The 144,179-nt window shown below is 37.3% G+C and overlaps 6 protein-coding genes and 2 long non-coding RNA genes across 16 annotated transcripts; 6 read left to right on the top strand and 2 right to left on the bottom strand.

Annotated features, from left to right (window-relative positions):
- The first annotated feature begins 13,195 nt into the window (after positions 1-13,195).
- LOC125473337 (glucan endo-1,3-beta-glucosidase-like) lies at positions 13,196-15,266 on the top strand. The gene is made up of 2 exons (XM_048576012.1): positions 13,196-13,384; positions 14,200-15,266. The coding sequence occupies exons 1-2, from the start codon at positions 13,255-13,257 to the stop codon at positions 15,144-15,146; spliced, it is 1,077 nt and encodes a 358-aa protein (XP_048431969.1). The 5' UTR covers positions 13,196-13,254; the 3' UTR covers positions 15,147-15,266.
- Positions 15,267-58,993: 43,727 nt separating this feature from the next.
- On the top strand, positions 58,994-64,018 carry LOC103938221 (GTP-binding protein BRASSINAZOLE INSENSITIVE PALE GREEN 2, chloroplastic). Of its 2 annotated transcripts, XR_007255252.1 has the most exons (5): positions 58,994-59,218; positions 59,324-60,666; positions 61,342-61,509; positions 62,924-63,122; positions 63,425-63,567. XR_007255252.1 is itself a non-coding variant. In XM_009348216.3 (4 exons), the coding sequence occupies exons 1-4, from the start codon at positions 59,104-59,106 to the stop codon at positions 63,773-63,775; spliced, it is 1,977 nt and encodes a 658-aa protein (XP_009346491.2). In that variant the 5' UTR covers positions 59,000-59,103; the 3' UTR covers positions 63,776-64,018. The 2 variants fall into 2 exon arrangements, 1 of the variants encoding a protein (XP_009346491.2); XM_009348216.3 differs by lacking the exon at positions 62,924-63,122 and having other exon boundaries at positions 59,000-59,218; positions 63,425-64,018.
- A 12,456-nt stretch (positions 64,019-76,474) lies between these two features.
- On the bottom strand, positions 76,475-78,222 carry LOC103938220 (protein EARLY RESPONSIVE TO DEHYDRATION 15). 7 transcript variants are annotated; one of them, XM_048575993.1, is made up of 3 exons: positions 78,072-78,222; positions 77,086-77,416; positions 76,475-76,876 (listed from the first exon to the last, which is right to left on the bottom strand). In XM_048575993.1, exons 2-3 carry the CDS (start codon positions 77,393-77,395, stop codon positions 76,794-76,796), a joined length of 393 nt encoding a protein of 130 aa, XP_048431950.1. In that variant the 5' UTR covers positions 77,396-77,416; positions 78,072-78,222; the 3' UTR covers positions 76,475-76,793. The 7 variants fall into 7 exon arrangements, with proteins under 7 accessions (XP_048431950.1, XP_048431945.1, XP_048431946.1 ...); XM_048575988.1 differs by having other exon boundaries at positions 76,475-76,866; XM_048575989.1 differs by having other exon boundaries at positions 76,475-76,860.
- A 4,916-nt stretch (positions 78,223-83,138) lies between these two features.
- On the top strand, positions 83,139-88,049 carry LOC103941101 (N-acetylglucosaminyl-phosphatidylinositol biosynthetic protein gpi1-like). 2 transcript variants are annotated; one of them, XM_009351282.3, is made up of 9 exons: positions 83,139-83,417; positions 83,602-83,901; positions 84,024-84,164; positions 84,249-84,352; positions 84,445-84,666; positions 85,160-85,654; positions 86,755-87,164; positions 87,581-87,674; positions 87,751-88,049. In XM_009351282.3, the coding sequence occupies exons 1-9, from the start codon at positions 83,244-83,246 to the stop codon at positions 87,860-87,862; spliced, it is 2,052 nt and encodes a 683-aa protein (XP_009349557.3). In that variant the 5' UTR covers positions 83,139-83,243; the 3' UTR covers positions 87,863-88,049. The 2 variants fall into 2 exon arrangements, with proteins under 2 accessions (XP_009349557.3, XP_048431951.1); XM_048575994.1 differs by lacking the exon at positions 83,139-83,417 and having other exon boundaries at positions 83,731-83,905.
- Positions 88,050-90,342: 2,293 nt separating this feature from the next.
- Positions 90,343-94,788, top strand: LOC108866751. The gene is made up of 4 exons (XR_007255276.1): positions 90,343-90,639; positions 91,987-92,034; positions 93,454-93,533; positions 93,900-94,788. It is a non-coding gene; the product is annotated as an uncharacterized LOC108866751 (long non-coding RNA).
- Positions 94,789-108,178: 13,390 nt separating this feature from the next.
- Positions 108,179-112,051, bottom strand: LOC103941103. Its single transcript, XM_048576029.1, has 5 exons — positions 111,027-112,051; positions 110,812-110,948; positions 110,664-110,722; positions 109,057-109,789; positions 108,179-108,883 (listed from the first exon to the last, which is right to left on the bottom strand). The coding sequence occupies exons 1-4, from the start codon at positions 111,267-111,269 to the stop codon at positions 109,686-109,688; spliced, it is 543 nt and encodes a 180-aa protein (XP_048431986.1). The 5' UTR covers positions 111,270-112,051; the 3' UTR covers positions 108,179-108,883; positions 109,057-109,685.
- A 9,002-nt stretch (positions 112,052-121,053) lies between these two features.
- Positions 121,054-121,993, top strand: LOC103941100. Its single transcript, XR_007255248.1, has 3 exons — positions 121,054-121,161; positions 121,292-121,425; positions 121,916-121,993. It is a non-coding gene; the product is annotated as an uncharacterized LOC103941100 (long non-coding RNA).
- Positions 121,988-124,820, top strand: LOC103938218 (bifunctional purine biosynthesis protein PurH-like). Its single transcript, XM_048575996.1, has 6 exons — positions 121,988-122,073; positions 122,585-122,742; positions 123,283-123,493; positions 123,739-124,086; positions 124,196-124,322; positions 124,475-124,820. Exons 4-6 carry the CDS (start codon positions 123,793-123,795, stop codon positions 124,624-124,626), a joined length of 573 nt encoding a protein of 190 aa, XP_048431953.1. The 5' UTR covers positions 121,988-122,073; positions 122,585-122,742; positions 123,283-123,493; positions 123,739-123,792; the 3' UTR covers positions 124,627-124,820.
- Positions 124,821-144,179: the final 19,359 nt, after the last annotated feature.

Below are 144,179 nucleotides of genomic sequence, written 5' to 3'. Positions count from 1 at the left end.
GATTTTAGGTTGAGGTGCGTCAGTTTATTATCAGAGCATAGGTTTGGCAGTCCTGCATCGTTCTAATTGTTTTGGTGTCTTCTGTCAGAACTATGCCACCTCGTAAGGAACCATGTCGCTCTGCTGAGACTAGTTTCCTCGATGTAGCTCAATTGGGGGAAGCTATCGCTACCGCTATTCAGTCAGCGCTCCGCCCTCCCCAGAGGACTCCTCTGGAAACCATGTACAATTTGAAGCTGGATAAGTTTGAGGGCCACGAGGGTTTTGAGGGAGCTGAGCAGTGGTTATACCATATTGAAAAGACTTTTCGAGTGTTGCATCATCAGGGGAATCGTCATGTTGAAAAGTGGGTTGAGACGACATCATGGTTCTTGGGTAAGGAATCATCATCTTGGTGGGAACAGGAGGTCCGTCGTTTAACTCCAGAAGAAAGGGCTGACTGGGAAGTGTTTAAGCATTTGTTTCAGAAAATGTTTGTGCCTTCTGAGTACATTGATCGTAAAAAGCAAGAATTCATCGAGTTGAGGCAAGGGAAGTTAACGGCGAACGAGTATTGTCGGAGGTTCACTGATTTATCTCGTTATTATCCGGAGGTTGCTACCAATCCAGGTGAGATGCTTCGCCGTTTCGATTGGGTACCAAGAAAAAGTGGCGTTCTATGACAACCATTACCCCTTGCGAATCTTATCAGGAGTTCTATGAGATTCTATTGAGGATTCAGGATTCCGAGAACATTCTCAGCGAGAGTGAGGAAGAAGAAAAAGATGGCAATCAGAGGAAATACGACGAAGGCAAGGGTCAGGCATTTCTAGGACCTCGCAAGACCTAGAGTTTTAAGCGAGGTAGGACTAGTTCCAGTTATTCTAGCGGTGGTTTGAGTGCTACTGGTCAAGGAAGAGGTGGTAGATTTGCTGAGGGTCCTAGAGGCCAGAGACAGGGTGATACTGGTAGAGGAAGGGCTCTAGTTTGCTGCAGGTGTAATAATCGACATTTTGAAGAGTGCAGAAGAGGCAACAGTGGTTCTTTCACTTGTGGGCAGATGGGACATCGAGCTACAAATTGTCCCTAGAGTCAGCAGAGGCCCCAGTAGTCTTTCTACCACTTGCGCCGATCCAGTAGGTCCCTGGCCTGGTAGTTATGGTCAGACGGGTCGTGGTGATGCCTACTATTATTAGGGTGATGTCGTTCCTTATGCTCCAGGACAATATCCGTATTCCCAAGATCCTTATTCTTAGAGTGGTTATCCTCAATTTTCATGTGGTTATATGTCGTATCTTCCTATTCCTGCAGGTAGATCTCAGTGGTACCAGGGAGGACAACCTCAGTAGGAAGAGATTATTGTAGTAGTGCGAGATCTTCATGGCAGTCTGGTCAAGCTAGTCAAGGGCGTAATGTGCAGAGTCATGGTGGTTAGACTAGTAGAGGTCGTGGTGGACGACAGCAGACCCAGGGGCGTATCCATAATATTTCTCTGCAGGATGCTCAGAAGAATCCAGACTTAATCATGGGTACGTTAAATATCCTTGGTTATTTTGCCAGAGTATTGATTGACTGTGGTGCTACACATTCTGTTATTTCTCATACATTTGCTCTAGTAACGCAACCTCACCCTACACATCTAGGGTATGATTTAGAGTTTGCTATGCCTAGAGTAGAGAGATGTATTGTTGATTGTGAGTATCCAGGATGTCCAGTGATGGTGGAGGATGCTGTTATGCTAGCTGACCTTTTCCCGTAAGATATTGTTGATTTTGATGTGATTTTGGGCACGGATTGGTTGCACCATAATCGTGCTAATATTGATTGTTACGGGAAAATAATTACCTTCCACCGTCCTAGATTACTTGTGGTTACTTTTGTGGGTGAGCAGAGTGGGGTGAAACATGGTGTTATTTCTGCTGTGTGAGCAAAAAGGTTGTTATCAAAAGGTTGCCAGGGATACTTAGCTCATGTGGTGTTGAATGATGTTGCTCCTAGTAGCGTGGAGGATGTAAGGGTATTCAGGCATTTTCTTGATGTTTTCCCTGATGATTTACCTGGATTGCCGCCAGACCGAGATGTAGAGTTCACCATTGATTTGCTTCCGGGTACTAATCCTATATCCTTGACTCCTTATCGAATGGCTCCTACTGAGTTGAGGGAATTGAAAGTCCAGTTGTAGGAATTAGTGGATAAAGGTTTTATTCGGCCTAGTACTTCACCATGGGGAGCTCCAGTGTTGTTTGTGAGTAAAAAAGACGGGACTTTGAGGCTATGCATTGATTACCGGCAATTAAATCGAGTAACAATTAAAAACCGTTATCCATTGCCGCATATAGATGATTTGTTTAATCAGCTTCGAGGTGCTTATGTATTTTCCAAGATTGATTTGAGGTCTAGTTATTAGCAGTTGAAGATCAGTAGTGAGGATATCCCTAAGACAGCTTTCAGGACTCATTATGGTCATTACGAGTTTCTGGTAATGCCATTTGGATTAACAAATACACCAGTAGCTTTTATGGATTTGATGAACCAAGTATTCCAGTCGTATTTGGATAGGTTTGTCATCGTCTTCATTGACGATATCCTGGTATACTCTAAGTCTAAATCTGAGCATGTTCGACATCTTACTTTGGTGTTGAAAAGGTTGAGGGAACACCAACTGTATGCTAAGTTTAGCAAGTATCAATTTTGGCTAGATCAAGTGGCATTTTTGGGTCACGTCATTTCTGCTCAAGGTATTTTGGTGGATCCTCAAAAGGTGGCAGTAGTGGAGAAGTGGGAGCAACGACGAACCGTCACTAAGGTGAGGAGTTTTCTTGGCTTAACAGGTTATTACTGACGGTTTGTAAAGGATTTTTCCGTGATTGCTTTACCACTGACGAGGTTAATGAGGAATGATGTTAAATTTGAGTAGGATGATAATTGTGAGTGGAGTTTTCAGCAATTGAAGTATTGTCCCATTCATGCACCTGTTTTAGCACTCCCAGATGATAGTGGTAATTTTGAAGTCTACAGTGATGCTTCCTTAATTGGTCTGGGATGTGTGCTGATGCACTTAGCAGGAAATGTCAGGGCCGTATTAATGCGTTGTACGCTAGTCGTGTTCCTCTTCTGGTAGACTTGAGATCAACTGGAGTGAGGTTAGAGGTAGAAGATCAGGAGGTAGCTTTTCTTGCTAATTTTCAAGTTAGGCCGATTTTAATTGATCGTGTACTTGAAGCCCAAATGGTTGATGAAGAGACCCAAGAAATAATTCAAGCAAGGAATCAAGGGAAAAGGAAAGACCTCAGAGTTTGTGAATCGGATGGCATGCTTATGCAGGAGAGTAGAATGTTTGTGCCGAATAATTTGGAATTAAAGAAAGCGATTCTTGATGAAACGCGTATATCAGCTTATGCGATGCATCCAGGAGCTACTAAAATGTATTATACCATTCGGCCATTTTATTATTAACCGGGTATGAAAAGAGAGATAGCTGAGTATGTGAGTAGGTGTGCCATTTGACAACAAGTTAAAGCTGAAAATAAGAAGCCGTTTGGGTTGTTGCAGCCGCTTCCTGTTCCAGAGTGGAAATGGGAAAATATTACAATGGATTTTGTGTACAAACATCCTCGTACACATAATGGTTTTGACAGCATTTGGGTGATAGTTGATCGGCTTACTAAGTCAGCGCATTTTATTCCAGTGAGGGAAAAGTATTCTTTGGGCTGATTAGCTGAATTATTCATATCAAAGATCGTGAAGTACCATAGTGTTCCAGTGAGTATTGTTTCAGATCGTGACCCAAGATTTACTTCTAAATTTTGGGTGGCTTTTCAAGAAGCTTTAGGTACGAGATTACTCTACAGTACGACATATCATCCTCAGACAGATGGACAGTCAGAGAGGACCATTCAGACGTTGGAGGATATGTTGAGATCTTCAGTGTTGCAGTTTGGCGATGCTTGGCACAAGTAGTTGGATTTAATGGAATTTGCCTACAATAACAACTTTCATTCGAGTATCGGCCTGTCACCATTTGAGGCACTGTATGGTAAATCTTGTCGAACACTCTTGTGTTGGTCAAAGGTCGGAGAAAGATTTTTGGTGGGCCCCGAGATTGTTAAGGAGACTACTCAAAATATTTAGGTAATTAAGTCTAACCTAAAGATGGCCCAGGATCAACAAAAGAGCTTAGTGGACCGGCATGCCACTGACAGAGTGTATGAAGTCGGCAATTGGGTGTTTTTGAAGCTTTCACCGTGGAGAGTTGTAGTACGGTTTGGAAAAAAAGGTAAGCCAAGTCCCAGGTATATCAGACTGTATATGATCACCGAACGAGTTGGTGAAGTGGCTTACAGGCTTGAGTTGCCTTCTGAGCTGGCTAAAATGCATAATGTTTTTCATGTGTCTATGTTTTGTCATTACGTTGCGGATCTGTCGCATGTGATACCTCCCCAACCATTGGAAATTAATCCAGATTTGACTTATGATGAGGAACCAGTAACGATTCCGGATTGGAAGGAAAAGGTTCTGAGGAACAAGATTTTGAGTTTAGTGAAAGTTTTGTGGAGGAATCACTCAGCGGATGAGGCTAATTGGGAGACAGAAGAGCGGATGAGAGATTTGTATCCTCGATTGTTCTTTGATCACTAGTGGTTGTTATGAATTTCGGGACGAAATTTTATTAAGGTGGGTAGGTTGTGACAACCCGTTCCGAATTATTTGTACCGTAGGTGTGAAATGATGATTTTGCCCCTAGTGGCTATGTTTCATTTTGTGGTGATTGTTTTGTGGATTTGTTGGCTGCATCTGGACCACACACACACTCTCATCCTCATCTTCTTCCCGTATCCCTCTCTGTTACGAACTCTCTTTCTCTTCTTTTTCTTTGTACGGACGAGACCCAAATCCCGTGAAAACATTGCAGATCGAGGTGGAAAACTATACCTTTGTGTTTGTGAGGACATACGAGTTCAAGCATACCAATTTCAGGTAGGAAATCCTTTGATTTCACGTCAAACCAAGAATCTCCGTTTTGGTCATTGTTCATGCACACGTGAAATGTTGTGTTTCAGGGAATTTGAAGCTTGTAGGAAGCTTAGTGAGGTCCTTAGGAAGCTTGGGGTAGTTTGTTGGAAGGATTTGGACGTTGGGATTGTGAGTTGCAGGTTTAGCCGGATTTTGCGAAGTTTCTACAGCGAGATTCCGTGAATTTCTGGGCTCGAAAGTGGTAAGGTTTTGTTCTACTTGTTGTAAGCTTAATTTTGGTGCAAATTTCATGAAATTTGGTTGAAAAACGAGCGAGAAACGAAGGTTTGAAAATTTTCCAGTTTTCCGGTGACGGAGACGGCACCGAAGGTGTGCCGGAGAAGAGGATGGAATATTCCATAGTTTGGACAAAATATTCTTAACGGCATCAGGTTAACTTTAACGGAATCTGCTAGCTTTAACAGAATATTCCCTAACGCTGTTAGGGTTATCACACGTGTGCCAGGCATGTGCTCGCGCGTGGCCCGCGTGTCTGGCTGTGCCTTGGCCGGCGCGTGGGAGGTTGAAAAATTATTTTAAAAATATGGGGATGTTTGTGAGGTTGAGTAGATCATGTTGGTGTATACACACACCCATTTGAGCATTGTATGAGAAGTTATTACCTAGTTTTAGTTATGTGCTTTAAATTGACGTTTTTATAGTTCCTTCACATATAGGTGAGACTTATCCCAAGGACGAGCGCAGTCACTCGAGGCAAGGGATTACGACCCTTCCACATAACAGTGAGTGGGCTTTTGGTTTTCCATATATACCTATATATTGCAGTTTTTCCCAGAAAATGATATGGAATGTTGATATGTTTTAAATACCATGCATAATGTTTGCCTATTTATTTATGCATTAGTGGTTGCATACATGTATGTTTGGTGCTACGAACGCACAGGTAAGTGCCAGGTAAGTTATAGTTTATAGTTATGACGTAGTGGTTATATGAGATACATAGAAGGGTCATAACCTGCACCCCCAGTGTTAATGCTCCCACCCAGAGTAGAGCATAGTCCTTCACGTGATGTTCACTTCCTGCACCACACGCTCATCTTGGATCCAAGTTAGATGCACAGTCATGTCGTACAGACCAATATAGGTGGTTCTGACTCGTAGGTGACCCACGATTATTCACCCAGTCTTCACGTGATCGTAGCACTTGAGCGTATTTATTTACACCCAGTCCTGTCGTACAGACAACTTTAGGTGGTTCTGACTCATGTGCAGGTATAGTTAGTGAGTGAGAGATTTGAGCTCTAGATTCAGCCGTACATTTCATGTTAGGTGACTCCGGCTGACATGTTACTTGCATTGATTAACATTACCTGGGTTACTTACAGTTTATGTAGAGGCATTCAACATGACATATTTCTGAGCATGTTTTCGATATATGTGTATATTCTATTTTCTAGGAAACTATACAGGTTTTATGGCTAGGGGTTAGAACTTTTGTTAATGAAATGATTTTGAAAAGCTTTGTTTTTGCCCACTCACACTTTCTGTTTTGCACTCGTCCAGGTTCTAGTTTGGGTTGCTCTTTTGGTGGCTTACGAGGAATCCATGGCATATATGATAGATTTTATCCAGTGTAAGACCACCTCTGGGTGTGTTTAGCGAGTGTTTGTTCCTCTGGACTGCATTAGGCTTTCTATGCTCTGAATTTTGTTGTCACACTTACACTTGCACTTGTAAGTTAACTACATTGTTTAGTAGTTTGGTTTTTATTTATTCGTACTTGTACTATTATTTTTTTACTTCCGCACTGTGCATATGGTTACGTCACCCTCACGTGACGGCCAGCACGCCTTGATATTAGGTTGGGATGTGTCAGATAGCCTACATATCTTCTCTCATATCAAGCATTAAACCACATGCGTTGGAAGTTTTTTAGCAATGTCGCGGGACTTGGGGATATTTCGCTTCCAATTTATTAAAGTTCCATCCCTACGTGCAAAGTTGGAGGTTCTTCTACCTCCTAATACTTTGGTGATGCCTTGATGCTTTGGCTCTCCATAGATGTAAGTGATGGTAAGGGTTGGCTTCTTCACCTGCCGCCAGCCTTTCTCTTTGTCAGTAAATTCATACCTTTTGGACTTACCTTGATCCATCTTTTCAACATGTTCTTCCATTATGGCTTTGTCTCTTACAAACTCCTAGCAGTGTCCCTGATCCAGTAGTTCTTCGATCTCGAAGTGTGCATCTTCCAATCTAAATTAAATCCTAGACATCCAATAGGGCCTAAATTATGTTATGTGAGGTAGCCTTGTATACATGTAAGCCTAAATTATGTCACTTCAACAAGTTGGAGTTCCATATGGTTTCACTGAGTACCAAAGGACTGACTTAGTGATATTGTCTCCAACAATGAGAAGAGGTTAAAAATATGGATTTTTGGTCACTCTATTTTGCCTCAATTTTAATAATTTAGGTCAAAACGATTTTGTTTTTGTCAATTTTGTCATTGTCTTTAATTTCGTTATCAATTTAAAGACAATTTTGAACTTGTGGTGATTAAATTATATTAAATGGAGATTTTCAATTTGGAAAACATAATAATTTTGTTTAACAAAAGTGGTTAATATCCTATTAACATACTAACTGGTTAGTACTCGAAAACTACTGATTATATGACACACCCCGACCCGGGATGTCCACTAGGACTCCGAATCGAGCTGTGCTGGTTGACACCTGGAAGGTGACGAAGTCATAAAGTGTGGTGATGTGAAAAGTGTGAATAAATTTAAACCTAAGAGTGTCTAAATACTAGAGTGCACTAGTGAGCGGGAATGAACCCATTCACACATGACGTTAGAGCATAAGTAAAGTACAGTAGAGTAGGTAAGGATTATACCCTCAGAGGTAGCCACCTATACTGAGACTTGCCAAGAATCCTCGTCGATACGAACTTTCAGGAGGGGCGCAAAACAGAAAATGTGATTGGGCAAAAACAAACTTTTTGCAAACACATTTCTCTTTTTAAACATAATAACCCCTCACCGTAAAACCCGTATAGTTTCCCAGAAAATAATACTACAATATGATGCTAAATATATAAGCACACAAATTAAAACCCTCTTTTGACAATTGTAGTATATGTATAAGTAGGGATCATTCTAAACCGGGGATTAGGAGGGATTGCAAAATCACTTGGAAACTGACTCAAAAACGTAAAATAAAGTTTAAAACACTAAACTAGACTCAAAGAATGCAAAACTAAACACTTAAAACACTAAAACAAACCAAAAGACTCAAACAGCACCCAAAACACTCAAAACTGCCTTAAAAACACAATCTGGACAGTTTTGAGCACTTACACTAATTTGGACGAATTTGGGGGGATTGAGTTTTTTTGACGAAATTAAACAAAATGCACAGATTGTAATAAAACAGAATGTAAATACGAATTTGATGAAAATATGGATGGAATGCTAGCTAGATGGTTCTTCTCCACACATGTCACACTTGCATATAAGATGATTTTCAGTTGGTCTTTCGATGAATCATGAAACTCAACACCCCAGGTTAATTAGGTTCGCTTAAATTAACCTTTAAGTTCTCCTTAAGTTAATGAATCGGATGGGACAGCGCATACACAATTCAAAACATTATCCAAAAGTCCTTTACGTGAAAAGCACAATAAAAATACAATCAAAGATCATTAAGCAACATGAAAACTATAAGTGTTGACGAAGCATTCGTTACTATGATGAGCATGAAACTAGTGCCAAGAATTCATTTAACGCGATTGTTTATAAGCAACCTCCACTACTTGTGAATATAAGTTTGTAACTATTAGGTGAAACTCACTTATATTCTAGCATCATATTCATGCATGAAAACTAAGTGTGCACTCTCAATAAACATACACAAATAAGTTATCAATCAAGCAGTTAAACGAATTGAATCCATAACTCATGAAATTCCAACCAAAGGTAATCAATTTATATTGCAAGCATAAACATGGTTTCGAATCACCCCCTAGCTAACTAGGGATTTAGCCTCTCATGTTCACAGAAAGAGAAACAAAATTGAAATTAAACATAAAGAACAAAAGATTGATTACACCTAAAACGCCCAAGGAATCCACTTGAATTTCTGCACGTTTAAGCTCCTCTTTCTTCTTCTCCTTGTTGTGGCAGAGAAGGTTTTATGGATTTTTGGATGTTTTTCTGGTTTAGGGATGGGTTTATGGGGATATGGTGGTGCGGCAAGGGGTGTGAGTGGTGGAGGAAGGTTTGAATGGTGGCTGGAAGGGTGGGGATGGTTGCGGTAGAGATGGGAAGTGGCTGGAATTGATGAAGAAGGCTGCGAATTAAAGGGGAAAGAGGATGGTGGCTGCGGCAAGAGAATGGAATGTGGCTGAAAATTGAATAGAATGAATCATAATCAACCCTAGGGTGCGGCTGGGCTTAGTTTATATAGGGTTTTAGAAATTAAAACCCTAGCTTATTTTTATTAACTAAAATTAAGTCAAAGGCTGCTAGAATTAGGAAATAAAATCAGAAATTAAAAGGGAAGTGGCTGCAAGGTGAGGCTAGGGTTTAGTTTAGGAAGGGAAATAAGGTTTAAGTGCATAACTTTGGACAAAAATGCCCCCCTTGCACGGCAAGGGAAGGAAAGAAAGGGAGAGGCCACGGCAAAGGGGTTTAAGGGGCCTAGGGCCTTCGTTTTGTGTCTTAAAGTGCCTACAAGGCCTTCAAAGTGGCTAGAAAATACGGACGTTTAAGATTAGGAAAGGTTACCAAAACGGGAAACCTAGGGTTAACTTTCCTACTTCAAGTAGGAATCCTTGTTGGAGTAGGAATTCATCGTTTCTTCAAGTCTTCAACTCATTCATTCCTCATTTGCTCCAAAAGACTCCAATTTGCATCTTCTTGCACACTTTGGCCTTGTAATCTGAAAATACACAAAAGTGACTTTAAACCCTAAAATAACTAAGGAAACACAACATAAATGCACGAGAACAAGCTAATTAAGTCGCATGAATATGCTCCTATCACAATACTACATATGTAATTAGAAACCATTTTCGAAAACAATGGAAATTGAGTATATGCTATGTCAAGTACCTCAGCTGTAATCATGTATGTCAGGTGATATAATTTAATGCAAAAAGATATGTCAGCCAGAGTTACCTAACGTGACCTGTACGGCTGAACCTATAACCCATCAATCAACTCTTGCACACGAGTCGGAACCACCTAATGTGGTCTGTACAATAGGACTGTGCACCAAACTTGGATCCAAGGTGAACGTGTGGTGCGAGAGGTGAACATCACGTGAAGGACTGTGCCCTTGCCACAGGCAGGAGCACTAACACCGAGGTGTAGAGTAATGAGCACTAAATACAACTAATCATAACCATACTCACTATCATCATGATATACTCACCTGAAACTTACCTGGCCTCCATAGCAGCAACAAATGTTATGCATATGCATACTAATGTGTATACTAACATGTAATATAATTGACATAGCATTTAAAAATGTAAATCCATTTAACATAGTTTTGGGAACATGTAAAGCATATATACGTGTATATATATATAGAAAACCAAAAATCCCACTCACCTAAGGTCCACGCTCCACTCCCTAGCACGAATATCGAAATGTCTCGAACGATCGTCGCCTAGAACAAATATTAAACCACATCTCATAATCCTTACTGATAGAACACGTAATTTATATAAAACACATCCCCAAGGACGTTCTAGAATAATTTGAGACCCAATGACCACAAGTCAACCGTCGGTCAAAGATTGTTGGTAGGGTTCACAACCCTACATAACTGGATCCGGAAGATCCGCATCTCAAATTTCCAATCTGTAACTTCCAAAGATCCATATTATGCTTCTAGAACAACATACTAAAGTTTCATTACGATCCAACGGTTGGATTTGCCAATTGCAAATTCAAGTGGCGGTTACCATTTTATTTTATGAACATACAAATCCAATTTGTGAAGATCCATACGTCAGATTCCCGATCCATAAGTTCCTACAGTCCTCAAATATTACGAATAATAACCTATTACAGTTTGATGGCGATCCAACGGTTGGATCGTCGATTTATATAATGACCTATTAACGTATCGTAGAGAATTTACGTTCCAACAATCAACCTACGTCATACGATTATCAGAACTGAACTCAAAGCATCTAATTTAGCCTAAAAATAGCGTTGACGGCCCTCTGGCCATGTGCCGTCGTGGTGACGGTCGGCCGCTCCAACTCGCTGGAAAAATTCAACTATTTCCAAAAATTCTCAAATTTTAGTAGAATGAAGATCTCAATGAGTAAAGTAAGTTTCATACCTGTGGCCAAGGCTAATTTGGCCGGGAAAAGCTCCAATTTTCCACAAATCCACCGGAAATCCCGAAAGTGGGTGAACCTCGATTCGTCAAATTCAAAGCTCCGCCGCCCCCAAACCTTTTTGGAGTTTGTTCCTGGGGTTGAGGGGAGTCGACCCATAGTGGTAGCTTCAGAAACGACGAAATTCCGTTGTGGGTGCTCTCGGACTCACCGGAGAAGACGACTTTTGTCGTCATGAAATAGCCACCCATAGCCGTCAAGCTGGGTTGGAAATGGAAGTTGGGTCCATGCTGGTTCGTTTGGTGGCGGTGACAATGCCCAGATCGCCGGGAAAACGTCGGAATCGGCGCCAGATAACTCGAACTCGGGTCGAGCCGACAAAAAGGAAAACGGGTTGGGGATAATCCCCTTCTTCTCTCTTCTCTCATTTTCCCTCCTTTCTTCTGTTTCTGATTGGGTAGTTTCCTTCTTGCCCCGCCCTCCACATGGTTTAAAATGTGATGGGAAGGCTCCCAAATTTCTGGAGCCTTCCGCCAAATAAAACAAAATTACCATTTTAACCCTAACTTCGATCATTAATACTGCCTTGGTTATAACTCCGTTTCACGAACGGTTTGCGCCTACGCATTCGTAGCGACAAATACTACGATGATACGCCAAGAAAATAGATCTTACGTGACACGAAGGCTCAAACAAGGTCAATGCATTTACCTTGAAGGCATTTTCATAAATTCATTTTTTAATTTATAAAAACTATAATTTTTAGGAACAGGTCGTTACATTATATATACACGCTATGGTCATATCCACGTATGAAACAAGTATAAATGAAAATGTTTCAGCCCAAGACGTGTGAAAAGTTGCATATACTAGTCTAGTCTTGAAATTAAGCCACCTTGAATTTGAATTTTCCAACACTTGTCGTTGTTCAAATCACTGTCTAGTTGAACTGTCATTTTGTAAGCGGATTCTAGACTTTGAAATATGGAACCCCAGCTGTTTTGGAGTATAATTGATCTCAATGACTTTTCAAGGAAATTGGAAATGCCGACGATGACTACAAGAGGGGTGCTGACTTGGTGCATCTTTCTACAGTGATCAAATCTTTAATACGCACAACAAAACACAATAATAAATTCCTACATAACCACCACTACAAAACACAATAATACTTAACACAAGAACCATGGGTGCGTAGCTGCCACAATGAAAACCACTCTTGAGAAATTAAGGGCTCGTTTTAAAGTGTTTTTAAATCAATTGAAAGCGTTTTTGGTGAAAATATTTTTAAAACCAATCCCTAGTAAAAATTCAAGTAGATTATGAAAAAGTACTTTAAGTGCTTCCTGCAAAAAGCACATAATTGTTGTTTTTGCCAAAAAGCACTTAAAATGCTTTTGGACCTCAAAATCAATTTCACCAAAAACACTTTCAATCATTTTACAAATACTTCCAAATGAGCCCTAACTTATTTCTCATGAGGAAAAAATTATTTGACCATATATATGTGATTTTAATCGGTTCAACAATTAAAATTTGTAAAATGACTAATTTCAATAAATTTTCTAAAACATCAATGATTCACGCAACGTGACAAGAATTATCCTAGGCCGCGAATGTTAGTGTAACATTGATAAATTTATGGTTTTTGTTTCAAAGACATGGACCAAACTGTGATGGACGTCAAACCACATAGATAGATGAATTGTGAAAATTGACCACAATTTTGTTTATTTATTTAGGTTAATCAATTTCACTTGAAAACTCCTCTTCCTAACTACGGATCTGGCAGGTTTTCATGATGTTATCATATTTTCGATGAACTGCATGTAGTCGTTGTCATCCTTAGTCCACGCAGTGAATTAGTCGTTGCCTAATTCTTAATGGTTTGGGGAAAAAAACTCCACATTACCAAGGCAGCCGCCTATATATATAATCAAAATATGTTAGTTAAGTTATATATTTCTCCAATAGCTTCATGCATTTTTCCCAACATGTATAAAACTGGAAGAGCTCTCATGGCTTCCATATTGCTACTACTTGTAGTCTTGATGCCAGCCCTGCAAATAACAGGTCTGTCTTACTTTCATGCCTCTGTCTGTAGTTTGCATTTTCATGACATAAACAGCACATACATATATATTCGTTTTTAAGTTTTTTTAATTATGGCCTTTAGAATATAATTAATTAAAACTGTTTTCTAGCTTAATTGGTTAGACGGACGTGAGGATTTTTCTTCAACCGTTGTTTCTGTATATTTACATGTTTTAGTTAAAAGTCCGTTTGATAATTATATGGTTATTGATATTTAATTATTATTTTTTGTGCATAGATATGAATGAAAGTATAAAATAGAGGAGGGACGAATATTATTCTTGTTTTCTTTTTGTGTGCCCTTATAATTATCAAAACTGTTTTCTAAGCTTGGTTAGAAATAAAATTTTAAATTTTTATATCTATGAATTCCTACAAGGAAATTGATACATGTCAATTTATAAATTTTGATTTTGTCCAAATTTTAAGTTTATTTTTCTTATTGGAGAATTATTTTACATCTCTCTCTTATACCAGCCTTCACCCACTCTTCTTCATTCATCATTTTCACTATATACGTTCCTCATAATTCAAGCATGAAAAATAAAAACTAGGTAATTTAATTTCTACAAATAACTGAAAATTCGCGCAGCGAAAGAAAAGAGTCTCGTTTGGTTGCTCTTTCTATAGTGTTGCTCCAACTGTCAAATATCTTAATTAGATGAAATTGTAGCTATGGAGTATTTAACTAGAAGTTTGATCCTTTCAAACATTTCTTACGGGAAATTCTACTTTTTTCTCTCCCGCAACCCAAAACTCACCACATTTTGGATCAAATCATCTACTTATTTCAGGTGCACAATCTGTTGGTGTTTGTTATGGACGAAACGGCAACAATTTACCAGCTGAAGGAGAAGTGGTCGACTTGTACAAAAGCAATGGCATTGGACGGATGAGGATCTATGAACCAAATGAAGCAACCTTGCAAGCCCTTAGGGGTTCCAACATAGAACTCACAGTCACCATCCTCAACAGCGAGCTTCCAGCCCTCAATGATGCAGCTGCTGCAACTGCCTGGGTCCAGAAGAACGTACAACCCTATTCAGCTGATGTTCGATTCAAATACATCGCTGTTGGAAACGAAATACACCGCGATTCTGCAGAGGTTCGGTCTCTCCTGCCTGCCATCCAAAACATCCACAGTGCAATTGTAGCAGCCAATCTGCAAGGCCAAATCAAAGTCTCTACAGCAATTGACACAACTCTTGTGGTCAATCCCTTCCCTCCCTCCGATGGAGTATATGACGCTGCAAATCAATTCATACAACCAGTCATCGACTTCCTCGTCAGCAGTGGGGCCCCACTCCTTGTGAATGTGTACCCTTACATCAGCTACACTGAAAACCCTAGCATAGACCTTGCCTATGCCTTATTCACTTCGCAAGGGGTTGTAGTGCCGGATGGGACTCGATACCCTAGCCTCTTTGACGCTCTTCTGGACGCTCAGTACGCAGCTCTTGAAAAAGCTGGTGCACCAAGTATGGAGATAGTCGTATCGGAGAGCGGTTGGCCTTCTGAAGGTGGTGATCAAGCAACCCCTCAGAACGCAGCCACATTCTACCAGAATTTGATCAACCATGTGACGAGTACTACTGGGACTCCAAAGAGGCCTGGTAAAGCTATAGAGACTTATCTTTTTGCAATGTTTGATGAAAATCTCAAGGACGGTAAACCAGTTGAGAAACACTTTGGAGTTTTCTCCCCTAACAAACAACCCAAGTACCAACTCACATTTGGATAGGAGTCACAGAATCATGTCTCTGAGTATGTAAGTTTGAGTTGAATAAGGGTGCCTTGTGCCCAGTTATCTCACCCCATATATATGCGATACAATAAAAAGAATACACATGGTTATCATGAATTCGAATGTTGATGAAGTTGTTTTTGATGATATTATTGTTGGGATTTGATTGCCATTTTGCTAATTTCTGGAATTTCTCAATTTGGTTAAGAGTTTGAAGGAGGAAGAAGATAAGATCAGAGAGAGAAGAATGTATTCTATATTTGTGAACTAAAACCAAATTGAAAAAGATAGAAAATTTTAACTGTTAGAGAAAAAACAGAGATCTAACAAGAAAAACAAAATGTACTTGTTTAATTTCGGCTTAAACACAATAAAACAACACCACCCAATATGTGCTTGCAAAAATAACCCAATTAAATGAAAAAAAAAATAAAAGAAGGTACTTTCAATAGAATTTTACGGCTTAATTTTGATGCATTGCATAATTTGATATATAGTACATACAGTCCTTGTTCTCCAAGGAAACAAAAAAGGACACAAAGAAATATTGGTGTGATATAAAATAGCACACAAATTAAACCATTTTTATGTTGTTGTAGTATGAATAAGTAGGGATCGTTCGAGACCGGGGATTAGGAGGGATGCTAATCTACACAATTTTAAACTCTAAAACACTAAACTAGACTCTAATGACTCAAAACAAACTAGAATGACTCAAAACAGCACAAAACAAGCAAATTGACTCAAAACATGAACTAGAGACAAGTTTGGACGAAAATTAAACCAAAAAGAATCAATATACTAAATGGGGGTTTGTTTTGACGAATTTAAAACTTAAACAAATAAGTTACAGAAACAAAGTAAATTGATACGAATTTGGGTGAATTGATGGGTGATAGGCTAGCTAGAGGGTCGTTCTCCACACATGACACATATGCATAAGAATCGATTTCCAATTATTATTCCAATAAATCATGAATGACAATGCCCCTAGTTAACCAAGAACTGCACAAATTAACCATCAAATTTTCCTTAATTCATTGAATTGGACTCAGTGACGCAATCAAACTATTCTTATCAAGTTCCCTATATGAACAACATGATAGAGATACATATCAAAGATTATTAAGTTTTATGAAAATCATAAGCATTAACAAGGTATTCGTAACTATGAACTGCATGATACTCCTGCCATGGATTTACCTAACACAATCATGACTAGTGACTTCCACTACTTATAAATATAAGTTCATAACAATTAGGTGAAATTCCCTTATATTTTAGCATCAAATCCATGCATGCAAACTAAGTATGCATCCTTAATCAACATACAAGAATAAGTTATCAATCAAATAGATAAGTAAATCGCATTCATGTTTTACGAAACAATAATTGGAGGAAATCAATTCATATAAAACATATGTTCATGGCTTTGAATTCTCCTCTAGCTAAAACGAGTTTAGCTCATCATGTTCGCAATTAAACAAGTATAATTAAATTTAAACATTGAAAACAGAAGATTGAATACACCTAGAAACGCTCCAACAATCCAAAAGTCTTGAATGGCAAGTACGACTCTATGATCTCATGAATGGAATGATACTACTTAGACGCGAGAACCAGGGATTCCATATGCTCATACCAATTTCAAACTCCACATATTGAATCACATAACAATCAAGATAGAAGTCAAAGGGTTGTAACGGAGCTAAGGTATTGGCTAACAAAGAAAGGTTAAGGATAAACAAAGGTTCTTAAAGCAATAATAAGCAACGTAATGAAATAAACACTTAGAATTCACTTTTAAATGCAGAAATTAACTTTAAACACCGATGGGAGATTCACATAACACTTAGGGCCAGATTCAAACTTTTGGACCCTTTCTTCAACAGCCAATACTTGTGAGTTCATTCTCACTTAGTTCTCAACTCTTTTCCTTTCTTTTTCTTTCTTTTTCACGTTTTTTTTCTTTTTTTCTTTTTTCGTGCCCTTTTCTTTCTTTGGCACACAAAACGTACAACCTCATAAATTTCCAACAAGAAACCTTCCCCCACACTTGTTTTTTCTGCATAATGTAGATCAAAAGGAATTCCCTCTAAGTCATGCTCCACTATTCTTTAAGACAAGGGTATGGATAGTCCTATTCTAGGCTAGGTAAGGATAATGCGGCTAGCAAAGAAAATAGGCTAAGTAAGGCTCAAAAGGGTTAAACCTACAACACAAATGCAAAGGGTAAGGCTTTTTTGCTCTGGTTTAACTAAACAACTTCATGTTGTTATATGTTATGCACTCAATATTATGCTTTGAATGAAATGGGCATGAGTTCTAGTATTTGGAACTATAATGATGAAAACGCATTCTAAGTAGCAACTAAGCAAAGAAATAATGAGATCATGCAACGACTTTAGAAAACAAAAACATCACAGATTAATAACTCTCCAAATAAAGTTTAGGCTCAAGTCTCTCAGGGTTGTAACATTAGTTTGAGTTCCTTCCTTCAAGCATGTTACAAAAAATGATTTTTTTTTCTTTTTGTGATTACATGTGAATTCGTAAATGACAACTACAACTAAGCATTCACCAAAGAGTATATCAAACTTCCATCCAGGCTTGTAACTTTCTTTAACAATCATGCAATTAAAAACCAAATCCTCATCATTGTGTTGGAAGGTACCCTAAGACACAAACACACAAAAACGACTCTTTTTGGGTTTTTCAAAACTTTTTTTCAAATTTTCGTATTTCCCTTTCAAAACACATTAAAACACTTCAAAACACAATAAAAACACTTCAAAACAGTGAGTAACAACTTTAGAAGTGATAGGTGATAAAATCTGACGAAATTCAAGAAAAACACTTTGTTTACCCCCCTCCCCCTGCCCACACTTAAACCAAACATTGTCCTTAATGTTTCAAACATAGACTCACACGCAAACAATTAAACAACACAACTAACAAACATGACAATTATGGCAAAGTAAAAGCAATAAAGAGTAGGGTTAAGGAACGCAAATCTGATTTTGGAGTCGGAGATTCCTAGGTCTTCTTTATTTGAACACATGGGTTGCCTCCCAAGAAGCGCTTGCTTTAACATCTTCCAGCCGGACGATACCTCCATTCAAGCTTCACTAGGGCTAACGGCATGGAGGGGTACATCCTCCACCACATGCTCCTCCAAATACTCATAGTAAGGCTTCAAACGGTGTTCGTTCACTTTGAATTCTTGTCCGGTCTTTAAACTTTGAATTTGGATTGCACCATAAGGAAAAAGAACATTAGTAACAACAAAATGACCAATCCATTTAGAACGTAACTTACCTGGAAACAATCGAAGGCAGGAGTTGAAAAGTAACACTTTTTGCCCTTTTGAGAATGTCTTACTACGAATCATCTTGTCATGGAATCGAAGGCGGGAGTTGTAAATACTAGCGTTCTATAAGCCTCATTCCTAATCTCCTCAAGCCCATTCAATTGAAGCTTCCTATGAAGTCCAGCCGCATCCATGTCCATATTGAACGTTTTGATTGCCTAATGTGCTTTGTGCTCCAATTCTACGGGGAGATGGCATGGTTTCCCATAGATGAGCCGAAATGGAGACATCCTAATTGGTGTTTTGTAGGCTATATGATACACCCACAATGCATCATTCAAACGTAAGCTCCAATCTTTTCGAGTTGGCCCAATTATCTTCTCCAAAATCTACTTGATTTCTCGATTAGAAACCTCGACTTGCCTACTTGTTTAAGGATGATAAGATGTTGAAATCTTCTGCATGACATTATACTTCTTGAGCAGCGCCTCGATGGTACAATTGCAAAAATAGGAACCCCCCATCACTTATAAGCACTCTCGGCATCCCAAATATGGAAAAAATGTTAGTATTGATAAAATCTACAACCACTTTGGAATCATTAGTACGAGTGGCTTTTGCTTCCACCCATTTTGATACATAATCAACCACAAGTAAAATATAATTAAAACCATGATATGAAGGAAAAGGACCCATGAAATCAATACCCCAAACATCAAAAATCTCAACAGAAAAGATAGGGGTTTGCGGCATTTGATCTTTTGCACTTATATTGCCCGTTCTTTGACAATGATCACAAGTTATACAAAAAGTTCTAGCATCCTTAAAGATAGTAGGCCAATAAAATCCACATTCTAAAACTTTAAGGGATGTGCGTTATGTGCCAAAATGACCCCTACACGCATAAGTGTGACAGAAAGTTAAAATTGAATTAAACTTAAAATCATGCACACACCTACGAAGAATCTGATCAGGGCAATATTTCCACAAGTATGGGTTATCCCACATAAAAAACTGTGCATCCTTCTTGAGTTTATCACATTGGTGCTTATTTAGGGTGCTTGGTACTTGTTTTGTCACTAAATAATTCACCAAATCAGCATACCATGGTTCACTTACCTCAATGGAGAATAATTGCTCATCTGGGAATGTTTTTGGGATAGGTAGTGACTCCTCATCGTGCACCAAACGGCTCAAGTGGTCAGCCACCACGTTTTCACTTCTTTTCTTGTCCTGAATTTCGATATCAAACTCTTAGAAAAGAAGCATCCAGTGAATTAGCCTTGGCTTGGCCTCTTTATTGTGAGTAAGTATTTCAACACTGCATGGTCAAAATAAACAATAACTTTAGTGCCAAGTAAATAAGAACGAAACTTATCTAAAGCAAACACAACACCAAGGAGTTCTTTTTCAGTGGTGGAGTAGTTCAATTGAGGTCATTCAAGGTTTAGGATGCATAATAGATGACATGTGGCTGCTTGTTCTTCCTTTGGCCTAAAACAGCTCCTATTGCATAATCAGAGGCATTGCACATGAGCTCAAAAGGAAGACTCCAATCTGGTGGAACTATGATGGGGGCCGAAGTTAGCATCTCCTTGAGGTGATTGAAGGCATTCTCACATTCCTCATTGAACTTGAATGGCGCATCCTTTTGGAGGAGTCGGCATAGGGCTATGGAGATCTTTGAAAAATCTTTGATGAATCGTCTGTAGAATCCTGCATGTCTAAGAAAAGAACGAACCTCTTTCACCAAAGTGGGAGAGGGTAAGTGGCGTACAAGATATATTTTTGATTTATCAACTTCAATTCCCATTTCTGAAACTATATGACCTAAAATTATGCCTTGTTTTACCATGAAATGACTCTTTTCCCAATTTAAAACAAGGTTAGTTTCAATGCATCGTTTCAAGATCAATGTGAGATTATTTAAACAACCATCAAATGGATCACAAAAACACTAAAATCATCCATGAAAACTTCAATAATCTTCTCAACAAAATCTGAAAAGATACTTATCATGCATCTTTGAAAGGTGGCTGGTGCATTACATAAACCAAATGGCATTTGATGATAAGCAAAAGTACAAAATGGACAAGTAAAAGTGGTATTTTCTTGATCATCTGGAGCTATAACAATCTGATTATATCCCGAATAACCATCAAGAAAGCAATAAAAAGAATGACCGGCTAACCTTTCAAGCATTTGATCAATGAACGACAAAGGGAAGTGATCTTTCCTTGTAGTGGCGTTGAGCTTCCTATAGTCCAATGCAAACTCTCCAACCTGTTTGGATACGGTTGGGCACAAGCTTGTTCTCTTCATTCTTCACCACAGTGACTCCATATTTCTTTGGAATAACTTGAACCGATGAAACCCAACGACTATCCGAAATTGGATAAATCACTCCATAATCAAGAAGCTTAATAATTTCTTTCTTCACAACTTCCATCATTGGAGGGTTGAGTCGACGTTGAGCCTCTCGAGTTGGTTTAGCTCCTTCCTCTAGAAGTATACGATGCATGCAAGTTGTAGAACTTATCCCCTTAATATCGGCCAAGGTCCATCCAATGGTTATTTTGTACTTCTTCAACACCCAAACTAGTTTTTCCTCCTCCAATGCCTTGAGTGATGAAGAGATTATGACCGGCAAAGTCTCTTGGTCTCCCAAGAAAACGTACTTCAAATGATTTGGTAATGGTTTAAGCTCGAGGGAGGGTGCTTGAATCACTGAAGGTAACAACTTATTAGTAGAAACGGGAATTGGAATTGGGATTAGAGGCTTACCAATATGTTGTGGCAAAGACTCAAGGGCAGCCATCATCTCCACTTCTTCACAATTAGGCACGGCAAGGAAATCTTCATTCTTGCCGTGAATGTGCATAGGTTCTGTCCCTTGGTCTTTGAGTCTCATTCCTCTTGTAATGGTAGTTTCAAGGGCATCCCCATTTAGGCCGTCAAGGTATTCCTGCGCCAATGAATGAAATACATCAATAGAAAAACAAGAATGATCATCTTTAGGATACCTTATAGCTTCAGAAATGTTAAATTCAATAATCTCGCCATCAAATTTCATCGTTAATGTCCCCTTGAACACATCTATCTTGGTGCAGGCTGTTTTCATGAAAGGTCTCCCAAGTAGGATCGGCAATGGTGTGGAATGGGCCAAATCTTCCATATCAAGCACATAAAAATCTGTTGGAAATATCAATGGTTACCTGCACCAAAACATCTTCCAAAACTCTTTTCGGATATGCATTAGAACGATCAGCTAATTGAATGATAACACCATCATTTTTACGCTCTCCTAGGTTCATAGATGCATAAATAGAGTATGGCATGACATTAATGGAAGCACCTAAATCAAGCATAGCATGTTCAAACTTAGTATTGCCAATAACACAAGGGATTGTGAAACTACCTAGATCTTTGCATTTAGAAGGCAATCTTCTTTGTAAAACCGCTGAAACATTCTTACTTACCCTTACCACTTCCTTGTTTGAAATCCTCTTACTTGTTGTGCAAAGTTCTTTTAAGAATTTGGCATACTTTGGAACTTGCTTAATTGCTTCAAGGAGTGGGATATTGACTTGCACCTTTCTAAACATCTCAAGAATGTCCTTGTCACTCTCTTCTTTCTTTGATTGCATAAATCTGCAAAGGAAAGGCATATTTGGTGGAATAGAGTTAGAATTAACTAAAATTGGACCTAACTTACCTGTGTTGGACGATTTAGGATCCCTAAATGGCTGTGGCAAGGGTTGTTCTACCCTTGCCCTGGCTTTGTCTTGTTCCTCTTCCTCGAGCTGAAGCTTTTCGTCCTCCTTTTGGCTTGATTTGGATGGTTGTGGGTCGGTTCCAACTTCCTTGCCACTTCTTAATGTGATGGCCTTAGCGGTTTCAAATGAAGGAAAATTTGTGAAAAACATGTTCATTTAAGCAACATCAATAGCATGCAATTAACAATTAAAGGCGGAATCATGCTTGTATGCACTTAAAAACAAAACATTTACCCATGAAATTCAAAGCCTAGTAGATAGGTGAACCAAGACTCAACTCAAAACAAAGTGAGTTGAGAAATCAATACCTTTGTAGATTCCTCTTTGCATAAGCAAAGGCTAATCACCCAAAGAGAGGGCCTTCATTCCTTGCATCTTAGATCCATGGATTTGGATGGATGAAAAAGTTTCTCCAAGTTCCCAAAATTGAGAACCTCTAATGATTCATCACCAAGGCATAATGAAGAAGAAATGAGTGACCTTGGAGGAGTTTGATTGCTAGATGATCCCTCCAAGGTGGCCTAAATTTTAGAGAGAAATGAGAGCTTGTGTTCTCATCCTTTCCCCAAAAATTACCATATGTAAATTTTAGGCTATAAAGTCCTTTATATAGTCCCTTCAAATAAGTGACCTAATGGACCAAAAGCCCTATTCTTCTAACATGGCAAGCCTATAGGGTTTATTGGGCTTTCAAGCCCTTTGTTTATTCAAGTTGTCATACAACTTGAGTTAATGGGCTTGACATTCAAATCCCATTGGGCCTTGCGGCCCAAAACTAACCCGAGGTCTTTAACGAACTTATTCGTTTGATTAATTAACATATTAATTAATCCTAGCCTTAGATAAATAATTAAACCATTTAATTATTCTTACTCATCTCCGTTGTTTCTTCAAACTCTACCTTACTCAGTGAACGATCCATTAGGTTCCTTTTAGCGAGGCAGTGGGCGATTAAAACTCTTTCTAATCGATTGTGAATTGAAACTTACTTTCAATTCTCCCGTTAGTGATAATACACTTTTAGGGCTTCCACAAACCATGGTTGACGCCTAGCAGCATGTCATGGTTACCCAAGCTAATCAGAAGAGGTGGAGAACCTATTCAGTTTTAGGATTACAAATGCAATACGGTCTTTCTCTAATACAATACTCTTGACCACATTGTTTGGTTTGATAGTTTATTCATGTCTACTATCCAATGTGAGTCTTGTGCTTATATGATTACCTTGAATGTGATTTGGAACACATTCCTAAATCTCATTCATACTTTGGCCAAAGATTCTTAATCATATCATAGAGTATTCTCCCTCAAACAGTTTGAAGGTTAAAGATCCCTTGTTGCGTATTCACTTGCCTCCATGGCTAAGTGGCTTAACCCCAACGATGTCATGGACACCCTCCTGATGGAGTGACTTTGACATAATCAAAGATTAAGGACCTAACCACAAGACAACTGTGATGCCTCAGGTCAAAAGACTAATTTGCATTATCCCAACCATGAGTTCTCATGTGACATGAATATGAGAACTCTTCGTTGATCGTGTTCAGTGAACTCATTCTCTATTGAGCACCTACGTACTTGTCTTGATGTCACACACACCAATGACTCGAGACTAGTCACTCTCCCTGAGAGAAGACATAGCACGTACTGATCTTAACGGACTGTCAATGCCCAATTGACAATCCTATGATCAGGAACGTTTAGGATGTGTCAACGAAAGAATGGTCTCATGAATCTAACTTCTTTAGATCGCATTCTTCCAATCACATATTCCTTGGACTTATCGTTTAAGCATATAACATTTATATGAGACGGCTCAAACAATAATCTTTGCCCTTTACATTTAAACTACATTAGTTTGAAATGTCCGTAAAGTATCATCATATGATTGGTTTTAGGGCACATTTCCAACAATCTCCCACTTGCACTAGAGCCAATCAGCTTAGTCATCATTGATGATACCTCTTCTGTAATTCATTTCATAAATGGCTGAGTAGTAGGCCTAAACAATGGATATCTATATGTTATCCATAGAAGCAACCTTGAGAATAACGACGTCACCATTATACATGATTCTCAATCATGTGGTTCAGTCTCTCATTTGAGTTCGGACCTTGATGAGACCTTGATTCCCTGGCTTGAGCTATCGCCCCATTAGTGTCATACACTTTCTGGTTGGAATCGAATGGAGAGTTCATGAATGAACTTTCCCATCCAAACAACAATGTTGTAAGCTTCTATATGGCAATATATTTTGCATACATGATGGAATACATTAAAGTCATTTACTTTTAACGTTTCCACCCAAATATCTCTTTAGTCATATTAAAGAGATATCTCATTATCACTTCATTCATAATGAAGAGATATTCTATGATGGATTAGATTCATAATCTAATACATTTACGCTTCCATTACGTTACTCTAATTCTTCCTCATTCTTGAGGAATCCATCCTTAGTATTTCTTAAATACCTAAGGATTCACTTGACAGTTGCCATGGTTCTGATCCTGGGCTTGCACTGATATCATCTTGTACCGTTCTAGGTACAACTTATATCAATGTTTTCATACAATATGAAATACATAAATCACCTTTCTGCGTATGCATAAAGGATTCTATTTACGCATTATTTCTTTGGGAGTCAAAGGGTACATTCCCTTTGAGAAGAACAACTTCCTAGTCTTACTAGAATTGTCATTCTAATTGAAGTTTATCATCATATGAGAAACTTCCTAGCATCTCTTGTCTATTTTAGGGATTGATATAATCCAATTATATCTTGAAATCTATCATTACAGATTTCCATCCCATGTATATAGACTATGTCTCCCATATACATTCTATCATTATAGAATGTTTAAAGTCATAACTTTAACGATGAAGAATTCCTTTCATTTTCAAAATTAATATATATCATGTATATATATTCAAATTTAGGAATATGATCAACTCCCACTAATCTTTTGTAAACCTAGTAAACAAAAGATTCATTTACATCTTTATGAGAAATCAAACAATTGATCTTTTCTCATAAGACGCTTATAGCTCCCACTAGTTTGCTAAGATCCATGATGGATGGATCTCTACACTAACATGTCTTAGAAGTATATATCATATATATATGGGTAATTGATAATGTCCAACGAACTAAATCTTATTTATGTTCATTCTTCTCCTAATGGAGAAATTCATTATCTTACGATGCTACTTTCCTTGATATTTTTCAAGGAAATTAATCTAAAGTGTTACTTTTTCCTTGGATCAAATCTAAGGAGGTAAATACTTTAGACGTCTTACTCATCTACTTACATTTCTTGAATTCTTTGAAACCTTTTGCAAAGTATTCGGACTTGTGTTTATTCAAAATAAACTATAGTCCAACCGAGAGTGATCTTCGGTGAATGTCATACTACATGAGTAGTATTATGTTGTGGACAAGTGCCACTAACATCTAAGTGAATTAACCTCAACAACTTTGTGATTCTTTCTTCTTTCCAAAAGAATAAAGATTCGAACATTTCGCCTCTATACAATTTTAACAAGAAGGTATTGGATCCGGATCTAACGATCCAAAGCATCCATCTATGACCAACTCGTAACTTATGTTTTAGAGGTATCACAACTCAGTTGGGATTAGTCACTACCTTGCAACCTTTTGGGTTTTAAGCATCATCGTATTCTAAACAGTTAAACTACCACATCATCTCTACTATAGAGACAATTAATTAGATTACCATAATCTAATCATTCATTAATAAAGAACAATGTTTTGTCAAACAAAACATTCATCCATCTCTACAACTGTGACGGAATTATGTTCCTTTAAAATTGGGACGTAAAGACAATCTTTGGTTTTTCCAATTTCTTTGGTAGTTCATATGAGGAAGTAAGTACAATCCGCTTTCGCAGAGATCTATATTCGATTCACGTTTCCGAATGTGAAGTACTTTCTCTTCTCTCATTAATCTTCTACTTCTTATTAGCACACTTTTACAACAATTGTAAAACATAGTTACTAATACGGAATCATACATTCAAGTAGAAGAACCAACTGTTTTGAATTATTCAAGAACATTTTACAACACCTTCAAAAGGTGTGTTCTTGACACTTGCAAGACATTTCTTGCAAATACCCCTTCCAATGTCCATCCTTTCATAAAGAAAGTTTGTTCCCTTGGAGTTATTTTGCCTTCTTCATTTGACTTCTCCTTTGACTACAATAGTCATGGTCCCTAAACTCCCACTATCTCTCTTGAAACTTATTTCAATTGTGTTATACACATCAAACAATTTGGAGAGTGTGCGGTTATTGTTCACTATATAGTTTACAATAAACTTAGTGAACCATTAGGATAGGGACACAAAGGTGAAGTCCTTGCCTAGTTTCCGTCTCGTTAAGTGGTTTAACACTTCAACACTCAATGATTCAAAATCATCATAAGTCCATATAAATGGACTATTTTTGTCAACCAACCATTATGTTCTAAACATAACAACAAACTCTCAAGAGTTGTTCAAGGCAACTCTCATTTCTTCATACAACAATTTGTAAGTGAAGAATCATGGCACATAAAGTTTCCATGCCCTTGTGCTTACTTCAAAAGTTCCTTGTTTATGTAACAAAGAAACAAGCACTAAAGTTTGTGTTGATTAAGGGTTGTTCAAAGCAACTCTTATTTCTTCATACAACAATTTGTATTTGAAGAATTATGACATTAAAAGTGTTGTCCTTCTCATGTTTAGACTTATCTAACATATTCTTCCAATGATACATTATCAATAGGAAGATTGTGAGGATGAGACTACTTAGTTACATCTACAAGCCATTAAAGACAATCTATGGGATTGCAGAACTAAGTCCGGAAATTAAAGCATTCGGCTTTTCTTTGTCAAGTTTTGGATAGCGTTTGCAAATATATTGGTAAACAAATACATAACGAATATAAATTGATTGATTTTAAGCCATTTGATTCGGGTCTTTAAATCAAATAGCACCACCCACTATTTTTGGCAAATTCCATATCCCTCATCGGAATTCGAGAGTTTTGTTGAACTCTTAGCAGGGTATGGGAGACTCACCATTACCAAGCCCACCTCAGAATTATATCATTTTGGTTAGCAAAAATAATGATGAGAGAATAACACTTTAGTCATTTACAACTCTTGTAATTACCCATCTAGTTTGGCCTCTAGAGAATGAATGCCTCAGAATTATATCATGTTGGCACCATTGCACTTAGTTAAGTTATTCCCACCATGCTTAGTTTATGTAGAGGTTCAAGCACAACCTCAGAATTATATCATGTTGGTCATACTCGTTGTCTACACTCACCTCATCATATGCGTATAGACTCCTCCTGAATGTAAGCATGCACTTTGTACTCCCCCATTATAGGGTGAAGCCGGTGTACAAGTCACAAACGATTGGAGCCTACCACGGTGGAAGGCCACGAAGAGATATTCAAAGCATCTCTCGCTTATCAACTAAATATTGATTTGGTTGAGGGTTTTTAGGTCTCATCACATATAAACATACATTTTAATCCAATTAAAACATTTTGGTCCTATTACAACTATTGGTCCATATGATTGATTTAGTAGTATATAATACTCCCACTATGCTTTTAAAACGGTTTTTAAAGCAAGACTATATGGTACTACTAACATAAGATTTGCATTCATTGATGGACTATATAGTTGCCTTAGGGCCTTAGGATGACTATGAACCTTTGATTCGATTCAACACGAGCCTAGTGTTGAATCTCGGTCTAGGGATGGTGATTGATTTTAGTTACGCGTTTAATCACATTAAGGCGTGTTGTCTTATTGGGCGTTGGACCCAACTACTCCAATTTCATGCATATCGAATAAAACAAGAAAGGAGTACTTCAAAGTAAATAAGAGCTTATGCTCTTTAACAACAATTGATCAAATCAAATTACTTTAAAGTAAAGAAGAGCTTATGCTCTTTTACAACAATTGATCATATCAAATTACAACCAAAATTTAATCTACACATTCCCATGGTTCAAACAAATTTGAAACGGCCTTTCACATAGCTCAATTATAGTAGGCTTAGGTTCATAATCACCCTTTCTTTAATTAATTAACGCTTTAACTAATTAAACTTGAATGCAACATTTTCATTTGGTTTTTGTATCCATAGAATTGATTTAAATGGAGCTAAATGAAATGAAAATCCAATTCTCATTTAAAGAGACAAAACAATTTTTGTTCTCTACCTAATTTGGGCCAAAATGCTATGACCTCAACTTGTTTGGGCCATAGTGCAATTAACCTCAACTTTTGGGCTATTTTGCAAAAACTTAAACTTTTGGGGTCACTTTGTAAAAACACAAAAGTCCACTACTTCATGTAATTACAACTAGAACCCAAAAATTTCCACAAAAATTAAAACTTCATTAAAGGAGCAAAATAATTTGTCCTTTTAGTGATTTTGGACCTTTACGTAAAAACGTAAACTTTTGGGTCAAAATGCAAATACACAAAAGTATCAAAATTTTATATAATTGCACAAAAGCCCCACAAGGACCGTAATTGAGTAGGGTGGCTGGTTTTGAAGCAAAGTAATAAAAAAAAATTTCAAAGTTTTTGTAAGTGGGGTGTGTGTAATGGAATAAATCATTACATACCTACCCACTAAAATTTCTTTAATTTTTCAAAACAAATATCTAATATATTTAAACATAAGAAATATTTCAAAACAAAAACTTTATGAAATAAATCAAAACTTTGAATCAAAACACCAAACCTTTTGTTCTTGGCAAGAACATATCAAGAACAATGAAGAACATCCATGAAAACCCATAAGAGCTCCATGAACATTCTTCACCCAAAAACATACCAAAACCACTCAAACTTAAGGGAAATAACATACAACCATACTAGGGTACATAGGGGTTCCAAAAATCACTTTAAAACACTTTTAACAAGTCAAACAAGAACCCAAAAATCCACCCTTTGGATTTGGCCGAATTTCCCCAAAAACATGGCACCAAATTTTAGCTCCAAAATTCATGCTCATATGAACTACATCTACAACATTTGAGATGGAAAATTTTCTAACAAAATTTACATTCAAAGAAGCAAGAATAAAGCTTGTAACAATTACAACATTCAAATCACAAACTATGAACTACAAAACCCAAAAGGATTCACCAACTACTAGACTTAGGCTCTGATACCACTTGAAGGAAATTTGTGAAAAACATGTTCATTTAAGCAACATCAATAGCATGCAATTAACAATTAAAGGCGGAATCATGCTTGTATGCACTTAAAAACAAAACATTTACCCATGAAATTCAAAGCCTAGTAGATAGGTGAACCAAGACTCAACTCAAAACAAAGTGAGTTGAGAAATCAATACCTTTGTAGATTCCTCTTTGCATAAGCAAAGGCTAATCACCCAAAGAGAGGGCCTTCATTCCTTGCATCTTAGATCCATGGATTTGGATGGATGAAAAAGTTTCTCCAAGTTCCCAAAATTGAGAACCTCTAATGATTCATCACCAAGGCATAATGAAGAAGAAATGAGTGACCTTGGAGGAGTTTGATTGCTAGATGATCCCTCCAAGGTGGCCTAAATTTTAGAGAGAAAGGAGAGCTTGTGTTCTCATTCTTTCCCCAAAAATTACCATATGTAAATTTTAGGCTATAAAGTCCTTTATATAGTCCCTTCAAATAAGTGACCTAATGGACCAAAAGCCCTATTCTTCTAACATGGCAAGCCTATAGGGTTTATTGGGCTTTCAAGCCCTTTGTTTATTCAAGTTGTCATACAACTTGAGTTAATGGGCTTGACATTCAAATCCCATTGGGCCTTGCGGCCCAAAACTAACCCGAGGTCTTTAACGAACTTATTCGTTTGATTAATTAACATATTAATTAATCCTAGCCTTAGATAAATAATTAAACCATTTAATTATTCTTACTCATCTCCGTTGTTTCTTCAAACTCTACCTTACTCAGTGAACGATCCATTAGGTTCCTTTTAGCGAGGCAGTGGGCGATTAAAACTCTTTCTAATCGATTGTGAATTGAAACTTACTTTCAATTCTCCCGTTAGTGATAATACACTTTTAGGGCTTCCACAAACCATGGTTGACGCCTAGCAGCATGTCATGGTTACCCAAGCTAATCAGAAGAGGTGGAGAACCTATTCAGTTTTAGGATTACAAATGCAATACGGTCTTTCTCTAATACAATACTCTTGACCACATTGTTTGGTTTGATAGTTTATTCATGTCTATTATCCAATGTGAGTCTTGTGCTTATATGATTACCTTAAATGTGATTTGGAACACATTCCTAAATCTCATTCATACTTTGGCCAAAGATTCTTAATCATATCATAGAGTATTCTCCCTCAAACAGTTTGAAGGTTAGAGATCCCTTGTTGCGTATTCACTTGCCTCCATGGCTAAGTGGCTTAACCCCAACGATGTCATGGACACCCTCCTGATGGAGTGACTTTGACATAATCAAAGATTAAGGACCTAACCACAAGACAACTGTGATGCCTCAGGTCAAAAGACTAATTTGCATTATCCCAACCATGAGTTCTCATGTGACATGAATATGAGAACTCTTCGTTGATTGTGTTCAGTGAACTCATTCTCTATTGAGCACCTACGTACTTGTCTTGATGTCACACACACCAATGACTCGAGACTAGTCACTCTCCCTGAGAGAAGACATAGCACGTACTGATCTTAACGGACTGTCAATGCCCAATTGACAATCCTATGATCAGGAACGTTTAGGATGTGTCAACGAAAGAATGGTCTCATGAATCTAACTTCTTTAGATCGCATTCTTCCAATCACATATTCCTTGGACTTATCGTTTAAGTATATAACATTTATATGAGACGGCTCAAACAATAATCTTTGCCCTTTACATTTAAACTACATTAGTTTGAAATGTTCGTAAAGTATCATCATATGATTGGTTTTAGGGCACATTTCCAACATCAAATCCTCCCCTTGGATTCACAATGGTTGAACTAGGCAATTTGCCTTGTTCTCTAAACTGTCGTATAAACTCCGCTACTTGCCCTATTTGCTTCTTCGATTTGTCCACCTCTTTAGCTTAATTTTGCATCTCTTTGGTTTGATTTTGTACTCTCTACGTCAAAGAGGTGAGTAATTGAATAACTTTATCATTATCCAAAGACGTACCTGAATTTGGTTGGGCTGAGTGAGGTTGAGGTTACATTGGTGCAAATGGCCTTTGAAATATCCCAAGGGGTGGTTGTCGAAATCCTCTTTATTGTTAAGTTTCTTGAGGCTCATTCCACTTCATGTTTGGGTGATCTTTCCATCCCGGATTGTAAGTGTTGGCGTATAGATCATGCCATGGTTGATTTTGGCCTTGATAGCCCACAACATTGGCACTTTCCCATCCTCCATTCTCTATCAATTAAGGGCATTGCTCATTGGAATATCCTTGCATAGTGCACATGCCACAAACGCTTGCTCTTTGCACTTTGGATCCATCAACAACCTGTGACACAAGAACAGTGAGATTAGCCAATTGAGATTGAATTTCATAAATTGCACTTACCTCATTTACTTGTTGTTACCGTGGGGTTCTCTTTGTCCAACTCCCTCAAATTGTTGTGCATTCAAGGCTTGATTTGCAATTAAGGTATTGGCATCAACTGGTGTTTTGTCAACCAAAACACCTCCTGCCGAGGCATCTAACATTTGTCTCTCAATTAGAAGAAGTCCTTCATAGAAGTATTGAATTAAAAGCTCTTCTTTCATTTGATGTTGAGGGCATGATGCAACTAGAGTCTTGAAACGCTCATAATATGCTGGAAAGTATTCTCCTTGGTTTTGTTGAATTCCACTAATCTTCTTCCTCAAAAGAATGACTTTCGAAGTTGGCAAAATTTTCTCTAAGAATGCTCTCTTCATGCTTTCCCAAGAGGTGACAGTTCCATGTGCCAATTCATATATCCAATCCTTAGCCTTTTCCAAAAGAGAGAATGGAAAAGCTCTCATGTTCAAAATATTGCCATCCACATTGATTGGGATCATGCTTGAACATACCACTTCTAATTCCTTCAAGTGCCTGTTTGGATCTTCCATGGACAGCCCATGGTATTTGGGAATATGATGCAGCAAACTAGACTTCAATTCGAACTCCTCGATCTTGCCTTAAGCTACCTTAGGATATTGAATGCATAGGGGTACGACATTGTGCAATCCTGAGGCTGAAAGTTCCTTGATTGTTTGATTATCCATCCATGAATTTCTCTTCCTCTTCCTCTTCTTCTTCGTCAAACTCAGATTCAGAGCTAGAACTAGGTGGATTAGGTTCTGGCTGCTTCCTTTTCCTTCTCAAAGTTCGTTCAAAATCATTGTTAAACTCTAAGATATGTGAACGAACAGATTGAGAACTTCGAGTCATAAACTAGTACCTAAACAAAACAAAACAAAACAAAATCAGAAACCAAAATTAAAAGACACGAACAGAAACAAAGAGGGATTAGCAAAACGGTGCCAAAAATATTGGTGTGATATAAAATAGCACACAAATTAAACCCCTTTTATGTTGTTATAGTATGAATAGATTATTCTAGGCCGGGGATTATGAAGGATGCTAATCTACACAATTTTAAACTCTAAAACACTAAACTAGACTCTAATGACTCAAAACAAACTAAAATGACTCAAAACAACACAAAACAAGCAAATTGACTCAAAACATGAACTAGAGACAAGTTTAGACGAAAATTAAACCAAAAAGACTCAATATACTAAATGGGGGGCTTGTTTTGACGAATTTAAGACTTAAACAAACAAGTTACAGAAACAAAGTAAATTGATACGAATTTGGGTGAATTGATGGGTGATAGGCTAGCTAAAGGGTTGTTCTCCACACATGACACATATGCATATGAATCGATTTCCAATTATTATTCTAATAAATCATGAATGACAATGCCCCAAGTTAACCATGAACTGCACAAATTAACCATCAGATTTTCCTTAATTCATTGAATTGGACTTAAGGACGCAATCAAATTATTCTTATCAAGTTCCCTATATGAACATCATGATAGAGATACATATCAAAGATCATTAAGTTCTATGAAAATCATAAGCATTGACAAGGCATTTGTAACTATGAACTGCATGATACTCCTGCCATGGATTTACCTAACATAATCATGACTAGTGACTTCCACTACTTATAAATATAAGTTCATAACAATTAGGTGAAATTCCCTTATATTTCAGCATCAAATTCATGCATGCAAACTAAGTATGCATCCTTAATCAACATACAAGAATAAGTTATCAATCAAACAGATAAGTAAATCGCATTCATGTTTTACGAAACAATAATTGGAGGAAATCAATTCATATAAAACATATGCTCATGGCTTTGAATTCTTCTCTAGCTAAAATGAGTTTAGCTCCTTATGTTCGCAATTAAACAAGTAGAATTAAATTTAAACATTGAAAACGGAAGATTAAATACACCTAGAAACGCTCAAACAATCCAAAAGTCTTGAATGGCAGGTACGACTCCAAGCTATCCTCTCCTTCCTTGCAAAGTTGTGGCACAAAGGTGTTTGGCTGTAAAATTAGGTTAAAGTGTGTGGGTGAATGGTTTGTGCGAATTGTATTGAGAGATGGATGATTGGTCTCTTTTTTGTGCAGCAGAAAACATAAAAATAAAGGAAGAAAGGCACGACATTAATTAATTTTTTTTTGGGAAAGATTTTCACTTCAAATCCTCAAGGAAAAAGGCTAATTAAAATCAGAATCCAAGAGGGAAAAGGGAAAGAAGATGCAGCAAGATCTTGGAGAGAAAGGGAAAGGGAGTGCATGGCAAGGCATGGGTGTTCTAGAAGGAAATGTGCAACACCCTTGTAGGAGTAGGATTAAGCCTTCTAGAGTCATATATTTAGGTGTCCTAATATAATTAAGGATCCCCTTGGCAGCTGGAACATAGGTAGTGTAGGATTAGGATTGGGCTAAGACAAAATAAGGAAGTTTGGCTCATATTCCTTCTTTCTTGCTGAGCTCCTTAATTTCCTTGTCTTGAATTAATTCCTCCATCTCTTTAGCATATTCTTAGCCTTTCTTGAACTTCAAATTCGTCCATCCACCTTGCTCCATGCATGTGCTATCCATTCCAAGCCTAAAACTGCTCTAAAATGCTCCAAAATGCCTTTTCTTGCCACATTAGCCAATTGAACCTACAAAGACACGAAAATAGCTTAAATCAATATAATAAATAGAAACCAACTCACTAAATACAAGGAAATAGGCTAACAAAGTCGCATAAATATGCTCCTATCAAATATCCTTCCTAATAAAGGACTCTAATAATTACACAATATTTACATTCCTATTTCCTTAAAGATTACTCACGCCAATACTCCCCCTTAAGTTGGAGCATAGATATCACACATGCCTAACTTGATAAGTGAGTTACCAAAAACCTTACTACACAAGGCATAAGTGAGAATATTTGCAAGTTGTTCTTCTGAGTTCACAAACGTTATTGACACAATTATCTTCTCTAGCTTTTCCTTAATGAAGTGTCGATCAACCTCAACATGCTTTGTTCTGTCATACTGTACCGCATTCTTTGCGATCTCTCTTGCCTACTTATTGTCACAGTACAAATTTGTTGCCTCTTTTTGTTTGAAACCAAGACCCTAAAACAACTTACACAACCAAAGGACTTTACACACTCTATGCACCATGCCTCTAAACTCGGCCTCCGCAGAAGACCTAGACACCACCTTTTGTTTCTTACTCCTCCAAGTAACTAAATTTCCTCCAACGAACGTAAAGTATCCAGATGTAGAATGCCTATCAGTCACATCACCTGCCCAATCAGCATCAGTAAACCCCTCAATTCTTAGATGACCATGATACTTATACGAGAATTCCCTTCCTTGGAGCAGACTTTAAATATGCTAAAACCCTTCCTTGGATAAATTCCCAAGTGATGTTTCTCCACAATAGGAGTATCCACAGGCTTACACCATACTTGTTTCCTTTAACAAATCTAGAACATATTTTTGTTAAGATAAGAAAATACCTTTGGACGAACGAGCAACCTCGACTCCAAGAAAATATTTTAAATCACCTAAATTCTTAATCTCAAACTTGCAGCAAGGTTTTTTTCTTCCAGTTTGACAATCTCATCTGAATCATCACCTGTTATTATCATATCATCCACATAAATAATTAAGGCTATTACTTTACTGTTTCTCCATTTCACAAATAACGTATGATCAGAATGACTTTGATAATACCCATTCTTTCTCATGGCCTGAGTGAATCTTCTAAACCATGCACGAAGTGACTGCTTAAGTCCATAAAGCGACTTTCACAATCAGCACACTCCAGTTTTCCCCCCAACATTATTCCCCAGAGGAAAATCCATATACACTTCTTCCTCCAAATGTCCATGAAGAAAATCATTCTTTACATAAAACTATTTTAACGACCAATCCAGATTTGCAGCTAATGAGATAAGAGCTCGTATCGTATTCATTTTAGCCACCAGAGAAAAAGTTTCTTGATAATACGTTTGAGTATATCCTTTTGCTACCAACCTTACTTTGTACCTGTTCAGTGATCTATCAACCTTGTATTTAACAGTATAAAGCCATTGGCACCCAATTGGTTTTTTTCCATTCGGCAGTTCCACTACTTCCCATGTATTATTTTTCTGTAGTGTCATCACCTCTTCATCCCTTACTTCAGCCTATTTTTTATTCTTTAAAGCATCATCCACTTGAGTTGGTATTTGAATTGCCTCCACATTGTTCATCCAAGCTTGACGTTCAGGTAAAAAATTTTTACATGACACATAATTGGCTATTGGATACTTTACTTTTCCTTCTGGAGAAAACCTGTCAGGAGGTACACCACGATTTTGCCTTGGTGGCAACTTATATGTACTTATAGCATCATTAGTTACATAAGCATCAATAGTACTTATGATGCGATATTTATACGCACACAAATTAAACCCTCTTTTTGACAATTGTAGTATAAGTATAAGTAGGGATCGTTCTGGACCGGGGATTAGGAGGGATTGCTAAAACCTTGGAAACTGACTCAAAAACGTAAAAACAAGATAAAACACTAAACTAGACTCAAAATTCTTTAAAAACACAAACTAAATTGATTTCTAACTAATTTGACAATAAAGTAAAGGGGGGATTGTGTTTGGACGAAAATAAATTAAATGCACAAATTGTAACTTAAAAGCAGAATTTAAATATGAATGTGATGAAATATGGAATGAATGCTAGCTAGAAGGTTCTTCTCCACACATGTCACACTTGCATACAAAATTGATTCTCAGTTGGTCTTTCGATAAATCATGAATTCTCAACGCCCCAGGTTAACCGTGATTGCACTAATTAACCCTCAGATTTTCCTAACGTTATTGAATTGGATGATTGCATACGACAACCCAAAACATTTCCCATTGCATAATAGAGATACAAGTAAGAATCATTACGTTCTTTGAAAACCATAAGCATTGACAAGGCATTCGTTACTATGATTGCATGAAACTCGTGCCAAGAATTTATTTAACGCGATTGTTTATAAGCAACCTCCACTACTTGTGAATATAAGTTCATAACTATTAGGTGAAATTCACTTATATTCTAGCATCATATTCATGCATGAAAATTAAGCGTGCACTCTCAATCAACATACATAAATAAGTTATCTATCAAGCAGTTAAACAAATTGAATCCACAACTTATGAAATTCCAACCAAATATAATCAATTCATATTGCAAGTATAACCATGGTTTCGAATCACCCCCTAGCTAACTAGGGGGATTTAGCCTCTCATATTCGCAAAAAGAGAAATATAATTGAATTTAAACATAAAGCACAAAGGATTGATTACACCTAGAACGCCCAACGAATCCACGTGAATTGGTGCGCGTCGAAGCTCCTCTTTCCTCTTCTCCTCGCTGCGGCAATGATGGGAAGTGTGTGGAAATTCCTGGACTGGATGGTGAAAAACTCGGCAATAGAAGGGAATTGGCTAGTAAGGCTACGGACTATGGAAGGAAAATGGAAGAAAAAAATGTAGAAGGTGATAAGGTGGTGCGGCAGTTTGTGAATTTAAATTAGGGTGTGAATGGGAGCTACGGGTTTGAAGAATGAAAATGGGGAATAAAATATGGTATGGTGGGATTAATGAGCCAAAATGGCTGAATAATGTATTCGGCTTAATGGAAAATGCACGACCTAAAGTATATGGTTTATTAGGGTTTTAATAATGGGAAAGAATGGATTAAAAGGAAAGTGGGATTTGGGGCTGAATAATTTATGAATGGGAGATGGTAATGGAGGCTACATATGGATGGATGAATGGGAAAAAGGGTAATGCACGGCTTATTAGAATTATGGAGGAATTAGGAGATGGTGCGGACGGATTAATGGGAATGAATTATGGGATATGGTGGATGCGTGGCTGATTATTGTATTAAGGTTAATGGAATGCTGAAATTGATAATGGAAAGTGGTGGGATTAATGAGATAGTGCGGATGGTGGATTAGGTTAGAAAAATGGCATGGTGGCCGAATAAAGAAAATTGCATGAATGAATTGGTTAATTAGGTAATGGAATGGAATTATGGTGCGGATATATTAATGGGAAGTGAAGAGGAATGGATGCCACGGTTTTGGTTAGAATATGGAGGAATATGGTGGAATAAAATGGGATGAAAGTGTAATGGAATTAATGGGATTTTTGGGTGCATAATCAAATGGTTTATTAGGGTCCAATCTTAATGGGAGGCCACGGCTAGAAAATACGGACGTTTAAGTTTAGGAAAGGTTACCAAAACGGGAAACTTAGGGTTAACTTTCCTAAAATAGGAAACCTTGTTTGAGTAGGATTCCTCATTTTGGTAAGAATTCATCGTTGGAGTAGGATTTCGTCGTTTCTTCAAGTCTTCAACTCATTCGTTCCTCTTTCGCTCCAAAAGGCTCCAATTTGCATCTTCTTGCATACTTTGGCCTTATAATCTGAAAATACATAAAAGTGGCCTTAAACACTAAAACAACTAAGTAAACACAACATAAATGCACGAGAACAAGCTAATTAAGTCGCATGAATATGCTCATATCAACTTACCTCAGGGATATTCAGAGAAGACGTATTGGACGATGGCACTATTGAGGGGGAAAACAAGCTCGACAAGAGTCTCGGTAGTACTAGTACTAGGCTTGGCAGCAACCTGATGTGAAGCTGTTTCCTTTTCAGCACAAGCTGGTTGAATGCGAACACATTCTTCATTGGCAGACAGCTATTAGACACTTGTAGTAGTCTCGGAAGGAATGAATTGAGGCTCTGCTGCACCAGTTTGCGTGAGTTTGTCACGGTTTACTCCCCCTAAAGTGATTATCACGTCATCTTAGACATCTAACCACCCAAAATCACCATTAAGATCACAAATACTAGCATTCTACCCCTTGTGATATAAAGGTGATGATACCAGAGTATAAAAATATTCCGATTCAAAAAAGGTAACATCCATTGTCACATACATATGTCAGGTTTCAGGGTGGTAGCATTTATAACCTTTTTGTTGAGATGCAAATCCAATAAAGACACACCGAAGAGCACATGGATCCAATTTACTATGATGAATCTTGTGAATATGAACATATGCTACACATCTAAACACACGAGGAGTTACGGTATTGGTGGATATTACGGGAACATGTTCTATCACTACTTGAAGAAGTGTACGGAAGTCCCCAACCCGAGACGGCATACGGTTAATCACATACACAACATGGGTAACAGCTTCAGTCCAAAAACATTTAGGCACGAATGCACCAATAAGCAAGACACAAGCAATTTCCAAGATATGATGATTTTTTCTCTCAACAACCCCATTTTGTTGCTGAGCATGTGGACAAATGGTTTGATGAATAATTTCACAATCTTGTAGAAACCAAGATAACTCATAATTTATGTACTCTCCACCATTGTCAAAACACAAAACTTTAAGATCATAGGAATACTAAGTTTTAATCATCTGTTGAAACAGACGAAACACATCACAAACCTCACCTTTACTTTTCAACACATACAACCACGTCATACGAGTGCAATCATCCATGAATGTAACAAACCACCTAATTCCTGAAGTAGTACTAACAGGGGAAGGCCCCTACATATTAGAGTGTACTAGTGCAAATGGAGAAGATCTTCTATTCATACTTGGAGGGAATGAAGCATGATGACTTTTGGCTAAAATACATACTTCACATTTCAATTTTGAGTCTTCAATACTACTGAACAAATCAGGTAATATATGTTTCAAATAACCAAACGATGCATGCCCCAAATGACGATGCAATAACAATACCTTTTGTAGATTACTATTACGTGACACATAAAACAAATTAGCACTTCCGGAACCACGTCATCCACATAATATAGCCTCTCTCTCTTAGTGCCATACCCAATGATCTCATTTGTCTAATTATCCTGAAGCAAGCAAAATGAAGGATACATTGGTACAACACAATCCAATTGTTCAGTGACTTGAGGTACAAACAAAAAGGCCTCAAAGACTTTAAAGAAAAAACCAATCTTTTCTCCTTGCCCGGGCCTCAAAACCTAACCAATTTTTCCTTTTCTAACTTTTCCTTTTTTTATTTTTTTTATTCTTTTTTGGTTTTCTTTTTCCTTTTGTCCTCCTAGCAACCAAGTCGCTCAAAAAGGAAAAGGTATTGCAGCAAACAACTACACGCTGCAATCCTTTACAATAGTTATCTACAACACAAGAAAAAATAGGCTGCAATTATGCAGCAATTACCCGTGGAAGAACTGCAGCAGCCACTCACGGCAAGGCTGTAGATGGGCACACGAACAGCAAATGGACACCTACCAGACAACAAGCAGATTGCAGAAGTAGCATAATAATATTCCCACGAGGCACAATACAATACATAATACACGGCACACTTGCTGCAATGAATACAGCAGCAAAGACACAATACGTGTATAGAATTTGGATCGAAACCAAGCTCTTGATGCCAAATAAAATTTTATGGCTTAATTTTCATATATTGCATAATTTAATATATAGTACATACAATCCTTGTTCTCCAAGGAAACAAAAAAGAACACAAAGAAATATCCTTCCTAATAAAGGACTCTAATAATTACACAATATTTACATTCCTATTTCCCTAAAGATTAATGACACCAATACTTTCTTCATCATATAATCCAAACTACATATTAATAAAATCTTAGTTGTCAACCAAAAGAGGAAAAAAACAATTTAGTCTTCTACCACAAAATCCAAACTACTTATTAATAAAACTTTCTTTGTTAACCAAAAAAGGAAAAAAGACAATTTAGTCTTCTACCACATAATAAAATCATGAGCAATAAAGTAAATAAGCACAAACTAAATTTTACAGTTCTTTTTCAAAGCCTTACCCAAAGATAATCCTAACATCCTCGAATTTAAAAAATAAAAAATAAAAATGAAAGCCTCTCTCTCCAATTCCACTTTCCTCTTTTTCTGCCTCTCTCATTCCCATTTTAAAAACAAACAAAAAAAAAATAGTTTCACACACAAAGGGTGGGGCATATGCTAGTAATAATAGGAAAAAAAATGTAAGGGGATGGTGGGTGTCGACGATTTTGGAGAAGGGTTGCGTCAGGGATAGGTTCACCGGATTATAAAAAATGGGTGTAGAGAGAGAAATTTTTGCAATTTGTGTTTGGGTTTATAAAATAATTTTTTTTTAAAAAAAATTATTTAAGGGTGAATTTGGAAGTTTGGTTACCATCCCGCAATTGCACCTAACTACGTATCTAAAAGGAACTTGTTTCCCTTCAGGATGGATACTTATCCAAAGACCATGTCCTTTGAGCCTGAATGTGATGGTGGTTGTATGGGAAACTGGTTGGCCGTCTGATGGAAGGGATTCTGCAGTGATTGAAAATGCAAGAACTGTGACGTGAGGGACACCGAAAAAGTCTAGACAACCTGTGGAAACTTATTTGTTTGCCATGTTTAACGAAACCCGAAAGGGTTCTGCAGAAACTCAAAGGCATTTTGGTTTATTCTCTCCTAATAAGCAACCCAAGTACGAAATTAGCTTCGATGATCAGAAGAGAAAAGATGTAACTAGGGGGTTAACTGTTTTCAAGTGTAGTATAATGTATATGTCAATGTTCTTTTATTTCTTTCTACATATTTAAATTACATTTGCTAATTTTACATGATCCAACATTTCTAAGTCTTGTGCTTCTAACATGCACAATTTGATATGGAATTATAAGTTGTTTTCTTCTATTCTGAATCAAAGATTTTCTTGCATTCTTCAGCTCTAAAATTCGGCATAGGGCTTATCTTACAGTAGAACCATTAGTCTAAGTAGGCAATTATTATGTTGATTATCATCGAGAAAATTTCCTATACAACAACAACAATTAGCCTGCACGCCCTTTTTAATTTTTCAAACACTGCTTTTAATTGAAAAAAAATTATTTAATTGAACATAAGTAAAAATTAGAGAGCTACAGAAAAGAAGGTACCATAGGTACTAAACAAAGATATTGGGGTGGTTGTTTGAGCTGCTGCTACTTCCCTCCATTGCTTTACAACATTCTCACAACATCAGAAGAAATAAAACATTAATATTAGTTTCCTCCCTTATCATCAGAACTTAATTACTATTTCGAGTGGTGTGGCTAGTGCACTAGTGGAAAGAGCAATATTCATTGGGCTTCTTCTTTGCCAGATGACCAGGAAGAAGTCTAAGGACTCGTTTACTAATCCATAATCAGAACGAGAGGGAGGAAACTGAGGAAGAATTGGAATGAGAAGAAGTCAGAATCGAATTCCTGTCAAAGTTGTTTACTATAATGTTTTAGAATTAGAGTTGGAATGATATAAGTTGTTTACTCATTCACCTAAATCGGAATGAAAATTTGTATGATTACTAAAATACCCTTAATTTAAATAATAGACAAATTTTAAACTTTTAAAACAACACTAGTATATATGTTTTAATTTACTTAAAGTTTTAACTCCATATGTTTATTTTTAATAGAACTTGAATCCTTTTTATTTTTTAAAGAGTAAAAACTCAACATAAAAATAAAAATAAGAAAAAAACCAAGATAAGTTGCTGGAACCTCCACAGTTCCACCAGAACCTTCTATACTCTCCCTCTGCATCCTCCTCAATTTGTTTCTCCAATCATCCCCATACGCCAAGTCTTGCCACTCCTGAAGCGTCAACCTCCCTCTGCATATATATATATATATATATATATTGTTGTAAACATTGGTGGCTAACCATTAAATGATGTAATGGATGACTATATCAATCACTTGGATGTGTTGCAACTTGGCTGGCAACAAAGTAGCAAGCACTATCATTTTCTTAAATATGTGCCTATAAAAAGGAATGTTGAGGATGAGAGCAAAAAGCCACAAGGCTCACGACAGAGAGAGGAAAAATAAAGGAGAGAATAGAGATAGTTATCTTTGTACTCTTATTATTCCAAATTATAATGAAAGCTCCACTGCTGCTCCAATGACGTATTCCAGTCACACTGACTGTAAAGGAACCTCGTAATTTTGTGTAATGTTTTATTTATACGACTGCACACACCGTCGATTTTATAACACGTTATCAGCACAAGAAGTTCTCGCCTAAGTGGAAAACGCTACACAGAATCCAGACCCGAAACAATGGTTCAAGATGACATCGTTATTAGGTATGTCTATTTCTTCATCTATTTTTCGTCTCTCCCGTAGCACCAGAAGTGCCCCACCGAATTCCAATGAGAATTGAAATTTACAACGACCTGTGGTCGTCACGAGATGAGAAAACTCATACATGACAACTAGTTTCCAGAGATCCAGAAGAATCTCATCAAACTTAGAAACCCAGGTCGCATCGTTTTCAACGGATCTCGAGGACTCCCATAAATCCTTAGTTGTTTGAGATGGTGATGGTAGGACTGACTTCACACAGGCCTCCTTCTCTTATGCCTCCGTCAACCCCACTGTCATCTATGTTCCTGTAGGGAGGTTCTTGCTTCGCAATGCCATGTTCTCTAGGCCATGCAAGAACAATGCCAGTATCTGGTAGCCCTTTGGATTGAATTGGATTTGTGCGACCTCCACAAAAACCTAGCTGGTTTTGGGTTCGAGACTGACAGAGACAGACACAAAAAAAAAAAAAAAAAAAAAAAAAGGGATTATGGAATGGTGTTTTAGGCATCGTGTGAAAAAGGATTGGAAATGAGGAATTTTGGTGCCTAATGCTAACACGAATGGAGAAAATGACAAAGGTTTCTGATGATGCATCTGCACCATACTGAGGAATTTTGGTGCCTAATGCTACCACCTATTGCTTTAATTTACTTATTGTACTTCTTTTTTGTTATGATGAGTATATACAGGACTTGAAGTTCCTTGATCAGATCAAAATCTGCAGTTTCTTGATCCTCATCATATAAAATGATCAGACCCGAAATTCCATCATGCAAATAGATCAGGCATGAAGTCCCTTGATTCTCAAGATTGTACATGAAGTTCCTTGATTCATGTACATGATGATATAAGCCATACATATTTGCTGGAGAGTTTACATCTCAAAGTTTTGATGACTATTGCATGTCACTGGGCATTGATGTTGAACACCATGTTCCTCATGTCCATACCCAAAATGGTTTAGAAGAAGAATTTATTAAGTGGATAAAATGGATTACTCGCGCTTTGCTCATAAAACGAAATTTCCATTTTCCATTTTCTACATAGGGACATGCCATTTTACATGATGCATTATTAGTACGGTTGAGACATGTTGCCAACTAGCAATTGTTCTTAGTACAATTCGTGTTTGGGCACCAGCTAAACATTACTCATTTACGAGTTTTTGGTTCTGTTATCTATGTGCCTATCGCACTGCCACAATATACTAACATGGGGCATCAACGCAAACTAGGAATTTATGTTGGATTTGATTCACTATTTATCATTCAATATTTAGAACCCTTGACTGGGGATATGTTTACCACATGGTTTGCGAACTGCCATTTTGATAAGACAATTTTCCCGTTGTTAGAGCGAGAAAAGACCATTCCAGAAGTACAAAGAGAATTTGTCTTATTTTGATTCATGAAGCAATCAATGTGAAAATGAAGTGAGAATAATTTAATGATGCAATGAAAGTGATGAAATCACATATACTTGCTACAAATGTGCCTACAAGAATTGACGTCCCTGTTGGACAAAATAATGAGGCAGTAAATGATTTATCTGTTACACGCCTGAAGCATGGCAGATTCTCAAACTCAAAAAATTTAGTCATTCAAAAGAAGAAAAATATGGCACTATTGAACTATTGCATTCCCGAAGCATAATTGTTGCATGCCTGAAGCATGACAGTCACCATATGGATACACGTCCCAGAAAGGACAATCCGCGACCATAGGAATGTTGATGTCTTATGCATGAAGCATGATAGATGTATAGGTTCCAATGACTCAACTCCCAGAACCGGAGATTAAAATCCAAGCTCTATAACGCTCAAGATAAGGTTATGATCCACATTCTCTAAATTATGACTATCTTGAAAGAAGATAGTGTAATGTCCTTGAAGAGGCGATGGATATCCAAAGAAATGAAAAGTTTTTTATGCATGCGCATGCACATGAGAATATGGGATCATGGATTAATGATAACCAATGGTAATTTTAGTTTTTACCAATAACTACTAAATTCATCAATAAGCTGTGTTGATATTGAGTCTTGTTCTTTTTCCATCAACGAAAGGAAAAATTATTGGCCAAAAATGGAGAAAGGCAATTCCATTACAAGAACGTGGAAAAATGGACCTATATACTTGAATACAATACAAATAGCCAAAGGATATTGAACCAATGAGGTTACATATGGGCATTTGTAATACAATAAAATACACTCACATGATATGACACAAGGTTACTAATTGACATCTGAAATTATACTCCTGTAAATAAGTTCATATGAATGGCGAATATGTCAAATCCCTCAAGTATACATGAGAGCAAATTGCTCTATATAAGTTCTAAAAGGGTAATTTGTCATGAAGTGTAGAAAATCTCTGAAGGATTCAAACTGCTTGAAGTAAACCTCGGAAGGGTAAAACATAAATTATGTACTCAATACCAATGAATGGTATAAATTGTTGTAGTGAGTAGTATCATTATGGTATTGTTGCAACATACTAAAATATCTTGCAAGAGTTGATATTATTGGGACTCCTGAAGAGTCTAGAAAAATTATAAAGTGTTGAGAGAAATATTGTCTCAAGCTACAGATCGAACAACATGCCAAAACGAATCTTCTCTATGATGTTGATGATATTAAAAAACCATATGGATTGAAGATTTTGAGTTGAATACTCAAATGATTAACCAATATTTAGACACTAAGAAAGATCATTTATCTTCATGAGGGTAAAGATGAATTAATATTTGGTACACAAGTACCACATCTTAGTGAAATATATGTTTTATTGTATTTAACACAATACACTGAATAAAATGAAGCTTATCTATTGACATCTCAAAGAAATTACAGACATGTGCATACACATGAGTTAAAACAAACAAACAAGAGGAAGCCTTCACAAAGGTTGCTCATGTGAAGCTTCAGTACCTGGCGGAACTCTAGAAAGAAGAGGCACTAGAGGTTAATTATTTGGAGCCTCAATACTTGGTCAAACTCCAGATGACGAAGGCAATAGGTGCCTTTGGAATAAAGCCACAAACCTCTGATGGTCACTTTGAATCCGATTTTCAGATTCTTGCAGCTGGTCAAGCTTTCTTTTTATGATCGTTAAGTAATTATTTGCAAGCATGTGCAACTCTCTATTATCATGCTTGAGCCCTCTGATCTCTTGTCTAAGACTTGCCACCTCAGCCATCAATGATTCAACTTGGCGAGTTCGAGCAAGTAGGTGTTGGCCCATATTGGAAACAGAGCCTACACACTGAACACTGAAAGCAGAGAGTCTTGAACAGCCAATTCATCAAACCGTTTTGAAAGTATTATGTTATGGAGTGAGAAGATTCCTAGCAATCACTATAGCAGTTATGTCATTCTTCATCACAGAGCCCCCAACCGTAAGAAGAACATTAGCGAATAAGAAGGATGGGTGTCATATGTTGTCTTAAGAAGACATGTCTGCATCTTCCACAACATTCAAATCAAAATGACGATCAGGTGGGCAAGCCATTTTCAGAAATGATGAAGGAAAAAGAAGGTCAGATAAAATCTTAGAAGTGCAAGAAGGGGAAAATTATACAGGCAGTAGCAACAAGGCCACTTGTTCAAAAATCGAAGAGACACCGCTCCACTAATTTCAAAAGCCGAATTTTCCTGAATAAACATTTCTCAGATGCAATCTCAACTTTCCGAATATCAAGGACAACCCTCTCAAAATATCTCTAGCAAAGTTAAAACGCGTAAAGTTCACTATTCCAACTACACCACTATTGCTGATAAGCGTGGGTAACAAGGCCACTTCTGCACCACTACCTGCTATTAGGAAACCCCTATATATGTCAACCTTCATCCTCCATGGCAAAGCACACCTCTAAAAACGCCTAGCTCATCTTCCTTGCCGAGAATGCATATGCAACAAAACTTCTCAACATATTCAGTCTTCATTCTCTTTGAGAATACCTCTTCAACCAAGTCCTTCAAAAATGCCAAACTCATTTCCTCAGCAAGAAACCTTTTTCGATTGAAAAGGTTTACACCAACATCAAAATCTTATACTTTTTCCTTCAAGAGCAAAAATATCCCATATCATCAGGGTCGAGAGCAAGAGTATTTCATATCATGCTTTTTCCCTGTCTTTTCCTTTGCCCTTGCTCTTACCTATAAGACAAAGAGAAAGAGAGCAATTAGTCAAAACCTGAAATCAAACTTCCGACATGGAAGTAATTACCTGGAACCTTCACCTGATTGCCTACCTAGCATTACTCTCAAGTACTCATCTTCAACTGTTGTTAGGTCACGAATTTCCTCAACAAATACCTCAAAATAATTGACATGATGTTGGCTCTTTACACTGAAGCTGCCAAGCATGTTTGAGTCGCGGAGAAGTGATGTTTTGGAAGATCATCCACCACGTGAAACCGTTTATGGTCCATTTCATTCAAGACCAAGCCTAGCCGGCCCTTCAAGAAACCCTCCAGCCCAGTTCAAGACCAAGCATGTGGAAAGCCAACAACAAGTAAAGCACCTCTTTAGGCAACTCTCCTCGCTCAGAGACTTGGAGGGACTCCCATTATATGGTTTGTACCATATTTTACCAATCCCAAAACTATAGATAAGGCAAGTGAAAAGGTACATCATCTTGGGAGGGGGGGAACATCAGCCTAAAGGATTTGAAATTAGGGGGAGCATCCAAAACAAATCAAGATTTTAACAAGTCAATCGAAGACTTGTAGTCATCCAAGGGGGAATGTTGTAAACATTGGTGGCTGACCACTAAATTATATAATGGATGACTAAATCAACCACTTAGATGAGCTGTAGCTTGGCTAGCAGCAAAGCAGCAAGCACTATAAAAAGGAATGTTGAGGATGAGAGCAAATATATATAAGCCACAAGGATCACGACAAAGAGAGGGAAAATAGAGGAAAGAATAGAGAGAGTTATCTTTGTACTCTTATTATTCCAAATTATAATGAAAGCTCCACTGCTGCTCCGAGGACGTACTCCAATCACACTGACTGTAGAGGAAGGAACCTCGTAATTTGTGTCTTATTTTATTTATTCCACTGCACACACAGTTGATTTTACAACATATATATATATATATAAAGATGACAACACAATAATTATGAATTGAAATAAACAAAGATGAAGTAAATGATAAGTATAGACGGAAATTAAAAAAAGGGTAAAATAGGCATAATGTGAAAAGCAAACTTACATTAATTTATTAATTTTTGAGATTTATAAGGAAGCACCAAAGTCGAAAAAAGAGACAGCACTCAAACACTCAGATACTCAATAATATAGTTTACAAAGCGAAAGTTTTCTCATCCTCTTACAACTGAGCTCGAAGGCTCTACAAATAGAAAACTAAAAGCAAACTCAAAAGCTAGGTGTCACACAAGCAGCGGAGCATCAAAAAGCCGCCTACAATAATGAGCGGCATATTCACTTTTTGCAATGACACTAACTTGGCTTCACGTGGAGCATCAGAAAGACTCTTGAAAAAAACACATACCAACAAGCAACTATAGGAACCATAAGGCAATTATTCAAAAAGGAATAAAAGCTAACATTTAGATTTCAGACAGCATCTTATCTTCTTTTTATTCAGAGAAAAGCATTTCATGCTTTATTTCTTTGGACGGATAAGAGGACATATTTCATAGCAATCGTCCTCATTATCATCTCTATAGTCTTCATCCATGTTATGCTAAGATGACACAACTTCAGATCTCATCTTTACGTCATCTAAACTGTCCAGCTTAAGGATTTTGAGAACATTATCTTTTAGATCTTTCTTTGAACAGTTTAGGCTGGACTCGATTAAAGACTTAAGTTTTTCAGTCTTTGATGATAATGATTCAGGGGTTGATCGGGAAGGTTTAATAGCACAATGCCTATCAGGCAAGATTCTTCTGGCCTTGAAAACATCTAGCTTAAGATGGTCCAAATGAAACTTATCCCATCCACGGATAAATAGCTTTCTTTCAAGCTGGGGAGTGAAATCCCAAGCACCATCATCGTCATCAACAAAACCATAGTCCTATTTCAGGATCCAAGGGAGTTCAATATCATGAGCCAGAGAAACAACTTCCTTTTTCAGGATAATCATCATTTTCTTTACTAAAATTGTCTAGAAAAGGATCAACAATTACTTGGGACAAGCAATCCAAATTTGATCCCCAAATAATAAACCATGTTCTAAACTAGTTAGGAATCTCTTTTAGAGTTCTAAGACGAAACTGGATGAACCAAGTGTGGGAATAACAGATGTTTTGGAAACATAAAACTACATCCCAAGCTTTCTGGTAATCCCAAAAATTATACACTTTTGGATTCATATCAGGGCTAGAGTGTAAACGCATATAATAAAGGTTATTTCCTTGTTCTTCTAAAAAGATAACTTTCAGTATCGTGATTTTTTAAAGCGCAATCATGTTGTTCATTTCACTCCTGTATCTGTGAACAATATCGGCTGATTTGGTCTCTATCAGAAGTCATTTGTACCAATATCTTGTCTTGAGAAATGGACAAATATGATCTCGGTGCTATTTTTTACCAACCTGTCTTGGAATAACAATAGATCGGAATCCTCTATGTTCATCAGAGGAATCGCCATGGTCCATCTAATAAGATTGTCAGCTAAAGCCTTCTTCCTGCCTTTGTTATAAGAGAGACCATATGAGATTGGGTTTGGATTTTGGGAGGACGAATGAGAACCTCTCTAGATCGAGGTAGAGCCTATTCTAACGAGAGCTAGATTCTGCTCCTTCTTTCTTTGATGTGCCCTGGAAAAATTCACGAGTTAAGAAATCTGGCAAAGAGTTACATTCACCCTTAACATGTTTAATATCAAAAAATCAAATGCGGACAATATCCCTTACCATCTGGCAAAAATTTATTTTGATGCTAAATTTTTAACATCTTTTAACAATATATCTTTAGTAGCCTTACAATCTACCCTTATCAAGAACCGCTTATTAAGAAAATCACTTTGAAATTTAGTAACTGCATGGACTATGGATAAAAGTTCCTTCTTAACAGTTGAATAGTTTTTCTGGGCTAGTTTCCAGACACCAGAAGTGAAGCGAACTAAAGGCTCCTTGCCATCTTCAGTTTTTTGTTTCAAAACTCATCCGTAACCTTCATCAAAAGTGTCGGTTTCCACTATTTTGAATGCTTCCAGATTTGCCAAAGCTAAGCATGGGAGTTCTTTGACCTTTTTCTTCAAAAGTCATACTGCTCGAGTTTGTTCCTCAGTCTAAGGAACAAGATTCTTCTTTAGCCTTTGATAAAGCAGCTTGCTATCTTTAGTTAGTACTTGTAAAAGTCACGTACATAATTCAGACCACCCAAAAAACGTTGCAATTGTTTTTTATCTAGAATTTCATCCGAAAATTTATCAGCAAAATTGATAGCCCTAACAATAGGCAAAATTATTCCTTTATGAATATTATGCCCTAAAAATCCAACCTTAGTTTGAAAGAGTTTCATCTTTTGAGCTGAGACTACTAGACCTGCATTCTTCACCACTTTCAAAAAGATATATAGATGTTTAAAGTGTTGTTCTAATGAATTAGAATAAACCAAAACATCATCAACATAAACAATAGTAAAAGTGGAGTAAGGATTAAAGATGTCATTCATTATGTTTTGAAATTCTGAAGGAGCATTCTTTAATCCAAATGGCATTACGTTCCATTCGTAGCGTCCGAATGGGACATTGAATGTGGTTTTATACCTATCTTTTTCAGCAATTTGAACCTGCCAATCTCCAGATTTCATATTGAATTTTGAAAATATTACCGCTTGATTTAGCTTATCTAACAAATTCTTCTTATTTGGAACAAGGTACCTAATCCATCTAAGAGCTTTATTCAAAGGTTTGTAATTGATAACTAACCTGGGTGCTCCTCGCTCTAATTCAGCAGCATTTTTAAAATAGAATGCCGAACAACTCCAAAAAGAGTAGCTGTTTTGAATTAACCTTTTTTCAAGAAGTTCGTTGATCTCTTTCTTACAAATCTCCATCAGTTTGTTATTCATCTGAATGGGTCGAGCCTTGATAGAAATTTCTTTTCATCAAAATCAAGCTCATACTATAATTCGACAATATGCCTCTTGCGATCCCAAAAAGCACTTGGAATTTCAGCATAGACCTGTTTTTCAAAATCCTTTTGTATGGACTTAATCTTTTCTTTCACCATCTTTGTAGTGACTTGTTCTTCAGTCATCTTAAAATGCATTTCTTCTTTCAGTGAACAAAGAAATTTTTCTTTGTTTTGAATATTCTTTTGTATGACATTTACATACTACATTTGATGTTCCCTAGAAAATGTGAATTTTACCTCTGTTCCTTCTACTTCAGTTTCAATTCCTTCTTCTGAAACTTTGATCGGGTAAAGCATGTTGATAAAAGGAGTCCCTAAAATCACAGCATGGCTTAGTCCTTTAACCATAACAAAATGGGTTTCGAAACAAACCTCATCTTGAATGACTGCGGCATCTGACACCTATACTGAATTTTCATAAGTTGATCAGTTGCACTTCGCATACCTTGAGAAGTTTTTGAGAAGTACTATATGGGTACAACTCCTTCATTTATACAATTTAGATCTACTCCTGAATCAATGAGTGTTTCAATCAAAAACCTGAAAGTTTTATTAATAACAAAGGTAATTATAGAATACCACTTTTAAAAAACTACATTGTCTATGCTACTAACATACTTCAGGGTTGAGACACTATTGTTCGGATTGGTAAACAACAACTCTGGTTCATACTCTGGTGGCTTATCTTTCTTCTTTTTTGTGAAGTCATCCATCAGATGTTGAAACTCTTTTTCAGTTTCAATCACATTGCCTTTACTCTGAATCTCTTCTTCAGGCGAGAAATGATAGAGTTCGAGGATTTGAATTATATGCTTTAATCCCTTAGTTTCTTCTTTTGTAGTATTAATTTCATGTTGCATTTAGGCTAATATGGGTTCTTTCTTGGCTGTTTTTTTTTTCAACTATTCTATTAACAATTGTTTTGAAGCTATAGGCTTTAATTGGTTGTCTCTCACTTGGCTCAGGCATTTTCTTTTCTTTTGCCAGGTCTAAATACTTTTCCAAAACTTCTATTTTTTGTAAAAGATCTTCTAGCCTATCTATTAAGTCCAAAATCAGACTTTCTTCTTTGGTGTTAACATATAGATTTAGTTTGCAGGCACATTCATCTTCTGACTTCGTGCTTTTTTCATTCGTTGATGATGTAAACAGCTATTCGTCCTCAAGAACTATGACTTCATTCTCGCTTTCTTCAGAATTAGTCGTATTTATCATTAATTGGCATAATTGCTTCTTTCAAACCTCATCTAGATTGAGATTATTAAGTTTTTCTTTCATTTGGCATTAAAGTCTCATATGTCCAACTTTTCCACAGTTGTAGCAAACACGAGGTTTTTTTATCTAATCCTTCTCTCCCCCGTTTTTGTTTACAAAATTGGAATTTTTGCTTACAAAATGACCTATAAGATTTGATGATTTATGGGTACTGGGAAATTTTTTGGTTTTCCTAAAGGGTTTCTTTGAAGAAGATTGACTTTTAGGTTCAAAGCTAAATTGTTCACGGAAATCTCCCATTTCTTTTGATCCTAAGGTTCTTTGCTTATCAAGTTGCCTTTTCAACTTTATATCATTATAAAGTGCTAATACTTCAACACATATTTCAGAGGTAAGTTCTCCATAGGTATACCTATCATAAGGTATAACTCCTTCGAATTTTTCTTTTATCTGACTTCACACATTTTCAGCGAATAGAGGAGGTAATCCAAAAAGAAACTTTTCTTTTCATAATTAGCATTACAATTGGATCTAAGAAAGACCCTGACATAGAAAACATCTTTATACCACCTAAAATAAGATAAAGTCAGGCATTTTAAGTTCATTAGGAGTTCTCTAGACCTATCTTGTTGTATCTCAGCAGAGCCAACAAAATGTAGCGTAATGGTGTAGATTAAAGTATTCACCGCATCTTCTTGAGCTATTATCTGCCCATTGATTTCTCCTACCTTTGTGGCAGCAAGGATTTGTCTCTTTGCTTCTTCGCTTAGGTGAAAACCCCACCATCCACGCAATTGACCTATAAATCCTGTTATTATTGCATGTGCAATGATACTATCAGAATTTCCTTGTAATTTACTAGCAGATGAGAACATCATGTGTCATATAGTATTATTTACTTGGTAATCTGTTTGTCCATCAATGTTCCATTCAACAATTGATCTTCCATCATACTAAACATTTTCACTCATATCATTATCTTCAAATTGGAGATCTATAGGGGTTGGCCTAAGATAATAATTATTCAGGATGGGTGTTCTCATAAACTTGTGTCCTTGTCTTATCCTATTCACTTGTGGGTCTAGGGTTGACTCGTCAAATTGCTCTTACAAATTAGCAATTTGGGTTTCAGTAATAACTAAGGCGTTTGGCTTTGATAATTTTATTGAACTTAACCTCTTTACCAGAGCATCAATAAAATTATCATTGTTTCCAAACTTGTAGTCTTTAAGTTCGAGAGTTGGTTTAAACATTGGTTGGTCAACCTTCTTCTTTCCTTCAAAAGAATTGGAAGATGTTCATGGTTCTCTAGGGTTCCAAATTCTAGATTCGAGAGAATCATTTGTCTTTAGTGAATTCTCTATTCTAGATGCTTGTTATCCTAAAGATTGAAGGAACGAGTTAGTATAATTGTTTTGTTGTATCACAGCAGCAACTCCATTTTTTAAAGAGGCTTCCTGACCTCCATCAAGAACCTTTCTATAAGGAGAGGCAATTGTTCCTTTAGAATTGATCTGGATGGACTTTTCTAGTGGATGTATCGCTCTTTCTTCTTTTCCTTCTCTTGTTGTATAAGTCTTAAATGGATTTTCTAAAGTGCTTATACATTGAGTGTATTTAGGAAAGTTGTATTTCTTAGCACACCATTCATACCAAGGAAAAAATCTTGTATTAATCCCTTTTTCTATCATGAAAGTATAATAAGGTTTCTTCAGGAAAGTTCTTCTTTCTGGGCTATAGGCTTTTTCTAGCCATTCTCTTTTTAGAATACTCTTTATTGAGATAATATTTCTCAATGAAGTCTCTATCTGGTTCAAATTTTGTTATTACACAAATGTTTGATTCAACATTGTCCCATGTAAATTTTGGTTGTAAGTGTGGATTTCTAGAGTTCATAGAAGGAGTTGTGGCTCTAATATTTTCTACCTTATAGAAAAAGTAATGCACTTGTTCTTGGGTTTTTCTAAGGCCTTCTAGGAAAGTCTTTTCATGGCCTTGCTCATATAGCTTGTTTCGGGTGTTGTCTTCCTAAAAGAATTTATTTTTAAAATGTTTTTCCTAAGGGAATCAACACTTCTTCAAGGACCTAAACATAGCCTGGTTAACCTGTCATTGTTAAAATGTATTTCTACATCTCCATCATCATATTGGTTAATATGGCTAGGTTCTCGATTTTGGATGAGCTAAGGAGGAATTACATCCTGCAATCTCCCTCTTTCAAATAGAGTAATTTCGTTCCATCTAATCATTTTGGGTACCACAGTATGTGCCTTTTTCTAAATTAGCTTGGAATAAAACGGTTTGTCCTTTACTATCCATGACTTTGGCTCATTGTACAATGGTATTCATAACCTTATATGAAATTTGGTAAATCACAGCGAGATTCTGTGATCAGGGTCCATATCATATCCTTGGGTATCCACACTTAAGGTAAAGGTCTTTAAGACTCCGGGATTGGATAACGACAATGAGAAGTTCGGGTAACAATTAAAGTAAAGTGGCCCCTCACTTAAAGAAGACTCTATTAATCCCAACATGGAATTAACAAAACTTTTGTGATGTTTATCCCTTAAACAAAGTAGAATTGAGGTATCTAACCCTGTTCTAGTTAACGTTTCACCGCAACCTGTATTAGACCTATATGCAAATAATTGTGACCCTTTTGTATATGTTGATCTATTTGGTGTTGAAAGAGTAGTTGGAAGTCTGCACTAGCATCAGTGAAGGGAATGGTTTTTTCAACTGTTTTAAGTAGTCTGATTTAAATTCAAATGTTACCTTCTAATAAATATCAAAAGTTGGGACTCTGGGAATATTCCAATTTTCTAAATCCTTTTCTATATTCAAGATGGTTACTTCTTCAACATTTTTAACCCCCCCCCCTCATTAGTCTCGAACTATTACTACGATTAGAACCACTACTGCTACCTACAGTTCTCTTACTCAAGGATCTAAGTAAACCAATCATTAGAAGAAAGTTTCTCTACTTCTTTGTTCCCTAGGTGATGTGTCGACAGACTTATTACCTAAACCAAAAATGGCCCAGAGACGTCAGAATAGTTGAAAATGTTTAATCTTGTTTAAATTTATTATTAAGTCTATAAACAAGCAGAGAATATATATATATATATATGAAGATAACAACACAATAATTATGAATTGAAATAAACAAAGATAAAATAAAGGATAAGTACAGACTGAAATAAAAAACGATAAAATAAGCATAAGGTGAAAAGCAAACTTACATTAATTTATTAATTTTTGAGATTTACGAGGAAGAACCAAAGTCGAAAAGAAAGACAACAGTTAAACACTCAAACACCCAATAATATAGTTAACAAAGTGAAAGTTTTCTCGTCCTCTTACAATTGGGCTCGGAGGCTCAATAAACAAAAAACTAAAAGCAAACTCAAAAGCCAAGTGTCGCACAGGCAATGAAGCATAAAAAAAGAAGCCTACACTAATAAGCGACATCTTCACTTTTTGCAATGACACTGACTTGGCTTCACGTGGAGCATTAGAAAGATTCTTGAAAAAAAAAAAACACATACCAACAAGCAGCTACATAAACCATAGCACAACTATTCAAAAAGGAATAAAAGCTGACATCTAGATTTCAGACAGCATCTTGTCTTATCTTTATTCAGAGAAAAGCACTTCATGCTTTATTTCTTTGGATGGATAGGAATACATATTCCATAGCAGACATCCTCATTATCATCTATGTAGTCTTCATCCATGTTATACTGAGACGACCCAGCTTCAGATCTCATCTCTTCGTCATCTAGACTGTCCAGCTCAAGGATTTTAAGAACTTTATCTTTTAGATCTTTCTTTGAACAAGATAGGCTGGACTCGATTAAAGACTTAAGTTTTTCAATCTTTGATGATGATGATTCAGGGGTTGATCGGGAATGTTCAATAGCACACTGCCTATCAGGCAAGATTTTTATGGCCTTAAAAATGTTTGGCTTAAGATGGTCCAAGTGAAACTTATCCCACCAACAGATAAAGAGCTTTCTTTTAAGCTGGGGAACGAAATTCCAAGCACCATCATCGTCGTCAACAAAACCATAGTCCCATTTCAAGATCCAAGGGAGTTCATAAAATATTATGAACCAAAGAAACAACTTCCTCTTTTTAGGATAGTCTGCATTTTCTTTACTAAAATTGTCTGGAAAAGAATCAACAATTACTTGGGGCAAATAATCCAAATTTGGTCCCCAAATAATAAACCATGTTCTAAACCACTCTTTCAAAGTTCTGAGACGAAACTAAATGAACCAAGTGTGAGAATAACGGATATTTTGAAAACATAAAAATACATCCTAAGCTTTTTGGTAATCCCATAAATTATACCCCGTTGGACTCATATCAGAACTAGAGTGTACACACACACACGCACACACACACACACACACACACACACACACACACACACACATATATATAAATATATATATCAGTTGTCGTGGGTCTGTTGGGTAAAATTTTTGGGTGGGTTGGTGATGGGTATTGGCAGTTTGGGAGGTGTTGCGATGGTATGCGTTGGTTCAAGAGTGGGGATGGGTGTGCTTTGGGTGGTTGAATTGCAAGAGGCAAATGAAAAGGGTTCAATCTAAAAGAGTAGTTTCGGTCGAAATTATGATTACGGATGTTGGCTTTCTTCCAAAATTTAAATACCTCATCAAAGTCAGTAGTTCGATTCCAAGAATATCAGGAGTTTGATTCCTAATTTTGGATGCAGCCACTAATAGTTTGCATTCCAAAAATTTGGTAAACACCATAATCACCTACGGAAGAATTCAATTCCCTTTCTTCTACTTCCATTTCGAATACGTAAACATGCCATAAGTCTATTAAAAGAAGAGACACTAATTACAACAATAGTATGCTTTTAAATATATAGCACATATATACATGAGACAAGACACAAAATAATATAATATGTATGTCGATAAAATGCACTTATAGTACTTTTAGTATGTAAGTGTATGATTATATAAAAATTATGAATAATACAATCCGAAACTAAAAAACTGATTGAAAGATGCATAAATTAGTAAATAATTATAAAATTTTAAAGTGAGTGGCAAGTTAGTTTGGTAGACAGGCTTTTCTTCAACCCACAACGCTTCTGTTATATTCCTTATGACATGCATACCTTAAAATAGTAATATCGTTTTTAAGAAGAAAAATTATAAAAGTTAAGATTTCTTCGACTGTAATATATTTGTACTAACTTTAAAGACTATTTAGCCTACATGGTGCACATGCCGAATAGCTAATGAGCTAGCTACGTCATTCAGTTGAATGGTGGACGTGCCAGCTTGTCGACCAAGCTCAGTTGGTGAGTAAATGAATGTGGCGGTGGTACCAAATGCAATGCTAACTTCTATATCTAAGTGAACATAGGCAAGGAAGGAACTCCTATCGGCCTCTAGGTACTAGGGTACGAAGATAAAGATGTTAGCCACTGCAAAGTTCAGGAATCGTCTATACCGTGCTCGGCTATTTCAATTATATTTGTGAAAATATAAGTTCACCGAATCAGTATCGAATTGTATGAACACAAATACTCAAAGGAGATGAGTGTCTTGCTTGTAAATGTGGTTCCACGTTAGAATACCGAACTCTAAAATGCACTTGAGTATATCCAATCATAAAATGGGTTGGTTTTCAATTGTGTCGAACAACGTAACCCAGTAACACATCAACTCGCCGAGAGGCTAATGAGTTGACCTCTTCCAATAAGGACTCAAAGACTCCTTGTTGATAGAGAATTGGATAAATAGTCTACCAAACTTGAAGTAATGCTGCTAATCCAAACTGAAGGTGGTCCTCAATCAACTCTAGTGCTCTAGTGATGTTAATCCAAACTGAAAATGTCGTCGGTTGTTAACCACAATATTGTTGATCTAAACTAAAGATGCGTTTGATGAAGTTGGGAAGGTTAGTATTTTCTCAAAGATGAGAGAGTTTCGCGTAAAGTGAGAAATTGCACAGGGCAAATTTGTTTGTCATGTTGAAAGCCCTCTGAATCTAAACCGGCTTCCAAAGAGTCCTTCACTTACTAGGACTTGGCCATTCCCTGGGTTGGACTTCTTAAAAAACATGAACTGGGCCGAGATCTTTGCGCTGGGTTGAACCCACAATTATGTTCAGCCCAAGCCTGATAGTTTGGGTCCAAACAATTTGAATAGAGAATTGCTAAGGAGTCTCTCAAAGAAATCTCCATGGACTCGCTACCACCTCACAGTTTAACGTTAATTCCATTGCCACCATTACAATATATTGTGCTAAAAACATGTAGTTGTAGAGAGCCCATTGAAAGTCAAAGTCTCCTTTTAGCATTTCTCATTCGAAAACATGGGTGTCCTTAAAGGAAAGGGATCCTCTTAGGATCCCTTCCATCAAATCCACCCAGTCTTAAAATCCGGGTCATTGAAATTTGATCCAATGGTTACAATTATTATAACTTTTAAAGGGACTAAAGGATCTCCTGCTTGTAGCTGTTGGATCAAATTTCAACAGCCTGAATTCCCAAAATTAAGGATTTGGTGGAAGAAATCTGGGGAGGATCACTAAGGACAATCTAACAGAACATGAGTAACCCAACTTGAAAATGGCCGACCCGGCCCGGTAGGAGCGTTTGGCAAACTGAAGCCGGCGTTGTCCTTCCTTGCAGATAATTTTGAGCAAATTCCCCTCCTCCCTCCTTCCTCTTCAACAAAATGACGACTCTGTTATCTACAGCAGCTCTTCCTTCAATAACAAAGCTCAGCCTGAAGCTTCTCAATCTCAACAATGGCGGCAACCTCCATCCAAAACCTTCTCACCTTTCAGCAGGTAAACCCTAACAAAACCCTTCCTCTCCATTTCCCTTCCGATTTCTCCATTTCCAGCTACAATTTGAATAACACAATCTTTTCATCTTGTTTTCGGGTTTGGTAGGATTCAGTTTAGATAAAAGCAACAAATTTTCATTGATTAGTTGTGCTGTAAAGAAGCAAGAGAGCACTGAAACGACCCAGAAAGTAAATGGGAAGATTACACGAAGGATAGGTGGTGGAATTGGGAACCCATTTTTGAGTGAGGGAAGGGATGAGGATGAGAGGAATGGACCGTTTTGCCCTGGGTGTGGGGTGTTTATGCAAGATAAGGACCCAAATGTTCCTGGGTTTTATCAGAAAAGAAAGATTAATGTGTCAGAATTGTCAGATGGTGAGGAGGGTGTTGAGGGTGAATTTGAAGACTTCGATGTTGAAGAGGAGAAGGTGGAGGAGGAGTTTGTGGATGAAATTGAGGGAAAGTTTGTAGAAAGTGGTGAAGAAGATAGTGAATTGGAAATGGGGGATGAGTTTGAGTGGGATTCCGATGAATTCGAAGCCAAGTTGTTGGGGGAGGAAGAAAATGATTTGGATTTGGATGGTTTTACTCCAGCGGGGGTTGGGTACGGTAACATCAAAGCGGAAACTATAGAGAAGATGAAGAAGAAGGTGCCAAAATCGGAAAAGAAGAGAATGGCTAGAGAGGCTCAGAAAGAGAAAGAAGAGGTTACGGTGTGTGCCCGATGTCATTCATTAAGAAATTATGGGCAGGTGAAGAACCAAGCAGCTGAAAACTTAATGCCTGATTTTGATTTTGATAGGTTGATCGCAACCCGGCTGATTAAACCTGCTGCGAGTGCCAATCCTGTTGTGGTTATGGTTGTTGATTGTGTTGATTTTGATGGATCATTCCCTAAACGGGCAGCAAAGTCATTGTTTGCAGCATTAAAAGGAACTGAAAATGATCCTAAACTTAGGAAAAGACTGCCAAAGCTTGTTCTTGTGGCCACAAAGGTTGATCTCCTCCCATCACAAGTTTCGCCTGCTAGATTGGATAGATGGGTCCGCCATCGTGCTAAGGCTGGAGGAGGACCTAAACTAAGTGGGGTGTATATGGTTAGTTCTCATAAGGATTTGAATGTCAGGAATCTGTTATCCTTCCTCAAAGAATTGGCTGGCCCTCGAGGGAATGTATGGGTTATTGGGGCTCAAAATGCTGGCAAGTCCACTCTCATAAATGCACTAGCAAGGAAAGAAGGGGCAAAAGTCACAAAGCTCACGGAAGCTCCAGTTCCTGGGACAACATTAGGGATCCTGAGAGTTGGAGGGATCTTGTCAGCTATGGCAAAGTTGTTTGACACTCCAGGACTTCTGCATCCATATTTGGTGTCCATGAGATTGAATAGAGATGAACAGAAAATGGTTGAAATACGGAAGGAGCTTCGTCCTCGGACTTATAGGATAAAGGCAAGTTCATTCTTTCCATTTTGTTGTATTCTGGACCTTTTTTTTTTTTTTTTAAATACGCATGTATTTGTTATGTGCATTTGTTTGTTTATACATATTTGACTACAGCTACTATAGGATAAATGTTGAGACCTCGTGCAAGTGTTATGAATTGATTTTGAGGCAAATCTTGTTGAAAGTCTAATAATTGGTTATACTTAATACCAAATGAACATATTCAATAACCTATTGGGTACAGGTCACCAATTTTCTGCAATAATCGAAGGACATGTAAACTTGACCTTATTCGTAAGCACTTACTTTTTCAGGTTTCTTGTTATAGTTGCAGATTATGAATGGTTTGCGGAGCCTCATTTGATTTTTTTTGCTCAAATTATCTTAAAATGCAAGTTTGAAGAACATGCTTATTTCTTGGCTCAAATTCCACAAAAAGGATTTTTAACAATTCAGTCGATGTCAGGATCTTTTGTTTACTTCTACAACAGATACTAGCTTATAATCTCAGTTGGAGGTTATCAGTTCAATAATCTATTTAGATTGTACTTTAAAGTTTTTTTTTTTTTTAATGAAAAGAAAGCCCTTATAATCTATGCATACATATGTAGTTTTTCGATTCATGAGAATGGACTAATGATCAAATCTAAGTGCTACTAATCATAAGTTTGATATCTGCAGGCAGGACAAACCATACATGTTGGTGGTTTACTGAGACTAGATCTTGTTCAAGCTTCTGTTGAAACAATTTATTTGACAGTTTGGGCTTCACCAAATGTTTCTTTACATATGGGGAAGACAGAAAATGCTGATGAGACATGGAGGAAACATGTTGGTATTAGGTTGCAGGTAATTCTTTATCCCAGTTGGATACATCTTTGTCATGATTTTGCATTTTATCGCATAGTTCAATTCGATTTGATTCTGGATCCAAATTTTTAATGATATCATCTTGATATCTGCCAGTAATATAAAATGATCCTTACTGAAATTTTATTTTATGTATGCATTTTGTGTATGAACACATTTGAGTGTGATTCATCCTTTAAAATTTGGTCAGCAGTTATAGGAACTAGTCTTTACTCTAGAAGATGTTTGACAGGATTTTTTGGATGTGAGGAGTTGTAGTATTAATCATATTTCCGCAGAATAGACTGGCGCTCTGAATCCTTTGAAGATTCTAGATTACCCTGTAGTCATCAATGGTTCCTCATCTTGGATATGTAACATTGACCATGAATCTGATTGAACATATATTAATATTATTGTTTGGAAACTAAGCCTTCCTGTATGTTCTTAGGAAGTTTGTACTTCAATTCCTGTTCTGGCATAAGAGCCAATTTTTTCCCAAATTAGGTTGGTTTGGTTGTTGAGTTGTGCTGAACCAAGCATGCAAAAAATGTTTGCAATTTTGTCAACTCCAAGGGTCTCCCACAGTTGTAGAGGAGTGTCCTCTATTAGCTGTCCAAACCAATTAGGCCGCGAAACAGCCCTCCTGAAGTGGTAATCACACTGACATTCGAAGATTTTTTTTTCCCCACATTTTGTAATTGCAGTCCATATGTTCCTGTGATATTGATATTCACGAAAGTTTGAACATTGTAAAGTCATAATTTACTTCGGTTGATAAATGACTGGATTGTTAGGTTTTAATCTTTGTCAATTCAATTGATTTGCCTAAAACTGTCAGCTTTGCAGGTTGCGTTCATTTTAGTTTCTGAGGATTTTAAATATTCCTCTTAATTCACTTAGGTTGATAAATGAACATGTCTCTTTTGGCTTTCATTGTTGTCATTTCATATACAATGAATCAATGTTTGCCTAGAAAGTTTCAGTTTCCACTTGGTAATTACGTTTTGGTGAACTTCAACTACATTACGGGATTAACAGTATGATCGAGTTTATTTCACAACACAACCGTTCTTTGTGTATAGGACTATAAAGAACAAATGATTGTTTAAGTTTTGGGATAACTAAAAAAAGGTCCCTCACAGAACCTTTTTTCATCGAAAAACACTTTAGACAACTTTTCTTATTATTAAGGACACTTTTTATATTATAAGGACAAAAAACAAAAAGGGAGTCGCACTTCATGAGGTTTTAAAATTAAAAAAATGTCCTTAATAATAATAAAAGATGCCCTTAATGATAAAGAAAGTCGTCTAAGAGTTTTTGAATAAAAAAAAGTTTTGTGAGGGGATTTTTATTTAATTTCCTGTTGAGTTTTCTGTCTGACTGTCTTGGATTAACATTGGCATTGAAGCAAGAAGAAACTTGCAACACCTCTTTGCAGTTTGTCTGCTTGGACAGAGACTCTAGTAAAAGACTTGGACTACTTGGATCTAACGGAAGACATGACACAAAACCGAGGACAATGGCGTTCTAGGATTCATATATCCGACCTCACTTAGTGGGATAAGGTTTTGTTGTTGTTGTTGTTGATGTGGAATGTCTCTTGAAAGGTTTTGCAGTTTTACTTTTGCGAGTTGCTATGTTAATACATAATTAGTTTTATAAGACAACCATCCGGTATCATGGAAAGGTTAAATGCACAGTAGCATCCTCAGAAACCCACCAATTAATTAATAATCAAACTTATTTCTCTAATTGGTAATCATTAATTGAAAAGCCCCTGTTAGTACTATTGTTAGCTACCCTAATCTAAGTAATTAGTTTCTTTTTCCCTTTGAATGTTCAAGAAACAATGAAATCTCTTTGGTTTACTGTACTTTTACTCACTGGACCTTGCCTTGTACTTTTGCAGCCTCCAATTGGCGCAGACCGTGCCGCTGAGATGGGAAAATGGGAAGAGAAGGAAATCAAAGTGTCTGGAGCAAGTTGGGATGTGAATAGCATCGATATTGCAGTAGCTGGTTTAGGTTGGTTGTCGTTAGGTCTTAAAGGGGAAGCAACCTTGACGCTGTGGACATATGATGGCATTGAAATTACTTTGAGAGAGCCGTTAGTTCTTGATCGGGCACCATCTCTTGAGAGACCCGGGTTTTGGCTACCGAAAGCAATATCTGAGGCAATTGGTAACCAGAGTAAACTTGAAGCTCAGAGGAAAAAGCTTCAAATGGAGAGTGCAGATTCCCTTTCCGAGGTATCCATTTGAATAGAAGAGAAGAGAAGCTTGATTGTTCTGCCTTATTTTCGACTGGCAACATGATTCACCTCGTAGCTCTGCAAGTCAGCTTGGCGTTTAAGAGGGTTTTTCGACAGCTCTTTGAGTTTAGTGTTGCGTTAGGTGTTTATCTTTATAGGTGTAATACAAAATTTGTAATGTGACGTAAATGCAATGTGTATATTGAATCATTTTTAGGCCGCGAGTTCAAACTATAGAGCTTTATCCAGCCAATTCCATGGCCATGAAATAGCTTTCTGCAAATTTTCAAACAAGGAAACATCACAACACATATAAGTATATATGTATGCATATATGTACTTCATATGCGAAGGCAAGAAAAACGTATTAACTAGGGTTTTGGGTTAGCAATCGAACAAGGAATTGCCATCACAATTAATTAATTACAAGATTGTAATTAAGGGCATGTTCACTTACAAGGAATAGAAAGTAGGAATTGTAACCATTTTCATTCTTGAGTTTCATGTGTTCATTAATATATGGGTAAGCGAATCATTTCATTCCTTAATTTTTCCTTGAGTATACTGACGAATCCTTAATCAAATACCTAAAAATTAGGAATCAGATCAACCAGAGCCTAAGGGGGAATAGTTAATTTGATTATGTTTCCTCATTTCTCCTATGTTTTTAAGCTCTTCGATTCCCTTCTTTTCCCATTTTTTGTTAAATAGACATGCCTAAGTGTAATTTTGATTTCCTCTCCTTTTAGGAATCCTAATCTTTACACACCAAGGTAGGTTTGTGATGTATATGTGGAGCAGTTAACCATGAATAAAATCAACCTCTCCCTCTCTCTCTAACACAGCCAGCCATGGGCCAACTGCTCCTTAATGCATTTGCAACAACAGGAGATCCATTTGAAAATCTTCTCATCTACCTGCTAACATTTCTCAATTCCAAGTACTGGAGATTAATTGAAAAGGATTAAAAATATCCTGATTCAAGTTCATTGATAGAGAGCGCAAAGATGCTACATGGCACTAAAACATACTGGTGTCACTGTGAGAAACGAAAATCAAGCTCTTCAAAATTACACCTTAAAGCATTACAAATCCACATCAGTACTCGAAATTGATCATCACAAAGCTTCTTCACTGTTTCAGTTTTGAAGAAACTCCACCTGATGTGGAAGCGTTGAATCCTATTATGACCACGATCAAGCAGATATCCATCTAAAGTGCTCAACGGCCTCGCTAGATAATGGTTGGTTTGTCCTTTTGGACTGTTAATTGAACCAAAATCCACGACTGGAACTGATAGATGAAATTGTCTGCATCTTTTGGACACAGCGCCCACTCGAGTGAGGTTTTTATAATCTAGGGAGGAAGGAATATGATGAGCAAATTCATCTGGAAGATCACTAAATCTGTCTATACCACTTTCAGAACAAGTTCCTTCATCTTGACAACTTGTAGATGCCTGGAACTTACGCTTGCGCCCCATCGTAGTGACTCCTGAAGGCGATATCTGGTCAGAGCTACTAGAGATAATCCTTCCTGCAACCAAATTAAAGCAACGGTTTATGATAACTACACACACCAATTGTCCAGTTAAACTAAATTTTTGGAGCTAAACAGGATGCCCCCTAATTAAATTCAGACAAGGGCATATCATCAAACACTTTCCAGGCACATTCACAAAACCTTAAGGAGAAATCAACAAGACTAACAATTTACAATTACACAGAAATCGAATTTGAAATCTGAGTTTTCAAGAAATCGCATGTTCTGCAAACAAATACTTACAGGTGGTAATAGCTTTTGGTAAAAAATCTTTTAATGTAGCTGGAAGAGAAAATAGATGAGTGTAGAGTGATTACTTGCCACACAAGGCATTTAATGGGAACTACTCCTAGGGTTATGGTTATTTTAATATTTTTATAGAAAACAAGTTTTGTGAGGTACTTTTTATTAATTTTCTGTTGAGTTTTCTGTCTGTCTGTCTTGGATGAACATTGGCATTGAAGCATGAAGAAACTTGCAATACCTCTTTGCAGTTTGTCTGCTTTGAAATCTTCATTTCTATCATGTGATGTGGAACGTGTCTTGAAAGGTTTTGCATTTTTCCTTTTGCGAGTTTCTATGTTATACATAACTAGCTTTCAGAAGACAATGATCCGGCATCATGGAAGGGTCAAATGCACAGTAGCATCCTCAGAAACCCGCCAATTAATTAATAATTAAATTTTTTTTTCTGTAATTGATAATCATTAATTGAAAAACCGCTGTTAGTAATACAGTTAGTTACCTTAATCTACAGTAATTAGTTTCTTTTTCCCTTTGAACGTTCAAGAAACAATGTGAAATTCTATGTTTCATGTTCTTGCAAAATGCAGCCGCTCCTTCAGTTTACTGTACCTTTTACTCACTGGATCTTGCGTTATACTTTTTCAGCCTCCAGTTGGCGCTGACCGTGCTGCTGAGATGGGAAAATGGGAAGAGAGGGAAATCAAAGTGTCTGGAGCAAGTTGGGATGTGAATAGCATCTATATTGCAGTAGCTGGTTTAGGTTGGTTTTCATTAGGTCTCAAAGGGGAAGCAAGCTTGACGCTGTGGACGTATGGTGGCATTGAAATTACATTGACAGAGCTGTTACTTCTTGATCGGGCACCATCTCTTGAGAGACCCGGGTTTTGGCTACCGAAAGCAACATCTGAGGCAAATGATAACCAGAGTAAACTTGAAGCTCAGAGGAAAAAGCTTCAAATTGAGAGTGCAGATTCCCTTTTCCGAGGTATCCATTTGAAGAGAAGAGAAGCATGATTGTTCTGCCTCATTTTCGACTGGCAACATGGTTAACGCGACAGTTCGTTAAGTTTAGGTGTTTATTGTGGAGGCAAAAGTAATTCCAAAAATCATGGTGCAAACATGTTGATTATTTTCCAAGAAAGACAAGACTGTCTTTATTAAATGAGTAAGGAGCATTCTCATTCACCATGCCCATCCGAGGTAGAGGAGGCAAAAATCAACGACTGCTCAAGATATGTGTTTAGAATATTGATGATAAAATATCCCTTATTCCTATAATAAATACATTCATAATCAGATAATACATCTTTCAAGTTAGTAATCCTCATTTCATTTATTTAGGATATCTATTTAATTACTTCAAGATATTATTTACACAAATATCTTAGAATATTCTCACTTAAACACAAACCTAGGGCCAGCCACCCCTAAACCCTAGAGGGCCGGCCCACTTCCTCCTTTTCTCCAATAAATACCCTCTTTATCTCCAAAATTGAGGAGGCTTTTGCTACCCGCAAACTTCTAAATGCATTCTTTTCAGAACTCTAACTTTGGCATCGAAGATTCTTCGGCCAAGGCCCCCCTCCCCCATTCATCATGGCGCGTGAGGCTTTTGGCCATAATTTTAGATGTTATTATTTTGTAAATGCATATTCGTCAATTAAGGGAAGGCAAAAATTTGCATTCATATTTATTGGAATACAAAATTTGTAACATGAGGTAATACAATGTGTATATTGAATCATTTTTAGGCCGCGAGTCGAAACAATAGAGCTTTCTCCTGCCAATTCCATGGCTTTGAATTAGCTATCTGCAAATTTTCAAACGAGGAAGGAAACATCACAATAGATGTATGTATGTATGTATGTATGTATGTATGTATGTATGTATGCATGCGTGTATGTATGTATGTATGTGTGTGTGTGTATGTGTGTATGTATGTGTGTATGTGTGTATGTGTGTATGTATGTGTGTATGTGTGTATGTATGTATGTGTCTGTATGTATGTACGTGTACATGTATGTGTGTATGTATGTATGTATGTATGTATGTATGTAAGCTGTGAAAGGCAGGAAAAACGTACGTACTAACTAGGATTTTGGTTGGTAAACGAACATAACAAGGAATTGCCATCACAATTATTTAATTACAAGAATTGTAATTTAGGTCATGTTCACTTACAAGGAATAGAAATAGGAATTAGAATCAATTTGATTCTTGAGTTTTTTTTCTTTTGAACAAAAATTCTTGAGTTTTATGTATTAAAATATAGATAAGTGACTCATTTTAGTCCTTAATTTTCTCCTAAATTTACTTACACATAAGGAATCAGAAAAGTGTAACATTTTCTCTTGATATCCATAATTAAATGCCTAAAAATTAGGAATCAGATCAACTAGGGCCTAGAGGACTAGTTAATTTGATTCGCTTTCTTATTTCTCCAAATTTTTTAAAGTTTTCCGATTCCTTCCTCTTCCCACTTTTGTTAAGTAAACATGTCACTCTGTTTGGACAAGGAAATTTAAGATTATTAAGGAATTTTAAAATGATGGAAATTGAAATAACGAAATTTTATTTTCTAAAATTTGTGAATTTTCTTGTTAGGTTAACCTAAAAAACAATGGAATTCGATATGGAATCTATTATTTTAAACTCTCAATCATAGAAATTTGGAAATACATGTGACATCCCACATCGCCCAGGGGACTGATCCTTAAATGTATATTCCCATCCTACCTAGCACGAGGCCTTTTGGGAGCTCACTGGCTTCGGGTTCCATGGGAACTCCGAAGTTAAGCGAGTAGCGCGCGAGAGCATTCCCAGGATGGGTGACCCATCGGGAAGTTCTCGTGTGAGTTCCCAAAAACAAAACCGTGAGGGCGTGGTCGGGGCCCAAAGCGGACAATATCGTGCTACGGTGGTGGAGCGGGCCCGGGAAGTCGTCCCACCCGGGCCGGGATGTGACATTTGGTATCAGAGCCTAACCCTGGTCGCGAATGTGCCGACGAGGACGTCGGGCCCCTAAGGGGGGTGGATTGTGACATCCCACATCGCCCAGGGGTGATCCTTATATGTATATCCCATCCCTACCTAGCACGAGGCCTTTTGGGAGCTCACTGGCTTCGGGTTCCATAGGAACTCCGAAGTTAAGCGAGAAGGGGGCTAGAGCAATCCCATGATGGGTGACCCACTGGGAAGTTGCTCGTGAGTTCCCAAAAACAAAACCGTGAGGGAATGGTAAGCCCAAAGCGGACAATATCGTGCTACGGTGGTGGAGTTGGGCCCGGGAAGTGATCCGCCCCGGGTCGGGATGTGACAATTTGGTATCAGAGCCTATCCCTGGCCGGAAATGTGCCGACGAGGACGTCGGGCCCCTAAGGGGGGTGGATTGTGACATCCCACATCGCCCAGGGGACTGATCCTTAAATGTATATTCCCATCCTACCTAGCACGAGGCCTTTTGGGAGCTCACTGGCTTCGGGTTCCATGGGAACTCCGAAGTTAAGCGAGTAGCGCGCGAGAGCATTCCCAGGATGGGTGACCCATCGGGAAGTTCTCGTGTGAGTTCCCAAAAACAAAACCGTGAGGGCGTGGTCGGGGCCCAAAGCGGACAATATCGTGCTACGGTGGTGGAGCGGGCCCGGGAAGTCGTCCCACCCGGGCCGGGATGTGACAATACACCTATTTACATGGAATTTAAGAGTAAATTGTAGCAATGGTCCATCAACTTTAATCAAATTGGAGCAATGGTCCCCTAACTAAAAATCCATTATCATTGGTCCCTCAACTTATCAAAATGTGTAGTTATGGTCCATTTTGTCAACTTCATTAGAAATTTGTCAAAACAAGTTATGTTGAAAGGACCATTGCTACATTTGGGGTCCCTCAACTCATCAAAATGTGTAGCTATGGTCTTTTTCATCAACTTCGTTAGAATTTTGTCAAAATAAGTTACGTTGGAAGGACCACAATTGGGGTACCTCAACTCATCAAAATGTGCAGCTATGATTCTTTTCGTCAACTTCTTTAGAATTTTGTCAAAATAAGTTATGTTGGAAGGACCATTGCTACAATTGGGGTCCCTCAACTCATCAAAATGTGTAGCTATGGTCCTTTTCGTCAACTTCGTCAGAATTTTGTCAAAATAAGTTATGTTGGAAGGACCATTGCTACAATTGGGTTAAAGTTGAGGGACCATTGATTCAATTGGATTAAAGTTGAGGGACCATTTCTCCACTTGGATTAAAGTTGAAGGACCAATGGTAATGAATTTTTAGTTGAAGGACCATAGCTGCACGTGATGAGTTAAGAGACCAATGGTAATGGATTTTTAGTTGAGGGACCATTGCTTCAATTGAGTTAAAGTTAAGGGATCATTGCTACAATTTATTCGAAATTTAAACTTAGGAATTGAAAGTCCCAAATTCCAAGTTTTTTTTTTTCCACGCGGAAATTTTAAATTCTTTTGTTTATGAATCCAAACGAAGGAATTGGTGCATATTCATTTATAAATCCTGACATTTGTCAAAATTCCAAGTTTATTTCCCTCATCCAAATATATAGTGTAAGCATACCATATCTCAATAGATTGGCGTAATTTTTCCGTGTGTACATTTCCATAATGATTGTGTTTTTCCAAAATAAAACTTTGTTGTTCAACATCTTGGACTAGCCACCCCCTTAAAAGGTATTGTTAAAAGATCATCAATTCCTAATGAAATGGAAGTAGCAGTGGCTTGTCGGAACCCCAGAGTTTTTACTTGATCCAGGATGTGTGATGTATATGCCATTCTAAAGTGATCTATTAATTTTGTAATCCATATACACCAAGGTACGTTTAAGCTTTCCGATTCTTTCCTTTTTCCCATTTATATGTTGGGAATCCTAATCCCCGTACCCCCAACGTAGGTTTGTGATGTATATACGAAGCAGTTAACTGTGAATAATATCAACCATTCAATTCGATAATTCTTCAATCCACCAAAAGGGCAATTCCTCCCTTTCCTTTCCCTCTCCCTCTCTAACACAACTAACCATGAGCCAACTGCTCCTTAATGCATTTGCAGCATCAGGAGATCCATTTGAAAATCCTCTCATCTACGACGCTAGCATTTCTCAATTCCATTTCCAAGTAATGGAGATTATTGGAAAAGGATTAAAAATATCCTGATTCAAGTTCACCAATAGAGAGCGCAAAGATTGAGAACGAAAAATGCTAGATGGTACGAAAACATATTGGTGTCACACGGTGAGAAACGAAAGATCAAGCTCTTCAACATTACACATTAAAGCATTACAAATCCACGAAGTTGATCACCACAAAGCTTCTTCATTGTTTCGGTTTCGAAGAAACTACACCTGATGTGGAAGCGTTGAATCCTATTAATTATGACCACAATCAAGCACATATCCATCTAAAGAGCTCAAGCAAATATCATATCATCAAACACTTTCCAGGCACATTCACAAAACCTTAAAGCGAAATCAATAAGACAAACAGTTTACAATTAGACAGAAATCCAATTTGAAATACGAGTTTTCAAGAAATCGCATGTTCTGCAAACAAATATCACTTACAGATGGTAGTGGCTTTTGACAAATAACGTTTTAATGTCGCTGGAAGAGAAAATAGATGAGTGATAGAGTGATTACTTGCGACACAAGGCATTTAATCGGCACTTGCCCATATGGTTTATGGTTATTTTAATATTTTTACATAACTAGATTTTTCTCATCCCCGCCATAATTTTCTTACTACATCTTGTGCTGTTTTAAACTTTGGATGATTGTGTAACATGAATCTAAATCTATACTAATTCATTCATTTTCTTCATTAATATATAATAGAAAGTTGAAGAAATTTCGGAAGTATTGGACGTGAAACCAAGTTTATCCTATTTCTCACACCAATGTCACTTGAGAGAGAGAGAGAGAGAGAGAGAGAGAGAGTTAATTAAGCTAGGTTTCCTAAAAATAATTTTGCTTACCGCCGCATAAGATGGTTTTTAAATATGATCTATGGTTTTCCCCAGGAGTTTGATTTTTACAAGTATAATGAGGTTTAATTCCGACTCCTGCAAACCATTAAGGACATACATAAAGTTCTCTCAAAATATCAAACATTCTTTCCTTTAAATCTAACAAAACCCTTTGCTCAAAAAACTCCGAATCAGATCTGAGGTTGCTACGTTGTCTTTGAGTTCCGAATGTGAACTGTGGCAGTGGAAATGATCGTGCTTGTACTCACCATCCCTGCTACAACTTTTAACTGTTCATCTTCATCATGAAAAACAATGACCAGTTTCTTCAAATTTTGAGCATGCTCGAGGATGTATCTAGCAAACACGATTTCATTAGACCCATGCGAATTCTCTATGGTTACCACCTCAAGCTGATTAACGAAATCAAGGTTTTGCAGTTTCCAGTATTCCATACCAAAGCCCAGTTGGCTGAAAATATACAAAAGGCAACAAGCATACAAGCGAATTAATTCAAAATTACAATACAAATAAGTAACATGCAGAACTTATCTGTTGACGACAAGATATAACCAAATGATTCTAGAATTACCACAAGAAAAATGTGTGCTGTGTGAGTGAAAGGGAGATCAATAGAACAAAGACTTTCACTTACTGTTTTGGGATAATGCTGAGACGAGCTGGTCTTTATGAACAAAATTTTCAGATTAGGCATTCCCCGAAGAAGAGAGACCGTTCCAGGAACAAGGTCATCATTCAAGCTCTCGCAATGTATACTAAGTTACACATATTATCAAATATCGGTGTTGGCATAGAACCTTCCTTGGACAGAGCCTGCAAGTTTAATCTTACTTAGAAAGAGGACATGACCCTAGAATGCTTCTCAATTAACATCGTCATATTATAACTACATTCGAAAATGAGTAATTTTAGGGAGACTAAATTTGTAGACAAAATTTGCAAACTAAATGATGTGTCACCAATAAAAATGAGCACGTTTATCAATGTTTAAGTAATAAACCAATCATCAACTTCCATGTCCTTTAGTTACCAAAATTTATTCTACAAATTTAGTTTCATGAGCATCACCCTTCGAAAATGTCTTAATACACGTTCAGACACAAAACATACATCACAACAACAATGCCATCTGCATAATTGACCTTTTAAATGACATATCTTCAAAATATATTGTATTTATCTTAATGGCGTCTCTTTTACCGGAATATCACAACAATTATGGTATGTATCTCTACACAAAATATATGTACACTGGTAATGCTAAATAGACTAAATTTGTAAACAAAATTTCCACCAAATGATGTGTCACTAATAAAAATGAGCACGTATATCAATATTTAAGTAATAATCCAATCATAAACTTCCATGTCATTTTTACAGAAGCCAATACTACAATGACAATGCTATCTTTTTTACCGGAATATCTTGAGGGTTAAAGTCAACTTTACCTGGATGGTCTTCTCCTTTATAATAAGAACTTTTGCCCAGCGTATACTGCAAAGAACCTCAAATACTTTGTCAAACTCCTTTTTTCCGAGCATCTAAAGAAATATCGACTTTTTCCAAGCTCAATAATTGTCCCAGATTTTGGTTATTGCTCAAAACGCCATTCCACTTCAATCTTTTAAAATTGGGAGCAAAAATCTTCAATGATTGTACAGGCTGAACTTATATCTAGATTTTCAAGTTTCTCAACAGATAAATTAAATTTGGAGTTGCAGTAGTAAAATTTATTGGAAGCAGAAAAGGATTCCAGGGACGAACTTTCCACAGTGATACTTCCTATACATGCAATAGAACCAAGATGTAGTTGCTTAATGCATTTGCGGCAACATGATATTTTTGAGTCTTTAATTGATATGTATAAGCAATGAATGAACATTAAATTAAACCTATTGGTGAGACGTCATATGATTTGCAAATTTGGTCGACATATTACTCTTTGTTGGAGATTAGACTTGAATTGGAACGAATGTTTAAAAACTGCAACCCACATAACTACTAGCTAGTAATTAAAAAGAAATTAATTACCAAATAGGAATTCGTAAAAATTGAAAAAGAACAAACATATACATATAGCATTTTGAACTCATGACCTCTAGTTGGAAAGTAAAAAAACACACATACTGGAGAGGAAAAAAACACACATAGTGTTTTGAATCCGGAACTCCTTGTTAATTTTAAACAACGTAAATCACTATTAATTTTAAACAACATAAATCACCAGTACTTATGGTCAAACTGATTTATCATTTGGCCAAACTTTATAAATTTGTACTCTAATGAAAAGAAATTTGTAAAAAATGGAAAGTAAATAAACACACATGTGTTTTGAACCCAAGACATCCTCATTAATTTCAAACAACAAAAACCACCAATTATAGTTAACTTAATTTGTTATTTAACCTTTTTTTTTTAAATTATTCTCTTATGAAAACATATATGAATATACCATTCTAATCATTTTGGTGCCCCCAATTTTTTGGGGCTTCGTACAATCGCCCAGCTCACACTTAGCATGGGTCGGCCCTGTTCGTGGGTTAGGTCTCGCATAAAAGAGTACCATATTGGTGAAAGGATAAACCTTGTAAGGGCTTATAAGAGGTTGGGCTACTCCTCATATTACCAATTGGTTTTATGATAGAACCTCAACTGCTTCATGGTATTAGAGCAGGTTGCCCCACGTGTGAAGTCAAACGGTCACATGCACTCTAAGTCACCCGGTTCTGTTGTCCACGTGTTAAGCTTGAAAATTCACCATAAGTGAGGGGGCGTGTTAAGAATGAATCCCACTTTGATGGGGGAGGGACCTTGCATGGGCTTATAATAAGTAAATTGGGCTACTTCTCATATTGCTAATTGGTTTTATGATGAAACCTCAATCTCTATTCATGGTATCAGAGTAGGTTAGCCCATGTGCAAAGCCCAAGGGCCACATGTGCTTGAAATTCACCATACGTGAGGGAGTGTATGAGAATGTGAAGGTAAAAGAGTGCCACCACCACATTGGTGAAGGTAAAATAGTCTCACATTGGTGAAAGAAGAAACCTTGCAAAGAAAAGGTTGAGCTACTCCCATATTACCATTTGATTTTATAGTAGAACCGATTAACTCTAGTTAGTGTCAAATGTCGATAACAAAAGCAGCGATACTGCAATATGTCTTACTACATTGTAATCAACTTATTGGTTTTTCCATTCTTTTTCTTCTTGAGTTACCTAATTCTTTCTCTGCTCGCGTAGGTTTGAGTCTATATGGAGAAAGTGTTGGAAATTTTGGGTAGAAATTTCATTGTCTCTTATAGATAGTGATTGGAGTAATGGACCTTTGAGAATGAAATTGGGTTCGACCTTAGAGTTGGGCTTTGGGATGTACTAATTAATTAATAATTAATATATAATTAATTATCAAAAGATGGGCCTCGGGCCTTGGGGGTCTTGGACTCTGAAAATTAAATTCTGTAATTAATTATTATTTTTTAATTAATTTCGAATTTAATTAAATTATTTTTGAACAGACTCATCTTTTCAAATGAAGTCTGAAGCCAATGGAAAAACGCAGAGAGCACAGCACCCTCTAAAGAGATGTCTTACAACAGTCACATCCCATTTTCATACCTGTTGCGAATAGGCATAATCCCACTGTATATACATCCATCTGTATGGCATTTAGAACAAAGAAATTATCAAATTCTTCTTCTACATTCCTAAACCTTCTTACTGAGAGAATCACACATAAATTCGCCAGAAGTTAAGTTTTCCGATGCTAGAATTCTAACTTGATCGTTGAATCCTGGTGAAGCAGACGTTCGTAGAACTACAAGCACTGAGTAGGCACGAAATTTCTATTTCAAGGACATTGCAGTACGCAAGCCTCGATCTTCAAGTTGTTTGTTTTATATTTTTGTTTTGTTCATACTTTGTTAATTTCCTATTCGCATTTATTATTTATTAGCATATATAATTTTATCACAGATTGTTAACATATATCCAATAGAAAGTAACTGATCATGTACCCGTAGTTAAGAAGCTTCAGAATCAGAGACGCTTGGGGGATTCCAGGTATACATTCATCTTGATCAAACATGTTCCTTCGACAGAATTGAATTTTTCTTCACTGGGGATAGTGCAGTAGATATCTTTCTACAAAGATTGTGCATATGAAAGCTGATAGGAATCTACTTGTAGAGGTTGACATTAGTTCTATCCACAAGCTCTGTCGTTGCTTTCAGGACGAAGACTAGTCTTATAATCCTATTGGTTTAAGGTGTAGGGTTTACGATTTTGAAAGGCAACATCGGGCCCGACGCATTGGTTCAATAAGGTAGGACCAAAATGTTAACTTGAGCATTAGCGGCCTAACCCAATTGGGTTTCCTAGTTTACTATGTGTTAGGGTTTCCTACGATTGTATAATTACCACATACAGTCTCTTGTAATTTCTTTATATCTGCCTCCAAAACGGTGTGGAATAATATACAAAATTCTCACACTTTTAGCACAAAATCTAGGCTGACTTGGTTGTAAAAAATTTTACTCACTTCTTTGTTTTTAGCCATTGAATCAAATTTCAAAGATTCGGATCACTTGATCCCTGGGTTTTAAAGAGAAGGATCTGGAAAGAATCTCTTTCCCTTTTGTCTTTGAAATATATATGTGCAGAGCGGATCCACATAGGGAACCAGGTGATCCCGGGACCTCTGGAGGTTAGAGCAGTACACGTTAAGCTCCTCCGGGCATCCCTGAATGATCCGACTGACAGGCGGTGGCGGAGAGGTTGTTTAGAGCTCCTTCGATGCGTACAGCCGGTGTTATAAACATCTTCCTCCTCTCATTATTGTGATAGTTTTCAACACTCCCCTCTTCTTAATAATAATAATTTTCTTTGGCCGAGATTTAAAAATTGTGTTTCGACACACCAGAGGAACTAGAAACTCTACTTTTTACTTGTTTTGTTAAGAAACTTAAAACATTTTTTTACAGCTTTCTTACCCCAAGGGTACTTTTAGTAAACTGAACGAAAGGTGCATCAGAATGAACAAGGATGGAAGCAAGTATTTCTGCCTTGCTTATACAGAAATTACAGAGACTACAAATTACTTGGTTTTGCCATCGGCTAAACTACACAAGGGAGGCTAGCAGCTTTCAAGTTTCAACGAGGCTGCTGGATGAAACGGGGGCTGCATTTCGGGCTCACATGCTTTGCTGGCTTCTCAGCGTACTTCCTCGGCTCCACCGGGGATTTAGGATGTCTGTCCTCCAGTGACTTCAAATTCTTCAAGACCGCAGCACTCTTTTCTAACCCCGCTGCTGTTCCAAAACAAAACTTGCGTCCAACAATCAAACAGCATATTTGGAAACTACCTAAAAGTTTTTCATTCCAAACAACAACAACAAAGCCTTATCCCACTAAACAGGGTCAGCTATATGAATCCTACAACGCCACTGCGCACATAACGGCGCTTCGTTTTGTGCATTGAAGTTTTTCATTCCATTTTACAAAAATCTACAATCTTTCAGAGTATCTGTTCTTACCATTTTTACCTTCAGTATGAGACATCTGAAGGAACTCTTCAAACTGAGATTCTTCTAGACTGGAGAAGTCATCACCAACATCGAGATCAAAGGTCTCTGGAAGCAAATCGGCGACATTGTCAACTTCATTCTGGGTATTATCATAGAAGCCATCCTCACCCTGTTGACTGAGCCAGTAATCATGGTACCATGTGGAGGTTGTGACCAGTTGCCACCATTCCGGGGAGAAATCCTCCACCTGTCGCAGAGCCACAGGGATGAAGAGAGGGGCATTGGGATTCAACCTTGATCCTCTGGAAACCAGTGCCATCTTTGGCCGAGCGCAAGTCAGCTGCACCGGAAAAACACAGTAAATCAGTCACGAAATCTTGTCATTTTCAAGTTCCACACAAGTAAATGAGAACAATGCACTAATCCATGGAAAACGTTTTCTAAAGTTTTTAATTTACAAGCACACTGACGAGAATCTAAACTTGCACGGATCGACAATGAAATTAATTCTTCGGAAATATAAACTAGGATTTTCACCTGAGCAGCTAATTGAAAATCATAAAATCAATGAACTTGCAAACTTTCACATTACCAGAATTGGATCAACATCATCGGGGAAATCCAGTTCAAACCAATCAGTCATAAAAAAAACATAAATAAATAAACCAGATTTTCTAAGTTTTCCAAAAAATCTTCAGTTTTCTATTCGCATTTTCCCAAATTTTCTCAACAACCAAACAGAACCAGATCTACCAATCAGAAAATTAAAAACAAGCCAAACCCTTACAGCTAAATCATTCGCTCAATTTTCCCTAGTCACCAGTTTCTGGTCTTAATTTTGTTCGGACACTAAAACCTAATTCAAAGAATCCAGATTCCAATTTCGTTCTTTTCCTTCATTTTCTCAGCAACCAAACAGGGGTGATAATAATTTTACACCTAATCAGATCCATTAACGAAAATAAAAATCGCAAAATTCGAAAGATTTTCAGTACCTCCTCCGAGGCTTCGAGCGAAGAGGAAAATATCAGGCTGCGAAATATCAGGTGAAGGGTCCGACCAGATAGCGATAAATACGTGTGAGTGGGAAAGAGAGGGGAAGGGGGTTTATATAGTGAGAGAAATCCGAGCCTAGCTGGTTTGGAATATGAACCTGAGGTTCGGGTACTCCGATCCAACGAATGCCACTATTTTGCACTGTACGGACTCCTGGATTTTTGAGCAGTTACCAGCCGTTGATTGCCTGATCGGTGTCGCGCGGTAACAAATCTCTTGGTCGTTGACTCTTGACTGGTTTGGATCTCACCAATTAAAACCGTGCCAAGTTAAAATGCAAATATCCTACCCTCAAAAACAATGTAACCATGTGTTTGGGTGATGTGGCTGCTTCCAGGCCGTAAGATTTTCAACCGCTCTGTTTTTGAGTTGTTGGAATTTCAACGGTGAACAAATTTCAAATCCCTCCAAACGACTAGATGAGGTGGCACGATCTGAACTGTTTGATTTTTTGCTCAACCGTTCATCTTTTTTGCTTTAAAAAATAAATAAAAATATAATTTTACCATTGGCCACGTGTTGCAATCTGGACGGTTGAATTTTGATTTTTTTTTTTTATAATCCAACAGTCTAGATTAATTAAAATAGAAGAAATTTTTTAAAAATTATAATTTTTTTCTATAAATACCTAACCATTATCTTACACCTTACACCATATTTCAATATTTTCAAAAATTGTATTTTCGAATAATGACACGTGGCATGATGAGATCCGTTAAAAATCATATTTAAAATTAAAAGTAAAAATATTTTTATTATTTTATAAAATAAAAAATTATATTTTAATACGAATTGTTTGGGATACGTAGTTTAATGATGGATTGAATTGCCTATTGCTCAGAGGTACTTCCTGCACAGGAACTACTCTATCTGCGGACTAGAAATTTGTCTGTTTAATCAAATGGCCAACAAGGTACCGTTTGGTACGTGGGACGAGACGGAACAGAGTGGAACAAGGCGTTCCGTCCCACGTTTGGTGCGCCTAAAATGGGTGGAACGAGTTGTTCCATGGGACGAGTTTTGGGTGAATTTTCGTTCCATCTCACCTCCTGGAACGACTCGTTCCACATCTGTGGAACACAAAATTATAACCTCTCCGTCTCCTTCTTCTTCCTCCTTGTTTCCATCCGAGGGCATCTTTACTCCCACTCCGTTCCATTTCGTCCTATCCCTTCCCATCCCGTCCCATTCCGTTCCGTCCCGTTTCGTCTGCATACCAAACGATACCTTGGAGAATTGGTTGCATGTTCCTTCAATGGTGGGACCACACTGGTTCTGGTTTATCCGCTCCACATCATTCGCGTATCGTCAGCACATGGCTTGTTGGTCGGTTAGGGCAAATACCGGATATGATCATGGTCGTACGAGAAGGACGCGGATGCGACACATATCCTGCCAAGTAATGGCATAAGTTGAACCCAGCAAATGTCTGAAGTTTTGTTTTTTGGTGAGCAAATGTCTAAAGTTCTTGCCAAACAAAACGGTTTACGTCACAATCATACCCTCCCATTTTATTAGTAAAAATGACTACTATTTTCGACTAGATGGATACTATGTGTGTACATATAAAACATTTGAAAGAAAATAAATAACTACAAAAAGGGTTAGGAGGGAAAGAGTAAGAAGTAGGAAATTATTTTTCAAATCAACTGTTTTTTGAACTAATTATTAGTAAAAATACAAGTAAATCATGAAAAAAATACTTAAAAGTGATTTTTGGAAGAAACACATAACTGGTGTTTCTTACAGAAAACACTTCAAGTGTTTTTTAGATCCAAAAACATTTTCTCTAAAAGCGTTTTAGTCATTTTAAAAGTACATTCAAATGAGCCTAAAAACACTTAATTACATGTTCGAGAAATTAACGATTTGAGTAGATCTTATGAAAGATTGAACTGAATTAAATATGAAATTTGTTGAACCATAGAAATTAAAGGGAAAGAATGACAAATAAAAGTAGAAGAGAATGTTGAAAAATTCATTAAAGACCTAAGACCTCAAGCAGAAGCGCAAATGACAGCATCGAAAATTCTGCGCTTTTTTTTTTTTTTTTTTTTTTTTTTTCTGAAAAACTCGAAGATTCTGCTTTTCAGCCGAAGTTTTGATTCCACTTTCTCCCACCACAACTTAACCAAACATTATAACAATTCAAAACTTTTTGAAAATCAGAAGCATCCTCAAATAGCTATAGCAATTCAAACTAAATTTTTCGAAAAATAAGAAGCATCGTCTAAGGCGGGAAGCTAATGTTAAAGGGTTTTTTTTTTTTTTTTTTTTTGGTTAAACGATATATTTGTTAGATTAGATTAGATTAGATTAGGAAATCAACGAGATTCGAAGTCAAGCCGTGGTGTAAGGGCAACACTACTCTCTACCACTGTGGTAGAGGGCCACTTGCAGCAACTGTTACAGTTTTAAGTGATGCTACAATCAAAGTTCTAAAAATCGCTAGGCGCTAGTCTGGCGACGAGTAGAGGCCTAACCCCTAGGCAGCTAGGTGGGGCCTAGACAGGCGCCTAGGCGGCCTAGGCAGATTTATGTAAATTTATTATATATATTGTAAATAAGTGTTTATTTACACCTAAAAAAACTATACTTATATAGATAATAAAAGAATGATAAAATGCAAAAATAGAAGTAGAAAAATACACAAATTATAAATATTCAAAAAGTTCAATATTCAAAAAACAGCAAGCATATAATCATAATGAGAGGTTTTGGATGATAGACTAAATTCTTCTTGTTCATGAATCATGATCCTTGCATTGGATTGAACATAGACTAAATTATTTAACCTTGTTGTATCTAGTTTATTTATTTTCTTTGTATGTATCACCTCAAAAGTGCTTCAATTTGTTTCACTATTGGATGAACTTGTAGTAAATTCATCATTTGAAAATTAGGTACACCATTTCCATAAGTATACCACCATGAAACCAAAAAAGAAAAAAGCACACAATTAATAAAAAATATATATAAAAAAAAACTGCCTAGGACCGCCTAGCCCGCATAGGACCGCCATACCAATTTTTTCAAAACAATTTGCCCAAAATCAAGTCGGCCCTTCACTGCCTAGCGCGTAGGCTAATTTTAGAACACTGGCTACAATTGGATCATTTTGACCCAACAGAAATATTCAAACTTCACACCCGCCTTATTCGAATCTATCTTTTTCAACTTCGCCCACTTCCTCCCCAACCCCATTTGACACCATTTTCGTCTTCTTATAAATCCCATGGAACAAGAAATGTAATCAAATTACAACATTGTGAAAAAAAAATCTGCAAATGAAGCATTTCTTGCTTCCCTCCTCTCCTTGCTTCTTATTCACATTAAGGGGTGCATAATTTGAAATAAGTCACACAATTCGTCAATCATAATATGATTATATCAAATGTATCATTCACAAGATTCAAACTTAGAATATTTCACTTATAAGTGGAGATAAATATCATTATATTATAGTATTAAATGACTGACCAAACAAAGTTATAAGCCAATCGAAACGCATGCTTGATAAACAATATGAACACGAGTATCTTCAAAGGAGATGTCAAAACATTCACATTAGCAACAACAATAAAAAAGGACAACAATAGTGTTTTCCAACCGAAATGTCAATTCTTATGTGGCATGACATGGAATGGCAATAAAGAGAGTTGTCAAATTTGAGAGCTTCTATTTTTAGTGGGTAATAAATGCTTTTTATAATTTTTGTTATTATCTTTTGTTTTAAAAATACTAATTGAAATTATGAAAATTAAATAATACAATTAATAATAGTTTAAATTTAACATATCGGGTGAAAATTTTGACATCTCGTTTAGAGTTCGTTTTAAAGCATCTTTAAAAAGGAATAAAAAAGTCTACATCAACAATAATAGTAAAAAAAGACAGCATTAACGTTTTCTAACCGAAATGCCAATTTTTATGTGGTATGATCAGGATTGACTAGAGATTGTTGTCAAATTTTATCATTTTTATCACTATCTTTTGTTCTGAAAATACTTATTTAATATATTCTTTGGAGATGTTTTTAAAATTTCAACGTAATTTATTTAATTAATGGGAGGGCTTATACATAAATGATTTTTTTTGGAGTAGGGAACCCCAATGAGAAAAAAAGTTAAGAAAAAGAAGAAAAGGAAAAGGAAAAGAAAAAAGAAAAGAAAAAGGAAAAGGAAAAGAAAAAGGAAAAGAAATTACCTCTCTTTTTAATCAAAGGTATTATTACTTCTTATGGCCTAAAATTTTAGCCCCAGCATATTAAAGAATGAATTTAGACTAATTTTTTTCTTAAATTTACTTTAAAAAAAATTATGTAGACTATCGTAAATTAATTATATGAACATTTTAATCTAAAAATATTTAAATTCCGATAAATATTTAAAAATCACTAAATCCATAGATGAAACTCATGAAACACCATGTAAGAATATGAAAATCATGATAGAGATGTATAAACACAAAATTTGGAAATGGTAGAAAGAAAAATTGGAAGAATTGTAGGAGAAAAGTGAGTTTTTGTGTGGATGTTTGAACAAACACATAGGTATTTATAGAGTTTTTGGGTGAATTTTGAGTTAAATAATTTTTTAGTCGTTAGATTTAAATTTGGGCCGTTAGATTTTTTTTTTTTTTTACCATTAATTTGATTATATTCGATTTCAGCGGTTGGATTCAATAAATATATAAATATAAAAATAAGAAAATATATAAATTTGAATCAAAGTAGCCGTTGGGGCGCCTGGGAAAGGTGGCAGAAAGGCCCACGTGGGTGGGGCCTTGTCTGTCTGAAGGGTCGCGCATTGCGCGCGTCAAGCGAGTGGGGGGTATTGGCGCACAGACGTCGGGTTTCACTCGCCCACACTGAATCCTAGGCTAAATTTTGGGGGAAATTTGGCTTGGATTTGGCTTTTAGCTTTTAGCTTTTAGCCCAAAGATTTAACTTAGGTAGGGTTGGGTTTGAAGGAGAAATTTGGCAATTAGCCTATGGTTGAAGATGGTCTTATTCTCTTTGTGTCTTTATTATTTTTACATCAAAATTTGAAATAGTGTCTTCGTCACCTCGTCTTCGTCTCTACCCACATATCTGTGTTGTCTCCACAACGATGGGAAGGAGATGTAGGGTTTGGTGGCCAAAGCAACTCTCATTGAGCAAACCATCATCATCCTCCAATTTCTTGCTTGGTTGGTTCGTTTCTTCTTCTTCGCCTTCTCTTGACGTCGTCGTCGCTTTCGCCTGCACTGAACTCGCGCTTTGTGGTATTCAATCAAGCCTCCAGGTACATAAACTTCTTCAATGAGTGAATGCCAATCATATTTCAATCAAATTTAGCAGCAATTTATGTGGGTCGGTTTCAATCTGTTTATTTGTTACCGCATTTGATCGAATTTCGGGATGCATTTGATTTTTTTGCTTATTGTGTATGGTTTGGGAAATTGGTTGAAGTCATTTATTGTTTTCAGGGAATTCTTTGCGACGCGAACGGAAGGATGCCTGTGTTACTACAGGATAATTCTATGTTGTGTGTAGTGGGTCATTTGTTTAAGGTTCAAACGGAAGAGGATCAATCTCATTCTTCTTCTTGTGGGTGCCACAAGCTCAGTGGATCAGTAGAACAATGTAGGGAAAATTTTGAGGGAAACGGTTATTGGATTACGATGATGTGTGATCCTCAAGAACAAGTTGGAAAGGACATTACTTGGATTCCGAAACTGCATCACATTCACTGGAATGGGCAAATCGTTTCTCGGTGTGATGTCCACGTATGTAAGTCATGAATGCTTAAATGGCATGTGTTGGACTTAATTTAGCTGTTAACTTATATTTGATTCTCATGTTTATGTTTTGGTGATTAATATTCTGTTTTTGGTTTGATGAAATTTAGCTAATTTTGTACGAGACTCCCGCCTATGGTGCCCACCATTTCTCATTACATCCTTGGAATTCGTTTGAGAAAGTGAGTGCACCTTTGAGAAAACCCAAGTGGGTTGATGAACTTCACCAAAAGCAGCAACTCCTTGATTTGGTAAGAGTTTGTGAGAATTCTTTTGTAGATTAAGACTTATCTTTGTTAATATATTGAAACAATATTTATTATCTTTAAATGCAGGATACAGTCATTCTGGCAATTAATAGCTCCGCAACCGCTGAAATTGTTTTTGAGAGATGCCTAGGTCCCAAGACGTCTTTTGTGTGCTTTTCTACTGTTTACATGTATCTTTTCACACATTTAGCCTCTCTACTAGTCTCCTTTTTATGTCTGGCATTATCTGCGGTATTTAAATGGTTACTCTGTGGCTTTTCAGGTTTCTGGGCTTTGTATGGCAACTATTCGCCATGTCTGTGGCTTCATTATCCGCTTTATTCTATGTCATTCTTCAGTTTCTCTATAGACTTCTGAATTATGCATCAGACTCTTGGATAGGCCTTATATTAGTAAAGGTATTCAGCATTTCAAGGATAAATATCAGAATCCGTGGTTCTCAGATCTTGTATTGGCCAATCGTTCTTCAAGATAATGGCATGAGGTAAGATGAAATTTCAACTGCAAATATGAGATATGTTTTCAATCCTGTGGAGTTGTCTGACTGATAAGTTGGGCTTTATATTCCCTTTCATTTGCATTCTAATTTTGGATAAAATTTATAAATCCAAATGTTATTAGATTTCACTCCGGTTTGGTTTATAAGAAATTTTCCTATTTATAAATTTTGTACCCTGCAAGTGTTCAGAGTTTTTTTATCTGTACTTTTGTAGGCTGAGATTTAGGTTTGTTTGTGACCATGATTGGCCCATCCACCTGATCTCTTCCATCATCTTCTTCACTGCATTGACAATAACCCTTTCATCTTTTCTTGTGTTACACATAACCTGTTATCTCCAATAGACATTTACTGATGAGTCTGTTTCGTCTTGTGTTTTTTTTGTTCCATCTCCATTTGTTTCTTTCTTTCTGGTAGTAGGCTCTTATTTCTTTGAATTAATTGCAATTATTTCATCACCTTATTCTGGATTTGAAAGGTTTCCATCAAGTGTGGAATATGCGGAGAAAGCCGCATTGCATAAGCATTTCGTGTGGTCAAGTTTAGCTGTTGATGTACTTCTGGGAAACTTGTTTGGTTTGGTACTGTTGTATCATGGAGAATCTGCTTGCATATGGATCTTGAAATTTTCCAGTGACATGACGAATGAATTATTGCGCTCAGGCTGTGTTTGGTTGATGGGGGTACCTGCTGGTTTTAAGTTAAACAATGAATTGGCAGGAGTTCTTGGGATGATTTCTCTAACTGCTATCCAGATTTGGTCTACCATTTGGATCTTTTTGGGGTCCCACTTTCTTTATTTCATTAGAGGACTTGCTATATCAGGAATCATTTTTGGGGTGACTATACCTGCTGCTTTGATAATCGATTTGATTGCACTAGCAACGTTGCATGTGTCTACTCTTCATTGGTTGATATCACTTTTGTATTCAACTCAAATACAAGCATTAGCAGCTCTGTGGCGCCTTTTCAGGTATTACTTGGTGATGTCTTGTTCTTTCTTTTTCAGTTTTCTTTGGGTATTGTATACATGTGATAGGGTCATTTTTCTAACCAACCTATTTTCTATTCCTTAACACATCATATGCGTATTCAGCACCTGTTGGTTGGATTTGTAGGTCTTTAATACATAGTTCTTCAGTCAAATTACACTTGTATTTCCTGCAGTTTGGCCCATTTTCCAATTCCCTGTACTTTAAATATGTTTTAATTGTACCCTAGTATTTTGATTACATTTGCAATCCAGGACAAAATGTTGACTCTGTCTGGCAATGTGAAAATTATATGATAGGTATGTTTAGAGACATCTACCTCCTTGCCACATCACCACTCAGTTAATTTATTAGATGAAGTTGTTTTGTCCTCGATTGCAAATGTAACAAAGGGGTGTGCATGAAATTGAAAAGATTTAGAAGCACAGCCAACCTTCCAAGAGGCAGTTCTTTCCCTGATTATGTCATTGCGGAACTTTGCTCGTTGGTTTAACCTTGACCTTTTTATTTGCCTAGCTAGTTGCGACTGTGCTTTTATATAGGGGTTTGATTGTATAGTCATATTAGATTTTCCATATATGCAGCTGTCATCTGCGATAAGAATGCCCATAATGCTAAAAAATGAAATTGGAAACCCCATATTCCCATAGCAGAGTCATTTTCGTGTAAGCTAAAATGTTAAATCTGTGGATCCACTAACTTCTCATATATTTCCTTTTATAATATAAGTAGGCATAACATCCTGTATCTAGAAGATTGCTATGCTTTTTATATCCATTTATCTGTTGATATACTTATGTATGTACTAATGTCTGTATGTATAAATATGTACAGTGTACGCCCATACAAGACGTGCTAGTCTTTGGTGTAGTGAAGATAATTTTGTTATAATTAATTGACGTGAATTGCTATTTTATGAGAAAAGCTTCCTTTTTGTTGTGCACCTCTCTCAATTCATTGATATATAGAATTTCAATTGTATATAGCTGGTGAAGGCATAAGTAAAATTTGTCCTTTTTTAGTAATTGTTTTGCTGTTTTGTAACATCTAGTTTCTCATGTACTTGCTGAATGTTTCTCAGGGGCCGAAAGTGGAATCCTCTTCGTCAGAGATTAGATAGCTATGACTACACTGTCAAGCAACACATCGTTGGATCTCTTCTGTTCACACCACTCCTACTTCTATTACCGACAACTTCTGTTTTCTACATCTTTTTTACCATTATGAACACGACTATCACCCTTATCTGTGTTCTGATTGAAGTGACCATATCTGTTATCCATGCCACACCATATATCAAAATTTTCCTTTGGTTGGTCAGGCCGAGAAGATTTCCAACTGGGATATGGTTTGAAATAGTGTCTGTTTGGAGTGGTGGAATTGATTCTCCTAAGGGTATTATTTCACCATCAGATAAACTGCAGACCGGAAAGGACCTCACTAGATCTTCTGTTGTGGTTTCATTTCTCCATAGTAACTTCTTGACTGTAGGTGAGAGCTTGATCTTTTTTTAAGTGCATTAATGATGTTTCTGTAGTTTACCGTATCTCAGAAAGTCTGAAAGCTTCACGTCAATTACTTGGGCTTTGCTTTTGAAATATTTCATTTTAAGTCGATCAGGAGTCAGGACCATGCAAAATTAAAAGCTTTAAAACTTAAATAATTCAAGTGCATTGTCGCAAGGTTCTGTTTACCTGTGCACATGCGTTTTCTGTAGCATTGCTTTAATAAGCTAATTCCAAATGAAGTTTTATGCAGATTGTGTTATATGCATGAATTTATGCTTATGCAGAACATGCATTCATGATAACGAGCTGAAAGATGCGTTGTACTGTCGAAGTGATAAAGTATACCTATTTATGTCTGATACTTTTCTTCTAACTGTATTGATGGAATATTCATATCAGGACAAATAGTCATGCCTCACTACAAAAAGCTTCTTTCTGGGAAACCTCGGACATTGGTTGCTACTGCAGCTTATGGAGTCCTCACTGGCAGACGGTGAGTTGAAATTTGAATTCAAATTTGACCGTTATTTCCTGGCTTTTCAAATTTAAACTCTTTGAATTGGTTCCAGGATTCCATCTACAATCGGAACTGATCTTCCAATATTTCCGTGGATGCTAATCTCCTACAAAGAGTATTGGCGTCTCTGCCACGATTCAGTTCTCTCATGCTACAGAACGTGAAATGTAACTAGTCTTGCAGCTGCCCATTAACAACTAACTGCAGTTATTTTAACCTAACCCGAAATTTTGTTCTCCCATGTAAACCAGTCTTGTGTCCATTGATTCTGTTTAGGGCCGACCATTCAGGCAACATATATCTGATTTGATTTTGAAGGATTGCAATGGAAAATTATGTTATTTTTTGAAATTTGTATAGTTACTTCATCTGTTTCACCTAAATGTCTGCTCCGTTGCTTAAATAACGTGATTCAAGCATAGGGATTTAATTATCATGTGGTCAGAAGTGTGTTCTTGGTGCAGATACATAACTTCATCCATCCCAGTTGATTCTGACCTTGATGTGTGGACGGTTCAGAGGGTCAGGAGGAGGGTGTTGAGAAGTTGCAAATCTTCAGTTCAGAGGGTCAGGAGGAGGGTGTTGAGAAGTTGCAGTGTTTCTCTTTGGGTTTGGAATGCCATTGGAAATCCTCGGCCTCCTAGTCCAGCTGCTGCTGCTCATTCTTTTGCTCGAGATTTGTTAATGTAGGAAACGCATGATCCTGTTTGTAGAAAGCTCCGGCGGCATCCAACTCAAGAAACTCTAGCTGAGAAAGACAGCAAGAAAGTTGGCTAAAAGGAAGCTCTATGGATATACGGTCACCGGTGTATGCTAGGTCGACGGACATGGATATCTGAACAAGCAAGGGTACCTTACTAAGAACCAGGTTTATAGCACGTCCACGAAAGTTGAATGAAACAAGGTTGTTCAATGTTTTTGAGGTTAAAACCAGATTCTATAGCTAGATACTTCAAGGCAATCGAAGGGCCCGAAACTCTTAATTAACCCGATTTCCGGTGGCGTGATCCACGGTTAGTTGCTCAACGGCGGGACGATTAGATAATAAGTACTTGAGTTTCCTCAATCACTGAATCCCACGGTTATTTTTACTTTTAACCAGTTTAGGATCACAAATCACAAATTTTTAGTTCAAGGACTAAAGCTCTAATCGTTTAAAAGTTCATGGACAATTACTCTAATTTCCTCTTTACGGTTATATTCAAATTAAACTTGATGACCGTCTTAACCATCCGTTAGTTCATTGATTTGAACTCTAACACTAAACCTAAAGCAGACATAATTGCATTGCATTATGATTAAAACAAACAAATGAAAAGAAAAATGTGTACCTTTTCTTAGTGCCACGTCTGATAATCTCCTTTGCTTCAAATATCCCGAAGAAGGCAAAAAGTTGGATGCATTAGTGCAAAGCTATCAAGTTTATCAATTACTTTCCGCATAAACATCAAATTGTTAGATAAATAATGAGTAATGTATTCTTAAAAGACATAGAAAGAGTCACAATTACTGAAAAAATGCAGAGCCAAATATTACTTTTCACACAAACATCTCATTTTGAGAGTCTTCTTAACATTTCTATTGTCAAAAATTTCGGCTAGTAGCGATAGTCCTTTTTCTTTTTTAATATTTTTTTTAACAAATAATATTATCCACACTAAGACTAATTTCAACTCTTAGAGTAAAAATCAAATTTAAGGTTCTAAACTCACCAAACTTGCTCTAAGCCTCTAACTCTTGGGCTAAATATGAGTTTTAACCCAAAACTTATTTCTAGCGCAAATTTAAGTCAAAATTTCCCCTGGGTTAACGGGTTGGCCCACCATATGTGTGTATTTTTTTTAATATTATATTTATAAATTCATTGAATTCTACGTCTAAGATCTAATATGATCAAATCCAATAGTAAACAAAAAAAAAAAAAAAGGAAAAAAAATCCATCAATCCAAATTTAAATCCAACCACCAAAATAATGAAAATAAATTCTTTCGTGTGTTTCATATTCTTTTATAGTGTTCTATCAGTTTCATGGTGTCGGTTTAATGATTTTTTAATATTTATCGTAATCTAAATATTTGTAGGTTAAAATGTTCATAAAATTAAATTAGAATATTCCACATAATTTTTATTTTTAAAAAAGTTACTTTAAGAAAAAAATTATCCTAAATTTATTCTTTAGTAATCTCGGGTTAAAAATTTAACCTAGAAGGGTTGGAGCAAAAAAACTGTTCTTGGTTAAAACTTAAATTTTCTGGGTCAAAAATTTTGCATTTTAACTCAAGGGTTGGAGATCGTCTAAGAGGTTGAGGAATGGCTAAGTCTCATAATTGGCTAGCAATAATATGGTTTTAATTCGCCTTTAGTGAGAATCAATTTAAAACCTTTTACTTACAAGTGAAGAAAAATACTACTAAATCATCGTAAAAAGTGAAAGCAGCTATAACCTGTTGAATGAAGATTGAAGAACTAATATTACAAAATAATCCTCAGAGTCACAAAACTAGAGTGGAACCAAGAATAGAGAAAAAAAATTACAAGTTAAGGGTATTTTGGTCAATTAATCACCGAACAGGCGGCGAGAGTTGGCAACTACAAAAACATCCAAACGGTCATTACCTCCTAAATTCAAAAACGAAACGCATCATCTCTCCTTCTTTCCCGCTCTCGATCAACGCTACCCACATCCCTCCCTCTCTCGCTCTCGTATTACTCCCTGATCAAACCTGAAACCCTAATTTCCTCTACCGAATTAGGTTGCATTGAATTGCACTGCAGATCAAAGAGATTTCCCCAATCCGAAACAAATCAAACGGAACCTAGAACCCCAAATTCGTAACGCCATTCACATCGTTTTCTTCTCTGGGGACGACTTTGAAACAGAGACAGATAGATTCCAGGCAACGAGCTTCTCGCTCTGGGATACCATCAAGTTTACAAACAGGTTCCCCTTTTCTTCTCTCTTGGTTCATTTAATTTTCTCGAGGTGTTTATTTTAGTCGATTTTGCACACAAATTGTGTTCTCGCATGCGTTGAATTTTTTTGAATTGAAAACCTAATTGCGGAAAACCCTAAGTGGATCGATCCACTCTCTCTGGGCTTCTGGGCTCGGCAACTTTCGATTTTGAAAGAACATGATGGAGTTGGAGGGCAACGACGACTTTGATCAAATCGTATTTGATCCTGAAGCTTTCTCGATCGTCCAGTCCATGGACTTGGACTTCAATCCCTCCACCTTCTTCGACGATGTTGATCTTGACGACCAATTGGTGGCAGTGGCAGTGACAGATCTTCCAGTTTTTGACGGTAAGAAGAAGAAGGTTTACGAGCCTCAGACAGTCCTCAGTGTCACCGTAGCTCCTCCACTTCCTTCTTCTAGGCCGCAAAACCCTAACCCTAATCAAGACAGCTCTAAACCACCTACTAGACCTGATATTGATTGGAATGATGCACGCAAGATGGAGTCTTGTACGTTAAAACTCCGCCAATCTTATCAACACCAACAAAGAAACAGAAGGAAAACTCAAATTTTGCCTTCACCCGAACTGCCTAAGTCGCAACCAGCAAAGCAGAACAAGGGTAAAGCTTCCCCATCCTTCGGTAAAGGCAAGGTCTTGGAGATAGTGCTCCAAAGTCTATATCCACTTGCTTCCTCTGCGCAAAACCCTAATAAGGAGAGCCCTCTTTCTTCTTCCACAATAAACCCTCGTAAGGAGACTCCTAAACCTGATGTGGATTGGAATGATGCACAGAAGATGGAGTCTAGTAAGAGAAAACTCCATCAAGCTTATCAACAGGATCCAAGAAAGAGAAGGAAAATTCAAATTCTGGAAGTCAAGGATTTACCTTTGCCTAAGCCGCAACACCGCATGAAAAAGTTGTCCACTGTTATTTCTCGGTCAAGAAAGTGTCAAGTCTTTTGATTTCTCATTTACTGTTTAAATGCCCATCTTTTCCACTGTTATTTTTTTATTTTTTATTTATTTATTTTTATTTTTAAGATTGTTGTTATTTAGATTGTTTGAAACATGGTACCCTTTCCGGGGACAATACAGGAAGTAGGGCTTGTCAGATAACTGGATTTAAGTGGAATCATACTTGTTTCACTTTGATCAATAGGTTAGTTTTAAATTGATAGTTTGGGGAAATATTGTTTGTAAATTGGTGGTATGTTGGTACACCTTTGGCTTGTAAAGTTTTACGTAAATGGAAATTGACAGTATCTTTCACTTATATTCTCATTTTGTTAATTATAGTAACTGTGATGCTAAACGAATGATTATCTTGCAGGCTATGCCTCGATGCATATGTGGTCAGATCTTAGTTTGTAATCAGATGGTATGCACAAAGCTGTTTTTCAATTTATGTTCATTTTCTCTGCCATAATTTCATCCAATTTTTTCATCATGCCGTGTTTAACAAATTCTTCTAAGGTGGTACTACGTACTTTTTCAGTGAACATTTTTTCTTATAACTTGATGTAACTTGATGTATTGAAAACGGTAAAGAAGATCCTGCCTTTCTAAAAGATTAGTTCTTGACATTTCTTTACTCTTGGTTATTATTTCACTTTTGATGTTAAATGTTTTCGAAAACATGATTTGCATGGGAAGCAAGCCTGTCATGTGTACTGGGAATCACATCTTGACTGTCATGTGGTACTTTGAATGGTATCTTTTTTATTTCTTCGAACTAGCTTGCACTTCTGGGCATCTTGTATCAGAAGTTGTTTTCTCGGTCAGTCATGCCATCATAGGATTAGGAAGTACCAAGTTTATTTTATAAAAGCAGTTATATTCATCTCATTTCTCTACTTCCATAGTTATGCTCTTTTTTTCCGACTGGTTGTCAATAAAGCCTCTAGTTCTTTGACGGGCTTTAATATTTTCCTTTATAACTGCGATTATTGATTGACATGCAGCCACCCCTGTTTAAATCCCTTTGGATCATAGGTGTTTCAGTGCTGCAATAAATTTTTTTGTTTTCGCTGATGCTAGTTTACATTTTTTAGGTGTACTGCATGAAATGTCATTGGATTGAAAATTTTGGGGTCGATTTCTTGTTGTTACTATTATAATTGTGCAGTGAACTCATTTTCATTGCATTGCAAATGAATTGTCAAGTTGTTATCCTAGGGTTGAGAATTTTGAGATTTAACTAATGATGTGCTAATTTTTATAAGCCTAATGATGGAAAACTCATTTTTGGAGTGGTTATGCGGATTATTAGGAGTCTTTTTTTATCATATTTTTCTGTACTAGTCTTCAACTTCATCATCGTCATCATCATCTCCGCCAACCTCTCTGTCTCTCTGTCTCTCTTGTCCTCTCCCTCTCTATGGCTTGTACAGTTTAAAATGTGAAAAGGCTCATAATGATAATCTTGAAGAACCATCAATGACCAATATAGCTATGAGATTTGAAGGCTTCCTAAGATGTGTATTGAGTTTTTGTGTTTGGCTTACTAATAGTAGAACTAACCTTCTGTTTTCATTCTGTTTTCTGTTTCATTTAGAGTTGTGAGAAGCTTTATTTTTATTCGTGGACCTACAAGATGTTTATATGATTAAGAATTTTTCAAAATGGACTTTTGTTTGGTTTTTTGCATTTGCATATATATCTTAATAACTGCAGAATGTAAGTTACCTTGGTTCTCTTTTCGTCATGGTTTTCTGTTGTCCATCATTTGGAAATCTTTCTTAGAAGTTGATTTGTCACTTTGAATTCTAATCGCACCCCCATATGACTATGTTTGCAGGTCTTATGTGGACAGCGGAAAGATAGAAGTAAGGTGTTTTCATTTAGAGGAGACTCAAACTGGCTTTTGTTTCAGTTAAGGTATTAGTATTACTTTCTTCTAAACTTCTAACTGCATTCTTCCAATCAAAATCTGAAATTTTCCTGTTTGAAAACACTTTTCCCAAAGATTGCAAGGGTTTGGCCGGGAATTTGAGTCCGTCAAAATTAATATTAACGGCCTAATATAATTAACCAAACCAATTAAGATGAATTCTGTTTTCAATTGGGACTGGCAGCATCTTTTTTCCTGCAATAGCAAGCCAAAGATATTTCTTACAACTGACGTAGGAGTGATAGAGAATCCGGGCGATTAGTTGGTTTACATCACATTGTGCTCTTCTAGTCTAAACAAAGACAGCTTTGCTTATAATTGTAAAATTCTCAAAATTTGATGTGTTACTGCAGTGCCAAAGTAGGGATCTTCTTTGTGGCCAATGTTGTAGCTCGAGGTTGCGAAACAAGCACGCCAACATATTCTTCCAACGGATCTCCCTAGTTCTCGTTCAGCTTATTTCTCACCTGGGTAAGATCAGTTTCACTTCCATGTTGTATCACACTGCAAAAGAATCATAAGCGGTCATTTCAAGTAGCCACCAGTGCCTCCCTCCATTAAAGTAACGATCCATAGTAAATTCTAACACATCAGTGCATCATTTTAGAACTGCTTTTGCGGACAGTTAATAATTAAACTAAGCGGGTTACTGTTATATGAACTGCTTCTAACTTTCGTTTGTGAATTGTGGTTGTTAACTTGTTATATGCTTAGTTAGTCCTTCTCATGTTTGCGTTCTCCCGGCCTATGTCATTATATAGAGTTTACGCGCACACATTTACGGCTGACAGTCACACATGCAGTGAGCGGCTGGCCTTAGCCTTCCTCTTAGATCTATCTTAGAAGTGGAAGTATTCTACAACTTGGATTTACTTGGGCACTAAGGATTCATGAATGTGTCAAAAGTCAAAAGTACCCAAGGATTTACATGGCTATGCTGCTGTCTGGACTCTGGACCGTTGAGATTCTTAGTTGAGTTTCAATCAAACAGCTTTACCTTTACCATCGGTTCCAAGTTTATACAAAAATCTGCCTTCTACATCATTAATCCACAAAATGCTATAAATATAGGTTTCAAAAATCAATATTGGAAATTACGACTGTGGTCCTTTTGTAATATGTTGTTGTGGAAGCATATTGATGCCCTTAGGAATTTATGAATTGGAAATCTGATGTGTAGATCTTTCGGATTGAATAACCTAGGATTGTTGACCTTAGAATATCTTCAACCGTTGGGTTAAAACCTAAAATTTTTAACTCAGAAACAGTTTTCTGCTCCAACCCTTACACGTTAAATTTTTAGCCCGAGATTATTAAAGAATGAATTTAGGATACTTTTTTTCTTAAAGTAACTTAAAAAAAAAAAAATTATGTAGACTATTGTAATTAAAGAATGAATTTAGAATAATTTTTCTTTCTTAAAGTAATACGTAGACTATTGTAATTTAATTTTATGAACATTTTAATCTAAATAATTTTAGATCTTGATAAATATTGAAAACCCACTAAATTGATACCATGAAACTTGAGGAACACTATGAAAGAATATGAAACACATGAAAAAAAAAATATTTTAGTCATTGGATTTAAATTTGAATCGTTAGATTTTATTTTATTTTACAAGTGAATTTAATCATATTAGATCTTAGCTGTTTGATTCAATGGATTTATAAATATAAAACTAAAAAAATTACACATATATAGGGGGTATTCTGACCTAAATTTGCCTAAAAAATGAGTTTTGGGTCAAAACTCATATTTGGCCTAAGAGCAGCTCCATCGTACGTTGGAGCCTGATGGATAGGCTACTTTGAAGAACCACACGCCCCGGCAACAACTGCCAGCCCATGCAGGCGATTGGGGAGGGAGAGGGCTCGAGTGAGAGGCTCGACGTGAATTGGTGGCCAAGGAGCCCAAGGGCCAGATGATGCAACGCTGGCGTCAGGGTGGCGTCAGCGACCTTTTTATTATTTTTGCGTTAGACGCGTGCACAACACGTGCGCATGGGGGCGCATCCTGACAACATTTCAGAAGCCTGGGGCCTGTGGTGCAGACGACAGAATGTTACTGTTGGTGGCCACGTGGCTTTTTCTAGTCCGTTGGATTTCAACGTTCACTTGTTCTAGACTGTTGGATTTCTAATGGTAAAAAAAATTTGAAACCTTCCTAAATATTAGCCATTGGATTTGAGATCAACGGTCCACGTTATTCGCCTTTATAAATTAAAAAAAAATCACATTTAAAAATTTTGAAATGTTACCATTATGCCACGTGGCACAATCTGGAGGGTTCGATTTCAAATTTTTTTAAATCCAACGGCAGAAATTAATTAAGTTAATAAAACATATTAAAAATTAATAAAAAATCTGATTCTTTTTAAATTTTAAAAAAATTGATTTTACTTTTCTATAAATACCTTCTCATTATCTTCTACCTTATTCCAATATTTCTCTCAAATACTTGCAACCATATTTTCTCAAAGTTTCAACCATAATTTCATATTTTCTCAAAGTTTCAACCACAATTTCATATTTTCTCAAATACTTTCAACCATATTCCAATCTTTCTCTCAAAGTTTCAATCCAATTGGTTTTGAACAAAATGACTAATGATGCAGGTATGAATTGGACGCTTATTGAAGATATTACGTTGTGTTCTAGCTGGGTTGAAGTTACTAATGATCCGATTACGGGTAATGAGATGCAGTTGCGAGAAATATGGAGTCTTATTCATACCAATTATCTTGAGAAAATTGGTGGGAAAAGAACCAAAGAATCAATATCCAGTCATTGGAGAATACTCAGCCAATCGTTTAGTTTTTTGAGAGACGCCTTGGCACAAACTAGTTCTAATCTTTGAAGTGGGGAAAATTTAGCAAATCAGGTAACAACAATATAGTATTTATTTGTTTATACTATACCCAAATTTAGATTAGCTACTTTGATTATAATTATTTCTTCTCCTGCATTGTGTAGACACTTCAAGCACAAGCTTGGTATAATGCCAAAACCAAAAATAAATCATTCACCCGGTGTGAACGTTGGAATATTGTCAAAAATTGTCCTAAATTTAAGTTGTGCCTATCGGTCCAGATGTTGTCATAAGCAGCACCTATCTACACTCTACGACCGTTCATGACTTGTATGTTCATGAAACCGAAACAGAAGAAGTGCCGGAAACGCCCCCTGAACAAGCGTCGGGGTCGACCCGATATCCAATTAGACATCTAGGTAAGAAGGCTTCAAAAAGAAAAGGGAGTGCTTCCAAAAATGATTATGGAAAATATATGGAAGAATTTGCTCGCCAAGGTGAGTTGACTTTGGCGCGGGAAATGATTAAATTTGAGGCTGATAAGGCTAGAGATGAGGCAAAAGCTGCAGCTACTGAGAGATTATTTCAGGATAATGAGAGAGAAAGAGAGCTACTTAGGCAAGAAAGGGAAGAACTAAAAGAAGAAAGAAGGGCTCAACAAGATCGTGAGATACCAAATAAAATTACAAACACACCAAATAAAAAAAATCTCACTAAATGAACTTAAGTTTCTTCAGCTTGTTTCAATTCCCACTGGTGCTCTATCAAGTCAAATGACCCGGCATTGTGCATATATGGGTCCTGAAGTGCAGTATATCGTTGAATGAGCCTTTCATTGTAATGTCCATCCCTTTGTAATGGCTCATGTTGCACGAGTTCTTCGATGGCGTCATGAGCACAATATATTTGTGTTCTAGAATTGTTCATCGTGTTTGGCTCATATTCATCAACGGCATCATAATTGTACTCATCTTCCACAATCATGTTGCGAAGAATGATGCACGTCATCATGATGGATCAAAGCGACTCTAAATCAAATATTATGGCAGCACCCCTGACAATCGCCCAACGAGCTTGAAGGATATCAAAGCAACGCTCCACATCTTTCCTACACCCCTCTTGATAGCTTGCAAAGTGTTTTTCATTTGCACTTCACGGACGTGGCACTATTTTGACAAACGATGATCACCTTTGGTAAATGCCGTTTGCTAGGTAGTATGGCCCGTGGTATTTACATCTATTGACGCAGTACATGACTCTTGATGCTTTTCCTTGCAGGACATCGTTGAACACTGGGGATTGAGCAAGGACATTGAGGTCATTTTAAGTCCCCAGAACACCGGAAAAATTGTGCTAAATCTATGTATCAAATGATGCCACCGTCTCCAAAATGATACTTTTTGCTCATTTTCTGTCCTCATAAGCTCTTTGCCATGCACTTGGACAGTTTTTCCAGGTTCAGTGTATATAGTCGATGCTTCCAATCATCCCAGGAAAACTTCACATCTCGGCCTTCTTCAGAAACCTTTGCAAGTCCATCTCAGTAAGTCTCCGGAGGTACTCTGCGGTGTAGATATATTCGATTGTGGAGCAAAACCTCATTAGGGACTCAAGAATGGTTGATTTCCCCATCCTTGCTATCTCATCCACTTGGTCTGCAGATGCTCCATATGCAAGCATCCACAAGGTAGCAATAATTTTTTGCTCAAGAAGGAAACCCATAACACCAAAAGCATCATTCATTTGCACAAAGTAAGAATCATGGTTGCAAATAGCAATCATGATTTGTTGAACAAATGTCATTCCATTCTAAAATGACGTTTAAAGTACGTATCAGGGAATGCATTGTTACGGACAAAATAATCATCCAAGAGATGTGTACCTCGTCGTTGCCGGTTTCTATCAAGGTTTGCAGAACGGCTGAGCCTGGAGATCTGAGCCACAGTTTGGATGACTCGACGATAATGTGAGGCTCTTTGGCTTCTTGCTTCGTCATCTCTCATTCTACGCTCCTCATCCTCTTCCATCACATTTTCGCCCACCTGGAGATTGAACATTTCTTCCCCTTGCTTAAACAATTTTTTCTCTTGCTCATCGATTTCCCACAACATCCTTGAAGAAGACATTGTAAGAAGGAAGCAGAAACTATGAATAATGATAGAGATTTTGATTTTGGTGTGTGATTTCTTAGGGTGGATGGTGGGTTATATGGAGGAAAAAGAAATGATTAGATTGTAGATAATGCCACGAGGCATGCCATCATTCGTTAAAAATCTAATCGAAATCTATCCTCAAAGATTGTAAATAGATTGTGACACGTGGTGCCCCATGATTGATTAAAAATCTTATCGGAAATCTGTCGTGTCTCATTGGCATTGGATAAATATCTTATTGAAATCTATCCTCCACGATTATGAAAAGGTAACGACACGTGGCTCATTGGCATGGGATAAATATCTTATTGAAATCTATCCTCCACGATTCTGAAAAGGTAATGACACGTGGCACGACGATATTGGATAAATATCTTATCGAAATCCATCACCAAAAATTATCTTTTCAGATAATGACACGTGACGCAAGGAGAACGATTAAAAATCTTATCCGAAATTACAAATAAAATTATTTTTATTATTTTATAAAATAAAAAATACTAATATTTTGTTGCCTATTGCCATGACTATTCAATGTAGGGGTAGAGATGCAAAATGCAGTTACTGTTCATTGGAGGCTATTCAATAGTGACTTGCCCTAGGGGGCCTTTGCAACGTTGGAGTTGCTATAAGGGTTGGAGTAAATTGGGATATATTTAGAACTTAAAATTTGAGTTTTACTCCAAGGGTTGGAGTAGGTCTTAGTGGGGCCTATTTTGACCGACGGTTGACTTTTTAGTCAACGTGGCTTGAATTATTCTAATGCGATGGTTGGCTTTTTAGTCAACCTGCGCTCATCACAATGACATGTTGTTCCTGATTGTCGTGCGTCTCAAATTACATGCAAGTGGCGCTTGGTTTTGGTTTACGTGTCAGTCTTACTAAGTTTCCTAAGTGGGGTTTTGTGTAATCTATTAGGTTTTTTTAGCGGTGTCGATAGATCTAGAAATGTGAAGGACTCAAGCGAGTGATATTAATATTATGTGACATAGTTATTACCCATGAAACTTCCTTGTTATATACTATGTTGATATAACTTGAATTTACAAAATATTTTATGGAAATGTGTGTGCTATATTATGTTTACCTTATAGTATGATCGAAAAAATATCTATGTTATAGTTCAAGGGATTGTGAACTGTGAGGGCTAGCGAAGGACCGCTAACCCAGTATCATGGGGTGATGTGGCATCGAATCAAAATTTGCACCATGTAGCAGTAGTACATCAATGGTCCTGCCTGTTTAATCTACATTGGGGACCATACTGTTTCAAGGTTAAACCTAATTTATCCACATTGGGCAACCCTAGGATCGCATCTGGTTAATCCGCATTGGGCGATCCTCATTACCTAGGTATAGGTATATGTAATTTAGGGGTGATTACGCCTGGTTAATCCGCATGGGGTGATTACCGCCTATCAGTGGTCTTAGCAGTGGTTCTGCTTAGTTAATTCGTAATGGGGGACCATATCATATTTGATTATCTATTGTAGGCTTCGGTCGAACTGTATCTCTCTCAGGGCCGGTCTTGCCCTAGTGCTAACAGGGTTTTTGTCCAGGGCCCAAAACTAATGGGGGCACCAAATTTTTTTGAACACATATAGACAAAAGAAAAAAAAAAAAATTTGCTACAGTGTTCCCCGCATATTCAACGCTCCGTAAACTCTAATGACCACTGACCTTCACTTCGGTCTTTAATACCCTAATTACTTTACTCTTCTCCCATTAATCCCGTCTTTGTTTGCACCCACTTTCTACCGTTTCATTTCTACGCCTACTATCATTTGCTTTGCCCGTCCATAAGTGCTTTTCTGCTGAGTGTATTTGATTGATGAGCTTTTTTTTAAGCTACTAATGGCTGCAACTGCAGCGATTCTATCAGCCAATTTACTGCTACTGCTTTTCTCTCTGTAATCTCCGATGTCGTTTTCTTTATTTGGGCTCTAAGTTTTAGGTGATTTAGCAACTGGATTTTGGTTACTATTTGGAATGGCAGCTCCTTCTGATTGTTGTGCTTCTGTGCCGTCACTGTCACCACTACGCCGCCGCCGCAGTATCCTTATTTGTATTGGTAGCGCAGAGAAACTGCCAGGGTTCAGATGCTTGCGAGGGAGATTGGGTTTCTTCAGATTGGTTTTCTTTTAAGTTGACAAATCAAAACTATGAGTGCAATTATCATTTGGATTAAGTTGGTAATTTAAAAAATTCATTTTTTTGTCTTTGTTTTTGTAAATCATTATTGGATTAAGAATGTAATCCTTTATTAAGTTAGACTGGAAAGGTGAAAAGGTGGGACTTTCATTTTAGTAATCTTTTATTAATGTAATCTTCATTATCTCATTAGCTTGATTCTGTTAAAAGTGAAAAGGTGGGACTTTCAATTTTATGAACAATAGGAACGTGATTAAGAAAATATTCCTTAACGGTGTGATCATAAAGCTCGACAATATGCTGGTTTAACATTTAGCTTAAAGTTAATCAACATGGAAATGATCAGTTCAAGTTATTTTCTTAAAAAAAAAATGCAAGATAATTTTGCTTTTGATCGTCGGCCTTTAAGTACTATGTTTCCTTATTATATGTTTTTTCTTCAAGTAAAATAATATGGGCATGAGGATCTAGCCTCCCAGCCTTGACTAAGTTTTAGCGCTCTTTAAATATTTATTTTTAACTATATACTCGTGTATCTAAAAAAAGACATTTTAAACGTTCGCCCTAAGCTCCAAAAAACTCAAGACTATTCCTGGTCTCTCTATAGCCCTAGACTAGTATGTTGTTACACATATGAGAGGAAAAGTTGAAGGCCTATATGGCCCAATCTAGAAAGAGACGATTGAATCAAACAATTTACTTGATAGCATCTCTAAAGTGAATGAATTCGGATGTGACTTTATCCTACCAATGCAAAAAGAGATGCAATGATGAAAAATATACCAATCTCAATCCTACACGTGAATGTACTTATGATGATGTGTCATTCCTACAACTTTGGGTTGTGTAATGACTAATAATTATCTCAAACACGTGTGGTGATTTGAAATTGAAGAACCATGCCTATACGTATTTAATGAGGTGTATGATGGTTAAGTTATAAAATATGTGGGGGTAAATTACACAAAACTATTTAACTATGGATCGAACCACAGTTTCATATCTCATGTTTTAAACATTACAATGTCATACCTCAATTTTGTGAAGTTGTTACAATGTCAAACCTCTGTTATATTTTCTGTTAATTTAGCTGTTAAATGATGATGTGGTAGGAGCGGAGCCCAATTGAAGTAAAATATTATTTTAATTAATAATAAATTATTAATTTTTCATTTAACGATTAAAATTAATAAAAAAAATTCTCCTCCTCAAAACGAGGTCTTCTTTGTCCTCACCTCACTCCATCTTCCTCTCTCCTTGCTTCTCTCTTCCCATTTTTTTACAAGCTTAAAAGAAAACCCATATTGCAAAATCTTATTCATAATGAAGTTCTCCCCGGGTTGATTGAACCGGTGTGTTTATTGAAGTTGGACCAGGTCAAAACGGTGTTGATTAGGGATGAGACCAATCTTTCTTGGGGATTACTAATGCCACAAAGGAGGACTTGGACAAACCATCCATTTCGGTGAGGACCCAACGGACATTGAAGCGAGTTTCTCTTGCTTGATTACCCTGTTGACCTTGAAGAGAATGAAGGTTAGAGTTAAACATTTAGGAGCAGTTAAGCTGCTATCCAAGTTACCGTGGGACCCAAATTCCACGATGGCGATGGTGGATGAAGCGATAAAGGCAAGGTTCTAAAAGATGTTAGGCGTTAGTCGAGCGGCATGCTGGTGCCTAGCGCCTAGGCGGCAGGGCAGGGCCTAGGCGAACACCTAGGCGGATTAGGCGGATTTAAGTAAATTTATTATATTTCGTGTATATAAGTGTTTGTTTATACTTAAAATATATATAATTTCATCATAAACTACAAAGTAGAATGATATATATATATATATATATACACACACACACACATATTATGAAGTATTGAAACATAATGAAAACACGGGGAACAAGCATATAATGTATGTTCATTTAAGTATACAACAAGTCCCTAATAATTTATTGTAAAAAATAAAATGGAAAATGAAAGTTATCTATTTTCTGTTTAAGTAAGTTGCAATCTAGGTAGGTGCTTAGGCGTGTTTGGGCAAGTTAGGCGGGTGTCTAGTCGGTCTAGGTGTCCTTTCTTAATTTTCAAACGCCTAAGCATTAATTGGGGTAGTGGCCAGCTACCTAGCACCTAGGCGGCGCTAGGCAGGGATTTTTAGAACAGTGGTTAAAGGTGCTGGAAATGGTGTCGACAGTGAAGGAGGGTGGGGGAAGATATGCAAGGATGGTAAGTGCGTGTCGGGAATCATGTAGAGGCTGCTGAAAGTGTCGAGTGCGGCGACGAAGCACGCGGTGACGATACTGTGGAATGTGTGTTGTTTGATTAAGGAGAGGCGGCGCAAGCTGCAGTGGGGAGGGCAAGAAAGATTGGTCTTCCTCAAAGAAGAGATGTGTTGTTTGTGTCCTCCTCCAAAGGTTTTTTTAATTAATTTTAATGGTTACATTAATTAATTTAATGGTTAAATAAAAATAAATAATTTATTAATAATGAATTATTTTTTTTATTTCAGTTGGACCCCCTCCTGCCACGTCAGCATTTAATAGTTAAATTGACAGAAAAATTAACGGAGGTCTAACATTGTAACAAATTCATAAGTTGAGGTATGACATTGCAATGTTTAAAACATGAGGTATGAGATTATAATTCAAACTATAGTTGAGGTAATTTTGTGTAATTTACCCAATATGTGGCAATTGGATCTTTGTGATCATTTGAAAAAGACAATGAAAAGGCAATGGTGAGTCACAATCCGAAGAGAATGATGGAATGATAAAGATGGTAATTAGATTGATGGATTGATCCAACATTCGGAGGAAAGGCATGTGTTGACACGGCTAGTACCTTTACATTTAATCATATGATTTCAAGGAAAGCTAATGAAAATGGTTCAAAATTTTGAATCTTAACAAAAAAAACCATCTAATAATTTTCTTTAATAGTTAGGACAAACCCAACTGTAAAGACGAAAATCCTGTAGCAAATAACAAGAGAGCACACGTACAAAGAAATATTTGTATTAATGTAAATTTAGGGTTATAATCTCTTTACAACTTGATCCTCTTATTCGAACTTCAAAATGTAAGGTGTGTAGTGTTGTTGATTTAATGTCCCAATGACTTGATCTTGGATGAACTGATGCCGCAAGGTTTTGGATCTTGGCAATGGAGGAATCGACACGTGTAGGGGTGTTTGGTGGTTCTTCAAATATTTGGTGAAGAACACAGAGAGCTTTTTGAATTCTTCTGATTGTTTGAGGATTTGGGTGCTTGAGCTTTGGCAGCGTCTGGGCAGGAATGATTTTTTGGATCCTTTCTTTTGCCTTGGGTCCTTGTATTTATAGACTTTCCGAGCTTTACCTACAGATGGACTTGTAGTTGATTTGTGGCTTGGTTCGTGATTTATTTCCATCAATCAATCAATAAATCAATTATTTAATTTAAATAAAATCAAATAATCAATCTTGCCCAATTTGGCATTTCTATTTGCTTTAATTTAAATTAATTATTTTGTTTAATCTAAATTAAATCAAATATTAATTTCCACCAATTTTTGACATATATCCTTGATGACTTATCTGGTTTTGTTGAGTCACACACCATGTGTACAATTTGTGTGACACGTGGCTCATGCCCTGGCATGTCAAAGTTTAATGCGTTGGTGAACATTTATTTCATCAAAATTTCAATGTCTACAAATGCCCCCACTTCAAGGCACGTTGTATGCATGTATTTGTCACGTGTAGAAGATGTGTTTTGAAGTCCCTTGCATAGTGAATGTATTTGACCATTATGCTTTGAACACTACAAAAAAGATGGTCATTTGCGACCAACTTTTGCCGAGGGCCAACAAATACCCTTGGTAAAAAAACGCTATTTCCAACCAAAAATTATGCTCCATCGAAAATATGTTGACAAGAGGTTTACTATTTTCAACACCCAAAATTCCCTCGGAAAAGGGTTACATCGCCGTCGAAAATAGCTTTTTTTTTTAGGGAAATTTTGGCGCCACATTTATTTACGACGAAACTTGTATCTATCGGTAATAGTTATATTTTTTCGAGGGCACGTTTAAATTGTCAGAAGTAATTGTTTATTTCCGAGAGCAATAAGTGGTTGTCGGTAGTAATTTCTCTATTTTCGAGGGTGATTAGTTGTTGTTGGAAGTGATTGTGTATTTGCTAGAGGAACTAGGGGTCGTAAAAAATAACTACGTATTTTAAATTGATTAAGTATCCACTAGTGTAAATGTTTCAAATTGAATATCGAATTAGTTCATTGTATTCTTATAGGGCCAAGGAGTGTAGTTCTAAAAAACATCAAAATTGGAGCTAAAATAACTGTTAAATCCAGAATTTTCATTTATAACTGTCGAAAAATTTCGTCTATTACCTAATCTTTGAATGTTTTCTTTTTTTGCGATTTTATTATGAATGCGATTTCGGAGTATATACAAGCAAGTTTGATGGTTGGATCATTGAAACTAGTTTCTTAGAATGCACATTAAAAATACCAAAGCAATTTAAAATACCAAAACATACTAAAAAAATCATAATAATTAATTTACAAGTGTGAAAAATGTGAAAAAATATGTATAACGCTCATGATCGCATCCTCTTTGCTTTAATGATGGGTACATTATCGTTTGAACTTTTAAAACCCTACAAACCATCATGAATAATGTTTTTAGGGGAGTTCAAAATAAATAAAAATTCATAATAATTAATGTACAATTGTGAAAAATGTGAAAGGATATATAAACGCTCGTGATTGCAGCATCTATGCTTAGACGATCGTTACATTGTCATTTGGATTTTTTAAACCCTCGAAACCCTCATGAATAGTGAATTTTATTTGAGTGCAAACTTAATAAATTGATGTAGAAGTGCAAAAAATGTAAATATATATATAATTACTCGTAATGGCAAGCTTTACAGCTTTTGTGAAGGGGGCAAATCCAAAATTCGAAACTGTAATTCATAAATCCTAGATTCATATTCAACCATTGATTGTTGTTTATGCTCTATTCTTCTCACCCAATTTCATTTTTTAGACTTCTTTTTTGAAAACACAATCTTTTGGCGGATGCAAACAAATGAACGGTTCAGATCATTGATATTACATTCTGATTTTTACGGTTAATCGAAATATGAGTTGATATTATATAGTTTCTAAAGACTTTATAAACTCTAAGCAATATTTTCATTAACTGTAAAAATTTGAACATAATATCAATAATTTGAATCGTTCATCTTTCTGAATCTTTGACAGATGTGATTTATTAAACAGAACTATGTTGGATTCTTGCACCACACGTTACTTGCAACTTCTTATTTCAAAGGTGGATGGGTTAAATTCATAAAAAGGTTCTTTTCTATGCCTTTTGATCAAGTACTTTTGATTTGCATTATATGCCAATAATCATGCTCAAGTTCATTAAAAATAACTGTTTATAAGGATTACTTGCGTAGGAAGGAAAAAACAAAGTAATTAGTGCAAAGAGATAAATGATAACTTAGAAAGATAGACTATTAGAAACCATTGAAAACCAACTTAAATAACAAGGCAAAGTGTTAAGAAAACAGTATTTAGTACGACAAAAAACAAATATTGAAGTTCGGGCAAAGTTTCAACCTTGTCGGACAAAACCTGTGGCGTGTCATGCACCTTTCTTAAAGGCAACAAAGTATGAATTGGCTTACAAAATGATAAATACTATGTGAATACAACTTGAAATCAATAATACAACAAAGAGTGTAGCAAAGCTATTAGCTATGAAGGGATGACTTGACTACTAAAGGAATATAGAGAAAGTGATAGAGCTTTTAAGAGTGTTTGCTGAGAGTTCTTTTGTTGAGTTGAGTGTCATTTCCTACTAATTCCCCAATTGCTTTTATAAAGTTCTTTTTCACTTAGATTACCCTCCCTTTTTTGGCTTAATCTCATTCTCTGTCAAGTGGTTGATGTGACTGTCTTCGGCAAGGGGTGAGTTCACACTTTATCTTCTTTTATTTACAAGTTTTGCCATTGAAAACCACATTTTCTTGCAAAACCTTCTCTGCAAAATTCCCCCAAGCATGATCATTGTAGGTTTGCCGCCTAGTCGCTGCTACATCATACTGTTTAAATAATGCTTTTGCCAAAATCAAATACCGATGGCTCCAATAGCTTTGAATGTCTGGGCCTTAATTATTCCTGCCCAAATAGGACTTATGAGAAAAACGAGAAGAGAAAAAAGGTGTTTCGAACCAAATGAGAGAGATTGAAGGAGAGAGTTTGTCTTGGCTGAAGGAAACAAAATCAGAAATTTCAGACCCACTTGGCTAGCATTATTGTAAATATGGTAATATCGAAGGGCCATTTCATGACTGTAGCTAAGCTACAACCAAGCTAAGCTACAGCCAATTCTCCTTCAACTTGGGAATAGATAAATTCCTATTTCGGTTTTCTCCGACATCTCGGGACCGAAACTAAAAAGAACAAAAGGCAAAAAGAATTTTACCGTTAGCAATTAATTTTGTACACAATTAGCTTTACATTAATCCTCTAGGCTCTTGCTGATAGATCATGGAATATTTGTTGTGTACTAGTTAGTGTTGAGTAATAGAGGTAGAGGAGGTTGAGGAAGACTGGAATATAATGCAAAGAATTTCGATCACATGCGATATGTGTGGAACATCTCCCATGCAAAATGCATATATTTTATCCAACACACCAAACATGTTCAACGACGCATGTTACTAAAGTTCTTTGTATCAGTATATTTATCAATCTTATTGGATGCCCAGTCAAAGGAATAGGACCAGTATTCGCCCAGTGTCACTTTATTACGAGTCGTATTTATATTTTAGTTTTCCAAGATAGCGTCGTATAATTATTTTGTGACGCTTATATTGCCGTTATATCATTTACGTTTTGTTCTATTTGAATATGATGCATATAATTACATTTAGGTTACGTGTTTTAATGTTTTCAAGTGGCATTATGTTGTTAGTCTTGATGATGCAGCAGCTTGCAACATTGTTTATATTTAATAAAAACTTAGAACTTAAAACGAAATAAATCAAACCAACCCTATTATAATAATATTAATCTAATCATTCGTTAACTCTCTTTTGGAAGTGCTTTGCAAATGACTGAAATTGCTTTTAGAAAAAAATGTTTTTAAGTTCGAAAAGTACTTAAAGTGCTTCTTACAAGAAGCACCAATTATATGCTTCATGTACTTCAATTGTTTTCCGAGATACATTTGCCTATTTACTAAGGATTGGTTCCAAAAATATTTTTAAAAAAGTGTTGTCGCAAGCCTATTTACTAGAAATTTGGAATGATGTAATGGCAATTAATCTTGATTGAAACTATGAAATTTGCATAAAATTGGGTTTAATAACACACTTAAAAACCACAGTCAAAACAATTAATCTCTTAAGTGAAAAAGAGCTAAAGATTTTGGTACTCCTACAACATGATGAAATTTGAATACAAAATATTTGCGGTCTCAATCTCGGTGATTCCGGGTATAGGACACTCATCATTCCGTCGGTGATGAACCCAGGCTAGTGCTAGTTGAGATGGGGATTATTGGGTGCACCCTTTCCTTGCCGCAACATCAACTAATCCGCTCGAATAACGTTTTATTATGCTCTAGGTTTTCAGCTTGGTACCTGGGTTCATACAGCAACCAATTACCACATAATGTTTAAGCATCAAGACTAAAATGACTTTACCAAAATGACAAGTACCGCTAAAAATAAGGGAATCATGATGCATGCATGCCAAGTGCTCAAACGAGAGAGAGAGAGAGAGAGAGGAACAGTCTTGCAAGTACAGTGGCACAGCTGCTGCCTACAAGTTAATTGTGCTACTTACATAAACTGACTAATTTGGATATAAGAATATGCACTTAGCTAAAGAGGGATAATAGAACCTAGCAGTCAATCATGTTGGTTCACTAAGAACACAGAAGAGATCTTTCTGGCGACTCAGTTCCTAGAGGGTTCCAAACCTAGCCTTCCAATATGAGAGCGAGACAAGCAAGCCTGAACCCATCCAATGAAGGAAGAGATGCTTGCTACGATCAATATCCGAACAACACCTTGACTTTGAATCTAGATGACGGTGGGCTGTTAAGCCCCTTGGTTAATTCGGGATTCAAAACGTTGAAAGTTCTGGACTCTAGACTATCTCAAGTTCCAGCAAAAGAATGCTCTTTTCTGGTCATATCTAAATTTCTGCAAAAGCAAACGCATGCAGTGATATTAATTGTATCTGCTCAAGTATAATTCTTAAAAAACATACATGTCTCTTGTTTTCTCAATTTAATGGAAACTATATCAATATGACGTTATTAACCTAATAGAATTCAACTCCTGAACAAAAGTAGATTAAAACTCAAGAAACATACCGTGCCTTCACTGGGGACACGGATGTCAATCCAAAGCTAGAGACCAATAGAATCAACACTAAGGCTATTCAAGCTACCCTCAACAGCAACTCTCAGATATGCAGGGTCACCTCATATCTCTTCTTTTTATCCCCAAAGCTGATAAAATTTCTTGGCCAGTTCAACCTTTTCTCGTACCCCTCCATTCAGAGTCTGCTCCTCACCAATCCAACAAAACCCAATTCAATTCATCATCAGTCCACTTCAATTAAACATAAATCCAAACAAATCCACAAAGCAATTACATATATTCTTGTCCCTTCTCAATGATTGTGCTTTGCTTAGTAAATTCAATATGGGAACAAGATTGAACCAAACCAAAACCAATTCAGTGTATGATCAATACAACAATCCAAACAAAACCCAAAAAGCAATTATATCGACTATTGTCTCTCTAAGTGGTTATTCCTGATTCAGTAACTTAAATACAATAAATGAGCCAAATCCCAATTCAGTTCAACCATCAATTCAACAATCCAAACAAACCTAGAAATCTGTTAATACAAATAAAAAGAAAAACCAAACTCAGACCCTCCTTACCCCTACATAAACGAAGTGATGAAGATTTTTTTTAAAGTATCATCACCTTTTCACTTTTCAGTTCCCTGTATTTGATTTTCAGGTTGTGAAAAGAACTCCTTGGCGTTACACGCTACCTCTGCTTCAACTACTGCTTCCAACACAAGGTCTGATCCTTTAATGTTATCAGTCACCACAACCACTGGTTATTCAATTGGACATCTACATCGAAGATGAAAAGCAGAACTATTTGCAAATTCTCAGGAAAATCTAAGGCGTGTTCAGTTATACAATAAAACAAGTGTAAATATTGCGTGTGCGGGTCAAAGAAAGGCTTATAGAAAGAAAAGTAGCAAGATTTTTCATACTATGCAATCAAGAATTGAATTCAAGGAAATTTTCATGTGTATTCATATGACGTGTTTAAACCAATAGCCCACCGGCACCAAGTGGGGCCTCAACAACACAGATACAACCACCGGCACTTGAAAATCAATTTGATATGGGGAGCCATACACAACTCGTCTAAAACCATGAGCAAACGCCTTTGTTGAATAACCACACAAGGTATAGATAATAAATGACTAGTAAAGACAACCATTGATATAAATCAAGAATATGTGTGCCACGCACAAACTGATGATCTGACCACTATAACTCAAGACAATCTGGGAATACAGACGAGTAAGTCTTTACATAAGAAAATTTAAAGTATGGCCGCAAAATAATGATAGCATCGTTAACTTCTACCTAGTAGACTATTACCCTTGCGATTTGGTATCATCCCAGTGCTTTCAGCTGAAAGTGGGAGAAGAATGAAAAGACCACTTTCATCATTAAGGTTCTATTTCTCTGCACTGCTGTTCGAAGAGTGAATCTTCACAGCATCAGATTTGGCCAAATTTGCATATGCAGTTGCTTGACTATGAAAGTTAGGTGAGTCGGGGGTTCCGAAAGTATTATCCCGTAAAAACACATATACAAGGACTTCAAGCTGATGCAAAGTGGGCCATTTTATAAAAAGAAACTGAATTGTGCATTATTCAAACCTTCATTACGGAATTTATTGACTTCACGTCCTCCTTCGCCTTCTCTAGAGAAATGCCGGCTCCTAACAAGAAAACATATAAAACAATACTCATGAGAGACTCATAACATAACTTGGAAACAATGTATGGGTGCTAAGCATAATACCATTACTCAGGAGGAGTCAGGAATTGAGGATTATCCATCAGCTTTCGAGTCATAGGACCCGGATTCATAAGTGACATACTTCGAACTTCGTAACGAATCGACTCCAGTTGTGCCAATGCATCTTGAAGTTCTTTATGAACCTAATATATTAACTAAACAATTAATCCCTTTTTGTTTTCAGGAATAAATGGTTAAAGTAATTAGAAAAAGTGCCTTACTTGGTGAGCTTGAGACTGCTGCATGGCATTATCGAATTGGCCTCGAGCTAAATGAACGTACCTGATTGATCGACCCGCTAACCTCCCTGCTCCTCTAGCAATTCTAGGAAAATCCCTTGGTCCTGCAACCCATAACACATCAAACCAGGTCACCTTTCGAGAGAGAGAGAGTTTGTGTGCACCGACTAAAGTAGCGGTGGCGCCGATGAGGAGAAAGAGCTCTCCGTACGAAATACCAAACATTTTGCCCCAGTATACTCAATGGAGGAGGAGGAGGAGGTTCTGGTTCGCTGGGAAGAATGGGACTGAGGAACTACTGGGAGTGGGAGGGCAGAGTGGGCGGGGCGGTGAAGTTGCTACAGCAAAAAGGGAGACAAGCGAGCAGCCAGAACAGGTGTGAGACGATAGAGAAAGGTGAGCAAAACGGCGTCGTTTAGGAAGTTTTACTTGAAAAACCAGTTTTATATCTGACCGCATGCTCATTATAGAACGGTGGATATTGATTGGTCTGGAAGAGTTCCGGAGAGAATCTGTATCGCCTTTGCCGTTTATCGCCGAAAGCCACCCATCCACCACACCACTCCCACTCTCTCTCTCTCTCTTCTCTCTCTCTCTTACAAAGAGAGATGCTTGGCTGTCTGGCTGGTGCTCCTGCCGCCACAACACCCAACGCCGCAGCCACCACAACCTCCTGTATTATTCCCAACACCAATCTTCTCCTGCTATCCTCCAGCGCCCAAATACGAACCATTTCCTCCTCATCTTTTTCTTTAACGTTATGAAATTCAGTTTCCCCCGACCACATTTCTCTATTTCTTTTCTTCTGCTATGTGTGTGTGTGTACATTTATTTATCTCATGTGTGTTTGTGGATATATGCAATGTCTCCCTCTTTGTGGGATACAGTATTGCTCAGGCAGGAGCTCATATCTGCTGCACTCAAGTTGCAGAACACTTAAAGTCATGGCAGCGGCTGGGGAGACCCTTACAGTTACAAACCCTGACTCTCAATCCCCTCGCTCCGTCTCCGGTTTGATTATTTTGTTGCGTCGTGCGATTTTTCAGAGGGCTAACTACATTTCACGCCCTTTTGACGGTTGGGGGTGGTATTCAAGATAGGTCGTGAAGTTTCAATTTTTCTTTGGTCGGATTATCATTCATTAAAAATTGATGACATGGTAATCGTGAGACCTTTATGGGGGCAAATGTATTGCACCACTTTGACAAAAAAAACTCATCAATCTAGTTGAGGTTTAGACGTTCAAAGAGACAAAATATATATATTGAACAATTACAAAACCTCATGGTGCAAAATATGAAAAATGTAGTTAGCCATTTTAAAAATTCAAGTTGTGTTTTAAAAGATAATTATGCAATATATTTATCTTATTAAAAAATATACTTCCAAGAGAGAATTTGTGTGAGTTTGATGGTTGTATAAGTGCCTATGTATGCATGTCTGTGCTATATGAATTTGGTTTCTCTTGCTTTCGTTATTTTTCTTCTTTATTTTTTGTGATACATGTGATTAAATCTTTGTTTCAGGTAATAGGCAGGCTCAGATATCATTGTCAGACAAGAAGGATCTTGCTGTCCTAGGGAATGGCCTTCAGAATTTGGGTTAATTTGAGGAACCTACTTTGTTTTATTAAAATCTTGTTACATTTGCCGCAGTTTTTTAAGGATCATTACTTCATAATGTGTCCTTGTTTTCTTATGCAAAAAAATCCTTCAATTAGGGAGCTCTTGTTGTAAATCATTGTCTTTTACCTGTTAGTCAGCTTGAAAATAGTCATGTTATGTATAAGATTTTCACTCTCAATAGTTACATACAAGTCTATATAACATATTTTCAATTTCATTTCAATAGAAAACACTTATCTTCGCTTAAGTGGCTGGCAAGTGCCATATTCCTTTAAATTTGGTTGTTTTCGAAAACTGTAGATATAAAATTGTTTTGACAGGAGGAACGGCATCTGCTTTAGAATGTGCTGGACTGTCAGTCACTAAAGTGGGAGAACTTACTTGTTTCCCTGAGATGGTGTTGACCCTAAAAATTACAAAGCCTACGTGGCGCGCAGGCCGAGTAACTAATAAGCTAACTACGTCCTTCGGTTGAATGCGGGGCGTGCCAACTCGTCGGCCGAGCTCGGCCGAGGAATAAAATTTGTTGATGTCGCGTTGAGTGCGCTGCTGACTTCTTGATCTTACGACAGCGGCCGAGGAAGGAACAAATCTCAACCTTCGGATTCTCGAGCCTGAAGACAAGGCTGCTAGTTTTGCGAAGTTCATGAATCGTTGGCGTCGGATTCGGTCATGGTGATTATATTCGTGAGAGTATAAGCACGTCGAATTGACACCAAACTATATGGACACAAGTATTTAAAGGTAATGTGTGTCATGATGGTAAATATGGTTTGGCCCTCAGAATGCCGAACTCTGAAACTCACTTGGGAGTATCTAATCATAAAACCACTCGGCGTTTAATGCGCCGAATGTTGTAACTCGTAGCACCTTACTTCGCTAAAAAGGCTAATAAGATGACCTCTACCAATAAGGATCTGGAAACCCTTCTCGGCCGAGACTTGGATAGATAACCAATCAGCCTCGACGCAATGCTGTTTATCCAAACTAAAGGTGTTTCGTGGTCAGCTAATTCTACAGCAACAATGCTGTTTATCCAAATTGAAGGTGTTCGCCGGTTGCCTTCACAGTGCTGTTTATCCAAACTGAAGATGTGTCGGCGGAAAAAGAAAATAAAAAAATCTCAAGGTGTTTGAGAGGTTTACGCAGGGCAATTGTGTGTTGAATTGGAGGTCCCTCGATTTTTGCATGATGTTTTGTATTTATAGCACTAAATCCTCCTTGAGATCGAGTCAAAATCATATCTAGATTGGGACTTCTTGTTTTGTTCCAACTGCACTTCGACCAATCCTACCCCTATTATGACTTTGAACTCACCCCCTTTTTGAGGCCATATTCATTGTTGGTCGAGAATCCAAATTGCACTAGGACTTCTTCGACCCCTTTGCTCATCCGAACTACTTCTTCTTGTGATAGGACTCGACCAGCTTTGCTGAATGGCCCGGGACCACCAAGCAGCCCATAGTATATTTGAAACAGCTTTGGGCCGAACATAAACCTACACTCGGCCCAATAATATTATTTTGGGCCCAAATATTGCCCCCTGCTTCTGAGGTCCTTGGCCAAGAATCTTTAGCTGATTTCGACCTTGAAGAAGCGAACTCTATGAGATACCCATGGGATAACGAAAAGCCTCACACGTCTCATCCATTGAGCGTATTTATGAAGTGTGATCACACGACCCAAATTCTCCTGCACGTCTTGCCGCGTGTCACTTCCTTGATTAACCTAGCAGCCCTCAATCATGATCCTTGAAAACATGCGCCAGCCGAAATGTCTCTTCCACATTAATAGATTGATTCCGCCGCAGCACGCAATCGTGCGTCCTTGAACCAGGGAAACCTTGATCCTATCTTTGGAGAGTCCCAAAATATCCAAAATGATTAGGGATTTTCCCGGTCGATTTCGCCCTGAAATTTGAAAATCTAACGCTTTTGAAGATCAAACGTTTGATCTTCCTTTTGAAATGCTTATAAATACTTGAATTTCCTTCAGTCGTATTTTACGCCTTCAGAAACTTTAAACCTCCCTTCGCCATTCCTTCTTTTTCAAAACCAGAACGTCTCAAGCTCACATCTCAAAAACCTTCTTCAGACCCAGACGAATCTTTGAATCTTCATTAATGGCATCCTTCGTTTCTAAGCTCTCTAAGGAATGCAACAAATGCGAGAAGATTATTGATCGATGCTCAATCAAGACCATACGCTTTGAAAGCGATATGAGTACCACTCACCAGATCTTTGGTCCATTTTTCAAAGATGCAGTACCACCATCCATCACTGGACTTTTCAAGGATCAATGCTTAACACCTTTATTGCAAGGGTTTGAATGGTCGAAGTGGGATTTGGCAAGACCCCAAGGTTCCTGGCCTTCGACCACTGCAACCTGGGCAACTTGGGTTGCACGAATGGAGAGGATCTTCGACGAACAATGAAAGGCTCTTGGCATTTATGACACCAGTCGTCTTTCATCCATGGAAATTGTCATGGACAAAGAGCTTCTTATCGCGGCCTCAAGCTTCTGGTGCTCGGCCACCAATACCATGGTCCTCCCTTTCGACCTTGTTGGTCCTACTATTCTCAACTTGACTACCATCTTGGGGACTTCCCTCTTTGGCATACAAATCGACGCCGCCCTCTCTGGGAATCCGTCAAATCTTAACATGAAAGTGCTTTTTGATAAACAGGCCCTCCAAGCGCTGAGTGGAGAAGGTCCATCACCCTCAAAGGAAGAAGTTCAGAAACTACACAAAAACTTCTTCAACTACAACACCCTTTATTTTCACTTTGCCAGCCGAGGAGAAGAAAACCTGCGAGAGGGAGAACACGAGGCCTTCATTTTCTATTGGTACAACAAATTTATATGTTGTACAAGTCCAATAAATGTTTGGTCGAAAATATGCCGGTAGCCGAAGCCCTGGCTAGCAGACATACCCTGGCGTTTAGCCCGGCCATTCTTTCTAATCTCTTGCGCTGCCTGGCCGAGATGACCCTCCACAAGATCGACCCACACCAGAACGGCCCCCTTTGGGTCTTCCAACTTTTTTTGCAGGTCTACTTTGCTCCCCTTCAGCCAAAGATCGCCAATTTCTCGCCCACTGAAGCGCTCGGTCTTCAACTGGCCTCTCGGCCGACATCCCCTCACCAGGCCGAAGAAGTGTTCAAATACTTTTTCAGCCTCGACGTTCTCTCCAATGACAAGTTCTTGATCTGCCGCCGTCGAGAATATCCATCGTCAATCAACCTTTCCATATCTGCATGGAATGCAGATGAAGATGCTGATCTCCGTCAATCCTGGGAATCGTTCATGCTTACCCACAACCTTCCTCTCGGCTGCAATGCTCGTCGAGCAAGCTGGGAAGTATATTGCCCCCACTTCACCGCTCGACAGCTTGGCTACCTCCAGGGCTGCCCGGTACCTCTTCTCTCCTCTCGCTCTCTCCTAAGCCGAGGACGCCTATCTAGTTCTTCAGAGAAGGAATGTACGGATGCCAAGAAGGAGTTTCAGGAACGTTGCCAAAATATCTGCCTTCGACCAACTATTCCAGAAACCCTCAGTACTGACATTTTCGATGATAGGTGGGAGGAGTATACCTAGAAATTTTTTAGCGCTCCAATCGAAGAGGTCATCAACAAGATCTTCAAAGACCGTAGCGACCGACCGAATAGGGCTCCTGCTCTCCAGACCAAAGGGACGACTCAAGGTATATGGCTACCTTTACCTCCTCTTTGTAAACCGTCATTCGAATTTTTATTGACTTGGTTTCACTTTCTCAAGCAGCGAGCACCGAAAATGGTAGAAGCGGTGGCTTCAGCCGTGGCCAAGAAAAAATTGATCCCTTCCTCCAAGACAAGTAAACGAGCTCACCAGGAGACTGAGACGGCAGATGCAACCCCTCATCCTTTAAACGCGTCAACAAATTGGCAAAGAAAGGGGAACAGGAAATCCATGTCATCTCTAGTCAGTCGACAGGAACGACCACTCATAATGTTTCTCCTTCTGTTCCTGCCGTATGCACTTCGACGGTTGTGCAACCATCTCTGATTGGCCAGGTGCCTGAAGCTCGACCCGTCCCTCCAGTCATGATCGAACCAGCAGTTACCCCGCTGGTTGATAAAACGGAAGCTTCGAAGCCGGCCGAGCCAGCCACTGCACCGCCAGTCGAGGAAGCAGCAACTTCGAGGCCGGTCATTGCCCCCATCTTGGAGGATGTGGCTCCATCGGTGAAGAAAACTTTTTCCAAAAATCCAAAACAGTCAGCAATCATCTTGGAAGAGGTATAACTATGTTGCTAGTGATCTTCTTCATTTTATTAGATTTACAAGTCTTAACAACTTTTTATTTCAAGATGATGATGACGACGAAGGTCATGAGATCCCGCTGGTGAGTCGCTCTCGACCAACCAAGCTTCCTTTGGCCAATCTTCCTTTTGTGGTCGAGACGACTGTTCAACCGGATCCTCTTGTGGCTGATCGTGGGAAAAGACCCCTGGTTGAGCTTGAGGCAACGGCGAAAATGCCGCTCCATCCACAAGACCAAAACCTCGACATTCATCCACAAGAAGTTAACTCGGCTTTTGTAAGGCTGGATCCCCTTTCTTCATTAATTTTACTATAACGCGTCTGAACTCAGGAAAATATTAAATGTTAGTGCTCGATCGTTCATTTCACGGACAATTCTATGCGCCGAAGGGCGTTATCTACATTTCGTGGCCATCTCAGTGGCCATCAAACGTAGATAAACTCCATCGGCCGTGTGAATTGAGAAGTAGTGTTAGACATTGGGCTCGGCCATTAAGTTCTCTAGGTTCGAGCAATGAACTAGAGAACATGGCCGAAGTATCCTCTTGGCAGGTTTAGAAACAAATTCCCTCTATTATGCATTCCTTATAATTTTCCTTTTGCTTACAAATTTTCTTTTTCTGTGCAGCCTTCGTGGGAGGTCAAGCTTGACGCCTTAATTGCGACTACATCAGGAGCGACTGGCTCTTCAACAACCGTAATCAAACTTTCCGTGTTAACGGCTGTACTAGATGCCTTCGTCAAGCTGCAGGAACTGCTGTCCCTTTCAGCGTCACAAATTCTTGAGTGCCAGGGCCTCGACTCCGTAGTGGCATATCTGAACGATCTTGCAACTGATGGTCAGTTAAGCAACGAAGCCATTACTCGAGCATTTTCTACTCTGGAATGAACTCGAGAATATTTTGGTATTTTCGAGAGAGCTCTTCGGGTCGAAGACGACTTGAAAGTTGCGATGGTTGTTCAAGAAACTTTGCGTCCACGGGTCGACATGCTGAAGACGAAAAAGGAAGCGCTGGCCGACCTTAATCGTCAAATTACCGAACTTCAAAATCGGAAGTCGGCAGTTGCTTCTGAGCTAGTAAGAGATTTCGAGTTAGGCGGCAAATCCTGCCTGACCGAATATGCATCTAGTGTGCAGCATGTCGAGCAGCTGAAGATGGATAAGAGGAATCAGCAGGCTGAGGTCACGATGGGTGAGGTGAGGTGGTTGGAATTGAAGGCTGTTCTTAAAACTCTCATTCCCTCCTCACCTTAGGGACATTTAGCTATAAACGAATCGACCATCTGTACTTGTATACTCGTTTTTGCGAGCTTATTAATGAAAAAAACTACTCTTGCATCTCCCACGTGACCGGATAATACTTCTTTAAAAATTTCCCATTGATTGGTAATTTGTGAATTAAACCGATCCGGTCTCTAAGATGATATGCCCCCTTGCCGAGAACTTTATGTACGGCGAACGACCCTTCCCAATTCGGTGACCATTTACCGAACCTGGGGTCTTTAATTCCTATGGGCAGCACAGTTTGCCAAACTAATTCTCCCTTGCCAAACGTTTTCTGTCTAACTCGTTGATTATAGATGGATAGGTGTAGAGCATGCTACAAATATTCTTTTTAACCATCGAGGATACCAAATCTTAATAGTCGTTCGAGTTATGGGTTTCGGCCAATAGGAGTCTACCAAAGATCACCAATAATCAATAATCACATGATTAAGAAGATGTGAAAATTAGCTGAGCCATGTGGCCAAGGACTACTGAGAAACCACTGCCGAATAAAAATGCATTGCACTAAAATTCCAATCCTTCAACCCAGCACACCATCTTGTTGCCCCCTTATTTTCTCAAGTATTGGCTAAAAAACCGAATGGTTAAGAAAATAATTTATTCATTATATATATATATTTTAGCAAATGAAAATAAAAGTGGCCGAACCATAAAGTGGAGGAAGCCAACGATGTTTCCGAGCCGAGATCTTTTTACATCAAAATTCTCAAATTGGTTTCGCTCTAGGCCAAGAAAAGAATTTTCTCCAAATATTTTTGACTTAACGGAATATTTTTCATTTTCGGCCGCCGAATGTGTTGGACAATTATTATGCCCCCCAGGCATAATAATTTCGCCAATTTCGGCTTTTAACCCGAACAACTGAGCCAAACGAGATTGCTCCATATCTGCTTTATCACCAATAATCATATCGATTGGCGTGGTTTGTTCAACTGAAACCATGAATTGGTCTTGTTCTTCATTGGAACACTTTTCTGACGAATTATTTTCTGAGTCAATTTTTGGCTCAGAAACTTGAACATTTTCTTCTAGGCCTACCACACTTTCAGCCTCGATCGAAAAAATAGGTGGCCTAGGTCTTGGCCCACCATATTTTCAGTCTCGATCGAAAAAATAGGTAGCCTTTGTTCTTCTGCCAAAATAACAATTTTCTTAGGCCGATGTCTGATTATGGCCGGAGCGAAAAACTGCCCCTGGTCTTTTCAACCTACCATTCTTCAAATGGAATCAATTTGTAGTTGAAAACGTAAGGAAAATATTTTCCATCTAGCCAGGTATTAAATTGAGCCTTGTCTTCGTTTACCCATTGCTCTTGCAGGGTAACAGGACCTTTTATTCTCAACATGTAAGCGAATGACTTTTGCATCTCTGTATGGCCATGAAGAATTTTTTCCACTTCCAAAGATCTTTTTTGTTCCTCATTGTGTTTTTTCAATTTCTCTAGGAGCTCGTATAATTGGCTACGTGGAGCCAAATTGGAATCTTGATATATCATATGAATTTCGTAGTTTTAGCACTGGGTCCCAATGGGCATGCCAAAATGTTGACCCTAAAAATTACAAAGCCTACGTGGCGCGCAGGCCGAGTAACTAATAAGCTAACTACGTCATTCGGTTGAATGTGGGGCTTGCCAACTCGTCGGCCGAACTTGACCGAGTAAAATTTGTTGATGTTGCATTGAGTGCATTGCTGACTTCTTGATCTTGCGATTGCGGCCGAGGAAGGAACAAATCTCGGCCTTTGGATTCTCGAGCCTGAAGACAAGGCTGCTAGTTCTGCGAAATTCACGAATCGTCGGCGTCGGATTCGGTCACGGTGATTATATTCGTGAAAGTATAAGCATGTCGAATCGACACCAAACTATATAGACACAAGTATTCAAAGGTAATGTGTGTCTTGATGGTAAATGTGGTTCGACCCTCAGAATGCCGAACTCTAAAACTCACTTAGGAGTATCCAATCATAAAACCACTCGGCGTTTAATGCGCCGAATGTCGTAACTCGTAACACCTTACTTCGCAAAAAGGTTAATAAGATGACCTCTGCCAATAAGGATCCGGAAACCCTTATCGACCAAGACTTGGATAGATAACCAGTCGGCTTCGATGCAGTGCCGTTTATCCAAACTAAAGGTGCTTCGCGGTCGGCTGATTCTACGGCAACAATGCTGTTTATCCAAACTGAAGGTGTTCGTCTGTTGCCTTCACAGTGTTGTTTATCCAAACTGAAGATGTGTCAGTGGAAAAAGAAAATAAAAAAAATCTCAAGGTGTTTGAGAGGTTTGCGCAGGGCAATTGTGTGTTGAATTGGAGGTCCCTCAATTGTTGCATGATGTCTTGTATTTATAGCACCAAATCCTCCTTGAGATCAAGTCAAAATCATATCTGGATTGGGACTTCTTGTTCTGTTCCAACTCCACTTCGACCAATCCTACCCCTATTAGGACTTCGAACTCACCCCCTTTTTGAGGCCATATTCATTGTTGGTCGAGAATCCAAATTGCACTAGGACTTCTTCGACCCCTTTGCTCATCCGAACTACTTCTTCTTGTGATAGGACTCAACCATCCTTGCTGAATGGTCTGGGACCACCAGGAAGCCCATAGTATATTTGAAATAGCTTTGGGCCGAACATAAACTTACACTTGGCCCAATAATATTATTTTGGGCCCAAACAGATGGTAAGCAAGCTATTTTTCTCTGAAAATTACGTATCTCATCCAGCACTTTATGAAATATTTAATGTTGGGCATATTAACTCTGTTATGCAGATTATAACATGACTAAGATTTGTGTTGCATCTTGATGGTTGTGTAAAAACTTTACACCCTAACGTACATGGGTGTATTCTTGCTAGAAGAGACGAAACGCATCACATGGAAGCTCTTAGTAAACATGGAATTGGTGAGTTCTGCTGTGAATTCTTTTACCATGCTTGCACGACACACACACACACACACTCTCTCTCTCTCTCATTCTCTCTTTGTGAGAATATATTGTAACAATAATAATTGACTTCAAAATATTTGTACAGGTACAATTGATGTGGTTGTGGTGAATTTATACCCCTTTTACGACAAAGTTACTTCAACGGGAGGAATAGATTTTGAAGACGGAATTGAGAATATAGATATTGGTGGTCCTGCCATGATAAGAGCAGCTGCAAAGGTTGTTTATCTGAATGGAAATGGTAGCATATTGTTGTTCTATAATTTTATAAATCATAATAGGTTTTGCTTTTCAGAATCATTGTCATGAACCAAATATTCTCATTGAACTTGTTATTTCGTAATTCTCTCGTTTTATTTATCCAAGTGAATCTCATTTAGTAGATATCTAGATATGAACTCTGTGCTGCATCATTGGTGCTAGTATTCAATCCAACACCATCTGCAGAAATCTTGATACATATTGATCCGAGAAACAATGGAACATATCGATTCTGCTTTTGGCCTAACAGGGAATGTGACATACATTTTTAACACGATCCTTATATTACTGCTTATTTTTGTCCAATGTTGGGACATCTTTTTTTTTATTGTTCAATATATCGCCCATAATCTGCTTTCTCAAACACAACCCTTGTATCACTAGTAGTACCTAAATTTGTCTCAATATCTTTATCAGATGCTCCAAGTTAAATATGTTTGTCAAACAGAATCACAAAGATGTCTTGGTGGTGGTTGATTCAGAAGACTATCCTGCACTTCTAGAATTTCTTAAGGGAGACAAGGAAGCTTGCATGGAAGGCTTTCCAGCATGTTGCTTCTTATGATTCTGCAGTTTCAGAATGGCTTTGGAAGCAGACTTCTGAAGGTATTACGTCTTTGATGGTCTTGTTTTTAGTTATAAATTTACTTTGATAAGACAAGGATTATAGCTTTACTTTTATTTATATATTTGTGAATTTAATATCTAAGTAGACATTAGAGTCAGAATTAACATGCCAAATCGTCAAGTAGGCTGCAATTTATTGAGCAAACAATTTTAGATTCATAAAAATGAATTAGGAGTAAGCGGAAAATGACCTTTAAGAGAGAAGAGGGAGTTTCATCAAGAAGATTGTAATAATGCACCATTTTGATGTTCATGATATAGCGCGAGGAATTACCTTCGGGGATGGAGAGAGAGAGGGAGGGGGTACAAAGACCATGGGGACGAGTGAGTTTTTTTTTTTTTTTTTTTGGGGGGGGGGGGGGGGACCCCATAGACAGTACATTCTATGAAATTGTACTTAAACTAATTTTCTTGTGTCACCCTTTTGTGATGGGATGCGTAGATTGACAAACTTCTTTTACTTACTTTTTTTTTTTTCTGTTTTTGCAAGAGAAATTCCTTCAGAGCTTAACGGTGCCTATGTTGCTCAAAAGTCCCCTTCATTATGGTGAAAATCCTCATCAGAAGGCTGCAACATTCTACGTTGACAAGAGTCTTTCTGAGGTGAATGCTGGTGGTATTGCAACTGCTATCTGACACCATGGGAAGGTAAGATAGACATCTTCCTTCAGCTATTGGACTCCACTTAAAGTAAGGAATTGATAGTGATGACCATGCATCCTTATTTTTCTGAATCTTTAGTGGCATTTAGGTTGATAAGGAAACCTTGATACTTTTTTATTTGAAAGTATCGATCAAGATTGGAATATACACCCACTAAGAGACTCTAAGAAAAGACTTGGACTACTTGGATCTAACGGAAGACATGGCACAAACCAAGCGCAGTGGCGTTTTAGGATTCATATAGCTGACCCTACTTAGTGGGATGAGGCTTTGTTGTTGTTGTTGTTGTTGTGGACATGCAAATCATTGGAAGTAGCATGTTGTTGAAAGGAGTGAGTTCATTAACATATTTGCTTTCCAATATTAATTTTTGACAGCAGCATGGTAGCACCATGTTTGGGGTTCTCTGATATTCTGATTGCTAATTGGTGGGAGGCAAAATATTTGAATTGTTGGGCTCTGTTTTGAATGTTTACAAATTAACCAGATCTCATCGGCTTTAAACCTTTTAGTTTCTGCATGCAGGAAATGTCATATAATAACTATTTAGATGCCGATGCGGCTTGGAATTGTGTGTCAGAGTTTCAAAGTCCTACCTGTGTAGTTGTAAAGCATACAAATCCTTGTGGACACAGCTTCACGTGATGATATTCTTGAAGCATACAGGCTTGCTGTCAAAACAGATCCCGTGAGTGCTTTTGGTGGCATTGAAGCGTTCAACATCGAGGTTGATGAGGTGAGTTGGAGTTTTGGGATCCGACCTGAATTTATGATATGAAATGAGATTGTGATTACCATGCACTTCCCAAAATGTTGTTCGCTGTTGAAGTGCACTCAAGTTCTGGCACCGTGGTGAACTTGAATACCAACTGATTTATTCTGAAAGGCTAGCCTTCAGAAGTTTAACTTGGTAATATATGTGCCTGTTTTGCAGTTTCTCCGTTTCCTAAATAACTCATTTTTTTTTTTTTGTGTTTCTAGGCTCTTGCTAAGGAAATCCAAGAGTTTAGAAGCCCGACAGATGGTGAAGCTCGGATGTTTTACGAGATTGTGGTTGCACCCAAGTACACAAAGAAGGGGCTTGAAATCCTCCACGGAAAATCAAAGACTCTAAGGATCCTTGAGGCAGGGAAAAATGAGAAGGGAAAGCTTTCACCTAGACAGGTTGGTGGTGGGTGGTTAGCCCAGGACTCGGATGATTTGACCCCCCAAGATATACAGTTCAAAGCTGTTTCTGAGAAGGCTCCACAAGAAAGTGAGCTTGCTGATGCAGAGTTCGCATGGTTGTGCATCAAGCATATTAAAAGCAATGCAATTGTTATAACAAAGGTTGTCGTTCTTTGTTTTACCCCGCGCCCTCACATTTAATATAGTTTCGGTAGGCTATTTTGAGGGTTTGCACTTTCGGAGAAATATCTGATCCTTGACTTATGAGCAGAATAACTGCATGCTGGGCATGGGGAGTGGGCAGCCTAACCGCCTGGAGAGTTTAAGAATAGCCTTGAAGAAAGCTGGAGAAGAGGTCAAGGGTGCAGCTTTGGCCAGTGATGGCTTCTTCCCATTCGGTAATTACAAGATCATGCATCAACTTTTATTTATGTTATTTAACAGTGGAGTGCAAGACCAAGTTCAACGAGATCAGTTTCTTCTTATGCTAAACTGAAAATACATGGAAGTATCTCTATAATAATCTGAATGAGGCTCGTTTTACAAGCAGCGTGGAAAGATGCAGTGGAAGAAGCCTGCCAAAGCGGAGTTGGTGTAATCACAGAACCCGGTAGGAGCATTAGAGATGGGGATGCTATAGACTGCTGTAACAAGTATGGAGTTTCACTTCTTTTCACAAACGTGAGGCATTTCAGGCATTGACAACGTTTTTGTCCTTGGTGCTTCGATACAAGGACCTTAGGTCTCGATCCGTTGTTTTCATAAGAAGATAACTAGGTTCTCTCACGGAGAAGTTCCTGTAGACATGCTTGTTTGACATCAAGGCAAATCATAATTTTTTTCGTAATCTGAATGCGGATTTGAGGTACCATACGTTAATAACTTTGCTTCTTGTATATTGTTGATCTTTCTTGTTTTGTTGTTGTGCAAGTTGTTTTTCCTACTAGTGACTATTTGATGGAAATTGGGTAGTAGATAGGATTAGGAAACCGATGTCGTTTAGAATATCAATCACAATATGGTGTGAGGATATGAATCAGAGAGTGAGAACAATTGTACGTTGACATTGAATTGCTCTGATAAGAAAGGGATTTGGTGAATATATAGAGATGAAATAACCTTTTTGGAGGAGTTGTATTCTTTAGGGGAAGTCACCCGTTGAATACAACTGTACTTTCACACATGATTATGCATATTGTGCAAACCATGTTATCATAATCACATTCCAACACTATTTAGCTGGGTCGTGCTTGGTTTGGGTGAGCGAATTTCTTTGTTCACATCCCTTTTACATGCATAAGTAAAGGTGGGAAGAAAAACATAAAACTACCCTATCTGATGTGAGGTTTTTAGGTGATTGGGAGAGCAATTTATCTTATTAAGCAACACAGGAAGTTGGGAACCGGTTTTTGGTTTATTGAAAGGAGAGTTTGGAATTCTAGAAGCCTTTTTTCGAAGGCTGAAAAAACTTTTCCCCTCTTTTCAAATATTCTATATTTTGCCTTTTTTTGCACTGAAGAAACTCAATTGGATTCAAATCCGAAGTTACCCAAGAAGACCCCCTCAAGAACCAAAAAAAAAAAAAAAAAAAAAAAAACCAAACAAAATTGATTACTCAAATTGATCGGAGAGTACAATAAATGAGATTCACTCAATCCATTCATCATACTTGTGAACTTCTTCCATAACCCTCTCAATAAGTGGCAAAACAATGTTTCATTTGGCTGATTTTTGTAGGAATGATTCGTGAAATAGAACTTTAAAAATCAATGGTCCCGATCATTACACGTCAAGCCAAAAAATTAAAAATAAAAGAATATATATGTATATTTACATATCATACCATAGAAGCTCCAAAGCGCAATTTCAATTGCAAAAAATTCTGACAGTATCTCTCGACAGCTCTCCAAAACAAACCAAAAGCACAAAATAAAATTAGTAATACTACAACAAAGTATTGTGCACTCTTACATATTGCTCGAATCGCAAAATTAAGAGTTTGTTTGATGACTTTGGTACTTTTTACACATTCACATCATCTCTTTATCCATCCCTTCTCTCCTATGTATTTCCGTCAACCTCAAAGAGAAATAAAACCCAAACTAAGAGGGAAAAGTTTTCCAAATTACTAGAGAGCACATGGTAACACGTGCCCAATACACTCTAGGTTTTTTATTAACACTAGAGGGAGAGAGAGTTCGGCTAAGCTACTGAATGGGCAGCATAATTTGTTATCAAATTCGCCTTCCACGAGATTCGAACCGAAGACTTCTCATTTCTAAGCGAAGAGGGATACTATAAAATCGTAGTACTAAATGGCTTACACTCTAGTAGTTGTTATGATGAAATTTGAGGATTCATCTAAAATCAATTAGCAATAAGAGGAGACTTCTTATATGTCCTTGCGAGGATTCTTAACAATTCTGGTAAATAGGTCGTATTTGTATCGTTTTCGTGTCATACTCGTTATCTTAACGGTCTTAATCTTGTATAACGGTATTTACTTGGATTAATTTAGGGAATCTGTTGGTCTTTTTAAATGAATTCTTTTTAGATATTTTATACAACCATTTTATACATCAAGGTCTAAAAGATTAGGGTTGAGCTATCATAGACATGTAACAATAATTTAATGTCAAACTCGCCCTTCATATAAGTCAATCCTAAACCTCTCATTTACAAAAAAAGAATACCACTAGACTAGACTTGTTAATGGATCAGATTTTGATCCGGATTTGATCCAAATTCGATATGGATGGATCGAGATTTTCAACCCAAGTATTCTTCACAAGATCCGAATCGGATAATCTGATTACAAATAAATTTGATTATATGTGGATCATGACAAATATTGTTTTGAATTAGAAAAATGAACTTGGATTATCTACCCTGCTTGACTATACTTGACTACTCAAGAAAATAAAATTGCCATGATGATAACACATATGCAGACCTGTAAACGAATCGAATTCAAACTAGATCAACCTTGATTGATATCCAAATCCGATTTTCATAGTTATCTGACTTGTAGATCCATTTTCGATAATCATCAGATTAAGATCGAACCAATCCTTATTAGATCTATTTCAAGACCTGGGAAAACATGAATTTATCATTAGTAACTTTGTTCTTTTATTATACTGAACTATTTTCAGTTAGAAATTTTCATATTGCCCTAATAAGAAAATAGGGTATAAGTTTATTTTCAAAATAATATGAAAATTAAATAAGATGTTTCGGATAATCGTATTAAAAGTCTCGACAATTACATCAAATTCGAATAGGATCCGAATCAACATCCAGTCTACACATATGTAATATAGCATTGATCCAACGAGGAATGCTTGGAATGCTGATTCCAATGGGGGGTCCAAAATCTATCTCCATATACATTTGCTTCACCTTCTTCATATATCTTTTCCATCTATCTCTAACAGAAAAATGGAAAATGAAAACTAATTATAATGAGAATGTACAAGTGATGCTCACCTAAGGACCACTTTTTAAGGTGCTGTGAAAGAAAAACTGATTGCAAACCATTAGATTAATCTAACGGTTGAAATTCTCAAGGATTTATTCTTAAGGCAACTTAGTACTATGGTTTAGTCCTATTCTTTTTACTTATAAGTGAGGAGTCTTAGGTTCAATTCTCGTCAAATGCGAAATTGAACTACATTATTGCTAGCTCATTATGAGGCTTGGCTCATTCTCTCAGCCTTTAGTGTAAATAATATCGTTTGTTCGGAAAAAAAAAAATAGCAACAAAATATTCATGCAGAAGAAAAAACAAACCCAAAATTTGCTGAAACTACTATCTCACTTCCTTGGAGAGCCATAGCCAGATCTGAAAGCATAAAAGGGAGTTTTAATGAAAAGCCCACGGTACTGTTCACTTTAACAAAAAATCACATTTTTACACTAAAAAGTCAATCCTGGTACTATTCACTTTACCCTGTATTTTGTCCTTATCATTAAAACTCAAAGTTTTCAAGCTCTTTTCATTAGTTTTCCTTTACAGAAATGGCTAGATAAAGAAAATGAGTGTTAAATGTTGAGCCATTTGTTTATTGAAGGAGTAAAAGTGAAACCAAAGCTTTACTTTTTTCAGTAAATAAATCATGGTTTTATAACTTAGGGTAAATTGCACTTTACCACCTTAGGTTTGAGGTTATTGTAACCTTATACAACATCTTCAAAACATTTCACTTTCATACCTCAAGTACTATTTTATTTCAATATAATACATCCGTTACATTTTCCTTCCATTGATCCGTTAAGAGTTGACGTGACTGCCACATTTGTGCTGATGTGGTTGCCAAATTTGTGCCATGTGGCAATTAATTTTTTTTTTTTATGAATTTAAAATATAATAATTTACTCTATTAAAAAAAGAAAAGAAAAGAAACTTGAAACCCATTCCCCTTCCCCGCAACCCCCCAACACCCCAACCCAAGCCCTAAATCCCATGTCTTCTCTGATCCACTCTTCGCTCTTCACCTCCTCGAGCCACTTCACCCTCTCCTCCACTCTCTTCACCTCTCCTCCCTTCTCTCTCCCCAGATCAACCTGCACCCAACCCTAATAAAAAAAGTAAAAGAGGTTACATTTATTGAAATCTCTTTTGGAAATTTTCTGGGATGTTCCTAACATAAGAACAATTGCTTTTTCTGGGTTTATGGGTTCATGTTCATCTTTGGCTAGTGAACAACGAAAGTTTTCTCGCTGGCGACTTCAGATCCAAAAACCGCGAAGGTCGTGTTCATCTCAGGTTGTAGAAGAAAAACATGGGGCTGGAGCAAAGTCGTTGATTTCGGGGCTTCGTGGGGCTTTAATGTGTTGTTGAACTCGGGGATTGTTGAAGATCGAGGCTTCATGGTGGCTATAGTGTGTTGTCGAAGGTGAAGGCAGAGAGGATCCGGGGGTTGATGGACGGGGTTGGTGACAGAAGAAGGTGTAGCTCGGGTGGGGAAGGCGAAGTGGGTCAGGGAGGTGAAGAGGGAAGAGTGGATCAGAGAAGACATGAGATTTAGGGTTTGGGTTGGGGGGTTGCGGGGAAGGGGAATGGGTTTCCAGTTTTTTTTTTAATTATTATTTTTTATTTTTATAAATAGAGTAAATTATTATATTTTAAATTCATAAATGTTTTTTTTTGTCACGTGGCACAAATTTGACAGCCACGCCAGCTCTTAACGGATCAATGGATGGAAAATGTAACAGATGTATTATATTGAAATAAAATAGTATTTGATGTATGAAAGTGAAATGTCTTGAAGATGTTGTATGAGATTGTAATAGACCTCAAACCTGAAGTGGTAAAGTGTAATTTACCCTTTACTTAACTTGATTAATATTGTTCAAAATCAGATTGGATTCCTTGGAGGACCTAGATGCTTTCTTGGAATGATTGAATCTTTGAACATCTTGGGGTCGTCTAATCAAAGTTTCAATACATTATTTGGGTTTTTATACTTTAATTTTTAGAGTTTCATGGTTTAGTCCTCCCGATTGTTTGTAAAATCTGTCCAAACAAAGAAAAAGTTTCTCAACCCACTTGAACACTGTAATCTTGTTATTCCTCTTTCGAAGATGACCTCCCGATTGTTTTCACCGAAATACTACTTAACCGAAACTTTTTTTCTAATTAATTGTAATTGGAAAATTTTCTTTTCTTTCAGTTGACTGGTATTTCGGTGAAAACAGTTATTCTTTAGTTTTCTGCTGTTGGAAGTTTACTTCATGAAAGAAGGCTCTTGTGAATTGATAAATTAATGGGGATACGTACGGTTCTATCTTATATGCTTCATCAATAAATATATGCATATAATTGATAAATAAGAATGTGCATATAAAGATGCACAGTTACCTGCCCTTAGCCCTCTATCTAATTTGGTGTGCCGGAATAGCTTGTGATGAGTTGACATTACAAAAAGAAAAACTCGTGATGAGATTCGTACATCAATTTCCATTATTTAAAAAGAAGTACAGATTCTGTTTTGGCACTAATAAGAAAACAAACATATATATATATATATATATATATATATATATATATATATATATTTCAAAGCATGCATCATGACTCGATATTAAATAATTAAACAAACATATAATGTAAGGCATGCAGGATGACCTAAGAGCAAAGTGTTTAGCATGCTAGGAGTCCCGTTTTTCTAAATTTTAAGGTCTAAGTAAATCGTGATCATGCGCTGTTTAATCATAATTTATCAACAAAAGATCATATCGAATAACAATAATTAAAGATCATCTATCGTTAAATTAAGATCGAACAGTAAATAATCACAACTTTTCTTAGACACTAATGTCTAGAGAACATGATTGGGCGTATGCTAACAATTTAAAAGAAGAGAAAACGAAAGAAGACTCTTTGGCTTGGTGCATGCAGAATGTTTGAGTTCTCTCTCAACGGCATATTCGCATATTTCGGGTAGGTGCCGATGCCAAACGGACACCGTGGACTGCACGCCATGGCACATTGGTCTATGCTGTATTCTCTAGGGCAAGTCAAATAAATTGGAAAGTTTAAACTTTCAACTTTGAACAGAAATTCATTTTTTATAATGAAATGAGACAGAAACAAATATGCAAATATTTGAGAGAGGATTCTTGCCGGATTCTCTTTGTGAGGATTTCGAGAATCCTCCAATCACATTTGTTTATCGTATATCATACGGTTAGTTTTCGTCAGATACTGTTTACATTCAATTTTAAATAAAAAATTTACAATAATTTCTAACTATACGATATATGATGAACGAGTGTGATTGAAAGATCCCTATATCCTCACAAAGAGGATCAAGCGAGGATCCTCTTGGAAAATATTTTGTTTTGGAATAGTGAAAGGGATCAAGATCCTTGCTGAATCCCTTTTGTGGGGATCTTAGGGATCAAGCAATCATGTCCGTTCATCGTACTTCATACGATCATTTTTCGTTAAGTACTATTTATATTCAATTTTAAATGATTTCTAACAGTACGATATACGATGAACATACATGATTACTTGATCCCAGAGATCCCCACAAAAAGGATTCGGCAAGGATCCTGAAAGCACCACAAAACCCTATTTTATTCTGTATTACATCACTCCCCCATGTTTTAAATTATTTCAACATGTGGTCCAGCAATGACCCCTGCCTACACCAATTTTCACCGCTAATTTGGACGGCTGCACGACGCCCACGTAAATTATATATATGTTTATTCTTTTTATTTTCTATTTGAGTAATGCGATGAGTTAGTCGTCGAATAATATTAAAAACTGCTAAGTTCAATAGTGTTAGATTCAAAAATATATTTTTTATTTTTTTGTCATTTAAGTTACTTGATTATACGTGATACAGTTTAAAGAGAGATTGTTAGCTTACCTTTTTATTTTTAAAATTTGATCAAATGGGAGGTTCTTTGTTACCCCCTTTCTCGAATATATCGTTCGTAATTGTAGCCATTCTCATAATCGAAAGCCATCACTTTCCATTTCTGCTGGCTGCATGGAGGTGTCAAAATACCCTTTGTTTTACATTTCATTACTAAGATTTTGAAGTATTAAATAATTGATAAGAATAAATTTTAATATGTTATATGTTTTAATTTTACAAAAAAAAACTTTGTTATATCTGGCTGAATCCTCAATGAAAAGAAAAGTGAGCATGAAATAGATGCCTAAAAACTCAATCAAATATTTGGTTGCAATTATTTGTTTGTGCTCCTAGCCTTGACCAACCATTTGGTGCTAGGTGAAATTTAATTATTTCTTGCTATGAACAAGTGTGCAAGAACAAAATATCTTACAATTTAACCTTTAGTATAATTTTTTCAATATAACTTTTGGGGAATAAAAGATTCTCTTTCAATCCTCAGTAGCAGAAATTACATATATATCTTGTTTGGTATATTGGTGGAAACTAAACGCAGGCCTTAAAATCTGCAAAGTTTGAATTACTTAGATTGTAGTTACTGAGTAAAATAAGCGAAAAGATATAAGAAACATGCATCACATATCGCCCAATATCTTCGTACATTAACAATAATCTGAACATACATATGTTGTGGACGATACATAGTATACATCATGGTGCTGACATGGAAGCAAAGTAATAAATATTAGCGGGGGTAAAAAATTGAACCCCATAAATAACCAGATCCTCAAGTTCATGATCTTGATCTTCACAAGCGTCAGAAACCCTAAGAGTGTCAGCATTCACAAACTTGGCGAGTCCTTCATATTCAACCATGCATGGAAGGAGGAGATTTTGAAATCTTGACGACTTGAACTCCACGGTGTTGAATCTTGAGCTGCTCGAGGTCATCGGCTACATGATCGGTTTTGGTGGTTTTGAGGGGAAGGACAGTAGCTTTGTTAGTTGGCTCTAAGGCCCGCAACTGAGAAGTACGAGGGTAGAGGAAGTCAGTGGGAAAGAAGTTGTATTGAAGGCCAGCCATGAAAAGTAGGAAGCTGCAGGGAGAAAGAGGGGGGGAGGGGGTGGGGGTTAGAAGGTGTTTATATGAAGATGTTGGCTTGGTGGACTTTGGGGACTTTGGGGAAAAAGAGTAGATCACATGTGCCTTTGGGTACCTAATACTTTAGTTTATATACACTGCAGGTGCTTTGCAATTTCAAAGTGCTTTATTATTTTATTGGTCGAGCATTTTGAAGGTGCTAATTTCGGAAATTAAAGAACACGACACGGCTAGTCAAAAAGAAAAAAACGAAAAAGAAAACAACACGGTAGCGACTAGTAAGGGACGAAACCACATTTTTTATTTCATTTTCTTTTTTAATAATGGGCAGGGCATATGACTGGACTGGGGGTGCGTGGTTGAGAACCATGGGTTGTGGCCTCTTGGTTGGTTTTAGCACGGTCCAAATGAAATCCATACACACCATTTTTGTTTCTACTGTTAATTTATGTCTTTGAGATTGGTAAATTTGCGATTGTATATTATTTCTTACCTTCAGAGTAATAAAGTGTCCATATAAGAAATTAATGTTTACTTATTTGATTTAGTTAGGGTTGTTTCTTATTTATAATTTTAAAATACGTTGTTTAACTTCATATTAGAGCAAAGTTTGATTCTTGATTCAACCTTGGAGAGAGTCGCTTTCTGGAATGGTTTGATCATACTATTGACATGATCCAAGGCTATATATGCTTCTTCCCTGCACTAGAACAAATAACAGTTTGCGCGACGAAGTATAGTTCGTCGCGCAAAGACAAAAAAATTGCATGAGAATTAGTCCAATGAAAACTTCGTCGTGCGGAGACTGTTGTGCAAAGGTCGTGAAAGCAGGATTTGTGCGACGATGGCGTAATCTGCGTGGATAGGTGTGCGACATATCGAGCTCTCGTTGTCGCGCGAAGATAGGTGCATGACATAGGTTGCTGTCGTCGTGCAAAGACCTTTTGCGCGACACAGGTTATTGTCGTCGTTGCGCAAACCCTTCTTCATTTTTTTTTTCTTTTTTCTTGACAAAATATTTTTTATTTAATTTCTACAAATATTTTAATTAAATTATAAACAATAATAATTAATCAACCATGAAAAAGTATTTAATTATAAAATAGTCGTCCGTGTTTAATGCATCAGGCTACTGGGTATCGGCTGGGCAAAGTGGTTGGGATGCGGTTGGGATATCAAAGGTGGAACAGGATCAGGCGCTGACATCGGGATTTGGAGGTTGGACATTTGGAAGGCCTATAAGATCATGCTCATCTTCTCATCCTGGGCTGCAATCTAAGTTGCAATCTGGGCTTCCTGAGCTGCAATCTTATCTTTTAGGTTGCCACTTCCTCCGTCATGAGGACGACCTATCCTATGGTTGATGTGGAAGATGAGGAGGCACCCGTCTCACGACCAACGCTTTCCCCATACCCCGAACAACCATGCCATGACAACGACCGAGCGTTTGATCCAAGGTCTCAGTCAGGATCTGAAGACCTGCATCCTCGGGTACAGTGACGTCCTTGATCGGGGTCTCCAGGAGAAGTTGCAATGATGCTATTCTCCACCATAGCGGCCTGTAATAATAAAGAAAAAACATTTAATATATAATAAAAAATTGTAATTAATATTTGAACGATACATAAATATAATAATAATAACAATTACAAATACTTACATGGAACTGCTCAGTGGTCTAATCGTTGGGTTGAACATAAATGTCCTTGAACATGTCGAGCTCTGGGAACTTATAACCCTCCTGAAGAAAAAAAAACATTAAGAAAATGTTATTAATCAATAATAAAAAATAAATTGTACAAAAATTAAAAATTAATATACTTTAACTTGACGTCGTTCCTCAACCCTATAGGAGAAAGGCATTGAACTAGAATGGTGAAGAAGTGTCTTTGACTCTCGAGCTTTCTTGCCAGCAACATATTTCTTTTGTTAAACACAAATATACATGTGAGCGCGACTATTTGAAAGAAATTATTAAAAAAGTTTTAAAAAATAAATAAAACAATATTAAATTATTATTAAAATAATATGTACATACTTACGACAAAATCTGTGTCCGTACAATGTTTGCAAAGCCACTCCCAATCCTCCGGCTGCTTCAACAACTTCGTTGGGCAACTCTCTAGGCGAGCAATCTCCGGATCATCCCATTTCTTAAAATGCACGTGGAGTTTGCACTTTCAATGTTTGTAATGGGTTGCTAAGTTCTCCTCTAAGTAGGTAGTGGCCTCGGGGGTATATCCTTAAGATTATAATTGAACTACAAATATGAAAGTAGTATTAACTCCATACAACGCAAAACAATTTTGCACGTGATCTACAAAAATATGTGCATATAAATAAATTAAAAAACTAAATAAAATAGATAAAATTAATAAAGATAAATTTAGCGAAGAAAATACCTTCAAATTCATTCTTCAATGAAATTCGTATACATAAATCCTTTACAAAAAAATTTAATTGTTTTAGCGTGAATTCTCAATTCAAAGTTATATACAAAATCAAATTGCTTTCCGGATAGGGATAGATCGAGGAAGGGAGAGGAGATGGAGGAGAAGAAAGATGGAATATTTGTATGATGAATTTAAGAGCAAGGGAGGCATTGGAGAAGATTTTGAAGAGAGATGAGGAAGGGAGGCAGCTATTGCAATTTGGTTTGCAATTTCTACCTTCCAAACTACTTTTGTGATTTGGAAAAACTCGTCGACTTTGTGCAACGAATCTTTCCGTCGCACAAAAATGTTTAGCGCAACAAAGGTGGTAAAAATCTTGGTTTGGCACCAGAAAATTTCGCGATGGACCACTCGCGTCACGGAAATGGTATTTGCACAACGGTGAACTAAAATGACCATTTGCGCGATGCGGTTGGTCTTTCGCGCAATTTTCTCGTGCCAAACCAGGATTTTACCACCTTTTTCCAAACATTGCGTGATGAAGGTGTACCTTTGTCACGTAAAACAATTTTAAGCGATGGAAAGCTTCATCGCTTAAAACGTCATTGCGTGATGCTTCTTTGTCAACATTGCGTGAAAAGTTTTTGCGCAACGTAATGTGCTTCGTCATGCAAGTGTGTTTTTTGTACTAGTGATGATTGCCAAACATTGAACCATGACAAGGCTTGACATGTGTAGGAGCTTGCATGCAAAGTCACTGAGGAATTCCCCCAAGTATTTTGAATGAAATCACCGAGGAAGGTCTCCGATGAAGTTTGCAATGTTATAAGCACCATACACATTGATATTCAACCAATTGATGGGAGTGGGAGACAAGTGTGAAGGTGAAGAGAGTGGTTCTGTCGAGAAAGTTTCTTAGGTTCTCATTTGATGAAAAGGGGGTGTTATTCACACACATTCATTATATTTGATGCCTATAAATTGAGAGGAGTGTGTGGAAGGTAAAAAAGGATGTGTGGGTGAAAATGGTGATTCCTAATCAGATTTTGGACCAACAAAGTACGTGCATCAATGAAAACGAAATCATAGTAGTGGAAGTGTTATATACGTTGTATGCACTCCAAAACCTAGAACCATGGATTTTTAATACTTTTTTTGATAAATATCGCATGCAATAAGAGTAGGAAAAGACTTATACCTCTTCAAGTGATACCTTGATTTGAATCAAAGTTGTTCACCTTATTGTTAGGCTTACACCACTCATAAGCTTCTTTCATCTTCATAGCTTGAAGGCTGGTGATTCTTGTAGAGATTGAGATGTCTCCCTTTAGTGCTAAAACTTTAATTTCTCTAACTTTCGATCTCTCCTCTAGTGCCTCTCACTTTCCTTAGTTTGTTCCATCTTCATCTCCAATGCTTGTAGAGGAAAACATGACACACCACAATAATATGGCCTATATATCACCCATGCTGTGGTTATTTTAATCTGATAGGGAGAGAGAGAGAGAGAGTGTGCATGGTAGAGAGAGAGAGAGAGAGAGAGTAAGGAGAGAGATGTGTTTGTAGGGTTGTGTAGAAGATGTGTTATTCCCCATTAGCAGTGCCTTTATTTATAGTAATAAGGGAGGGAAGAATCCTTCACCTCCAAGGAATACAAGTCCTAATAGGGAAGAATAACTAGTGTCAAATCTAATCTAGGATTTACATAATCACACTTAAATACAATGTTTATAACACTCCCCCTTGAGTGTGTAAATACTTAAGTAGATTCGGCATCATGCAGAGTTGAGGAAGTCGACTCATTAGCACTGATTCTGGGAACACACTAGACTCAAAGTAAAGTAGGAACTTGGATATGGAACTAAGTCTCACAAAAAACCCCATGGCTATGGTAAAACCCAAGTAGGGACAAAATCCATAGTCTAAGGAAAATGCATGAGAAAATGCAAAGTTAAATAAAACGTCTACGAGACGTCATTAGGGATATGATCAACCCAAGGTTCATCAAAATCTCGTTACGTAGCAGAAACTCAATGGGAAAAATGCTCTTAATTGTAGGGAAAAAGAGTACATTAAGATCAAGCAAGTATACTTCAGGATACTCTCCTTGAGATTAACATAATTCCAAAGAGAACTAACAATGTTACAACTTAGAAAGTTTACGCATACTTATTCCTTGAACAAGCTTATGAAACATCGCATTTGGTAGTGATTTGGTGAAGAGATCAGCCATATTGTCTTGTGAACGAATTTGTGTGACTTTAATCTTTTGATGTTTTTACTATTGATGTGAGAAGAAGAACTTTGGTGCAATGTGCTTGATGTTGTCTCCTTTGATGTCACCCTTCTTAAGTTGTTTGGTGCATGCTGCATTATCTTCATAGATCATCGTTGAGACATCAATGATAGGGTAAAGATCGCAGAAGCTTAGAATATAGCCCACAACTATTCTCAGCCAGAAGCATTCCTAAGTTGCTTCGTGTAAGGCGAAAATTTCAACATGGTTAGACGAAGTGGCAACTAAGGTTTATTTAGTTGATCCCCAAGATATTGTAGTGCCTCCAACAGTAAATACATAACCTGTTTGAAAGCGTGCCTCGTGTGGGTTAGATAAGTAACCTACATCCACATAACCTATAAGGTGGAAATCGACTCAAGATAAGGGGGTGTGGCATCACTCGAGGATTTGTAGGGATAGAATAGGCCTAGATCCATAGTACCCTTAAGGTAATAGAATATTAACATAGAAGGAGATGTCGGGTCTAGTGCATTGAGCTAAGTACAATAAAGCGCCTATCGCACTCAGATAAGGAACTTTGGATTCCAATTTCTGTTCATCATCCTCCTTCGGATGGAAGGGATCTCGTTTTGCATCTAGTGATCGAACGACCATAGGAGTACTTGAAGGCTTCACTTTATCCTTGTTAAAGCGACGCAACACCTTTTGGGTGTAGTTCGATTAATGTACAAAGATTCCATTCGAACAGTGCTCTATCTTGAGATTGAGACATTATCAAGCCTTTCCTAGATCTTTCATCTAAAGTTCTGACTTTAGGTGTGTGGCAGTTCTCTTGAGCTCTTCAAGAGTTCTGATGAAGATCAAGTCGTCGGCATAAACTGCAACAATCACAAAACTAGCTTCTTAATGAACACACGAGGGTAAAGTTTGTTGTTCACGTATCCCTGACTATTCAAATACTCACTCAGACGGTTATACCACATTTTTCTGGATTGCTTCAAATAGTAGAGTGAACGCCTTAGCCGAATTAAGAACGTGTTCTAGGTTTGGAAATATTTGATCTAGTCAATGTAAGTCCTTTGGGAACTTTTATATAAATTTTTGTAGCAAGATCCCTATAGAGATACGCAGTTACTACGTACATTAGCTACTTAGTTTTTCAGAAACTACTAAACTGATAAGGTAGCGAAAAGTAATCACATCCATAACAGGTGAATAAGTTCCATCATAGTCAATCCCGGGGCGTTATAAGAAGCCTTGCGCAACAAGATGAGATTTTTAATGCACAATTTCGTTCTTCTCATTACCCTTCTGAACGAAAACCACTTGTAGCCAATGAGGTTCACATATGGAGGAGTATAAGCTATAGGTCCAAACACCCTACGTTTCATAACCAATCAGTTTTACATCGACATTCATCAACGGAACGGGGTTCAATGTCGTCACTCAACATGATCTCAGTAGTTACTGCATATGTTAATGCATCGTTGATGATCATCTCATTTCTACACCAAACATCATCCAAACTAGCATAATGGACCGAAATCTCTCGATTCTCAGGAGGTGGATTCGTCTCTTCAAGGACGCTTTCGTAATTTAGAAATTCCTCATGAGTTGGATAGAATGAGTGGGCGACAATTGGATCCACGGTAGGCTCAACAACCTGTGTTGTGGGTTTCCTTTTCTTGGGGTGTGAATCCTTTGAACTAAGAGGTCTACCATGTGTTGGGGTAGAGGATTGGCTAGTCGCTAATTAGTCAAAGTGGCTTCCCAGGCTTCCAGGAGGGAAGTTTGTCGTACATTTGGTACATTCATCTTTGTTGGCACATTCGCAGCTGGAATATGTGATCCTGTCACTCGTGCTAGATCCATGAAAGCATATGGCATGCTCTGAGCTATGCTCTAAAGATCTAATATGCGCCGCACTTTAGTTTCAAAATGAGCGGTACGGGGATCTAAATGAGAAAAAGTGAGAGTTGTCCACGATAATTCGCTTCGTTCTTCAGGAATGATGACGTTCTTTATCTCCCGTTAACGACGGGAAGACTGCTTCATAGAAGTGACAATCCGCGAAACGAGTAGTAAAAAGATCGCCTATAAAAGGTTCTAAGCAACGAATAATTGAAGGAGAATCATATCCGACATAGATTCCTATCTTTTGCTGAGGCCCCATTTTCGTACATTAGGGCAGCGAAATAGGCACATAGACCGCACTATAAAAAACATGCAGATGTGATATGTCGGGTTCTTATCCGGTAACCAACTAAAGGACGATATATGGTTGGGCCGCAACAGGCCTCAGGTGGATCAACATGGTTGCGTGCAATATTGCATAGCCCCAAGGAGTGATCAAGAGCTTGGTACGTATGACCAACGATCGAGCAATTATTTGCAAACGCTTAATGAATGCCTTTGCCAGGTCGTTCTGGGTATGAACATGGGGTACTTGATGTCAACTTCAACCCCAACCAACATGCAATAGTCATCAAAAGTTTTAGATGTGAATTGAGCTTGATAACCTAATCCAACAGTTTGGAGAATGCATTGTTCCTTGTGGACAACAAGCACACGTGTGGAAGCGTCAACCAATACCATAAAATATCTAAATGGTCTGCAGGGAGGGTGAATCAGTCCACAAATGTGCCCCTGAATCCTCTGTAGAAAAATAGTAGGATTCAAACGAATCTTATCATTAGAAGGCTTAATAATAAACTTTCCCATAAAGTAGGTTTGACATGTGATTCCTTGAATCAAACCTAAGCTTTGGGTTAGTGGATGCCTGTGTAAAGATTTGAGGATACAATGTATCGCTATTCATCTAGGGTGTCCTAAACGATCATGCCAAAATGTAATTTCATGCGTGGTCCCAAAGTGTATGGTTATAGTACACAAACCACTAGGGATACACTTCATCTTCTCTTTAAATAAAATTAAACAAATAAATAAAGGATCTAAAACTTTACACGCCCAACTCACTCATTTCCTCACTCTCCTCTCTCTCTCTCTCTCTCTCTCTCTCTCTCTCTCTCATCTTTGCTTTGCTTTGTGCTCTCTATATTCTATGTTCTAGCAGGCGTGGCCTCTGGATTTTATTACTCTCCCTCTCAAAATGGCAGACTCTACCGTTGCATTAATCTCATCAAATCCTGAACAAGGAACTGAGGCTAGTTTCCATGAGGTCAAGAACCAGGTCTTAATCGGATTACCCTTCGTTGTGACCAATTATGCTTTCACCTAACTCGTCTCATATCAATAATGTTTGCCGCGCACCTTGGTGAGCTCGAGCTTGCTGGAGCCACACTGGTTAACGCGTGGGCAACCACTACTGGTTTTGTTGTTATGGTATGTTAACTGTCTTATTGACATTTAACCTTGCCTTTATGTTCTTAAAAATATTCTAGTAGCTATAAAATTTGGAAGTATATGTATTTGAGAATTTATGTGCTTTCCCTTAAAACATTTTTCTTGGTTTAGGTTGGCTTAAGTGGAGCTCTAGAAACCTTGTGCGGCCAGGGGTTTGAAGCAAGGGACTATAGGATGTTAGGAATACATTTGCAGGCCTCTTGCATAGTTTCTCTCCCTTTCACCATCTTCATAGCTATACTTTGGTTCTATACAGAGCCAATACTTATTTCTATCCACCAGGATCAGCAGTTGCAAAATATGCTGCTCTTTATATCAAATATTTTATTCCAGGATTATTTCCTTATGCTATTTTACAAAATATATTAAGATTTATGCAGGCACAATCAGTTGTCTTACCCCTATATTTCTTTTCCATTATGCAAACGGTTGTTCATGTTGTAATAACGTATAGTCTAGTACATTGGACAGCTCTTCGTTACAAGGGAGCTTCTCTAGCAGCTTCAATATCAATATGGATATCGATGCTAATGTTAGTGGTGTACGTTATGTGTGCAAAGAAGTTCAAGCGTACATGGGGTGGATTTTCTTCAGAATCATTCCACTGTGTTCTTACTAATTTGAAACTCGCTCTCCGCACTCCATTAGAGCAACTCCAGCGTTGGAGCCCTCCCCCCTGGCAATACACTATTCAATCCACCTAATGAACAGTAATTGCCCTTAATGAACAGTAAGTAGCCCTGGCAATAGAATTTGCATCTCCACCGTTACACTTCAATAGCCCTGGCAATAGGCAATAAAATATTAGTATGTTTTTTATTTTTCTGATTTTTGTGTCGGCGACGCGCCTCCACGCGCGGGTGGGGTGCATGCGCCTGACACAAAAAAAATTAAATAATGCGCTGACGCCACCCTGGCGTTAGCCTTGCGTCACCCCCACCTCGGGCTCAAGGCCTGGCAATCCCTCACGGGCCCGTGACTCGGGCCTCCCCCATCCACCGGGCTCCCCCACGCTGGAGCGACGCCACCGGCCCTCGGGCCTTTGTTTTGGACCCCGTCCCCCGAGCAAAACCCCACGCTGGGGATGCTCTTAATGGTATGGTAAATTTTCATTACTTTAATTTTGAAATGCTGAAAGTCCAACCACAGTTGTACTCATACATAAACACATTTGATAAGACTAATTTGATGGATTGACTTGGATTGGCATGACTTGAACTTAGTGATGTCCTATGTTTGTGTGTATTTTTGGACTAATACACCACAGGTAAAAAAAAAAAAAAAAAAAAAATTATATTTCCACCGCTTATTTTTTTTTCAATGATGTATTTTTGGACTAATACATCCATTATACAAAAACAAAAATGATATATCGTTGAAAAAAAAATAATATATTTCCACGACTTATTTTTACCTGTGGTGTATTAGTCCAGAAATACACACGAACATAGGACATCACTAAGTTCAAGTCATGCCAATCCAAGTCAATCCATCAAATTAGTCTTATCAAATGTGTTTATGTATGAGTACAACTGTGGTTGGACTTTCAGCACTTCAAAATTAAAGTAATGAAAATTTAAAGAACACTTACCATGCCATCAATGCAGAGGGGAGAGTTTCAAATTAGTAAGAAGACAGTGGAATGATTCTGAAGAAAATCCACCCCATGTATGCTCGAACTTCTTAATACGCATAACGTACTCCACTAACATTAGCATCAATATCCATATTGATATTGAAGCTGCTACAGGAGCTCCCTTGTAACGAAGAGTAGTCCAATGTACTAGACTATATGTTATCACTTCGATCTTTTTTGAACCAAGATTCATAAGACCTTGCTCTAACTGTATGCTGAGCCGTAGTGGTTCCATCTCTCTCAAGATCAGGCTCATCCACCGAAGCCTCCAAAGGCTCCAAGAGCTCTAATTGATTGAGAAGATATTGGATTTTCCTATGCCAAATATCATAGTTAGTTCCAACCAGCTTTTCTCATTTGGTCAAATTAGCAGCAACATTTTTGACAACCATTTCTTTCTACAAGGGTGAAATAATTTTGACATTATTAATTTCCAATGTTACATTTATTTATTTCAAAAAGCTCATTAGAAAATATTTCGTTGTTTCTTGTAGGTTGAAATTGAAAAATCCGCTAAGTTACTAATAATTACCATTCAATTCTAAGAGTCAAAATCATATTTTCTAATTATTTTCAAAATAAATCTATTTAAACATTATTATGTTTTAAGCTTATCCATTTTTCATGCAACATCCAATTGAGTGCACAACGATTAGAGCCTTTAGACAATGGGCTTGACATGTGGGCCTCCGTAAGTGTGGCCAGGTCAAATCCGGGAAGGGTGGCAGCGTGAAGCTTTAAAAAACCGAACCCCTTTGACACCCAAAATGTCTCCTTAAAGATTTTTCCTAGACACCACACCAAATAAGAGGTGACCATTAGTGAACCCCAGTCTAATTTCATTATTTTTAATTAATTAGGTAATCTTTTTTAAATATTCTCCTAAAGAATATTCCTTTCTAATTTAAAATGCTCAATCAACATGAGCAAATTTGATTGACATTATCTCTTTTTTATTTTCCTAAAATCTTGGCATGTGTTGGATATTTTTTTAAAGGTTAATTAAGAACGTTTCCTTAATTTGAGTAAATTAAAATGTCTCTAATACCAAACCTAAATATACAACGATGTAGGTCAGTGAACCACAATGATTCACTTGCCAGCCTTGTCCCAAAAACACGACCCATGCGTTGCCCAAAGCGGCAGTGCAAAATTAATTAATTTAATATTGCGCAAACCCACTCACCGTGGGTGGTGCATGACACACATGGACCACCTTCTGGCGGTCCGATACCGTTCTTTTGACCTACGTTGGATTGAACTCCCTGAGATGAATCAAACAGTGTAGCTAACATCCACAAAAGCCTAGCGTTGCACTCGTACTTGCTTAGGCCGAGAGCGGAAGAGATAAACCACTGTTCATCATCTTCTTCCAAAAAAAACTGAAATTTCCAGATTTTTCATTCTTGTGAGGCCTATTTACAGAGGCCATAACTTAGGGAATATGCATCCATTTTATGTGTATTTTATGTCGTTAGAAAGATCAGATTACATCTACAGTGAAGTTTTCTTTGGTGAATTCCACAAACAACTCTAACCGCATGAAAAAAGGGTTGCAAAAACCTTGAAAAAAATCATTTTTCATGCTATTATGAAACTAGGGTTTGAATTATCTCTCTAACCACTTGGTTTTTCTTTACCAAATTTTAAACATAGTCTCATATGAATGTAAAGAACATAACCCAAGCATTAAAACCCATAAAAAATAAGCATGGCAAAAACGAAAATTTTTAAAGACAACCATTCATGGCATATTCATATATATATATATATATATATATATATATATATATATCTCATGCTTTCAAGGTTTTCATACATGGCATATTCAAATATATCTCATGCTTTCATGCGAGGAGTGTGTGAGTGGCTCTGATACCACTATTGGAAGACTATAAATAAATTCGAAATGACGTGTGTACCTTTTATGCAGAAGCTTGAATCTCAACACGCTCCTACAAACACAAACAACTGCTCTGACCCTCCGTGCACGTCTAGGGTTGGCTATGATATGTCGAGTTGCCCCTTGTTTTTGCCTCCCAAGACCTATAGACGAAAGTGATAGCTCTAAAGACCTAACTAGAATATTTGAAATGTGGAAAAGCTTGTGTTTCTTGTATTTTCTCTCTTCCCCAAAGCCTCCTTA

The sequence above is a fragment of a genome, unplaced genomic scaffold, assembly GCF_019419815.1.
Source record: "Pyrus x bretschneideri cultivar Hongxiangsu unplaced genomic scaffold, Pyrus_bretschneideri_v1 Contig83, whole genome shotgun sequence".
Classification (NCBI taxonomy): Eukaryota; Viridiplantae; Streptophyta; class Magnoliopsida; order Rosales; family Rosaceae; genus Pyrus; species Pyrus x bretschneideri.
The sequence above is the reverse complement of the archived record's forward strand: the minus strand, read 5'-3'. Positions and strand labels throughout refer to the sequence as shown.

Coding starts and splice junctions, on each gene's coding strand:
- LOC125473337 (XM_048576012.1), top strand. CDS start 13,255: ATGTTAGTTAAGTTATATATTTCTCCAATAGCTTCATGCATTTTTCCC. Junction 13,385..14,199: donor GCCAGCCCTGCAAATAACAG/GTCTGTCTTACT, acceptor TACTTATTTCAG/GTGCACAATCTGTTGGTGTT.
- LOC103938221 (XM_009348216.3), top strand. CDS start 59,104: ATGACGACTCTGTTATCTACAGCAGCTCTTCCTTCAATAACAAAGCTC. Junction 59,219..59,323: donor ACCTTCTCACCTTTCAGCAG/GTAAACCCTAAC, acceptor CGGGTTTGGTAG/GATTCAGTTTAGATAAAAGC. Junction 61,510..63,424: donor ATGTTGGTATTAGGTTGCAG/GTAATTCTTTAT, acceptor GTACTTTTGCAG/CCTCCAATTGGCGCAGACCG.
- LOC103938220 (XM_048575988.1), bottom strand. CDS start 77,395: ATGGCACTGGTTTCCAGAGGATCAAGGTTGAATCCCAATGCCCCTCTC. Junction 76,867..77,085: donor TCATACTGAAGGTAAAAATG/GTAAGAACAGAT, acceptor AGTTTTGTTTTG/GAACAGCAGCGGGGTTAGAA.
- LOC103941101 (XM_009351282.3), top strand. CDS start 83,244: ATGGGAAGGAGATGTAGGGTTTGGTGGCCAAAGCAACTCTCATTGAGC. Junction 84,165..84,248: donor AGCAGCAACTCCTTGATTTG/GTAAGAGTTTGT, acceptor CTTTAAATGCAG/GATACAGTCATTCTGGCAAT. Junction 84,353..84,444: donor TGCTTTTCTACTGTTTACAT/GTATCTTTTCAC, acceptor GTGGCTTTTCAG/GTTTCTGGGCTTTGTATGGC.
- LOC103941103 (XM_048576029.1), bottom strand. CDS start 111,269: ATGTTTGGTATTTCGTACGGAGAGCTCTTTCTCCTCATCGGCGCCACC. Junction 110,949..111,026: donor AGCAGTCTCAAGCTCACCAA/GTAAGGCACTTT, acceptor TTAATATATTAG/GTTCATAAAGAACTTCAAGA. Junction 110,723..110,811: donor TTCCTGACTCCTCCTGAGTA/ATGGTATTATGC, acceptor TCTTGTTAGGAG/CCGGCATTTCTCTAGAGAAG.
- LOC103938218 (XM_048575996.1), top strand. CDS start 123,793: ATGTTTTACGAGATTGTGGTTGCACCCAAGTACACAAAGAAGGGGCTT. Junction 124,087..124,195: donor ATGCAATTGTTATAACAAAG/GTTGTCGTTCTT, acceptor ACTTATGAGCAG/AATAACTGCATGCTGGGCAT. Junction 124,323..124,474: donor TGATGGCTTCTTCCCATTCG/GTAATTACAAGA, acceptor TTTTACAAGCAG/CGTGGAAAGATGCAGTGGAA.